The 144,179-nt window shown below is 38.1% G+C and overlaps 2 protein-coding genes across 8 annotated transcripts in view; one reads left to right on the top strand and one right to left on the bottom strand.

Annotated features, from left to right (window-relative positions):
* Window positions 1–6,195, top strand: part of LOC138064198 (macrophage immunometabolism regulator) — a 12,389-nt gene extending 6,194 nt beyond the window's left edge. For 2 of the 3 annotated variants that reach the window (XM_068925812.1, XM_068925810.1), the window contains one exon: window positions 3,785–6,195. In XM_068925812.1, coding sequence (XP_068781913.1) covers window positions 3,806–4,429 — 624 coding nt within the window. In that variant the 5' untranslated portion in view covers window positions 3,785–3,805 and the 3' untranslated portion in view covers window positions 4,430–6,195. Of the gene's footprint in view, window positions 1–604; window positions 645–3,784 lie in introns of all 3 variants that reach the window. The other variant, XM_068925813.1, reaches the window with a different exon arrangement.
* A 47,592-nt stretch (window positions 6,196–53,787) lies between these two features.
* LOC104140165 (uncharacterized) lies at window positions 53,788–114,464 on the bottom strand. 5 transcript variants are annotated; one of them, XM_068924942.1, is made up of 18 exons: window positions 114,387–114,464; window positions 113,214–113,427; window positions 109,992–110,587; window positions 108,571–108,738; window positions 106,612–106,725; window positions 104,564–104,763; window positions 91,895–91,986; window positions 88,402–90,882; window positions 84,676–84,858; window positions 80,369–80,536; window positions 78,458–78,559; window positions 75,304–75,414; window positions 73,529–73,707; window positions 62,272–62,429; window positions 60,917–60,959; window positions 57,783–57,969; window positions 54,828–54,963; window positions 53,788–54,076 (listed from the first exon to the last, which is right to left on the bottom strand). In XM_068924942.1, exons 6-18 carry the CDS (start codon window positions 104,587–104,589, stop codon window positions 53,977–53,979), a joined length of 3,966 nt encoding a protein of 1,321 aa, XP_068781043.1. In that variant the 5' UTR covers window positions 104,590–104,763; window positions 106,612–106,725; window positions 108,571–108,738; window positions 109,992–110,587; window positions 113,214–113,427; window positions 114,387–114,464; the 3' UTR covers window positions 53,788–53,976. The 5 variants fall into 5 exon arrangements, with proteins under 5 accessions (XP_068781043.1, XP_009667043.2, XP_068781045.1 ...); XM_009668748.2 differs by lacking the exons at window positions 104,564–104,763; window positions 106,612–106,725; window positions 108,571–108,738; ... (1 more) ...; window positions 113,214–113,427; window positions 114,387–114,464 and adding an exon at window positions 99,248–99,380; XM_068924944.1 differs by lacking the exons at window positions 104,564–104,763; window positions 106,612–106,725; window positions 108,571–108,738; ... (1 more) ...; window positions 113,214–113,427; window positions 114,387–114,464 and adding an exon at window positions 99,248–99,329 and having other exon boundaries at window positions 91,895–91,983.
* Between the last annotated feature and the right edge of the window lie 29,715 nt (window positions 114,465–144,179).

Below are 144,179 nucleotides of genomic sequence, written 5' to 3'. Positions count from 1 at the left end.
TATATGCAAAGCCTGCTTTGTAGTTTAAAAGAAAAAGTTAAAATCTTGTAAAATCTTAATGAAGTGAGTTTTATTCTGGGAGCACTTTTTAGCACCAATATATATTGGTCAAGTGAATCCTCTTCTTGTTAACTTCTATTTTCAATGTTTTCCATATTCCTTAAATATGTGAAGAGACAGCAAAGAAAAGCATATGCCATGTTGTCCATCATCTCTTTATTTTGATTCTGTAGTAAAGCCTTAATTATAAATCGCGTTGAATTGGCATCACTCTGTCATTCTCTTTGAGAAGCAAGAAGAAAAGGCAACTATGATCTGAAGAAATAATCTTTTTATTGAATTACTGTTTTTTCAGTAGTAAAATTGATGTTGAGAATTATTGACGTGTGCTTACACTATTATACAGCAATAAACTTAGTAGTCAGCTAATGTCTTATAACCACAGAAGTGGCCTAAAAATTCAGCCTAAAAGCCTTAATTACAGCCTAAATATATTTTACTTTTAAGTACTGGTGCCTACATTCACAGACAATGTGAATCTCTCAAATGATTTTCTTTTATAGAAATCTTCTAAACAATGTTACTCTGTCCTTTTTTTTACCAGATAAGGAAAAGAAGCATATTGAAACCATATGGCAGCTTGAGTAAGTCACATTAAAGGACTTGGGAAAGCATGGTTGAACACGCTGCATTTTGGACTTATGCCTCCGGGGCTGGCCAGTCATTCGCTTCACCAACTTGCAGTGCTGTTCCCTTAAGCTTCTGATGTTTATGGCACCAAATCCTACAATTTGGCTTCTGATGCTACTGTTCTTTTCAAAAGTCTTTTTGGATTCTCTCTAGTGTCTTGTTTTTAAGACTGTTCTTTGCATTAGAATATAGCAATGGAAATTCTTCTATTTCAAACTGAAGCACTAGACTGGGGCATTGCTGAATTCAAGGCTCTTCTCCTCTGTTTTCCTTTGTGCTGCCCTTGGCTGGCAAGGGGGTCATTGTTCTACGAGGACCTCTTGCCCCCTTCTCTCCTGCTTGTAGATTTTCTCCAAAATTAATTGCTTTTTGTGAGCAGGGCACACACCGCTGTTTCAAACTCCAGTAAGTTAATTTTAAAAGCTGTGTTTTGCAGAGAGCCTAGTGTTGCTTTCTAGTACTCTGAGGCTTTTTAAACTCAAAATGTGCATGGGAACATCCTTTCTTCCCTCCCTTTCCTTAGGGCACCCACGGCTGAAGGAAGTGATTGTTGTTGTTGCTGGGTTTTAGGGTGTGTGTAATACAAGATAATTCACTTCTAACCTTGCTATAAAACTATTTTATTTATACTTTTTCTAGCGTTGTTTCTGCTTTTTTAACGGAGCAGGTTGAATCTTTCTGGAAGATTACTGTCAATGTTTCTGACCTGGAAGAGACAAATTAGGAATTAAAAGAACAGGAACAGTTAAAAATTTAGGGTTCTTGGTAAAAAGCCTAGGATAGCCAAAAGTTTTAATACAAGATTCTTCTACATTACACTTCCAGTAACCTTGGTTCTTGATGGTGCAGGAACTATAATTTCTGCCCAAGGAGTTGTCATGAACATCTCTGTGTGCTGAAACCTTGCCATATTTATCGTCTCATTGCCTAGATATGATGCTAAAGAAGGAAAGAAGAATTGCTTCTGCTGTTCTGAAAGTTTGAATTGACTCTGTAAATTCATTTCAGAAAGCCAGTTAAATATAATGAGCAACATTCTTGAGTTTTTATGTAGTTGTTTTTTCAGTGAAAAATGTTGACATTTGATTTGGTATAGTATTGTAATTTTTGTTTAGGTTTTGTTATGTTACCTATATTTTTACTATAGAATGTTAAGAACTTGCTGGATGAAGTGCAGCTATCTATCTGTAAAAGCAATGCTGCACAAACTGAGGAATCCTAAGTATGCCACGTTACGAGGATTACTGAAAAAGGACATTTTAGATTTAAAGGAGCTTAGAACTTCAGTATTGAGCTCTCCATAGTAGAAGTTTTCCTGTCCATGAGTGGCAAATCAAATCCCGTTTAGCAAAACTATGAGAATTTTGTTAACTCCTGTTTAACTAGAATAGGACTGAAGCAGCAGGTTGCTTTGAGACTAAGCGGAGGGGGAGGGAAATAAAGGTGGGAGCGTGACTTAAACAGCTCTTTCACAATCCCTGAACAGAAACCAGGTGGGCTTAAACTTTCCATGTGGATAGCTTTGCTTGTTTTGTTTTAGTTAGGTTTGCACACACCTTCCCCCTTTTTTTTTTTTTAAGGCAAATGAATGGTTTTTGACCTCGATGGGGCTTTCCATTCTGTTTAAGTCCATTCTGTATTGGAGCATCTAATTACAAATGTTTGAATAAAGTATTGGAAAAGAGGTACTATTTTTTTCCCCTTGCTTCTTGCATCTCTGCTTCTCCGTTTCTGACCTCTCAGTTCTTAGAACAGCAGCAAGTAGCAGCTTTAATAGTCTGCAAACTGGCAACAGCATGTTGTAAAGGCAGTGTCATTTGTGATTCTCTACCAAGTCAGTAATGTGGGTCTTCCACTCTCCTATAATCAAGTTCAGAATTTTGTTTCCACTGAAAGGTTGCATACTAACTTGCCTTTCTTCTTTGAGTCCTGTTGCCTTTAAACATTACAAAACTCTATGGTTTTGTGTGAAATCTATTGGCTAGAGAGTTACTAGCTAACGTTTAGAGCAAAGGTGAGGCTGACAACCAAGGAAACATGGATTTGGAAACAGATGTGACCTTTGCATTTTGTGAACTAGCTGTGGCACAAAGATTGTCTAAAAGATATCAAAAGCAAAGAAATGAAAAAGAATTAAGCCTTCCTTCTGTTCTGGCACCCACTGGCATATATTGGCTGTGATATCAACTTTATCTTTCCATGTTAAAGATGGTAAAGGCTGGTGGTGGAAAGTTGTTGCATCTGTAAAGGCACGAGACAATTTACGTGGAATAGTTGTGAGCGGAGAAAGGGCAGGGCAAATTAGTTTATTTCCAGATAGAAATCAGAATACTGGTTATTCTTAAGATGCTCATAAAAATCTTATGGCATATTTATTAAATAGCAGTAAACTGTTTCCTTTGTTAGAAGTACATTAGAATAAAGCACCGTGGTTTTGTGTGGTTAACTGTGAATAAGAAGATTGTGTTTTTTGGAGGGGGAGGATTACAGATGACCTATAAAGACAGCTGAGTTTGAACAGTCAGGATGCCATTCTTTGTTGAATCTAAAGCAAGCTGTTTTCATTTTTGGAAGAGGGAAACATTGCAGTACCCAGTAGGTGAGGTCTGATCCGTAGTCATGCCTGAGGTGTAGTAGCTGTTATTTTTCTTTGTTTTTGTTTTTTAAGCTTTGTTTACTGAGATTATTGTGAATGGAAAATACAGGCAACTGATTATGGGAGAATTTACTGTGGATGTATTAATAGATGTAGATGGCCTCAAAGGAAAGGGAATCAAATGGACTAAAAGGATTAAAAGACAAGAGTCGAAAGCTCTTTCAGCTTTATCTACAATACTATGCAAGAATGTTCTTAACTATATTCTTGATATTCTTGAATATGTTATCATACTTATCAAATAAAAATAATTCTAAAAGACAAATGTTGATGATGGTTTTGTTATGAGACTGTAGAGTGTAAGACAAGGCTGCTGCAAAGAGAAATACTGGTTGTGATTTTCATGTGATTAAAAAAAATCTGATTTCTGAGGTCTTGTCTCAGCTCCTTTTCTTGGTCATAGGCTCTTTTTCTGATCAAACTCTGTTTTATTTTTAGGAGAATAGCATTGTGTTTAAAATGGAAGTTGACATAAATGGAGAGTCCAGAACTGCCATATCTACCCTTCCTGTACCTCTTGCAGAGGTGAGTTCTGCAGGCAAAACCGACGCCGAGAAGCCCCGATGCTCCAGTACCCCATGCTCACCAATGCGGCGGACAGTTTCAGGCTATCAGATCCTTCATATGGATTCTAACTATTTGGTTGGCTTCACAACTGGAGAGGAGCTGCTGAAATTAGCCCAAAAGTGTACAGGAAATGAGGAGAATAAAGGGGAATCTGGGCCTAACTTGCGTTCCAAACAGCTTGATTCAGGACTTGCACGTTCCTCCCGTTTGTACAAAACTAGAAGTAGGTACTATCAGCCATATGAGATCCCAGCAGTGAACGGAAGGAGGAGGAGACGGATGCCCAGCTCAGGGGATAAATGCACTAAGGCTTTACCATATGAACCTTACAAGGCACTACATGGTCCCCTGCCTCTTTGCCTTTTAAAAGGTAAAAGGGCTCACTCTAAATCCCTGGACTACCTCAATTTAGACAAAATGAGCATCAAGGAACCTGCTGACACAGAAGTGCTACAATACCAGCTTCAACACCTTACCCTTAGAGGGGACCGTATGTTTGCAAGAAATAACACATGAGCTATGATCTGGAATTTAGACCCAACTTCTGGTTATTTCTCTGTTGCTGCAAAAATCCACTGTTGTACTGTGTACATGACTGTCCACTTTGTAGGTGGTTGTATCAGCTAAATGTTACCGGGAAGTAATTTATTTGAATAGAATTTTGACAATGCAATGTGTTACAAATACTCGGAGGGAAAAACATCTTTCCAGAGCAAGCAGCTTCTAATGCAAATTTGACTGCCACTGGTGGATATTTCTCTGGACACCTTTTAACAAAGAAAAGGCTTTTGGTTCTTGGTTTTGGGTTTGTTTGTGTTTTATTTTTGTTTTTTTTTTTTTGTACAGTTATATCTAGTATTTACAGTAATTTAACACTGAAAAATGGTGATGTCTGCTTGGTTGTTGCTAATTTTGGCTTGTTGTTAGAAACTGCTCTTGGATAAGTACTCAAGTTATCTTTTTCTTTCTTCCTGTATTCTACAGTAAAATGTATGTAAGATTTTTTTACATAATGAGAAGGAATGTGGACTTGGCTAAATTGGATCACTTGTTATTTAAACAAACCAGTTCAAACATTTTGTAACTGGGCTTGCACTGGTGGTGAGGGGGAAATTCACTCATAAAATAGACCTTTGTTCATTTGCTACTTTAAACCTATTAAATTATTTTTTAGTTTCTGCATGGAAGTAATTGCTTTGCCTCCTCTGTTCTATAAAAATTTGTTTGAAATAACTATTTGGGATATTAAAACAACTTCTGGGGAGTGAAATTTTTTTTGTTGTTAGTGTGACTTTTTTTTTCCACACGATCTTGAAATGCAAACAAGGATTCACTTCAAATGCCAATAAACACACTAGAAAGACATTCTAGTGCAGACACATCAGTATGTGAATAATAGTTTCAATTTTAATTCATGATTTCTAGAACATATATAGTAATGGAAGTGTCAAATAACTTGAGCATTGCTTTGGAAGTTTGGTTTCTTTGAAGCGCTGCACACTTTTATTGAGATCCAGAAGGCAGACTTTTAGATGGAGTGCAAGTAAAGCTTTTTCTGTATTAGCCTTGAAGGGCTGATCCTGGATTATTCAGCAGGGCGGATTGAATACACTGGCTTAATTTATTGCTTAAGAAATTTTCATCCAAACATGACATCAAATGCAGTTTTGACAACTGTATTCTTAGATATACTTAAAATATATTAGTAACTCATATTTAAAAAATGAAGAATAGTTTTTAGACTTTTTTAGGTGCAATTTATTACTGAAGCAGTGTGCAGCTTAGTTTTGGTTGGTGACCTCTCTAGAAGTTAAGAATAATTAGGATCACGTTCTTATTTGATCAGTTGTTCCTGGTACAATTCAGATAGTTGTTTTTTGTTTCTCCTTCAGAACAAACAGAAAGCACTAGTCAGTGCATGTGTTGTGGAAAATGAGAGTTCTCTTCGTTCTGTCACTTACTCCACAGTTGCAACTGAAGGCAGTAAATAAGACCCCAATAGTCTGAATTTTACTGGTTTGGTTAATGTTTTTAGATTTATTAGAATCTTTACAACAACTGATGTGTATTTTAAAGAGTTAACTGCACTTCTGTAAATTTAATGTATTGAACAATGATCTCTAAAGTAAACTTTTCCTGTATAGGCTTTAATTTGAAAAACAGAATATGGTCAGATGCCAAAGAGAAGGGGGCTTTGTTTAAGGAATAAACACCACTATTTATTGAAATACCCTATGAAATTGTATTTCTGGCTGAAAAATAAAAAGGGTGATATAAATACATATTGTTGTGGAGTCTTTTGCTGTGTAAGAGAATGAGGACACTAAAAAGTGTAACTTTACAGTGGGAATGTTTAGGAAATATTCAGATACTTAAATACATCTGTTTCAGGAAATCAAACATACAATAGGTAGTACGTTTTGTGCATGTTGTTACTGTGGTCCTGTGCAGTAATTCTATAGCTACATGTATAGAGAGGCCGGTGGCTGTCTTGCCGGGTTCAGACATGGAAAAATTTGCTCGTGCATTTCTCTGTCTAGTGGCTTGCTTGTGAAAGTGCTTGCATGTGGTAATGTTCCTTGTTTAACTGATTTACACTTGCAGTTCTCATAGTACGTAGTCATTCAAGAGCCTGATGTTTTGCAAGTCAGGTTTGTAACGTTCTTAATCAGAACGCTTAAGTCCATAAGGTGATTTCCTGTATTTACCTCTAAAAGAAGCAAAATCTCAGCCAAATGAAAGCTTTTGATCTTGTCTTATTTTTGCTGATTATAATGTCTTCCATTAAACTAATTTATTAAAATAAAAGGTGAGATGGTTCTTCAGACTACGAGAATGAAATTGAACGTGAACAGTACTGGCTTCTCAAAGTAGCTCTTCACTAGGTTTCAGGACACAGCGTTCTCGCTGTTCTCTTAATAAGTTTGGAAAAAAAAATGAGGGAAACAAGCTTTCCCTGTGGGCTCTATCCTCAATGCATTTTATGGGCCCTATCTTCCAGACGATTAAAAGAGTGAAGGTAGAAGGAATACACGGAAGCAACACCAAACTGCTCTTTGGCAGGACATTAACACCAAAGCAGATTTGGAATTAGTAGGTACCATGGCTAGGATACTGAGCCAGGTCTTAAATTCTGAGAAACAGGTGGCATATTTGTGAAATATACCAAAATTGATAGGCATTAAATCCATTCTTTATTTCTGTGGCTTCTCTTTTTTCATTTCAAGTATATGCTTGTAGCTACTCCTGGTCTTGCTGTTGTTATGGCTTGTGTTTACAACCGTGTGCACTACTTGTTTTACCTTTTGGTTCCCTTTATCTTCTCTTTGTCCATCCATTGTACTGGCTCATACTCTTTCAATTTTCTTGCGTGATGATCTCTCTTACTGAGCATTTTTACTGTAGCAGGACTGTTGAATTGATGATTGGGGCTACTAGACTGTACAGCAGAACACAAAACAACCAAACTGTAGAAACTATTTTTAAACCTGCTCTTCTAGACATTTTTTTCTTCTAGAAAGAACAGAGTAGTGAGTGGAGAAGGGTTATTACTTAATGGCTCAAAATGTAGGTGTTACTGTCTGGTGATGGAGGAAGGTTCTGAGTGGTTCAGTGCTTGGAGCATAAATAACTTTGTTTTGTGGGAAAATATAGAATAGAAGAGAACAAAATTAATTTTTAAGACTACTTACATGGAAATAGCAGAAAGGCCATAAGCTGCATAAAAAAGACTTCCAAAATCCACAGTATCTGCAGAAATGTGAGCTGATTAAAAACAGGTCAGTTTCAGAAAAGCTAGGTCATGTCAGGTTGTGTAACTTGCTTTTGAAGAGCTGAAGAAGCTACCCAGAGCACAAAGCTATGGTCTGGGAAAACCTAAGTGGGCTTTCTTTTGGTAAGAAACAAGGTTGAGTTGAAAAAAAAAAAAAAAGTAGTCTTAAGGTTAATGACAAACCAATGTTAAGTTTTATGAATCAGATGGGCTCTTTGTAGTAGCATGAAGGTCAATATTGTAGCTAATGCTTCCTAAGCAAACAATTGTTAATAGATAGCATCACTATTGTTTCTAGGTATTTCAATAGTACCAGAGGCTCTGAAACAGAAAAAGAACAGCATAACCAAATTTTGAAACTCTGGCTACTTGGAAGGTTGGTCTAGGTAAAGCAAACTTTTAATGTTAAACTTAACTTTAAAACGGTATATATTCCAGAAAGAAATAAGAGCAAAAATGAGCTTCAATGAGAATATAAGGACAAAAAACTAGAAAAATTCCGTTCAGAGGAAGACTAATCTTAAACTGGAGCTACGTTACAGAAATGTAGTTGAGTAGTAAATTCAGCTACTGTAAGAAAAATGCTCTAAGATTGAAAGTTAAGTAGAGTTATTACGATGCTAATAAGTTTAAAGAAAGTCTAAAAAATGGCATCCAAAAATAAAACTACTTGCATTGTTTCTTTCCATGTAGTCTGAGCAGTTCAGAAATACAGTTTTACTGATGACCTTTTTGGGGGGTTGACAGTGTTTGTATGAGTGGTTTTCAAGTGATTTGGTCTGTTAATTGGGCCATCAGTTTCCATGATGGGTGATTACACTGAGCACTGTAATAGAATGGCAAAAACGCATAACTGATAGGTGGATCCTCAGAAGAACACATTTAACAATGTGTTTGCATCATTGATTTTTGTCTGTGTCACGTCATGGTTTTTAGCTTGAGGTTAAGTCCAACTTTCCAAACCCCTGAGAACTGTCAGACAGGTTATATTTCCCCCCGCCAGGGATTCTGCCAGTGAATTTTTTTTTTCTTGTTGTTCCCTCTTTATTCTGTCATAAGGGCTGTCAGGCAGAATCAAGCTGTATATTCAGGACTAGAATATGGAAGGCTTCCTTATTTGGAAGGAGCAGGGGGACCTGCTAGTTGTCTGAAGTACTTTCTTCTTATCATGTAAAATCTAGGTATTGTTGTTAAATATATATGCTGTGTAAGTATAGAAGTATTTCTGTGACTTCTGTGAGCTACTGTTGTAGGTGTTTGACTCTAACCAAGGCAATAGGCTAGGAAGTGTAGTAGGAGGTTGAGTTATGAGATGTCTGTAATTGACCTGTGAAGCATCACAGATTCATAAAATCTGTCTTGTGTCCCAAAAATAACAATTAAGCAATTCTTTGGCTATTTTTCCTTGCCTCGGGGTGATGACTTAAATCAATCAACAATCACCTTAATTTTGCCATGTAGAACACAAGGACTGTTCTTAATGACTCCGCTCCATCAGAAATTGCCTTTGGTTGTTTCATTTGACTGCTTATGAATGTCCAGTTGCTTGGTAGTAGTTAGGATTCATTTTTTCTGCTGCAGTAGTGGAAGTACTAAACCTTCTTATCTCATGCGTTTTTATGGGATGGCTTGAGGGGGAGAACATTCACCTGCTGTTTCAAAATCCAGTCTTTTTTTTTTCTAACATCCTTCTTAATTTACTCTTAGTTTTAGTAGTTTGGTGGTAGAGAATGGCATCAAGGCCATCCTACAGAAGAATATCTAGGCCACATTAGAAGACCTCGGGAAAGAAGACTATCTGTCTATGGAGGAAAAATCCAGAATCAGCTAACTTCATTAAAGACAAAAGGAAAGGTAAGGAAATTAACTGATCATATTTGGTCCATTTTTAGGAGATAGTTGTCTAAATTTACATATGCTTGATGTTATTTATTGAAGAATTAGTCTGGAGTGAAAAGAGGGGGAGGACAAAGATGGCGAGCTCTGCAGAGTGCTTTCTTTTTCTATGGGAAAGAAAGAGTGGGAGGGCAGAAAGGAGAGCCCACCAGAAGATATCAGGAGAAAGGTTGAAGAAATAAAAGGAAAACCTTAGAGGGGCAGTAATGCAAGAGTAGGAAGAAAGAAATAATGTATGATTTCAGTGTCAAAAGAAGCAAAGGGATGGAAGAGAGGGTTAGGAGTGTGCTGATCTCATATGTGTTTAGAAAACAATTGTTGGATATCTCTGGGGGATTAAGGACGATGGTGGGATATTTTAGCAAAATGCTCTGATGGGAGCTGGGCTGCAGAGAAGGTAGAAAAGAGAAGCTTAAGGCTATGTGTGTAAGCTTGCATACTTATAAGCTTAGAAGCAAAAAGAAGAAAGTTCTGGGGGAATAAAATAATAAGCTGAATACTTTATGACATTCAAACAAATACTAAATGCAAATCCCCCAGTGTTTCTGTGGTATCCTGCAGCTCTACACAGTGACAACAGGCATTTGGTACAATTTCGTAGTATTCTTTGACAAAACCAAATGTAAGAAGCTACCTGAGCAAGGAGAAATTTTTATACTGTAATGTTACTTTATTATTATCTTCATTTTTAAAAAAAGGCTTCAAACTTCTTTTGTATTCCAGCATAAATATCAAATATGATAGGTGGTAAAATTATTGCCCAGTTTCATTTTAGCTAGACTCTTGCCTGATTCAGCTGCTGATGACCTGTTATTTCTGTGAAGGTCATGGAGACCCGAGTGCTAAAATATGCAAGAACTTTGAAAATAGCATTAACAGCTTGAACTCTTTATGAAAAACTGAGCAGGGCATGATTTGCTGTAGAGCTTTGCATTAGCCTATTTTTCAAAACTCTCAAAAAATGTTGAACAAACGTGTTAGGTTCAGAGATGCTTTTAGCATTCTATTTCTGGCCAAAAATATTGCAGTGTAGAGCTTTGCTGTGTGAATTATAGTCTGCAAATGGATGGAACTATAGAGAGGGAGAGATAATATCGTAGTGCACTAGCTTATCTAGTGGCAGAGCCCCAAGATTTTTAGCTGAGTGAGTGATACAGAGTAGGGAAAAGATTGCAATAAATGTAAGGTTTATTTTTCTGCCTTACTTAAATGATTTAATGTTTCTGATGTTAATTGGGACAAATATCTTACAATATTTATGAAGGAAAATCAGAAGATATCCAGAATAACTGCAGCTCCAAACAACTGACTCAGTGCAAGATTTCTATCTCTTTATATTAATATTTTCTTTACAATTTAATTCTCTTTAATTTTTATCAGTCTTTCAATGTTCAGCTGATATCATTTCAAAATTAGTTTTGATTCAGAGATGACTGCAAAAAAGTTTGGTATCAGAGGAAGAAATACTGATTGTACTATCAGTTCAATTGGTAGATAAAGCTTGAAGTAAGTGGTGGCAGTCCCATTGATTTAATCATTTTAAAGCAGAACTGCACACACAAAAAATTATTCATCACTCCAGGGAATACAGGTGGGACAAGATGATCTGTAAAGACTATTCCAATCTATAAATTCTGTGACACACAGTCATATTTCAGAACTGTGCTTCATAAAAACAAATCCATGATTAAACATTTCAAAAGGGTTTTTAGAAGGCTGGATTGCTGAGTTCTCATCAATTAGGTCAATTATTGCACACAAGCATCTCAAGGTAGTTTTTCCATCAGTCTGATGATACCTGGGGCATTTCAGCAGGTATGAGCCTGAACTAAAAATAGCCTTCTTTAAAGCATCTTCAAAGGCTAATTGGCTCTCTGTGAAAGGAAAGGAGCAAAAAAGGACTGAGGAATTTTCATGGTGAATTATAGGATTTGTAACTGCTCAGAGGTGTGAATTTTAGGATGCTTTGCATTGGAAGGTAACTTTGCAGTATGAATATTCAAAATTGTAACGGGATGAAAAATACTGGAAATCTAGAGGCCTGAATCTATTCCTTGTTAAACTTATTTACAAATTTTAACAAATCCGTATTCAGTCTGTGCTTCTAGAGAAGGCCTAGGTCTTATAGGCAGTAATGTTGATGGTGAAGCAAGCAGCTGTCCCTCCTTAAAATCAATAGAGAAGTTATGCTCTCGAATGATGATGGTGGGACCTAAACTCCCCACTAGCAAACCAAAGGAAAAGAGGGGTTCACTGGAGTCTTTATGCCATATGTTAGAAGATGACAGGTTGTTCGTGATTATGTAGCTAGGTTGGAAACTGTATAAGGAAACCTGAACAGTCAACTCAAACCACTATAAAAAAATTGATATGTAAATCTCATTTTTATTGTATTTGAATGTTTTTGTTGGCCTTTCAACTTTAGAAGCTCAGTAATACACTTGGTATTTTTCACCTTTGCCCTGTCACCCTAAATCTATCATTTTTTTACATTAAAAATTTAAATCTTCCATATTCTTATTTATATTCTTAAAATGTAATGCACATTTCCTCAAATATCATCAAATGCCAAGTAGCATAAGATTTGTGATAAAATTATGAGATCTGACAACCTTCAATTGTCTACTTTCTGCTTAAATTCTCCCTGAAGCTTCTCTCTGATATTCTGCATTTTTCTGCTTATAAGCACTTGTGTTGCTGCTTATACAGCTGCTGACCTCTTTTGAAAGACAGTGATAGAATTCAGAAAGATGTAGTGGTTATTAACATTTTGGTAATTCTAAAGTAGTTTTGAATCCAAGATGTTACTAGTATTGTAATTGCTATTGCAATTATCAGTAACCTTTTTTTTATCTGGCCCTGAAAAGAAAAGTTTATTTTAAATTAGTATATAGGTAGGGAACGCGTCATCATTTATGATTTGGCCTTGCTTACTTTCAAGTCAATGGGAAAACGACCATTGGCTTTAATGATACAGGAGCTAGACTTTAGAAAAACAAAGCTATATCCCTCTGTTCTGATGTCAGTCCTTCCACTAGCTGCATGTTTCCTCATTTCCTACTTTGTGGTGGTATCATTGATTAATTCAGGAAAACTTCAGCCAGAAGACAAGATATTTTTGGAACAGTAAGAACCTCTCAAGTGAGCAATTTTCAGGAGAAAAATCTTACCTGGCTATATGTTTGAAAAATGTTCTTAACTGAGACTTTCCTATCACAGGGGAAATCATTCTTTGGGTACTTGGGGCTTTTCACTTTTAGTTGAGTGAGCTGTGGGAAGCAGGCAGAAACCTTCGTTTGACATCAGTTAATGGCTAATACTAATTTATAAAAATCCTGCCAGTAAAATATGCAATAATTGTATATCTGGTTAACCATGGGAGAGAGCGAGCGAGCGAGCAATGACCGGAGGATCAATGGGACACACCCCAGGTAGCTTTTAAAGATACTGTCTTTTTTTTTTCTTTCTCTCCCTCTCTTTTTCTCTCCTTAGTTATCCACAGTATTCCAGTTGACACTACTTGCGCAATTTATATCGTTGATCTGGAAAGTTCCTCTTTAATCCTCATCTGGGGTGAAATGGCAGTAATCCTGACTCTTCAGTTGAGAGAAGCTTAAATTTCCTGCAAAGGAATGCTATGTTCGCTGGGGCAATTTCAACACAGCAAGTAATTGCTCCGATTAAAGCTCCTGTTGAGACCAAATGTTTTGTCTGATTGGAAGACTAAATCTGTCCTTAATCACCCAGATAAGATGACATCACCAGGATGCTATAAACTGTCTAAAAGATTAATGCCCCCTATCAAATGCAAACTTAATCCTGAAGTTGGAAAAATAAGAAAAGGCTACGTTTTTTAATTCTATGACCACTGCTAACATGAACCATAACTAAATGAAGGTTGCTACAGCTGAAGATGATTTTCTGTATTAGATTGTGTGTTAACTGGAGAGAGAATTTGTTTGAACAGAATGAGTGACTGCTCTCTAGCACAACTATTCTTGGCATGTACAAGGGAAGATGCTGTTCTGCGCTTAGTCCTCAGCGTGGCACAGGACGTAGCTCACTCGGTATTACTGGGAGCCCTCTGTAGCAGGAGCTGCAATACAGTTGAGTTTACAGCTGTAGTAGGAGAGAGCAAGTCAGATAAATCCAGCATGCAGATATTTAATTACGTAAAAATGAGGCAGTCCAAAAAAGCAAGCAGCTTACAAGCAACCTGGAAATAACGAAGAAAAGTATTTGCCCAAGTAAACTCTGCCACATTTCAAAAAGAAAACAAAGTCCAATAAAACCATGCATGACTCATCAGAAGACTGGAGGAGGCTATCGTAGGGGAAAGGCTGACATTTAAGAAATGAAAAGCCTACCTGAATGAAGAGGACAAGGCAGTCAATACATCACAAATTAATCAAATGTGTAAGGAGTGTAAGATGGCTAAAAAGATCGCTTTACTAAGGATGCTTGAGCTGATAGTTAAAAGTTCTTTAAATGCAACAAAATTAGAAAGTCACCTAGGGAATTGGTGAGATTATATGAGAAAAAGGTGTCAAAGGGGCTTTCAGGTGATGAGGCCCCCAGCAGAGGAGCTCAATGAATTCTTTGTGTCGGTCTTTACCACTGAACATGTTGGGGATGTTCCCACACAACAAATTCTTTCTAACAGAGAAGTCCAAACAAACAAACAGACAAAGTTAGGAAAACATATCAAAGAATGATTTGTTTATAAATAATTGAAAATACAGGGTATTTAAAAGGCTCACCAATTTAGAAATGGGAGACAAAACACTGCGTAAGAGTTAAACCCAAACAAATTTATATTGGAAATCTAGCCTTCATTTTCAAATCACTGAGGACCGTCGGCCACAAAACCAAATTACTAAGGGAATACACCAGTCTTCAGTTTTCGGTGTCCTTGCTGCAGCAAGGAGGGCAGAGGAGCCAGCCCCATTGGAGGGCAGTACATGCCAGTGTTGGTCTACACGGAGACACTGGATGCGAAGAGGCTGCCAGCACCAGAGTCGTTCACTGAGGGGTCCCAAGGGCCCTCGCGCGACAGCAGAGCAGCCGGCCAGGTTGGGCGACCCACCAGTGCCCTCTGCAGAAGGGCCTCAGGCAGGGCTCTGCCCCAGAGGTGGGCGAGCCACCCGCTCCCTGGAGGAGGTCATCTGTTGGGCTCACATTGACACAGATGCTCAGCCAGCTGGTAGCTTCTAGCAGAGTGGGAATTTTTAGGGCATCGTGGTGTTATTTGCTTTTATTACATGTGGCCCTAGAGCAAAATAGAGCACAGAAGTTTACCTTGGAAAGGGAGGGAGGTCTTGGAGGTCTGCTGAGGCTTGGAGACTGCCCTTCAGATGAAATGTGTAATGGAGCGCAGCTTTCTTGGTGGGGGAAATTTGAAGCAATCCTGATTTCTTTTTTTTTTTTTTTTTTAAACCACAAGTAAACGCAGGTAAAAGATGGATGGCTTTAAGAACAGAAGGCCCAAGTGAGCTATATTTTGGCAGTTCTGATGTACAGAGAAATCTAGATGTCACCCTCATGCATGTGAGTAATAATCTGATAAAAACTGATTAGAAACATAGATGATTATTAATGTGTCAGATGCAATCTCGTTTTTAGGTTTTGACAGAAAACAGCAAATAAACTTCCTTCTTCTGCACCTTTTGCCTCATGTCAGACCTAACTCAAATTATTCTGAATTCCTTAAAGTTTTGTTTGTGCTTTCTGCCTTGAGTACTGAAAATGGAGAAAGGTACAGAAAACATTTCAGAGTCAGCAATTAATAATTATTAGACACATTGGGTGAAATATCTTAAGCAATGCAAGCAGCCTTGTTGAATGTAGAGCCATAATGTGGTTTATAATGTTCTTGCTTGTCTTTAAAGATGTTTCTGCAGATGAAAATATATTTCTATTGATTTTACCCTTGGGTGGATAAAATTTTTCAGTGAAGATTGAATTTCTACATTCTCTTCTTTTTTCCTTTCCCAATTAGATTTTCTCTCTTATATTGCACTTCATCTTGTTTTGTTATCAGTCCAAAAGTAATTAAGGTTGGAAACTTTGAGCCGAATTTGTCTGATCTGAGCTGTATTTTTTACAAATACTTTTTTCAGTAGCTATCCGTTAAATATATACGTGACTTGGCTGTTAAGTATAACTATGGGCTTTTTTACAGATCTAGTTGAGAGTAAAGTCTATAGTAAAGCTTTGCAAATTTTTTTTTTTGTTTTTCCAAAATGTAAAGAATCAGCAAGATGTGTATCAGAATTATGTTGTATGAGTCTAAAAAGGAGAACACTTTATCATAAAGATATGACAAATGGTTGAAGTCTGCTGTTACAGCGCCATTGCTCTGAGAACAAGTCTAGCAAGTCCGCTTTTAAGAACATTTGGCCTTTTCCCAATTCTCAGACTGAAAGACTTTAGGCTGTGAGAGACCACTATACCGTCCAGTCTGATCTTAACATATAATTCAGTAATACCCATATCAGATCTATAACTTCTAATGGAACTACAGCTGGTTCAGCTATTGTGTCTTTATGCCCTCTTATTTCACTCCATTGTCACTGGGTGCATTTAGGCATAGATTTTTAAAATGCTTCCTTGAATTGGAATCTCTGTTTTTGTTTTGATTAAAAGAGAAACTTTTTTTATGATTGGAAAGTTGAAACAATCGGAAGGACTTCATCAGACAGCAGTGCCGAGTCTTAGGGTTTAGCACTTTCTCGGCAAGAAGCAGGACTGCGTTAGGGGTCTGCTATCGTTTTCAAGTCCTAAGCTGCAGCCCTAGACTGAGCGCAGGACTAAATGTGGTCCGGTTTACTTCAGTACTTCTCTTGGATTCATTGTGCTTGTGTTCACATTGGGCAGGATGTAGTCAAGCGTTTGCTGTGTAGCAGTGCAGTCTGCATACTAAATGGCTAGAACCGTATTTCACATGCACACGAAAATTTCCTGTTCCTGTTGCATTCAGACTGCTTGTACAGCACACACAGAGTTAAGGACAAAGTTTGAGAGGTAACAGTCTCTCTTCTGGCTAATTCTCATGTAATGGTTGCTTCCAGACTTGCGTTCTGGTTACTTCGGGCGAGCAGGTTTATTTTAAAGTGTATTTCTTGAGTGGAATATTGTTTCGAAGTGTATTCTGTGCCATCTTAAATTGTAGGCTGAGTAAGTATAAGTGAAAACCAGAATCTGATCTTCGAAATGTAATGTTTCACAACTTTTTTTTTTTTTTTAACAACTTGTTAGAACAGAAAAGTGCTGTTCTGCATTACCAAAACTACGAAAAAGCAGAATTTTGCTATTTGTTTTGGTTAGGATGTCTCATGAATCCACAGCTTAGCTCACTGCCCCCTCCATGTCTTGGTCCCACGTCCCTACTACTCACTTGGTGGCAGCTCTCATGCTGTTAGACCCAACGTGATCTGCTTTGACTTGCCAGAATGGCATAAAACAGCTCCAGCGACTGAATTGGATCTTTTCCTGCTATTTCCGTGGCTTTAATCGCTCGCCGGAGAACCCAGCCAGAGGCAAAGCCCAGGGGGCGAGAGGAGGGTTCCCGCGCGCCTGGGAGGGACAACGGGGTCCTTCCTCGTGGCGGCAGCAGCCAGCCACCCTCTCCGTGCGACCGCAGCCCCCAGGCCCGACCGCGCGGCTGCTGCGGCCGACGGGCGTCCTGCCACGTTTCGGTCCTGACCCCTCGTTCGACTCAGCTTGGATGTCCTTAAAAACTTTAATGCATTATATTTTTGTTATTTAATCCTTGCTGCGTGGGGCTGTCAGGGAGAAAGAGGAATTAAAACCAGTCGATTGGCCGGATCTGAGGAATTGTTTTGCTTTGCCTGCTCGCTCTGCCAGTGTCTCAGTGGACTGTCTAAAGCCCCCTCGGTGTTGGGCAGGGCCCTGCGGGCTCCTGCAGGAGCTGAGGGCGCTTTGGAGCACCGTCTCCTTTCCTGCCTCTCTCCCTCCAAGCCCTGGGGCTCCGTTACTAGCTGGACACACTAAAATATTCTGCTCGAGTGCTGAAACACTGGAATTTTCTGTTTATTTACTGTATAAAAAAGGAAATGGTTGTGTTAGAAGAGCGCTTTATACTCTTCAGATGTGCGCGCACACATTTTTAGAGAGTGAGAGATCATTATAGAATATAGCACCTTATTTTTCCAGGTGGCCTTTCTTTTGTTTTAGTACTATTTTGGGTTTGATATTAAACCTCCGAAGGAAGAATTTGGAAACAGTCTAGGAGACGAGTTCAGAAAAATTATTTCCGTGTGTAGCAAACCTCAGATTATGTTCATGGATTTTCTTTAATATTGGGCTGTAAGTATATATTAACTACTCAAGTTTTTTTTTAAACATATTGTGAAATGAAATTATAACCATTAATTATGTTATCCTTAATGCACAGAGAAAAAACGCATTAATACTGACGCATGCAATTGCACTGACTAAAAAGCCAACTGAAATTGAGATATACTTTGTGTTTATTCAAACCTGTATTTAGATTCCATGTTCTTTGTTTTGTGAGTGTAGCATTCGGCATTTCAACTAAGCTTGTCACCGTCTCCTTTAATTTCAGTGTAGCTCCTGCGCATGCTATGTACCTTATTAAATGGTTCGCAGATTTTATAAATGTTTCAAGATTAGTGCCAAGTGTAAATTATTTTTGCAGGTTATTTAATTGCTCTGCTTTTGGAGTCATTAGCTGCTGCAATTAGGTTATATCTAGATGAAGGGTATAGGTACTTCATACTCCTGTTCAGGCTGGAGTAAGAAGTTTCAAGGGGTAAGAAGTTGCTGAACGTAGGTACAGAACGCGAGACAGTGTCAGTTCCTGTTTCAAAGTACTTTTCAGTGCATCTGTAGCAAAGGGAAGGAAAGAAAGGCAAGTACGAAAACGGACGAAGGGACATCAGTAGGAGTCGGTTTTTTCAAGCTGTTTTGTTTCATGTCGTTAAGATCTATATCATCCTTAAAATTGTGCTTTATTGGGCAGAGGTAGAGAAGATGGCCGTAAAGTCGCATCTGTATAATCCTAGCTGTTGCTGCATAAGTAAATGAAGTATCCTGTACAGTAAGCTTAATAACAACCAATTTATAAGTGAATGAGAGTGGGGTTTTTTAGTAGTATTGGAAAAATATTGTTTTTACACCCTAAAAACTTTATTTCTCACAGTAATTAAATGGAGTTATTGACGAGGCGAAAGGAAGGATTTGTAGGTAAGTTATTTTGGTCTGAGTGATGCATTCATATCCTTCTTGCACTCCGAGACAGCTCTGTACATGTAGCTCCAAACAGTTTATTTGGAATTCTTGCTCTTCCATTACCCTCATGGTCTCAGTTACTGCTCTTTTTTTGGTGCCTCAACAGAGTGCTAATTTAACCTTAAATTCAGAGTTAACAACTTATGCAGTCAACCCGCAAATATGGTTTCAAAACTAGGTAGTCGCATTAGAAAGTACACAAAGCGTTGCCTGAAAATGTAAGTTTGCTGCTTGCGCGGGTATCAATCCTCTTGTATCTGTGTGTGTGTGTGTGTTGCGTAAATGTAAACTATTTTTCAAGATCAAAAGCTAGGAAGTTTCTGTAATAAGCTGTGGAGCCCAGAGGCAAACTGAGTCCCATGTGATGTGGCAGTTGCTAGGGCAACTAGCTTTATTTGTGAATACTGAGTATAAGAATTTCTGTTTACCCAGTCAGGGCTTTTTTTTTTTTTCTTCCTTTCTCTTTTTTTCTTGCTTAACAAAGGGATGATAAGTGGCGCTCTGTTTCCACCCCGGTTTTTTTTTGTGGTGACATCTGACAGGGGTGTTTGACCCCTCCTTTAAGAGGTAGGACTGGAGAGGCCTTCGCAGGTGTAGTCTCATTTATATGCAAGTTAGGTGGTATTTTAGAAGAGCGTATTTGACTTTTCCATGCTTCTCTGTGGCAGTAAATTCTACTCCTGCTGACAGCAGAACCGCTTTAAGCAGAATAAAATTAGCTGGAAAATGTTGAGCTCTGTCGTCTTGCTTCTTATTGTAATTCACAGTCTGTTTTCAAAGAAATCTAAAAGTAAAAGAACAGCGTTTGCAGAAAGAGAATACGAATGTAACCATTTCATAGATTTTTACACTAGCAACAATGGAAAACATAATATTATTTCTTGTTTTCTGCTATGAATAGGGGAGAGGACTACAACTGATGCAATGACTTTGGTTTTAATGTTATTTCTCTTTGAAATCTGGTTGCTGTTAGTTTTAAGGTATTTTTCAAGATTCTTTTGCTTAAAAATGGTACATTTATGTCTGATCCTTTAAATACAAGTTGTGCTCGATAAGGACCAATTTTTTGTGAAAACCAGCAAAATATCTTTTTCTGTGAAACGGGTAGAATGTGCCATTTGATGTGATTTTATTGCCAAAATACCATTTCTGTGCCATTTGATGAAAATAAATTTGGAAGAAACTTGAAAAAACCCTACTATTTTGAGTGCAGCCTTAGCAACCAGCCTACTTGGTTTCAGAGGATATTGCAATTTGTTCTGCTTACGTGAAAATCAAATGTCACAACAATTTCTTTAAATAATTAGTGAAAAAATTGCTTTTCTTGTAGTAATTTTCCCTTGGAAAAACAAAACTCTTTAAAATTAAGAAACACTATTTTTAAATATGAGTACCTGAATTTAGACATTACACCTGGATGTGAAGGATTTGTTATTAAAGGTACTAAGACCTGCTGCTCCTACTGAAGCCAGCAAGTTCGGATACACAGCATGGGTGGAAATGAGGTAATGTGAGGCATTCATGTTTGACAAATGTCACTGACTTAAGCTGAAAAACTTTATTTCAGAACAGAGTCAGCATCCTCCTTATTTCTGGGAGGGCTACAGCTAACCCCAAACCCATTCACAGGCTGTATTCTTTCTCTTACTTTTAGGCATGGTGGTTGATGTTTATAAGAGAAATAACATGGCTTTGAACAGAAATTAGAGACAAGAAAAAAAAAAATCTGGAAACTCTGAACAAAAGCAATAATTGCTTTTAGCCGTCCTCCAAACTCCTGGCTAACTCGGCCCGAATTTACCTGTTCTGAGTGAAAACATTTCCGAAAGTGATCTCTTACAGAAATGAAGGAAGAAGGGCCTCATTTTCACCTAGTAACGAGTTCCTTAAGGGAGATAAGATTTGCATGCATAGATCATCTTGCAGGATCAGAGCCTGCATTTTAAACCCTTCATGATGGAGCTTGATTGTCAATGCTATATTTAAGCGATGCTGGTGCTTGTGTAAAATAAATAATTTGAAGAGCTAGTGCCATACTGCATATAGCACCCAGCAGAACTGAAGCTTCGTTATTGTAAGAGAGCACCTCAGGGCCTTTGTATAGGAAAATTTATGAGTAGACATAGCATTAATACAACATCGTTCCCTATTTTAAACAATGTGTTCAGTTGTTCCAGTAAATTTGTAAAGTAATTTGGCTTTAGGAGCAAGTAATGTCTGGATATAGCTACAAAAATGTAGGTCAAAGCAGGCATGAATTCAATTAATTGGAATTTTGTTGGACAATTTCCCTGCTTTGACAGTACAAAACTCAGCTCTCTGTTAGATGCTCTCATCCCTCTCTGCTGTCTGCAATAATATAGGCCAAACCATACCTTGTTGTGAAAGCTCCTTTGCTTTGTCAAAATGCTGAAAAGCTGCGTAAAGCTCATTAAGGCAAAAAAAAAAAATCTGTTGCTCTTCTTAGGTGATGTTTTTGTATGTCCCGAATCAGTGAGAAGCAGCTGAGACAAAGATTTAAAAACGATATATGGAGAGGCTAGCGGTCAGCACCACAGATAGAGACTCACAACGAAGGAAGGTAATTGTTAAGTTTTCATTTGCACTTCCCGAAAAGCATGGTCTGAGCTTGAATGTGGTGCCTAGCAGTGAGTTTTGTGAGGCGTCCTGCAGAGCCGCCTTTCCTTTCTGCCCCCGCCCCGGCATCACCTTGCAGCGGTCGCTCCCCTCTTTGCAGGGGCAGTGGGAAACAGGAGCGTGATGGAGAGACTGCCAAAGTCTCTGCATCAGGTTTGGGGGCAACCTAACCATGTTATTCCAGTTCTGTCCTTGAAATAAGTCCTGCGTAGACTGCTCGTTTACACAGCTGGACTGTCTCTGTATTCAAGAGCTTTCACAAACGGTTATTTATTGCAAATCTAGTCCCTGCAAGGGTAGGCAGAGAGGGCTCAGTGCTTTTGTCACCTGCTCCTCCCGTGCCTCCGTGGCTTCCTGGCTCCTCTGCCTCTTGTTCTTGTCATTTAAGCTGTAATCTAGGTTGTTGTTAAGGGGCTCATGTCTATTGAAGGGTTTGTACAGCACCTCTTCTTTTTCAGGCGTTGTGACCTTACACGTAATAATAGCGGGGAGGAGGGGATGGAATCAGCCCAGTTAATTTAATTTCACCTGTATTTTGACCAGTTTCTATTTTAGCTGTGTAATTAGTTGGTCAACTCCTCTAAGTTGTATCTAGGCTGACATTATGTATTTGTTTATGGCACAAGGAATTATAAACTCGGCTTTAGGCTTCACCAAGTGAGGTGACGTGAATGTCCTGTCCTCTTTTACTGCCTGAAAACATTTGACATTCTTTTTATGTAAGACCGAAAGCATTCTCGTTCTAGATGGTGAAGATAACTTCTGCTAAGGAGAAGACATCATGCCCTTCTCCTCGAAGAGGGGAACTGTGCCTAATGGATGTAGGAAAGTTGTCTCTTCCTTGGAATTCCTAGCAGCACTGATGCCAGAGTGCAGCTGGAAGAACCGGTCCCCCCGTTGGTTTTTTTCCCCCCTTTGGTTAAAGTAAGCTTTCCATTGAGAGGGCAGAAAATTGGAAACAGCCCAAAAAGGGGATAATTTTTTCTTTTTCTACAGCTATTTAATATTACTTAAGCTGTACGTTTTCTGGGTACTTGACAACATTGCTATGGGTGGTGAGTAGGCAGGAAAAATCCTGATATTTCAAAGCGGCAAAGTGCTTCTGGTCTCTTATTTAACTTGCTTTATGAAAGGCTCAATTATCCTTGTAAAATATGTACTTTTTGTTGAGGAAAAAATAAACTAAACGGTATAAATCAACTGATTCAAGTTTAGTCAACACAATGTGGTCTGATCATGAAACCAAAGCAAGCAATCTTTTCCCTGGATGTAGCATACAGTGTTCTCTCACGTCAGCTTAGAGCAAGGAAGAACCATTAGAGTTCTAAGGAAAAATTGCAAAAAATACAATGTTAACTTACGAAGCAAGATGACAGGTGCAAAAGATACGTTCATCTTAGCTTAAGAATGACTGGAGAGGAACAATGTACTGCTGGTGCATTAGTACTACTCCAAAGTGCTATGGTAATGTAAGCAATAATGTATAACAAGTAGCTGGTGTCACACTTGTTGTAAACATTGAAGAACAACATGTAAGGGTACAGGAACCTATGAGTTATGTAATCGGGGGTTGTAGTGCCAGTTAAAAACTATAATGGTAACAGACATTGCGTTATTCTTTTGGCACTTTAATAGAATGAAATAAGCTGATACAGCTGTCATTTACCTCGTCAAACTAAGAAGCATGGTTTTATAGGGCTGTTGACTGGAAATGAGTCTACAAGGTAGGTAAATTAGTAAATGAGATCTGTGCATTAGCATAAAGTTTATGCTAATTATTATTGTGGCTTGATTAGTAAGAGGAGAAAACTGCTTCCACTAAAATCAGAAAAAAGCAAGGAGAAAGGAACAGATACCTGTTGATTTTAAACGAACAAATATCATTTCTTTGTGGCTGGTCTGGAATAAACAGTGGTGGTCAAAGAATCAGCATTTCTGTTGTTGCCTTTTTTTTTTTTTTTTTCCTGTGGTTGGGACCAGAAACCGAAATGTATTTTTACCGAGCAGAAGTTTCCAGGACCGCTCAGATGAAATGTGTTCAAATACTTCGTTCTGACTCTTTCTCTCTTCAGTTCCAGAATCGAAACGCTTTGCTGTGAGGTGTTTGTTCCACAGTCTGAAACTGTGTTGGTGCTGACGAGCTGGATGATTTTTGTGCGTGGGCGCGGAAGTGGGTGCCTTGAGTGCGCCACGGCATTGGGGGCTGAACTGCCCCGTGTCCCCTTTGCCTGCGAGGCCTCACGGTAATTTAAGGGAACGCGGGAGAATACTGGCGCTCGCGGCAGCAGCATGTCTTATGTGCTCAGCAAACCAAAATGCCAACCGGTTTTAGTCAGCCTAGTACGAAATCCTTTTTTTCAAGCTTTGTAATAACAAGATTGAAAAATGTTGGTAAAAATTTACAATTTCCCAGGGAAAAATTCTACCAACTCTGCTGCAAATCTGTTTACTTAAATGTAGACAATGTTATTAGTTACTTGAAGCTTTATCATTCTAAATATGTTTTTCTATTTTATAGTGGTGCCTAGTGTTAAGCTTTGACTCTGGCAAAAATGAAGGCCAGTTTAAATTGATTATATGTGTTACAGTACTTTTCTGTGACTGTATTATCATAACATGAGCTCATGATAGAGTGAAGTTCATTTCTGTTCTTTAAACACTTGTGTAAGTTAAATATGGGGCGATTTAAAATCACATTGCTTGTGACTTGCCAATATCTAAAATAAAGTGAAAATTCATTTAGGATTGGGAAGAAGAAAATCTGCAGTGACTGTTTGGCAGCCTATTAGTCACCATTAGAAATGTTTTTTTCCTGGGAATTGAGGGTTGAATACAGCATGTTCGGTAAAGGCTAGAAAATTCTAGATATAAATGTTTTTTCTATTCTTAGAAGAATAAAGAGATAAAAACCTCTTGGGAACCTGGAAGCTGTGGCCTGGCTGGGCAATGGGAAGTTGATGGTCTAATTCAAAGACCAGAGATGGATACTCATCTTTCTCTTCTGCCTGTTTAGTCTAGAATTCACTAGCATTAAGGAAGCGTTGTGCTAGTAAGATTAAGTTTTTTATTTCAACTGATTCTACGTGAACAAAAGTTGCTTCCATATAAAGGCCTAAAATATTTTGATCTGGAAGTCAGTAATGAGAATTTTTGTTTCCAGCCGCTTCCTAATAATTATTTCTCATCTCAGTTGTTGCACTTATTTAATTAATTTTTTTTAACTAATAAAGGAAATGTGCACGAACAGAAGTCAAATCCTCTCTATAACAGAAACCAGTGAGTTAAAACAAAACCAGCCGAGAGGAGTGACTCTATTTTGTAAGAGACATCAGTCTTTTTTTCCACAGAGCGGTCAAATTCTAGAGGATTTTACTGCTCAGTTACTGCCGGAGACCGTTGTGCGATTGCTCGCGCACAGCATTACAGTGGCTTTTGCTAATGCAGGTACATCGCGTTGTATGGGACACTCCAACGTACTCCGTCTCTCAGAGCTAATCATCTGTAGGTCCACAATTAATTTAGCTGCTTTAGCTTCCAGCTAAAATATCACCATTATTTTTAGGCCAATTATGTCTCCAAAGATGTAATTACTAGACTTTTGTGTATAATTATAACTTGAGCTTCCTGTTAACTTGTTAATAATTGCATCTTCCCTGGCTAATAAACACCTCAGGACTGAGCCTCAAAGGGTTTTTTTTTTGTTGGTGGTGGGTTTTTTTGTTTTTTTAGCTCAGGATGTAGTTGTTCCTGATAAAAAGGAAACAGTTCACTTGGGAAAATCAGTGTAGTCCCGGACACGGTCACAAAGAGGAAGGACCTTATAATGACCCACTTCACGATCTTTATATGAAGTTTCTGCGGCGGCTGGGAAGGTCTGCTAGCGCACCCGGCACCGCTTGCCGGGTTCTTGCTTTTGGGCCGGGCAGGCTGAGCACCGGCCACCCCGTCCCCTGGCTTTTGGCGGCTCGTGTGCCTGCGGCGGGGGGCAGCGGAAGGGGCGGCCCCGTCGCTTCTGCTAAAAGACCCCTCAGCAAGGGGAAAGGGCTGGGGGGGGGGGGGTCGGCGCAACCGCCCCCGCGCATCTCTCTGCCTCCCGGCCGAGCCCGCGGCGTTGGCGCCCCGACCGCCTCCGTGGATTTCGCCCCAGTGGGAAGCGGCGGCGGGGAAGAGGAGGCGGGGAGCGCGTGACGGCGCGGGCGCCACGCGTGACCAAACTGAGCCGAGTAATACTTTTTTTAAATACTTGAACAACAACCACAAAAGCCCTATAGACCCGTGGCACAGGAATGACCGTCAGGTGGGGGGCGGAGGTTTTCGAGGAGGGCAAGAGCGGAGCTCGCGGTGGAAAGTGGGACAAGGGAGCACACGTAGCCCCGGCGTGAAGTGGGTCGGGGTCAAGGTCGGGCTCAGGCCCAGGGCCACAGTGGGGCTGGAGCCAGCACCGACCGGTGGCCCCAAGATGGCGACCGGGAGGCCCTGAGATGGCGGCCGGGCTGTGGGGCTGGCGATGCCCGCCGGGCCCCGTCTTTTCCTAACCTCACCCTCTTCTTCAGTCCCGGCTTGTGAGTGCTTGAAGACAAATGACTTGCTGCGCTGCGTAGTAGCTGACACTTAAATATATATCTTTGTCTATACCTCTCTCTCTATATCTTGCTGTTGGGGAGGGGAAAAGGAGGCCAAAATTTTGTCTCATTCCTTTTGCTGTAGTTGCACAAGGCCGTCGGCAGGCAGTGGTTTACGAGGTCTCCGTGCGAAGGTTTTGAAGTAGCAACCCTTGGCCTAAAATTATTGCTGCAATGAAAAAGACGGAGGAGTTTTGCCGTGCCGGTTTGTTCTGAAACTGTTGTGCGATCTCAGCTCGGCTTAAGGTCAGATCTCCAGGAAGTTGACGCATTTATTTCAAAAAAACAAAGCAACCGTTATAATTTGGAGTGGTGTATTAAATTATCTAATTTTTTTTTTAATTAGACACTCTCTTCTGCCCGTAATGTTTAGGCAGGGATTGCCTGCTTTTCATTAATATCCCCAGAACGGGGCTTTTCATATCACATTTAAATCAAAGTCCAGTGGAGCAGCTAATGAGTTTACGAGCTGAAATATAATCTTAAGGGCATGTTCTCAGATTTTAATAAACAGAAGGCTGAATATGAGATTCACAGAGTACTAAATATTGTGGATAAAAATTACTTCTTGCAGTATCAAAGGAGAGGGTTGTGCTTTATTTTTTCCCTTACTGTTTGCAGGCTGGACCAAAAGGCAAATCTCGATTGAATCCGGTGGTCCCCTCAGATTAGTTTGGTTTAAAAGATTTAATAGCAGTTAAATGTTTTGTGAATGAAATGCTTCTCAAAAGGAAATATAACTCAAACAGGACAAATGAAAATATCAAAACGTTTTGTTTTCTTTTTTAATGTCCTTTTTTTTGGATCAAAACAATTAGCTGAAATCCAAATGAGTTCTCAAAATATTTTTGTCAGCCAAATCTGCATTTTTGGAGAATAAAAGTTTGACTGAAAAATCTTTCCCAGATCTACTGGGGAGGGAGAGAAGGGGAAGCCTAGACAGTAGGACTTTCCTCAGTGATCTGTTAATAAACTGTTCTGTGACCATGCCATATACCTGTCTGTGTTCAGATTATCACCATTTCATGTGTTCTTTCTGTAACAAAGATCAAAAATAAAAAAATGCAGAAAGCCAAAATATTCAACTGAATAGATTTACTTTGGACTTAAATATGTTTGTTTTTCCTGTTGAGACAGGTTCACCCTGAAAACCCTTCAGTCAGCGTGAAGTGGCTAGGAGATGTCTACATGAAGAGCCTAGGAGAGCGTGGAGCCCGCAGCAGGTCATACACATACGTTTAACAGTCCTGAGCGTTATTAGGGTGGTGGAGGTCTAGGGTTTGGAGCAAGGTTTGGAGCATGCCAGCACTTTCCGTTTGGGTGCAGATCTGGCACGCAAACAGACCTGTCCTCACAGCTCAGGGACAAGAATTCAGCCACATAAATAGGAAGACATGTACTTATGATCTGCGCTTTGTTGCCAGTGGATAGGTGGTCTTATCAGGAAAACGTAGGAACAGGCAGTATAAACCTGTCATGGAGAGACCCATGATAGTCATAGAGGTTTAAATGGGACTGGGAGAATAAAGCGCTCTTGCATGTCATGAAGTCACTTCTTAAAGGTATTTGATGAGTGATGTGGGAGGCCTGCACTAATGGGGGCTTCATCTATTTTGAGAGGATGGGGAGAAAAATCTGGCTAGAGTTTACTTTTAGATAAACATAGTTGCCACAAAAATAGTGGATTTCAAATTAGGAGACAGTAACTGTAAAGGAATAAGCTCTCAAATAAAAAATGAATAGAGCAAAATACTCTGGAGCGTTCTACCTGGGAAAGGCTGCATAGTGATACAATTGGGGCATAATTACCATAATGATTTTTTCATAACTTACATCCACATGGGAGTATCTTTTAAAACTGAACAAGTAATATATTAACAAATAAAGCTAATGTTAATACCTTGTAAGAACAAAGACTTCTGCAATTGGATATGTAACAGAAAAAATTACTTGGAAAGCATACTAGAAAATTGTTGGTTACAGAGCCACGTGAAAGTGTATTTTACTCTCGCTATACTGAAATACATATTTTTGGTTTTCATATTAAAGCGGTTTAGACTGGTTTTTTAATTAGTATCAAGATAACAGTATGCATAAGAAATAGGTCATGCTGCTCGTAATTTCTCTATCAGACTGATAAAATGCACTTACATATTGCATATAGTAATATAAATATTCATGAAAGTAGCTCCTTGATGTAGAAGATTAATAGTTTTGACATTGACAAAAGAAATGCGATACACATAATATTAAAATGGCATCTCTGCATTTGTAGGCTATGTTTTAAAGTGGTTTTGAAAGTATTTTTCAGATGATATTTGCCTTTATTTGACTTTCTACTGAGGCATAATTTAATGAGCCCTTGCCTGTCAGCTGATGTCTACCTTTCATCTGAAACAAGTTACCTGATTGTTAGCAGCCTGCTATTGGCTCTACTAATTAAACAGATGATACTAGGGGAGAGAGACCAAAAGGTAAGGGAGGTGGATAGATGGGCTCTAGCCTTGCCATTCTGTGTTTGCATATATAGATGAATAAAATACAGCTATAAAATTTTATCAGTGAGTCAAGAATGACTATCTTCCAGTGTTTATGAGCAGCCATATTCTCCTACCATTCTGTATGTAATTTGTGATTTTAAGAAAATAATTTTGATATATTGTCTTGCTGAGCAGTACCTCTGAAAATGATACGTAGTATATTTTTAAAACAGCAGAACTGAAATCTGTTGTGTTACGTTTACCTTTGGTAAAGAAGAAAACACTGAGTCTCACTGGGAAGGCAGGAACCTCTTGATCTCTTTTTCTGGTGCGACTGTGTAAGGAGCAGGTTTCCGTTGTTGCAAAGCTATAGAACAGCAGGCTTTAAGGCTATTGCTTTTTTTTCTTTTTTAATTCTTAACAAGAATCTATCACTGTTTCAGGTCATGCAGCCGACTGATTTTTTTTTTTTTTTTTTTTGGCTACTCCATGTTTTGGAGAGCAAAATCTCTTGAGTTTTTTTATTACTGGTGATTATGTGAAACTGTTGAGTGTATAAAAAGCTAAAATAAACCTTCCTGAGCTAACCTCAAGGGCCAGATGTGAAAGTATGCTGGGTCAGACCAGTGATCCGTCTAGCCCAGCGCTCTGTTTGTCGAGGCTATAGGAGATGGGAGAAAGAGCAATGCTACTATATGTGCCCTTTGTACTCTCCCAACATCCACAGCCACCAGATTAGGAATGCTAGAAGTTACCTTTCTGCCTCTTCCCCTACTATCTCTTTAATGGGCTTGTGGTCCATAAATTTGCCTGGTCCCTTTTGGAACTGGCTGACGCTGTTTGCATTCCTAACCGCATGCAACAGCAAGTTTCAGATGTTCACTACCCACTGTATAAAGATATACTTTCTTGTGTATTTTTTAAAGTAATCTCCCAGTTTCACCGGGTGCCCCCTATTCTGGGATTGTGTGATTTGGTGAATAACAGCTCCACATTCACCTTATCTGTTGCCTTTATGATTTTCTGTAGCTTGATCATATCCCTTTCCATGGTCTCCCTGGTGCAGTGACTGCCCCGGAGGGCAGTTGCTCTACGCCCTAGGTCACCTTCCTCGGCACCTTCTCTCTGTAACTCCGCTAAGCTCCTTAGTAAGATGCAGAGAGCAGAAGAGCACTGGGAGATTTCACTGTCACCCTGTTTTCCAGGTCACTGTTGAGAGCTGTTGAAATAAAGCTGTTTCTGGCACTAATCGCTGGGGGACCCCGCTGCTGGGACAATGTGAAAAGTGATGGCAGTGCCTACCCTTCACTTCCTGTCTTTTAACCAGTTTTCAGTCCATTAATGGACTTTTCTTCCAGCCCCACAGCAACATATGTCCTCCAGTAACCTTTGGGGCGCAGCCTTGCTGCGGGCTTTCCGAAAGCCCGCAGGGTCCCTTTGCCTGTGCCTATTAACCCTTCTGGGGGTGCCCACAGTTCCCACGTACCTCTCTTTGGAGCGCGATAACCTGTGTGTGGCCAGCATGTATTTTTTTCAGAAGGGCTTCTACCCTGATCTCAAAACTGGAGCATTCTCTTAGTGGCTTGCTTTAGTGACCAATGATCCTCAGCAATTTGAAAATGAAAGCCAAATTTCCAATATAAATGTGTTTGGGTTTAACTTTTACGTAGTGTTTTGTCTCCGCTTTCTAAATAAGCAAGTCATTCTTCAATATGTTTTCATAACCTATTTTTTTGATTACGTGAGGTCTGGTGCAATCAGGTCACTTTCCCCAAGCACTGCCTCACTTTTTTTACAGCCTCTTCGATTTGTGATATTTCTTCTTAAGAAGTGGAGCCAGAATTGCATGCATTGTTCTGTTGTTAATCTTACCAAAGCCGTATAAAGGGGGGGAAATAAAGCCTTTGTATTCCTTTCTGTGAACTACTCAACACTTTTTTCCCCCGCTTTTTTTTTGGCCACAGTGCTGCACCTGAGAGGATATGTGCAGTTTCCTGTCCACTGTGATCCTGGCGTCATTGTCACAGTCCTATCTTGTCATAGATTTGGTTATGTTAAGAGTTATTTGGTTTGTATATATCAGTATGTGTTACTCTGCAAGTCTTTGTATTATCAGCACACTGTATTTTTTATGCTTCCAGGTCACTGATGAAACTGCTAGACAGCTTTCAGCCTTGTACTGACAACACTAGAAATCCTGATTCTCTACTGGCAACTGCTTCTGGAGGTCTGTCACTTTTTGAATTCTTAATATATTTTAAAATGTGTGTGTTTGTGTTGTTTTGATGTTGGATGGAGAAATTATAGCTTTCATTTTCCTAAAGAGGCTATAAATAAAACACGCATACAGATAACCTTGTTTCTTCCCCTAACTTTTACAGCATAGATAAGACACACAATTTTACATTTATATGGTGCAATATTTAGGGATCCTCCCTGAAGATCCCTTATGACTTTGTATGTTTGGAGAAATTGACTTACAACAAAAATTTTGTTTTACAAAAAAATAAGTAAATGCTCAGGAGGTATTTAATTTTCTATTAAATTCATAAAAAATGATGTCAAAAGGAAACTGATCTTTTATGCCTTTGAAGCAATCTAATGACTCATTCTTTCCACTTTGATAGGCTTTATTATTTTGAAGAGGTACCCAAGAGCACCAGGTGTGGATTGATGACTAAAAAAAAGAAATTGCATTTAATCTTCAATAAGGTGCTACATAAAGTTGTCTTTAGTGGGAGTTGTCTTCTCTTCCTCACACGATTTTTCTGTAACAACAGTCTTTCTCTTATAACAATTGTGTTTGTGCTCCTTGAAGCCCCTTGAGTCCCTTATTGGCTTGAGATGTCAACAAGTTTATTCTGACAAAGTGCAAAAAGTATTAAGTTCCTGATTTACAAAACTGAAATGCAGTTATAACTGAAAATAACATAAATGAATCCTGAGTTGCTCAGTTGATTTGGCTAGCTTGCAGGTCTCGATTTAGCTCTCAACTCTTCAGAGAATTATTACATACCATGAATTCTCTGTCCTTTTGTTAAAAAACCTTCTTTTTCCTTTTTTGCTATTATGTTTCAAACTCCCTTTGTGTTAATTCATTAAGAGGAATTTTATTCTGGACTAAACCAACTGTAGCTGTGACAATTCTCCCCTTCTGCACTGAACTCTTAGAAATAAAATGCAAATGGAGGAGGAGACCTCTCTTCTCCGGGAGATGATTTCTTCTCTTTAAACAGAGAACTCTCTATTTCTGCTCTGTTCTTTGGCATTTTAAAGTGCTTCGTCTATTTGTCTGTGATGCTTGTTGTCAGTGTGGGGACACCTGCCATTAAATAATAAATTATTGTCCGTGTAGCCTTAACAGTTTCACTGCAGAGTTCATGTCAAATCTAACTACAAGTTGTAGCAACATAGAGTAAACTACTAATATTTGTAAAGATTTCTTCATTTCCTTAGCTAAGAACTTATTTGATACGGCCTAGAGAAGTGCCTCTTTATCTCTCCCCAGAGAACTGAGGGCATCAGTTCTGATTTTTATTTAAAAATATTGTCCATAGCACTTGAAAATGTATTACACAATACAGGTTGTTTCCTATACTTATAGCTTTTTTCCCCTCTATTTCAGAATGTAGCATGAGATACTGCAAATTTTTCTGAGAAATCCATAAATCTTTAGAGATAGATATAAGACGAAAGAGAAGGATAGTACCAAATATTTTGTATTCTGAATCCTATATTTCTAATGGATATATGTATAAAATTACAAAATATTTTGCTTCATTTGCCTTTAATAGAAAGTGTTCAGCCAGTGTGATAAAGGTATTAGGAGAAAAACACTGTTTCATTAGGAAGGAGTCACGTTCTCTGGATCTAATTCTTAGATTGGTGCCCATCTTTGTATAACTAGGCTTTAGGACGGTATGCTGCCAAAGTAGAAGGGCAGAGGAATTCTCTTTATTTCCCTTTATGGACTGCTAGGCATACCGTGACCTCTGCAGAGCGCGCTTTGGGAGTGTGAGGAGTCCTGACTCCATCCCTCACTTGCTGACCAGTGCAGCCGAGCAGAAACTACTTTAATTTGCTACTAGGATAGGCCAGTAACATACTGCTATAATCTTCTCCACCTATCTTCAAGAACCGAGGTGCTGCATTTGAAAGCTCCTTATTCTGGGAAGGCTAGTTCTTAGGGGACAGGGTTATTCAGCCTGTTGCTTCACAAGTCATTCCGTGAGTATCATCAACAGCAGCCATGAAAGAAAAGAGAAGGGAACATCGACCTGAAAAACTGAACTCGCTTCACTTTGATCTCAGAATAGCTGGCAGTAGTGAAGGCTTTGGCAAAGGTCACTCACTGTCTATCAGGGTCAAATACAAACAGTTGTCTGTGTGGAAAGGACACTTACAGTCTGCCCAGTCTCCTCATTTGAAATGTTTTAATGAAGCATTTGACAATTAAATGTGAACACAGTGTGAATGATCTATTTTGAATCCATTCCACAAATAAGAGCTGAAAAGCCTAAAGATATGTCTATATGAAACATTGATTTCCTGAGAACATAATCCCTTCACCCCCGGATTTAATTCCTATCTATTCTGCTAGTGCTCATCAACTCTGCCTACAGCTATTCAAGCAATTAATTAGATATATTTCACACAAACATATGCTCCTGCATGTACCAGGATTTTTCCTCCTTTAACCATAACAATAAATAGAAAAAGAAAAAAAGTTCTGCAGAGAGGAGTGGAAGGCATTATTTGACCTACAATACATAACTGTGGTCCCAAAATATTTGATGAGTGGAGAAGTGTCAGGTGCTACTAGGTGCAGAATTGTGGTCTTAGTCGCTGAGATATTGCTCTCTGTGGGTCAGCAATGGAAGGAGGATTTAGCATTAAATTTAACATCTTGTTCCACCTTGAGAGTCTTGGCGTAGAATGTGCTGTTTGTTGTCTGCGCAGGCAGCTGATATCCATCTTAGGCACTAAGGGCTGGCAATATTTATGAGACACTCACATTGCATTTTAATATCCACGATTCTTCAGTCATGAGTGTGGCAGCATTTGATTGAATTCGTTCATGCCGTTTTTACTGATATCTCTCCATACAGAGCAACGTTTCACAGTTGCAAGTGCTCTGACAACCAGACTATACTGACTAGCAGTAGCATATCTCAGTCACTATTCATAATTCATGCCTAAAGGGACAAGTGCTGTATTTTGAAAACTGTCAGTTTAGCTTTGGTCAGGATCTACATTTAATACTTAATCAGTTTCCTATATTCCCTGAGATGAACAGAAGCTTTGGCTATATGATAATTAAGCATGCAATGAAGCATATTTATAGTCCAGCAAGGTTTACTAACCTTTATGATTTTGTTTCATGATTATATATATATTTTTAATAGATACATAAATATACTGTGTGTATATTTTCTGAATGTTAATTGCAGTAAATTCAGCTTGTTAGGAAACAAGTATACTGTGCCAAGATTGAAAATAACACATAATAATAGAAGGTCACTGACAATGTTATAGGTAGAAATTGTGACCTACTTTAGCTTGTTATAATGGCACAGTGAGAACGTCTAGTGAAATTTATAGCTCTGCTTTTTAGAGAGGCCAAGTGCCTGCAGCTCCTGTTGATTCCTCCTGGGGATGGGTACTCAGTGCTCCTGAAAACCTGGCTCTAAGCATCTATCATAGAAATTTTTAAAATAGCTGTCATTCATTTGGCAAGAACGTAAAGCAATATGAGAAACGTATTGGCCATTGGCTCAGTAGATCCCAGAAAAGAGAGTCATCTGTTATGTATTCACCTCCTGTGTTTCTGCAGGAACTGTTAATGAACAAATACTATTCTTTCCAGATCTCTGCTGATACCATTGATGGCTGCACAAACAAATGTGTTTTGCTGAGGAGCTCTATAAATTGAGGATCTTTTTAAAACAAAAAAAACTTTTAATTTTTCCCATTCTGAAGTTTGTTTCCTGCCGTGATGCTTGCCTTGCCCATCAAGGGAAAAAGCCATCCAAAATGTAAATAGTTAAGATAAAATTGCTGAAATGATATGTGTAGTTGGAAAGGAAACATTATCTAAAGTTTTTAATCAGAATGTATGAAAATGGTGTCAGTCTAACTGTATATTGGGCCTGATCTGAAGACCACTAAAGTCTATAGCTTATTTCTGGGTCATGTATACAAGGTATATGTATATATAGACAGGTAGTCGCTTGCATACAAAGTTCTTATTTTGCAGAACAATTTAGACTTGGAAGGTAACATTAATAGGATTATTATATTACAGGTTTTCTAGCAGGCTGACAATTATAAAAGAAAGTACAATATTAGTTGTTTAGAGAAAAATATAAAATGATTTTAAGGCACTTGTCCATACTGCATTTTGTTAAACCAATCCCTTGCTTCAGTGGAAAGGAAATCTTTAGCTTTCCTAGTAGAAAAACAATTGTCAAGGAAAATTCTCTAGAGTCTCATATCTCTACTATCGGCTATAAATCCAAATCTAAGGTGAGACACTTCAGCTAAGCTAGTTATAACTCATTAAATGCCAAAATTTGCAGGGAAACAGGTGACCTTTGCAAAGAGAGAACGGGGATTGATTTCAACACGCTGTGGAAGAAGTCTATTGCCCTGTAGGTTTGGGCTGTAGCTACAGACTTTTCAGAGTATCTTGTTGTTCTCTTCTGTGGCTGCCAGACTGATGAGGGAAATCCGCATTCAAGCTTTCTGCTAGATGGTCTACAGGGACAGCATAACCCTGTAGCGTGAGGTCAGCTGCACGGATCATGTAGCTAAAGAAACTTTTTCAGTACCTAGGGAATGCTGTCTGCAGCTTGAATCATACATGAATGGTAGGTGTTTTTCAGTCTAGTTTTACCTTCACCTTCTTCCGTCCCTGACATTACCCCTGCAGGACACCCATCAAAGTCTCTGTGCTTTGATGTTTGGAGTTTTATTGCTGATATCTTTAGAAGAAGCTAGAGTAAGGAGTGTTCCCTGATTGTAGTCTAGTTTTTCTGGTTACGAGATGGAAAGTCAAATGCTTGCCAATCACTACAGCACATACCAGGGTTCTCTTATTTCTCATATATCTCTTATTCTCTGAATTTCACTAGCTTGTTTTTGGCTCAGAGGTGGAATTCAGATTTATCACTTCTGCCATCTCTAAGAATATTCATCTGATACAGCAATTGCGTTGGTTCTTTGCTGAAATGCATTTAGTATAAAATTCTACAGGGAATGTGAAAATGCTTTCTGACAACATGACAGATGGAGAAATTCTGCAGTGATATGTCCCACCCCTTTCTGTTCATTCTTTTAAAGTGGATTAATCTTGTGTTTCACCTTCAAGAAGGGAACTGCAGCGCTGTACAGAACAAACTCTTTGTTTTGAGAGAGACTTCAAGGGAATGATGTAACACCAGAGATAATCTGTAGATCTGAGATACTGCAGTTAAGCACTTCCGATGAATCACTGCTGGCACTGAAGGCAAATGAAGAGTGTACACAGACGTGATTTAACGATGTGAATGACTGGGAATAATTCTGCTCTGTAGAACAGGTCATATGCTTTTGCCAGACTTGTTCATTGCAGCAAACGGTTCATTCTGCAGCGTCTAGTCTGCTGTCATCTTGAGGTGCTCACGTGGCACAGTGTGACTCTCCAAGGTCATCTGGACACTGAAATACAATTCCAAACGCTTATTCTGTGAGACGCTATTTAAGTAAGCTAACCTATTTAAGTTAAATAGGTTACATTTTTAATGGTTATCTTTTAAAAATTACTGTGTAGAGGAAGGTTTGAGGAGATTTTCTAGGTTACTAGTTTCTTCAGGTGCTAGGGGTAATCTTCATTGTACAAAGAAGACAGTATCTCTCAAATCACGAGAATCTGTCAAAATAGAACATTCTCCTCCTCCAATACCGCCCCAGACTTTTAAAGATGTCTCTTCTGTGCGTGTAATAATTGTAATTATTTGCTCACTTCATACCTCTGTCAGCCTTGCTGCCTCTGTCCACGCATAGCAGCTTTGCTAACGGACTCAAATCCTCTAGCTCTGCTTACCCCACCACCTCCTTGGATGCCTTTGTTGGCATCTTCCTTGTGCTCCAGAAGGCATCCATTTACACACGCCTTACTTCTCTTCCCTGGTCTGCTCCTGCTCCCAGTACACCTTCCATTTTGCTGCTTATCTTTGTGTCCCTAAAGTCTCAGGTTAGTACTTTCTCTTTTGGACTCACTTAGCCTTGGATCTGTCCCTCTGTCTGCTGCTTGCCCTAATCATCTCTTAACTGCCTTAAAATTCATTTCCTCCAAGGAACTGATCCACTGCATTTGCCTCACCTGTAGTCTCATTTCCTGTGTTTACGAGTGTGGCTGTCCTCTCTATTTTGTGTTTAATCTTATTTGTTGTATACTGAGGCAATGTGCGGCAGGGAAAACACATTAATCTGGGTTTATAAATCATATGCATGTTACTGAAGGCTGTGGATGCGTCACGTTGCTTTTTCTGTCCTTGATCCACCAAATAAGTATACAAGGCTGTTATGGCTCCAGTTAGTATTTAGTATTTTTAATTCTGACAGTCCCTATTCGGTCAGTTGGCAACACAGCAGCTGCCTCACAAGCATTTACAGCCCTCCTTTCTTTGACATCAGTGGCTATTTGATTAAAAAGTGATCAGGGAGGAATGTACTCATCCAAGCTTGGTTCTAATGAAGCTGTTACATAAAGTCCACTAATGAGTGCTTTTTTCCTTTGCTTGGGTTTTAACTCTGGGCCTAGCTTGGCGAGAACCTAAGGAAAGTGTTGCCTTTTATAGCATCCTGTCCCTCCATAATTCCCCAAAGGACACTCCCCCACAGTCCTGCTGCTGCATTGCCTCATACAGCTCTTTCTCCCTTCCTGAGCTGTGGATACGCGTTCCCCCGCCGAGCAGCCGAGCCTCCATCTGCTCAGCACCTCTTCTTTCAGCATATGGGGCTGAGCAGTGTGTTGTTCCTAAACTGGGATATCCAGGGCCAGGGTTGTGGAGGTAGTGCTGGGGCCAGAAGGCTGAAAACTTGAAGCTGACTGCTTACTGAGTCTGGAAGATGCCACTGCTTCTTTGCAAACCCCCTAGCAAATCCTTTGTACTCTTTGAAGCTGACACACAACTGCTTGCCTTAATGGTGAGAATGCCTATCATTTCGATTTCACTCTCAAAGCCTATGGGAGGTCCTATCTAAGCACGGTACATTTTCAATCAGTAAATAATTCCTTTTAGATTGGCACCCTAGAACTGTTCAGTTTGCAGAAACCATCCCTTTTTTTTTTTTTAGCATGTACTTTAGTTTAGTACTTTTGCTGTATCAAGTTGTTTGTTTCTGTGCTACAGCCTGAATGCATTTAGGTTACTAACACACAAGCATTTTCATGAACTGCTTGCTCTCTGACATTCATTGTATGTGTCCTATGTTTGACTTCAAAGCTTTTTCCCCTCTAACGCAAAGTTAGCATTGTTCATTGTGAAAAATCTTTTTCCTGCATGCTTAAGTGAAAAATGTTGAATTGGGGCTGGAGAGCAAGCTACTGCAGTACTTAGAACCTCAGGAAAAAGGATTTTGTAGGTATACTAAAGCTTTTACTTGTATAGGAAAAAATAAATGATTTTAAAGGGTGATTTAGTGCTTAATGCTTTCTAATTTTCTCTCTGAGTTGTGATCTCTTTGCATATCAGGCGAGAGAGAAAGTGATAGAAAGCAAAGTCATGCAGAGGAGAAAGAACTAGCAAAAGCAGGAGGTCTATTTCCCCACTTAAAACAAAAAAACTGTCCCAGCTGGCAGGGGAAGACAAAAAAAAAGTGTGACTTCTGTGAATATTGTGGGATCAGATACTGTATGACCACTATTGTGAACAGTGACCCTGAGAAAAGATTCCTGCAGGCATGGCCTTTTAGTAAGATTGCTTCACACTCGCTAAATAAAATCACATTGTGTGCTCCCGGGCTAAATTTATTTATTATAAATATATTTTATTTACTATAAATATATTTTGAGGGCCTTCAAATCTGAAATACAATTTTAAATTATGTTAATTCTGTTGAGCATGAATAGTAACAACAAATCAGCTTTAAAAAAAAAATGACTCTCCAGTCAGCCTATTTGTGCAATTAAAGAGCTGCTTTAATGTCTTAGAACACCTTTTATGATGTGACAAGGTGAGCGCTAGTAGGTGTTAAAAGTTGCAGCATCTCCAACTGGCTCTTCCTGCTGTAAAATGCTTCCAAATTTGATTTTCCTCCCATCTTTGCTAATTACACCGCGTCCCTTGTCGCAGCTGACCGCTCCTTCAGTGACCAAACCCCAACACCCTCCTTATTTTACATCGCAATCGTATCTCCTACAACGCGAGAGCTTTATTTTTCGTTGCAGTGCCGTTTACAAGATGTCAAGGGCAAGCAGCTGCACACTGTGGCTGTGTGCAGCTATTTCTGCTGAGCCTTTGTTCTTCCACCGATACAGCAATTAGAGTGAAGCTGCAAAGGGGCAGGAGAAGAAAAGCTTTCCCTGTGCGAGTCCCTCTATCAAGCCACACACCTCTGAACTGAAATTTCTGGGTTCACTGCTTCTGCAAGAGTGCCAGTTTGGCGCTCTGAGCAAACGGATGAGCAAATAAATGGAAACCAAACAGATTCACACTGTCTTTCAATTAGGAGAGGTCTGGTGTTCTATTATTACACGTTTTTATCCTCTCGGCAGCCTGTACAGAGATCTGCAAACTGTTCCCTTGGGGGTTCCTTGGTAAAGAGTTTCCATTCTGTTGAAAAGCTCTTTCTGGGCAGCCATCTCCAGAGAAAATCATGTCTGAGCTACTAGACAGTAAACAACAGTGCGGTCCCACAGGGTCTAGGGTGACCTGAATAAGGTTCAAGCTAAAGGTAGTGACAGCAGTACAATCCTGCCAGAGTGTCTGGGCGCATGTGTGCGTATAATTTCAAATATGAATATTTCAGATAGCCTCAGTCCAACCTCAAGCGAGACAACTTACAAGACTTGCACTGTGAAATGGAGGCTGGTTTTGATAACAGTTTACTTTTATGCGCACAAATAAATAAACATGGTTGCAGCCGTTTCAGGGTATGTTTTTAGCAGTCATTGCAAGGTTTTGCACCATTTACTCTCCTCATCTGTGCTCTCACTGTGTAGAGATGCTTAGATACACTGGCTTTTCAGCTTATCCCTTTAACTCAGAGCGAGGCAGAGCTAAAACACACACTGATCAGTTCTCTCCATAATGTTGTCATGAGGCATGTGATGAGAAATTTTTATATATCTAGGATTAAAATCTACATTTACTTACACCATTTCCTGTTCTTCGTCTCTCCTCCCCCTAGTAAGCCAGACCTGGGAGAGTTTTGCCTATACTGAATTAACGGAGGTAGCCCAAGCAGCATTCCTCCTCCTTCTTTCCCAGGCTGGCCTTATGCTAATGGGCGTATTGATTGCTGAACAATTTATTTTTGCTAACCAGTTTTCTTTTCACTGTCTGTCAGTTGTCACCGTAACTCTCCATAATAGGTTTACTAACTGTGCTGTGTCCAATTTTTGCTGTGAAAGAGTCTCGTTTTTCTCATTTTTAAGTGCAGCATCTCAGATCTGTTCTGAAGGAGACTACCTTTGCTTTTGTTAATAGGAACCACTTTTTGCATCTGGTTATAAGGGACTATCATCCACTACCTGTGAAAAACACATTTTGCAAATTTTCATTTTATACGGAGCCCCTTCTCCTAGCTTCTCTCTGTGGCCCTAGAGCAAGTTTTCAGTAGAAAACTTTTAACTTCCGCTCTTCCTTTTCAATTGTATATAGCAAAGACTTGCGGGTTTCAAACCATTAAGTGTCGGCTCAGGCCGTACCGGTGGGCTTGGCGCGTGCCTACGTGCACGGCATAACACTTTGGAGATATACTCCAACTAGCTTATCGCCTCGCCATGGCCCAGCCACGGCCCTGCCCTAGCCCAGCCCTGCTGCAGCAGGGATCTGAGCTGGCTTGTCCGGGGCAGCCGTGGGGCCAGCGTGGAGCGCACCCTGCGGTGGAGACCCATAGCCCCTTCTGCCTTTCAGTGGGGCCTGTAGCGCTCGAGCCCAGAAATCAGCGCTCCTGCAAAGCTATTACCTGGCTATTTTTCCTGCGCCACAGTTGGTGCACCTCTGTGGAGGCAACTCTGAGTCGGAATTACGGTTGCAGGGAAAGAATTAGCATATTGTGGTTACTATTATGGTACACATGATAGCATATAATTAAAAAGCCCTCGCAGCTCAAGACTCTTGACAGATAAAAATGGAAAAACACGTTATGTCACCACTACGTGAGCCTGAAAATAATATAATTCTGTATAAAAGTCCTTTTATGAAGCCGTGCCTGCTTCATTCTACCAACTGCAAAACAAAAAATGAAAAAAAGAGAAAGGTTTAAAAAAAAAAAAAGGGAACATGACTTCTTTTGTTCTATTTTTATTATTTACCTCTGACCTGAATTCACTGAAGCTGCAGCTATGCTCCTGACAGATCTCGGTAGCTGATAACAAATGTTGAAATTTAATGTCCAAACCTGGGGTCAAATTAAGTTTCCTCCTGAAGTTGCAGAGCATCCTGGAACAAAGGGCTGCAGCTGCTTTTCAGCTGTACAGTGCTGTTATCTGAATGTCAGAATTTGAGAGAAGAAATTGGTTATTCCCTAAATATGTTTTTAAATGTCTTCAAGAGAAGACCTTTTTTTCCTTACTGCTTCCAGCAACTAATCATCACCTCAGCAAACCAGCACCTGGCGCTTTTCCCATTTTTTCTTAAGTTGCAGGCCATTTACATTATGTCAAATGTGTGAGGTCTTTCTTCTTCCCGTAATCGTCTTCAGGAGCAACTAACATTAACTAATCATAATCTTCTTAAAGGTCACTGGCAGTTAGGCCTTTTTGATCCTTGGAAAACAGTGATATAGAGATATTTTTAGTTGATTTGTAGGTTAATTCTAGTTTAATTCTAGATTTTTTTTTTGCCGAGCAATGTGGGGAGATACTATATGTGGTACAAACAAATATTACTTCTCAATTTCTCTCTTTTTTATGTTGTTATCTTATATATTTATTTTATGGCAACAGCATCTTTTGTGCCAGCTTCTCTGTATGTGAATAATAAGTAGATTCTGTGCTCTAAATAGCATAAAATATAAATGGATCAGACAGACAAAAGAGAATAAAGGCAGTATTATCTCTATTTAAAAGTGAGAATACCTTTACTATTGACTGTTCCCTTTTTATTTTTGGTGTATGTGGGTGAAGATGTCTTGTGCTCAGATTTCCATTCAATGCTGAATTTAAACAGTGGCCCCTTGCCTGAATGCTGTGTAAGACATGCATCTGATATGCTTTGTGTTTGTATTTCTTCAGCCCCGGATCCTGCCAGAATGATGTGCAGATAGCCCACCTCCCTGAGACAGAGGTCATAATCTATTGTGATTACATTATCCCCTGTTCGGTTTCAGCCTTTTCCCTGAATTTTGGTTCTGACTGAATGAAAGGCTCAGTCCTCTGTTATTGTAGTCTTTCTGTTCCCCATGCCCCTTGTATTCCTCACGCGCTTGAGATGTGAGCTCCCAGCTGGGCTTTCGGATGTGCTCAGCAGATACGTTCCCTTGCTTGCTGCAGGCGGGACAGTACTGTAGTGGGAAGCACCATCACCTCCTGATGTCAGCCCTCGGCGTACTGGGGCCCTTCTCATTACACAACATATTGCCTCATCTGTATGAGGGGTACTAGGCAAAAACTTTCTGGTTTTTGTTTCTTTTTCACATGGGCCATTTGAAGTTGTTGCCTGCCTTGGCCCCCTGTGGGGTTTGGTACTTTGTTGGGTTGCCTGGCACCTCCCATAGGAATGGGAAGCTTTTGTAAGCTGAGGTTGCGAAACCTTTTCCCCAGAGCTATCAGTATTCGCAATGGAGGATAAATGAGAGCCATGCACTTGCCACCATCACTGAATTTTTGCGGTTAGTAACTTGCTCCCTGGTGCTGTGCGTGCTTATTTATACTATTCAGTGGCTTTTTCATGATGCTTTCTAACGGCTACCTCTGTGCTTTTTATTCCAGGATGAGCTAACAAAGTCCGTCCATTCCCCAGCTCTCACCTAGCAGCTTCCTCTTGGCCTGAGCCTTTCCCTGGTGTCTGTCAGGACTCCGCTGCCAAAAGCTGAGTGCTGCTGGCTGCGTCCTACTTCTGTCATGCCAAAACTGTACCTCTAACAGCAGCTCTAACTGCTCTTCAGGCTTGTAGGGACTTTAGGACAGCATCAGCTTTCTGCTCTTTTTTCAAGAGCTCTGCTGAAACCCACTCTGCAGTGGAGGATTAACTGTGTCAAGGTTTTCAGTAGGACTGTGCAGAGTCTGGAAAGATACTTGGCTATCCTCTATAACCTTGGTTTTGAGCATTTGCTCAATGGCTTTCAGGGTCTCACTGGGGTCACACAGGAGCCGATGGCTATTAAGTACAGGAAAATCAGCTCTCCTCAGCTTTGCATTCAGTCTGTTTAGCAGTTTTTAAGGTTTGGTTTTATGGTCCTATGTTCATTGCTTGCTACTTAGCATTTTTCCCACTGGAGGGTTACATCAGAGAGAGAGCCTTTGGGGACTGAGCTGCAGCTCCAGTGATGCTCGCTGGCTCCCGGCAGCCCTGCCAGCACTGGCTTATCCAGCTCTATAGATCACAACCTTTGCTAAGAGCAGAAACAGTGAGTCATTTTCCCTCTGATAAAATAGGTGTGTGTCCTCAGTTGCTGATAGTGGGTAGCGGCTTCTCCGCTCCGGGGCACAGGGTCAGCGTACATCTGCGTTTAATCCGATCCTCGCTGCAACGGGGCTGCTCATGCACCTCCTTCTGGGTCCCGTTTGATATCCCGTCTTTGCAGAAGTCCCTATAGAAGTGCTCTGTGCAGTGGCTTTTCTAGGGCTTCCTGCACATTTTCTTGTGTTTTTGGGAGGAGGCAGCAAGGGTCTCTGTTGCTACTCCTCTATGTGACCACATCTTTGATCTGAATCCTTTTATTCTGCTTGACAGAGGGAGGTGACTCTCTTTTTCTTACATGGAAGATATTCTGTGGGATTACTTAGCTTGCACTGCTCTGTTGTGGGTGGGACTCCTAGGGGTCCATTGCCATCAACTCAAAGTGACAGTGTTTCCTTTCACTTTCCTATCTTATTTACAGCCTACATGCCTTCCCACAGATGGCCCCTGGAATGATTTTTAAAAGCGTCTGCTTCTCTGCTCTGGTATTACTACTTATCAATACTGTTGAGATTATGTTGTACTTGGCTTTGCAATCCAGCTAAAATTGGCCATTGATCTAATAGCGTAACTGCAAATATGGCAGATGGTTGGCAAACAGGCTCTGCAGCAGTGAGCGCAGCCTGAACGCATGGCAAACAGCGGCGGTTGCATAAGCACGCTCATGTGAACTTGCATGTCGCTAGCACAGGTATCTGCCTGTAGCTGTAGCAGGCTGAGTTTCAGCTTTGCCTTGACACTGGGTATTCCTTCTGGTTTCCAGCCTGTGAAGAGATAGATGCCAGGCTGTCTTATCTGGTGATACCTACAGCCAAAGTAGGGCAGATTTTCCTATCCCTGCTAAAATCACACTGTGAGAATCCTCCTTTTCGTTGGATGTCTGTGTTGAGCGGATGCAGCTGTGCATACTTCTGCTCTTTGTTTAGTTAGTGGTGACTACCTAATGTAACTTTTTTTCCTTATACCTTTACACTGTAGTTTTTAAACTGGATATTTTTCTTTCTGGCTTCCATGCTGTCTCTTTGACACTGGATTATAATGAATGCAGCTTCAGCTGGAGCTGCCTCTTGCGCTCTTGCAGGCTGAGCTTGGATACTTGTTCTTTTCTGGTGACTCTTATTGCTTTGATCCCTTCCCTCAGCAGATTGCCTTGCTATTTCTCTGGAGTGAGATCCATTTCATTGGCAAAATTTAGGCTTTTTTTCAGCTTTGTTTGTGAAACACAACTTGTGCTATCTCTAGCATACAAGGAAAAATGAAGCACAAGCTGATGTGCTGGCTCCTTCATGTGGTGCTGCACCGTGTTGCGCTAGACCTTGCTTCCAGCGCTGGCTGCACTGTTACTCCCAGTGGGGCAATACTACTCTCTGGCACCGTCTCCAGTGTGTGATAGAGACCTTCACTTAGAGGCATTACTTCCCAGAGCTTTGCTTTTCTCTTCATGAGCGTACTACCTCATTTCCAGTTAGTGGTTTCCATTTGTGTTTCAAAAGCATCTTTGGAGCGGTTATGGAAGTTGCTTATATGGAGAAGCAATTTCAAGACATTTATTTAATTAACCTTTACCTGTTTTAAGGGCATCTTTTCACTGCCCAGTTCACTGGACCAACAGCAAGCTTTCCCTACGTCCTTTTGGTCTACAGGGTTTGACAAACACGAGCGCTGGCAAATTTCCATAAAGAAAAACGATGAGTTGTGTGTGGCCATCACTGGCAAATAGTAATGCTTTAATTCTGAAATGCTAGTAGTACAGAAGGATCAAAGACCTGGCCTCGGCTTTATACTGGACCTAGATCAACATGCCCAGAGGCTCAGTTAGTATCATTTGTTCCCATTGAAAAGAATTACTCCATTTCATATCAGCAGAAAGTCTAGAACAGGTGGATCTGGCTTTTTTCTTTGTGTTGTGTCTTGTGGCTTCTGCCTTTCTATTCTAGTGAGGAATGTGCGGGCTCGAGGGATGCTAGGATGCAGCGTCTACCCGTCTTTCCATAGGTGCAGCAGAGGACTCGAGGGGTGCGGAAAGCAGGATCTCTGTCGACAGGTAGGTGTAATGTCTGGAGAGGCATCCTGGCTGCAGGAATCATTAATGGTTACCCTGGGAAATTGTTCCTCTTCCCAACACCTCATGTTCTTATTTCTCCCAAGGTGGGGAGAAAATATCTTGACTGTAAGAACTGTCTCATGATATTTGATGAGTAGTAAAATAACTGGTTAGTGCGGGGCCTGAGTACAATTATCTGTCATCATACTTATTTAGAATATCAGTTGCTGTGGCAACTGGAGAGCAGTGGATAGGTGTTCTCGTCATTTATCAGGAAAACCTACTTTTATCAGGGAAACTGATGATTGGAGTAGTGAACTGAATTTGTTGAATCTGGATGGTGCACCTGCTAAAGCAGTGAGGGCGGCTACAAATTCAGCAGCTACTCTGCACCTGTGGAATTATAGTGGTTGATCAGGCTTTGTGTTTTATCATTTGAAAATAGCTGTAAAAGAAAGAATAATTAGCTAAAGACAGAACGTTGCTTAAAAAGTTGCCTGTCGTCTTGCTTCAGAATTTTGAGTAATGACAGTCTTCAGGAAAAAAAACAACCTAAATCCAAAGGATTGCTTAAAAAAAAAAAAAAAAGCACCATCTGCTAGTAACTACTCCAATATTCAAAAGTTTGACTTCTCAGTAATTACAGTTCAAATTCTGTTGCTCATTCCCAGCTGGGACAAGGGCAAGTACGTCCAAAATTTATTGCACGATGTCCTTCCAAATGTTGGTTTCAGATCATTTTCATTTAGAAATGTAGAAATTAATTCATAGCTGAACTATTTTATTATTTTTAAAGCCTAAGGAGGGATACCACTTAATCTGCATTGAAATATTTGTTCTTCTAAATCAGCTTTTCAAACCATTTTTGTCTAAATCAAAGTGCCCCCAGTTTGTTGTAATGAAAACAAGATATTTCAGCTGATGCTAAATAACAGCTACTCTCAGCAATGTAAAATGAGGAAAATATTTAAGTTGTAGATTATAAAAATAGGTGTTATGTTATCCATTGCTACAGCTGACCTCATATAAAATAATCTAATGCAATATACAAATGAAAAAAACACAAAATACAATTTTCAAAACCTCTAAACGTCCTAAAATATTAAGAAATTGCTTTGATTTTTTTCTGAGTATTTTTATTAATAAGGGGATACTTTTCTAAATGATGAAACTTTTAGATGACAGCCACTTCCTACCCCTGCGTCCCCCCTAAAAAAAAAGGAAAGCATTTTCCCAGCTCTGTCAGCGTGTGATTTTCTGTTATGAAGTATCTGGCTTGGCTGGCATTACTTGCCCTTGAGAAGATCATCTTGAATAAGAAATGTCAAATTCTACATGCTGCTGAAATCCTTCCTTGCCTCTACTCAGATAAAATTAGCATGTCATCTTGTGAATGGGCATAATGCCAGCAGAGGGAACGGGCATAAGCGTTCATATGTCAGCAAAGTCAGGGTATTAGCAGCCAGATTTCTGTCCTAGAGTGCTGCAGTGTTTTACAGCTTTGGCTAATGCATATCTCATCACTTGTGTAGTTTAAAGGTGGATTAACTCTGGAAAATTCAAAAATACTTTCCACTAAAATGAGTTTCCATTTCTGGTAAATGAGATTTCAGGGCCTGAGAGAAAGAAAGGAAAAATCCAAACCTATACAGCTATGCCCTTCAGAAATGCATTACAGAAGGGTATTATGCATTTTGCAGAAATGTTTTTGTGGCCCAAAAGTGTCTCCTGCTAAATAACTCAGCCCTTTGCGGAAAATGCATCGGTGACCTTCGGTGGCTTTCCCTCTGCAGAACCTTGCGCGTATTTTCTGCTGAACAGGGCAGAAAAAGAGCTCCATTTGGAGTGCAGCAAACCATCTGAATAAATCATGCTTCAAGTACATGACCCGATTTCTTCTCAGCGGAATATACGCTGCTAATGGAAGCGTTCTGGTTTCAATATAGTTATCTTTTTCCTGGCAATGAAAGGAAAACCTTGAATGCGGATGTATCTAGCAATACATATAAAATCTTGACTGCAAACAAATGACCCATGGTGAGATACTGGCAACACAGTGACTGCACAGCTGTGCCGATCCCTTGCTGACATGAGACAGCAGTGATCTCGCTTACCCTACAGGTTCCCCTTCCATGTTTGCCTTTGAAAGAATTGTAACAAAAGCTAAAATGGGAGTAAAACTTAAAATCTGAAGGGAGACTCAAATAAAATTTAAAATCTAAACTCCCTTGGCCTTTGGAGAAGTATGGATTTGGAGCTGTCATGGCTGAGTGCTATCTCTTTGCTGCCTAAAAGAAAATTCTGTTCTGTTACATTGCAAAATATGTATCTCCATTTGAAAAAAAATTGCTTTAGCTAAGATTTCCGTCTGCTGTCTGGGGCCACCTTTTCACCCTTCTTCCAACCTACTTTTTTGTGTCTCTGCCTTGCTGAATTCACATTTGAAATGTATAAAAATAATAACATTCTATTGCCATTGCTGAAATAACTTGAAGACTTGAAAAAGTAGTATTTTATTTAATGTTCATTCAAACAAAGAGTGCATTTCTTTATTCAGTCCCGTGAGAAGACCAAGAAAGACTTCTATTCCTCAGGATAGAGGTAGAGTTTTCCCCATGATCATATTTTTCTCACTGCACTCTCAACATTTTTTCCTATGAAGATAAAAGTACAGCTGTCAGCAGCCATTTAAACTAAGCCAGCTGATTTTGCACTAGAGAGAACGAGGAGTTATCACACAATCCATTCTGCTGGCTCATAAAATGTGGCATTTCAACATGTGTCTATTCCTCAGCTGAGGATGGCAACAAGCACCTGAGGGTAAAAACAGCCAAGCTGCCACAGTTGTTTTTGCAGCTTTTTACTCATGTTTGCCCTAATCTCCTCCTCCTATTCAGAGGAGCAGTTTGGAAATACCAAGACGAAAGCTTTTTTGGAGGCATATTTTATCTTTTCTCCTCAGAAGATGGAAATCAGGTTTTCACTAACATTTAGAACAGCATCACGCTGGCCAGGCCCTATGGTTGTTACAGGTTCTAAAACATTTTATCTGAATTCTGTCGTTGACTTGAAATGGTATCTGGAAGCTTTTTCTCCATTAATTCAGGATCGTTTTAAGGAAACAGTAACTTTTCCAATTATGTAGTAAACAAATTGTAACTGCAACTAATTACAAGCATTTTCTGACTTTGTTTTATCAGCAGTGCTTATTCCTTGACAAACTGGAGACAGGATGCATCAACAGCAAATGATGATATTGCAGTGCAAGACTGGAGTATCCTTGGACATTTATGTTTGACAGACTTCACAGCGGTGCTTTTCAACTTCACATGCTTTTAATTCTGGGTATCATCAAAAGCATTTCAGTTAATTATTTAAAATGTTTTTTAAAACAACAAAGCACTTCTGGGTTTGTTTTAGTGTTATAGAGCTCATTCATAAGACACATTATAGATTAACTCTCATACGTCTATACTGAAAAATTACTAAACACAAAGTTTTCTTAAAATATATCTTTCATAAACTAGGGATGACATGATATGGAGAAAACTGCTGTTTTCTCTCATTAGTTTGTGTCTAGACTCAATTCTAACCCATTTTAAACATAGATGTTTGTTTTTAGTTTTTAAGTCCTTAGTAAGCGTGATCTACTCTAACTTCAAAGGCAGTGTTGGTTTATGTCTCAGAGTTATAAATGTAATCAATGGAAAATGCTGTTACAGGTATGATTCTGTAAAGTGCTAAGCACCATAGGCATAATCCTCTTTTTAATCATATGTTTTAAGTTTAAACATAGAGAAGAACGAGACCATGTGTTTGACTGGGTTTGGAGTATTCAGCAGATTTCAGGTTTCAGCCCTCAGCTTTCAAGCATAATATAAAGGAAACTGGAAGAAAAGTGGTACTTCAGTGAGACATTGATGTTCCAGTGTGCTTTTTGCTGTGGCACATTGTTGTCGAACCCCAGAAAAGCATGAAGGTGGCATTTAAGCTTGTAGCTTTACCCTGTCAAGAAAGGCATTTTGTTTATTTATCTGGCCTTAAACTCCTGCCTGTCTGAAGTTCACAAACGCTTAATTAAACATAAACTCCATGGTATCAAAATAGTACATGTTATAAGGTTATTCATATAACAAAACTCCTACCAGTTAAAAGAATTAGAAAATGACTCCCACATTTTACCAGACTTAGCATGTCTTATTCGAGTAGCTTTAGCACAAGTCATAGGTGCAAAGTTTCCCTCGGGAAAAGTTTTTCTTTTTTGTATATTGAACAACTATAATCTTTCCATCAAACAACCTTGTCCAGTGCCTTACCCTTTCCCTAGCCAAGAGATCCAGTATTCTCTTTTTCTTTCTTCTACATAAACCTTATCCAAAACGACTTTGTTGCCCGCCCTTGCACTTGGTCCGTGGCAGCTGTACTTCCTGTAGTTTAAAAAGGCTATGACTGGTATTTTGACTAGCTGTTCAGGATAGTGAAGGGTAAAGTGAGTAACCTGAGTGGCCTTTCGTTACTCTCTCTCCTAGTTTGAGAAGACATGATTGCATGATTAAGGAAATGGCCGTTCAGTATAGAGAAGAAATTATTAATACTTCATGATAAAAAATACCACATGTAGAGTTAACAATCCAATCTCTTTTTTTTTTTTTTTTTAAGGTCTGCCTGACTTTGTGACCATGACTAATGTTCGTCCTGTAGTCATACGTATGCCGAGCTCAGTGAACCGTTTCTCCTACTTGAAGGTGTAAGCTGATTGCTATAAGCTTCAGGGAGGATTTCTATCCTCTGTGTGCAGGAATGGACAATTTGCTGTGCACAGCTTTATTTATTTATTTATTTATTTTGCCTCCGTCTGGCGCATCTCAGGATGTAGAATTCTCAATTTGATAAACGATGGTCTGACCTAGCATGGCAAATCCTGTGGTAATGGGATGTTAAATGAATGTTAAATTCACTTTAGCAGGAGAGCTGCAGTAATACAGAAAGTACCTGGTAAATACTCAGAATATTGAAATAGATTTTTTTTTTCAAACTGCTGATAGTTTTCAAATTTAACTACAGCTTTGAGGCAGATAAGAGTGTAAAGAGAACAAAACAAACTGGCGCACCAAAAAAAATCTAGAAAAATAATTCTTGACTTCTTGAGTATTTTGGAAAAAAATCCAGAGGGGAAAACAAGTCAATAAAACATGAAAAGGTAGCAATATATCTCGGTGACAAGGAGATCACAGAACTAGGTTGACAAAGTTCATGCATGAACACTGAATTATATATTGCTATTTATAACTACAGTTATCCAATTAGCATTAGATCTCAAAAGTAATTAAAACTCCAGAGGAAAGTGAAAAAACACGGGAGAAAAAAGTTGTAAGTACATTGGAAATGTTCAAAAAATTCCTTTTGGACAACGCATTTGGATCAGGAAGAAATCCCAGGACAATGCAGGAAACTATTGCCTGAGGAGCAGTGTGAATACAAATAAAAATAACCACAGAATCAGATACAGTAACTCTAGCTTACTATGAGAATTTTCACACAATTGGAACAAACCATCAGAAATACCTCCATACATTTTTCAAAGTGCTTTTAGCCCTGCTAAAAATGCCAAGAGAAGGAGTATGCCACCAAAACGGCTGGCTGACAGCTTGCATCCTTGGGACTATAGCTACTTAATAGAAAAATGAGAACAGCCCATAGGCTACTCTGATCTCTACTCTAATGTATGGTGATCAACCAGCCTTGGCTCAATAGGAAAGTTTTTCTTTGGCACCTCCTCAATTTTTATGGGGTTAAAAGCTAGATACTTCCAAGGCCTGCTATGTTTTTTAATAATTTATATAATTTTTTCAATTTTTCAAAAATTTACAGACATTTGAGAAAAGGTGAGTTATTAGTACAAGTTACTACATTTATGCATTTTATTTAATTTTGGAAGTCTAAAAATCACAGAAAAGAGACACTAATCTTCCTTGGGTCCATCAGACAGAGAGATCTCAGTAAACTCTGCTGTTCTGCTGCCCATTAAGCAGAACAAAGCAGCCCCAAAAAATCTGCTGTGTAAATACATAGCTTTCCAACAAAAAGAAACTATGGGTTGAGTCTTTATTTACTTGTACATTTTTATAGCACTGTAATTGTATTGACTTCACTTGAGACATTTTTGAGGCAAACTTGCACCAACTAAGGAACTGAGAGGAAGCACATTTTCAAGGTTTCATATTTGTTGCATACGACAAATTAAACAAAGCACAAATCACTAATGCAATATTAAAATACCTTGGAAATTATTGACATTTTGGAGTCCAAGCAGGAGATTTTTTCTAATGTATGAAGCACTTTATAATGATGAAAATTTGATGAGATAGTACGTGAAAAGGCCGTATCCTGTAACCTTTACCCACACTGAAGAGCACATTTGTTTTTGCACCTTGTTATTGAGGTTACTGAGTCTTTCATCACTGTCAGTTCTCTGTGCCACATATATTATCATATGTGTCTTCAAAGCTTTACACAAACAAGAAACGTGGTGATGCTGTCCTTTTGTCTGAGGATGGCTTCAGTTACACTTGTTAAAGAAGAAAAGCGTTTCCAGTAACCTAGTAACAGTTGAAGAAACAACTAGTTCCCAGAGGGAGGTCGGATCAGAGCCTGAACAAGATTATAATGGGGTGACCAGTGAACCGCACAGTATTCATTTTTGTAACTTTTTTTTAATGGAGTATGCATTTGTCCTTTCTGTTTGCCTTTGTTTTACCTATTGTTTCTTTTCTGCTTCTTCTCCCTAAACAGTCCCCCTAAATTGGAGAACTGTCTCCTAGGAAATGTTAACAGTTGTTAGTCTCAAGTCAGCAGCATTTGTACTTGACCCAAGCAAGGCATGTTCGTATGTGTTACTTTTTCCCATGCAAAAGAGTAAGAAAAAGAAGTCATTTATACCTGCTGCAGTACTTGTTCTAACAGCTGTAGTGGAAATGTGAATTTCATTTCTGAATGTGAAAATTTCAAAATACTAGCAGTAGATGTAGAACATGACCATGAGGCCCAAGCTTACTTGCTTTCAAATACATTTATACATTTTACTTTGTACAAATTTGTGCTCTGAGGTAAATGTGTTAACATGTTTAGGGGCTGGTACGTGCTTTGCGAAAAGCGCTTATACTGTTTAATTAATTATTCTTATTTTTGAGTTAAACCATTCAAACCACTGCTGCAAACCATTTGGACTGTTTAATAGCTTTCTTTGAAGTACTATTGCTTCAAGCATTTAAAGCTAATGACTTGGTCTCCCTCAGACTGGCTTAAATGTAGAGAGGCTTAAAAAATACATCTGTGGTGGGTGGGGGAGCTCCACTTGCCTTTTAGGGTTTTTTTTTTGTCATTGTGGTCCACTTTTTCAGGCTGACAGTACGGGCTAGCCAGTAGCTGAGGTTCTGGAGTGTTCGAGTGAGCTCAAGGTCTACAGAGTTTGACAAAAAGATCAAATATCAGAACCTTGTAATAGAAGCTCATGAACAGGCAATTTTTTTCTCTGTACCGTGTTCTATTTTCCTTTCTGTACTGTGCTGCAACTCTAAATTGTAAATCTCCCAAGGTGAGATATTTAATTAGCACATGGGTTCAATAAGTAACTGGAACCAATCTTTATTATTTTATTTGAATTGATATTTTGGGAAGTTTGGAAACTGAATACCCAGATTTGTTCAGTGGAGGAATTCTTTTACTGTTACAGAATAATACAGAATACTATGTATATGATCAGCTGTAATTACTGTCGATGTCTAACGCTGATGTCCTTGATGAAGATTTATGGTGCTATCTCTTACTGTTAACTTTGGAGGAAATAGTGTCTCGAATTCTCAAATTGATTTCTCTCCATAAATGTGATGTGCTGTGATGGAAGATGGCCAAATCGAAACCATTTTAAAATCAAAATTTATGTTAATATAGAATATTAAAGAACAAAAGTATTCATCCAAATAATACGAATGCGTTTCATTCCCCCAGTCATGCTGTAACGGTACGTAGCTGTTATTGTCTCGTCAGCTTGGCCTGTCCCTACCTTGAGCTTGGCACCATCTGGAAACTTCAAGGCAAACCCAGATATGAAACAGCTGGGAGGAAAAGCAGAAGACTTTGCAAAGGTTGTGTTTACAAAACAAAAAATGATGCTATAAAACATCAGATGGAACAAAATATATACTGAAATCCAGTGCTTTCTGCTTTGGCTATATCAGGTAAAAGTTAATGTCAGTTAACTGCTGTAAAGCCAAAGTAACTTCATCCTTGGCCTAGGAACCTTGCAGTTGAGTAGAAACACAAAATAAAAATAGCCACAAAGAAGACAACATTGCTTTGCTTTTATTTACTAATGCTTACAAAAGATGTGAATGTATAGCAATGCTAAAGATTACCTGTTGCTAGAGCATCTTTTAAGATGAGTCATTATAAGACATAGCATGAAATTTTTAATGAAAAACAGAAATTGATGGAAAATGACCTTTCTTCTCACATCCTTGTCTCCTCCAGTGGTCTGTTCATGAAATCTTGAATCGCCTGGTGTAGGGGTAACCATTTATTAATTGAAGCTTTTAAAGCTGTAATCCACCTAGAAGAAAGGAAAGACCAACAACTGTCTCCTACTGAGCGGTACGTATGCACTTTTGTTTTCTTTGAAACAGGTCTTTTATAAGTGGTGTTTGTGCAGTCTTGTTACTGTGTATGCAGCTAGTAAGTGGATTGGGGAAAGGCATGAAATGAAGGAGTTAACTATAATAGCAACATATCTCAACACTAGTTTCCAAAATACTGAATAGCTTTGTCTTTTGTTCATTAAATTAAAACACAAATCCTATAATTAGTAGGCTTTACACAAGCAGAATTGCCATTGACAGCATTTAGAATTTGGCTGGATTATGATGATGGAATTTACCTTTAGAAAATGATTTCATAGACTAATTTTCTTTTTTAATTATAATCATCATTGCTGGAAGTAAATCATCCTTGGGAACGAGGAGGATATACTTTTCATTAGTTTGAGCTTCTCTAGTGAAAGGTACCATAGCTTTTCTGTTTAGTGTAATCACCCACGCACCATTGTGGAAGGCACCCTATCAAGGTTCCTTTCTGAACCTCTACAACTGAGCCTCGCTGTAATTCCAGCATCGACAATAACAGAACTGATGACTCACATGTGGCAACATATTGTACTGCAGTGTGACTAAAACTAGAATTAAAGGGAAATCTGGGGGAACAAGTGAAAACAGAATGAAAAGTTGTTGCCAGATTTTCCCAAACTCTAGTGTTCCTGCTTTCCTGAATTTTTGGCAAATAGAATAGAAACAAAAAGTTCAGTTTACCTTTTGTTTTCATTCACATTCTCTGCACACAAGTAGAAGGTTTTAAACTCTTCAGATGGAGGTTTGAGTTCAATTACAGATCTCTTGGAGCCCAGAGACTGTTCACTCACAATATAGCCCTGTAGATAAAGGCCACCTGGACAGAAGAAATAGCATGCATTTGGTATAACGTTGGCACGATTTGTGAAGTTGCTGCCAATTACAAGCATACTGACAATTCTTACAAATTTTATTTGCAGATTCCTTACGTTGCGTGTTTCCACAAAATGATGCAGAATTTACATATAAAGTGATATGCTGAAAAATGCAAAATTTTAGTTTTATTCCAAAAATTGACTTGAAAATAATGTACAATTCCATGTTTATTCTGTCTAAAAGATTGCCTGATCAGAAGTGTTCTGTTTACAATTTTAGCAGTTTTTTAAATTTTCCTCAGCTGCCAGCTTTGGGATTCAATTGGAGTTCTGTGAGGTCAGCTGAATTCTTGCAGCTCTGCCTCGTGTCTTCATTATGAAAGGTCTACGCTTTGGATAAAAAGCAGTGTACAGGAGGTAAGCCTTTTTATTGTTACAGACTGAATTTACCCTCAGCTAATGCTTGTGCTCCCGTTTGTTTTGGCACAGATGTATCTGATTGTCAAGTTAATGGAACTTAAGAAAGTTCTGTTGCATTATGAAAACTCACTCCAGCTCATTCTGTCTTGGCAGCGCTGGCTTGACAGATATAATGGGAATACAAAGCTATAAAAATGCATTTATGTCTCTAAAATCAGCAAGTGTGAATGTGACTACAAAAATAGGAAATCTATTTAGTAAGAAAGTTACATTGCCACATCATTATTTGAAGGATAGCCGTACTTAACGTTATATAAAAGTAAAGCCATACTAAAAGTTAAGACTGAGAAGGAATATGGATGTGAATTTTCAGGATAGCCTCATGGTACGTTCTACAGTCAGTTTCTTGTGGACAGAACTCTAGTCCTGAAAACTGCATGACCTTCCAAGATTCAGGGGTTTGATTTTAGTCAAGTAAACCTAGAAGCTGCTTCAAGTAAACCTTTGAAGTTTCATTTAATCTGTCAGGTACTTTAGACCCATCATTTTATGCACACTGAAATAATAGTTAGCTGAGTCTATCTTCTAGTTCATTGTAAAAAGTGAAATATGAACGAGAGACTTAAATGAAAATAATATTAGCATCATGGAGTGGGCTCTATACCTGTTCTATCAGTATATGACAGTTTAGTTTGTATGTGCAGTTCCAACACAGTGACCATATTTAGTACAGTCTTCCCAATTTCCAGTCATTAACTCTGGCCAGCACATAACCAGCAATATAGTTTTAGTGATTTCTTCCCAGAAATAAGTTAGCCCATCATATAATATTAAGTGGCAAAATATTTTTTCTAGCTTTTGTTTTTTTTTTCCTTTAAAAACGAAAAGGATATACATTTCAAAATTTAAAAAAATCCTAGAGTCAGCATTGGTTCTCTTTATTTGAAATGCTCCCATTATTTATTGGAGCACCACTGCAGGCCACACTAGCTATCTAGGAAGAAAAGGATTCACACAGAAGTTGTTTTTCATGACAATTTCATTTTAGCCATATTTTTTTCAGATGTCACTTCACTGTTAACAGTGTATGAGTTCACTTTACACTTATATGGTGAATAGCCAAAAAGAGCTATGGAGCTGATCAACTGCAGTTGAAAGCTTCTGTTACTGACTTCAAGTTGTGTATTTTTTTTGGCTCTCTCAGTTAGTAACAAGAGCAACAAACTAATGCTACCTCATTGAAAAATTATATGGGGGAGTGAGAATCTGTAGTGAAATTGGAAAGAACAACAAGGAGCTGCAACAACAAGAGGAAAAAAAACACTACAGTATGGAAGAATTTGTATGTAGTAGGATATTTAAACACCAAATAGGCATATTTTGCAGTATGAGCATGGGCTTGAGTGTCACAGATACATAACAGCTAATTTTTGCCTTTCCACTGACTCACTGCTTAGCTTTGGGCAAGTCTTAGCCTCAGTGTCACGTGGGTAGGAAATCACTGATCATTTCACATGTACGGCCTTTTCCAGATGGAAAACGCTATGTAAATGTGAAAGACTATAAAATGGAAAGCCTCTTAACTGATCATATGGAAAATGCATACACCCTAAGAAAAGTTTTCCCTTTTGAACTGAAAGCTGACTGGTACGCAGAGAGTTCAACAGCATTTCCTTTCTGACTGCCAACTTCCTTAGGCCAGGAAAGGGGAATTTACAGGTCCTGACCCACCCCCTCTCCCTGGAGTACCTCTTTTTTATTTTAAATGTCAGTTTTCTCAGAGCTGTGCTGGCCCCAGATTCTCATTAGCGCCTGAAACTCTGCTCCAGGGTCCCTTGTGATTGACCCCTAATAGCCTCACTTTGCTGTCTCCAAAGAGCGGCTGGATAGCCTCCTCTGTTACCGGGAGAAGTGCTAAATGGCAGCACAGCTTTTGCAGATTAACTGCAAAGTACCACAGGCAGCCCCTGCAGAAGGGCAAGCCAGTGGGCCACTGGGTGGAGCTTCTTGGCCAAAGCCATGTGGAAACTGCCTGATCGCAGAGAAACCAGCCCTAGCTAATAATATCCCTCCCTCTGAGGGTGTTATCTACCAGGCAGTAGCAGGCAGCCGGCAGCAGCGTGTGCCCTCAGTGCAGACATCGGACCCCTCGTTCCCGAGGTCGAGCGTGTGGATCCTGGTTAGCTATGTTCAGGAATGAATTCAGACTGCACAAAGTAAAGAAAGGACCATGAGGAGAACGAAGAGGCTGTCTTGTGAGAACAGACTAATTTGCTCTTCCTACCCTCACCTTCATAGAACAGGTAGAGTGAATTTGCTGCTCAGGAACTTTCATTATTTTGAAACTGCAGTGAAACACTCCTGCTTTAACAGTCATCTACAATCCAGTAGTCATCCGTACCTTGGGCAGGTGTGGAGCGAAGAGTGGCATAGAAATACAAGCAGCCGTCCTTCAGGATGCAGTAGTGCTGAACCCAGACGTCCTTGTTTCCCTCCAGCTGGTGGAGGAGCCCGAGGCACTCCGGGTTCTTGATAGCCAGGGGTGGCAGTGTGGTGTTATGCAGTGTGACATCTACCCAGACATGGTTCTATAAAGTAAGCACAAGCTTAATAGTTTCTGGTAAGAAATTAAGGAGGATCCGCTGTTACAAGAAGACGCTACCTCTAGTCCCCTGCTAGGAAATTAGCTTTTGTTGCTGGAGCAGTTTGGAAAGTCAACAACTCTGAAAGTATAATTAAAAATATACACTTGATAGCAAACAGTGACTTGCTTCTTCCTTCTTAAAATAATGGCTTGTCTTTCTGCAGCTATTTTATTTTTCTGTTCAAGTTCTGCCAGTAGAAACAGTAATATTTCAAAGCTGTATGAAGAAGGCTTTTGTACTGTTGTGGTGATTGACTTCAACAGTCTTTACTCTGTGTAACCTGGCAAGCTAAGGTTCACCTTCTACCCTCCGCGATTCCAGAGGAAACGCAGGAGTGTCTGAGGCCAGAATACAGCATGCAGGCTTGGATGGAAGTGATGCCACACGTGAAAAGCCTTTCTATCCCTTTCAAGAAAGTACAGTCTCTTTAGTTACTAAAAGTATTCTATTGTCATTTTGAGGGGAGAACCACAAGGCTTTCCATTGTACAGGCTATTTGCGTAAGAGAAGCTAAAAGAAGTCAGGAAGAAGTTAGCAGTTGTTTAATAAGGCCAAATTGTCTAACATGACATTAAAGCATTTCTTTCTCTCCTTTAAATCTAAAAGGTGTTAGGAACTCAACCTCTCCAAAAAAACCTACTGTGTTTTGTTTATTTGCAATACACGCACACACACACACACATACACACACATATATATTTTTTTTTTGAATTCTGCATCAACCAGTATCATTGTCATTTGAAATCCTTGGGGAGAATGTGTACAATATCAATAGCATCCTGATTGTTTCCACTGGGGTTTTCTTTTGCATTTATTTATGCTATTTCTTTTTTATCCTTGACAAGCCAGTGATGGAGAAAAGATCTGAAAAAATATAGCTAGCTGTATTCTTGGCTGTGAACTGGAAACCTGCTGGGACTTTCTGCAGCAAAGTGCAATAGATGACTTCAGTAATACAAGATATATTCATAGAATAGATACCCCTGTAGGTTCATCAGGAGGACATAGTGTCAGTATATTAGTCTGTTAAATCATTCTGTTGTGAGCCCACCTGTAATACACTAGCTATTCTAAAAATTCAGTAACGAATTATATAGTGAATAGGGGGGGAAAAAAGCTTTCTTTTATTAAGCTGAAGTCCAGTTAAAAACAGGAGGAAGAAACTAGTTGGAAGTAATTTCATTAAGGACAGACGTTGGGCAATGAAAGCAACATATTAAAACAAAATTTCCCTCAGAAAAGGATATTTTTGCTAAAAAAGATAAAGAAGTCAAAAACAAGATTCAGTAGCAGAGAAAGGAGCCAACTTATTGTGTGAGTGCATGAGAGAGTTTTCTGTATGTATAAAGTCGGACCTTTTTACTTTACAGGTTATTTTTGCATGTTACACTAAAGATTTTTTTAAATATGTTTTATTCTCTTGTGTGTGACGTTTTCCTAGTTTTTGTCTCAGGTTATTTTTTATTCTTTGGTTTGGGTGCACAGTGAATATTTTAAATTATTTGATTTATTTTTACTGCTTCAAGTGTTCTTCTAAGAACACTTCTTCTGCTTTATGTTCTTCTAAGAAATAGTGGCAGGTCGGATATCCTTGGACACAAATTAGGTTTTGCACTGATAATCTCATATAAAAACTGAAGCTGAAAGAAATGTATGCATGACTGATTTTATTCTAGTAGAAAAGGTATTAAAGAAACAGCAAACATTTCCTTTCAGTGTTTAGAAACCTATCACTAAAACATACTGCTTGGAGGAGTTATTCATGTGTCCTGCATTGAGAGAGCAAGGAAAGTAAAATGATTTGTTGTTTTTTTTTCCTACTGCATTAACCTAGGATATCATTTGTAACTTACAATTTTCTTATTTTTATTGATTTATTTTTAAGTCTGTTTATTTTTACTTTTTTTTCTTTATTGATGGTGTTCCTCTGCAAAAAATATAGACAGTAATACTTTTTCTGCATTTGAGCCTCACATTCCTTCTGCTAAGAAGCAAGCTGGTTCAGTAGCTAAACCTTATTAAAAAAAGACTTTACAGGTGAACAGCATATTTTTGTAAAGACAGGCGTATCTTTAGGAAGGAAGAATAAGAAGTTTGCAGCCACTTTACTAGGAAAAGGAAGCTAAAGTAGCTTTAACCCCTTTGCATACGGGGATTGTTCCCAACCGTGGAAATACCAAAATTAGTTTTGCAGCTCCCAGTTCAGGGGAAGGCTGGGGACTATTTGTACGGAATCACGTTGGGCTGAGCAAGGTCCCTCTGTAGCAGCTCAGGATCAGTTATGACCGTGTTTTTCTCAGCCACATGGGCCATCAGAGAGCACAGCTATATGAAGAGATGGAGAGATGAGCCTTATCTGTGTCTTATCTCTAAAAATACAGAAAAAAAACAGTTCCAGGAAAAAAACCCCTTTCTAATATTCTGTCAGAAGTGACAATGGATGGCCTCAAGAATCGAGGCAGACTTGCAGGGAACACCTAAGGAGATACAGCCCTTCTCACCCTTAATTCCAAATAGCATTACCTGGGGTGGAACATGCCCCGGACCATTTGCTAGAGAGTCTTCACCCCACTGCGCACGCTACCCTTCCTGCCTTCCCACTATCAGCACAGCTACCCTCGTTGTAAGTTATGTCTCTGAATCAGCTTAAAGCTGCTGATATCTGGATGGGGAACATTTTGATTCATTCCACCATATGGCAGCAAAACATATTTGCTGAGGCACAATAATGTGTTTATATGGCTTTTAGATTGGAGCTGATTCACATCCCAGCAGCTCAGACCAGCTTCCGTGTTGCTGTCTGCACCTGACAATGTACAAGATATATCTGTCTCTGTCTTCTGCACAATCTACTTTACACATTCTGCTTCTTGTATAAATAAAGCATTACCTGATGCACAGGATGCACCGCTTTATCCATAGCCTCCAGCCACCTATAAAATGACCAAAAATGAGAATAGCTTAGCTTGGTAGAACAGAATAAATGTGTTTCACTGCCTCTTTTAATTCTTGCTGATGTAGACAGCTTTTAAAGGGATGTGCAATTTTCAGGACAGATTCAAGGCTTCAAAGTAGATAAACAGTGGATTAAATCTAAGTAAATGTTTCTAACTCTCAGAAAATAATTCTCATAGCTTGCTGTATAAGGTGTTATAATAAATTAGGGCACTATTACAGACAAGGTGAATCTATAAATTTTAGCCTGACATGTTGAAATGTCTTCACATGATCATTCCTCTGGTGTCTTTGTTATAATGCAGATTAGGAATTTGTGGGAAACTTAAAACAACGTGAAATTGGACATTACAAAATAGAGTCGTCTGTTGGCAAAGCTTTTGTTTGTGTGCTGTGGCTGGTATAGGAACAGGAAGTGGGAAGTGCTCATATATTACAACTGTCAGTGCCATGTACTAAGATACTGTAAAAGATGGAGGGATGAATCAATCTTAGCAAATATCATCTGCTTCATATCTTTATATTTCTGGTAAAACAGAATAAAACAATGGGGAAAGAGTAGATTTTAGTACATTTTGAAAGTAAAGCCTAAAAAGCTGTTACCTGTGTTTTGCCTGGTTTTGGTGTCTCCTGTTTAAGTCAGCTATGGTCTTACGGAAATGGAGAAAGAATAATTTTAAAGTCTGTCTAACTCTGAGACAAGCCCAAACACTTTTCCCATTGTCAGAGCCAATATGCTTTTCTGGGCTGTCTGTTTTAAAATGCAAAAATAATAATGTGACAGCATGACAGAAAGGGAAGTGGAAGATGGGATTGCATTTATTACTTGTGCAGTCTTTGCTGGGCAAAAGATAGACTATTGGTGTGAAATGACAGATAAGCATGCTTAGATCCACAGGAAGATGTACAGTTCATCTGAATAAAGAAATGGGGGCAAAGGAATGAGAATATGGGAGGAGATTTCTTTTTTTTTTTTTTTTCCTGGAGATCACTGAAATAAAGTATTCAGGCTCTGTTCAAGCTTGAACAGAACATGAATGTTAAAGACGTGACGAGAAAGCTATTTCTTTTCTCATTTAAAAAAAAAAAGATAAACTATGAATCTGAAAAATAGTTTTTGAGACTTCTGCAAATGAAAATCAGAAACAACAACTTTCCCAAAAGTAGCTGACAGGGTTTATTTCCTATTGATTAAGATAGAGCTTGTGAACACATGCCAAAAATTTAAACTCCCTCTCTCCCCAAACTTGAAATAATAAAACTGACCTTGTAAAATGAAAGATCACTTACCTCTTCATTTCTTGGTTAGAAGTTGCACAGAAGTAGAAAATCCTGTTTCCACTTTGAGGTATGCACTTAAAAACAAATGGTTTACCCAGACTGGTGTCAACACCAATTTCCGCTCCTTCCAACTTTGTTACTTCTAGGGGCCTGCATTTCCCTTCATCCTATAATTAGAGAGAGGAAGGCTGTGCCAAAATTCAGAATTGATATAAGACTGATCCCTGTGAGACTGGGATAAACTAAGAGAAGTATTCAAAGGTATAAAATCTGGTGATAAGATTTTATGCCTTTGAAACCATCCTCCTAATCATTTGCTTTAATGATCAGTAGTCCCAGAAAATACTTATGATGGAGCCATGAAAGATAAAATAATTGAACACCCTCTAAATCTCCATCTGCGTTTTGGCTCTTAATCATTTTTGCTTCATCAAAGGTTGTATTTGTGTGCAGAAACATTGCTAGCTATTTGTAAATATTCCAACTTTTGAGAGTGCAGTTAAGTAAGGGCAGGATTTTCAAAGGGCACTGAAGAACTTTAGGAGCATGAGCCCCTTCACAAGGCTGTGCTGCTCAAAATCTGGAGTTATGCTGAAAATCTCATCTCACATGTGCAGATAGAGGGAACAAAGGCTTATATTCAGAAAATAGCAGGCATAATTTAAAAGACTGGATTTCAGCTCCTTTATAAAGTTGCCCTAAATATCAGTATATTGAGTATCTTTCCCCATTCATTTCAGACAACATTCAATGGAAATCATTGCAAAGTCTTTTGTACAGTATTGTTGTGGACTGAGTTAAAGCTCTTTGAGACTGGAGGGTATTGTCACTGCCTTTCTCTTTGGGTAGTTATAAGAAGACATTAAGCTCCTTAATATAAGTAGATAGGTGAAACAGCTATTCTCCCTGCTCTCTGCCCCACCCCACCCCCAAACCCAACCCCCCAAGTACATGTCTTAACTGAAAACAAAGGCGCACACATCTGGATAGTGAACTCTGTCTTTATTTTAAACAATACTCTAAGCCCCTTTGCTCTGAAGAGCTAAGATTGGAGCTCTAACAATTGCATCAAATTTGCCAGCGATAAAATGGAAAACAACAGTTAATGCTAGGGCGCGTGAAGAGCATTAGTACTGTTTGCAAAATGCACAAAAAATGGAGTCTCATAGAATACTGTAAATAAATTATTGGGAGTTAATTACACAGTATCAATAGGAACTGAATTACAAATGCCTTTTTTTTTTCTTGGCCTAAAAAAATGTACATAACCTTTCATAAGCAAAATATCCTCCTGTGAATATTAAATACTTGAATATTTTCTTGTATATTCATTAACACATGCAATTATCACTTTGCTTCTGTACAAGCATTTTCTGCAGGAAAAAAAATAGGTCCCAATACTGAAAACTAGTGCCAGATAGACATCCATGAATGCATTTCCTTGATCCTTCTGCTTTCCACTTTTTTAAAATGCAGAAGTAAAGTCAATACAGTAGCTGAAGACAATCCTAAAAGTCATCAGTGCCATATGACCTACTTTACTTACAATACCTTCAGACACAAAATTACATTGCAACAGTAGCATAACTGAAATATATACTGAGACTCCAAATCTCATCCCCAGCATAGAGAATCGTGTGCTAGAGTGATGAAGTGTTATTCATTAGGATTCGGTTGTCCATGGTCTGGGTTCTGTTGCCTGTCTCAGCCTGAAGGCAATAGTCACTGAAGATGCTGAAATGGCTGTGAGACCACTATAACTGCACATCCTGATAAACTCCTTCTCTGAACACTCTGTGCTGTCTAGAATGAAGGCAGAATGAATACTCTGTGGCATACGGAATGATTTATGTCCACTCCATTTCAAATGAATATGTCAGGGCAAGGAATAAGAGGGATTTGAGGATTTGCATACGTTGCAAAGTGAGACCAAATATTCTTTATTGACTAAAAGGCAAACATGCTCTCCTAATTCTGATAAACCAGAGAAGAGACACTTTTCACTGAGGGGGCTTTCAGGAATAATATCTTGGGAGCATTTCTGTGGCAAACCTCCCTTTGTTCCAAACAGTGCCAAAGGCATATAACTGAAAAAGTTATTATAAAAGCTATTTGGTATGCCTGGGTCTGGAGTGCAGCCCACTGACAATACTGTCACTATGGTACCTAATACAACTATGTGCTACTGTTTAAGTTGATGATATATATGGTACAGATTTTAAATGAACTAGTTCAGATTGTAGCTACTACAGTTCTGTTTTGCACTTAAGTCAAAAAGATTTTTCTAGCCTATAGAAGGGGAACAAAGGTATGGGTTCAAGCTTTATGTTCCCCGCATTAAGTGGTTAAGAACAATACAGTCCTCTGGAGGTTCCTATCTGTTGTTTCATGGATCCTCAGTGGTCCACAGGATTTAACCTCTGGGCAGTGGGCAGAAAGCATATTCTCCTTTGGTAAGTTCTATTTGAGAATAATAGAAACAGCTGAAAGAGCCCTTCCCTTGCTGCTAGTTTTCTTCAGGTGACCTGAGTTTCTGGGGAAATGTTTTTGCGAAAAAAAAAAAAAAACCCATCTCAAAGTATATCTATGACCAAAAGACAGGCTGAAGCAAGGGAGCAGTAAGAAAAGGAAAGTAGGCATCTCCTTCCTTTATTGAATGAAAAGGCCATTAAGATAGGGTACGTAGCTGGGAGCTCATAAACCAGTCCTATCTAATTCGGTGTAAATACTTCCAGAAAACAAAGGACATTCATAGCATTTCCTGAATGATTCGCTGCGATCAAGGGATCCTGTTTGAGCAGAATCATATTTGCTGTTCTAGTTAAGCTGCTTTGTCTATCAGAAAGGAAGGCTGAAAAGATACATGAACATTTCATGCTATCTGCAGTGAAAGAAATCAAAATCAACAACAAAAAAACAATGAAAAGAGATTAAAAATAAGCTGTGCAAGAGACTGCAAGGACTAGGGAAATGGGACAAAAATAACTTTACAGAAAATAAAATCAAATCCTAGAAAATATTAAAAGGAATCCAAAACACAGAAGAAAAACTGATCAGTGCTAGAAAGCAGAAAATGATGGACTAGCTAGCTTAGGGGACTGGCAGTAGAAAGTGTAAGGTAGTCACCTCTAGGTCGCTGGTTCAAATTGGTTTCAGGTCAGTAGTGACTTGAGGGAATTTTTGGCTGTATATCTAAAATATCTCCCTTGCTGTGCCCCTGTTTTCTTAAACTAGACTAGAAGATGAACCTCTCTCCTCCCTGCTTCCAGCTTTTTCACTTCTTACTTTCCTTTTTGCCCAACTTTCCCCATCACAGCTGACATGGCTATGACCCTCCCTGGCATTTAAGTTCACAACATTTTGATCACCTGTGACTTTGTTCCTCTCTGTCTGGCCTCTCCCTGAGTTCTGGTGCTGCTTGCTTAGTAGTATCTCTAAAACGTGCTTTGTGTTAGGCTTACTCTTCGTATGTTGCGGAACTAAAAACCAGAGCCTGTTTGCGTTTCTTCTTTGAGCTGGACGCATTGGTGTATAGGAGAGGCTAAGGCAGAAGAAAGGACTAGCACGTGTCAGTAAAGAGAAAACTCTAGACTGCAGATCTGTTTGTATGGTATTTTTCTCAAATACAACTACAATGTTTTAGTTTTTTATTTTGTTTTGTTTTAAACCACTGATATCTAAACAAGAGAGAATAGAAATGTACTGAATATCAAGATCACGGGGGGGGGGGGGGGAAGAGGCAAAACCTCTGATTTGAAGATCCAAATTATCCTACACCTGGCTGTATTGACTGGCAGCTTACGTGTGATTGGGTGGTCTTTGATATGATTAGTCTTCGAGTTCTGGTTGAGTTCTTTTGCTGCATTTAATTGCACAAAAGGTAATTAACAGTTTGCAGGACCAAACTTTATAGGAAGAACTATCGATTGAGATAACATTTTGAAAAAACTTGAATCAGGTCAAGTAATGTATCTGTTTATGACTCTTCTCTGGGTCAGCATATGCAGTCTGTTGGTAGGCCAAAATTAACTTATGCATCATGTCAGCCAGCAGTATTTATGATTTATTAATAAAAAGAATAAAAGGGAAATACTGGAAACGTAGGAGTCAGCAGCTTCTTAAATGTAAATTGAAAAATATATCCTGGAGCCATGGGAGTCATGGAAAACATACAGCAGAAATCAGATTGTATACCAGCTCTAAATAATGTGGCAGCTCCCAGACTGTGATGATAAAGCTTCAAGCAAGAATGAAGAACAAATAGAAGTGGTATCTTTATGAGCAATGGCTTAGACCTAAATCTATTTATAGCTAAGCCTTTTATATAAAGTGCTTAGGCTTAGCAATGAATACATAGGCCTGTACAGGAGAACAAAGGACTGAATGTTTGTCATAGATTGAAATGCTGAGAAAGGTCCACACATGGTAGGCAGGGGATTTCTTTCTTGCTATAATAATTGGACTCCTTATATACCACAAAAATTAAGATAATTTAAAAGTATCTTTTCTTTCTTGCTATTCTGTTCTACTGGGAGCAATCTTAAGAGTATGCCCAAGAAGTATGTACCGTAGAGTCTGAGTCTCAAATTTCTGCAAATACACACTCTGTCAAATGCCCCGTTCCCGCATATAGAGGAGACAACTGTAGAAAGAAAAGGGAACATTTAAATGTGCATTAAAATTTCCTCTTTCTATTTAGGGAGGGCTTTCCCTTGTTCTGGGAGGGCCCTCACTTGTTCTGCAAGGCCTGGGTGCAAAGTAATGTGTCATGCAATGAGCAAAGGATAAATAGAAGACCAGTATCCAGCTGGTCACACTATATATGTAAATGTTGCTGTTGACTGTTGTTTGAAATAAAAACAAGCAGCCAACTGTAAGTTTCTAGGTGTCCTGAATAAGGAAGAGAGCAAGAAGGGAACAATTTACAATCACAAACATGCACTGACAGAGACAACTGAAGAATGGCAAGCAGTTTCCTTCACAGAGACCCTGGTAACTAAAAAATATCCATGGAAGGCGACGTTCCTCTCGTGGAAAAAAACAATGGAGGTTAGGGACTCCTGGAGTGGAAAATGGTGCTGTCTGATTATCTGAACAATATTTAGATACCAGTTAGCTGGCTGTGTTAAACTGTCATAGACAGAGAAGACCAGATAATGTTGAGCTACTGAAATGGACCAGCTTTGTAGTGGAAATAGGAAGATGATCTAACCTCTGATCACTGAGGTGATGGAACAGTTGTTTATTAGACAGGGGTCTTTTGGTTGTTTTGGAAGGTGCTTCTTCCCTCCCCCTGCCCTCAACCCAGAGAAACTTTTACTTAGTCCTACTCACACTATGCCTGAAGGCTTCCTAGAGGCATGGATCTTGTGAGCCTAAGAAATGCAAATCATAATTCTTTTTTAAACTGATATTGTTATATGTAACCACAAGGAAGGCTGACAAAATGCATACCCCTCCCCTTCACTGCTTCCAGTGTGTTCAGTGAGATTTCTCGAAGGTATCTGTTGCAGTTCTCTTATAGCATACTTCAAACTATTACAAACATATATGGAAGGCCATTTCTCTGAGGTTTTGTGCGTGCAGGAGAATTTGCTTCTGTTCACTCACAGTTCAGTTGCTTATAAGAATCTCTAAATCATCTGAATCTCTAAAACATGTCACTTTTCTATTTCTTACTGTCAGGACAGAGACTTCCAACCTAACTGCTTTAACTTCCTTCCTATCACAGTTCCTTCTTTTGACTTTCCCACCTTGAGTCCATGCAAAATACTGCTAGGAAAACCATCCTCTCTAGTTATTTATTCTTAATTACCATTGCTCTACATCATTCTTAGCTGAGGGAAGTGGGAAGGGAAATGGAATAAATGGCAAAAGTAATGTAAGCACCTGACAGACAGAGCTGAATACGGCATAGAATACGTCAGTCTCTAATTTCTGGGAAAGACGATGTCTGCAAGGGAGATACACTAATGCTATACTTTCCTGTTTGGAGCCAGACATCTTTATAGCTTCCCCTAGAACATAATCTGAATGACATTTCATATTTTCCTTTTCAGTTACAAAATTTGTTCTCTGTCTCATTTTCCTCTTTCCCAGGAGCTATTCATGGCAAAGAGACAGGAAATAATTAGTAAAGACATAATAAGACACAAAATAGAGAGGGACTAGGATATTTGTTACAAGCACATGCTCTTTTGTTAATTCCTTTAATTTTATCAACTCTTTTTTTCTTCTTTAACCCAGAGAGCCACATGCTATATTTTCTTTTAATTGATCTTATATAGCAAGAAAGCAATGATGAAATTAGGAAATGCTAGTTTTGGCCGGTATTTTTAGCAGTCTTGTAAATATTAGTATAATTCTTCTTTAAGATTATGTTTGTATTCAGCTTTAATTAGCTGAGCTTCTTACATTGTGAATAGTTATAATGAAGAATTTTGAGTAGTATATTTTTGGCTGTAACATTTTCTTTATGCTTGTGCTTTCCTGTTGAACCTAGAACACTCTCTTTAGCAGCAGTGTCCTCATGATAGAGGAGTGCATGTTCCACAGCCTTTGTGCGCCTTGTTGGCGCATTCATACTTTGGTCCCAGGCCTTCTATTCCTTCTTTTTAACAAATTTCATATGGCTAGTGTTTTTTATCCTGAAAGCTGAAACATATTGTTAACTTTGTGAGTTCTGGCAGGTTCTAGAAGCCACTTGGTGCTGGAGCACAGAGCTCTGTGTGAACTCATTTAACCTATTGAAGCAGTGCTCTACTGCTGTGGCTGATTGCTTTCATAATCTTTCTTTTCTTATTTAAAGTTGATTCAGGTGTTTCTGTCCTGCTGCAGTCTTCATCATAGACACATTGTGGTGACTTTGTGATCACCTTATTGTGCTGAACAGCAAATGCTAGTGTTAGGGAAGCATACACTGCTATCTGTAGAGAAAGCATCAACACTTGCATATGCTCATGTACCTTCAACTTTCCTTGAAGAAATGTGTAAGTTCATGAAGAAGAAACCTAAGACTGATCTTATCCTTTTCTCAGGATAAGATCTGAGTGTACATCACTGTTTCTCTCCTTGGGAGGAAATCCAAGGCACATAGGCAGGGATGGAAATGATGCACTCAGAAAGCCCAGTGGTCTGGAGGATGTGGGACCAGGACTGTGGAGTGTAGGATGGAAATCCACTGCTGCAAAGTGTAGGCAAAGCTGTTACATTATAGCTCCACTGATCTCAGTAATTTACACCAAGCAAGGATCTAACCCAGTGTATTCATATTCCTGCTATGAGCTGGCAACCACAGCTATATCCACTGAGATGAAAAATATATTTAGTTACTCATATGGCTAACTGCTTGTAGAATCAAGGTCAGTGACATCATCTGTCAGAGGGGAAAACAAAATGACCTTGTAGGCAAAGTGACTGAATCTATTGCAATGTTTATCACTTCACCAATATGTGATGGGATAGAGATGAGTCTGAAACAGCAGCAATTACATGGGTGAATCAATATGTAAAATGCTCTAGGAACATCAATTTCTCTTTTAACGTGGGTGGGAAAAGGGAAGTTCAGGATGGATAATTTCTGCCTGTAAATAGCAATGACGAGGCAATGGAGCTCTCTGTTTTTGTTGGTATGAATTAAAACAGATGATAAAAAACCCTTTACCTTCTCAACCACAAAACATGATCTGCACCATTTCAGGCATAAATAAAGTCCTGATGGTCTTCTCACATTGGTGTAAATCAGGCATGACCTTTTTCGAGTCATTGGAATTACACCGATGTAAGTTTTTGACCTTGACATCAAAATCAAGCCCTGGTTATACCTGAAAATTGATAAATCTGGTAAGTTTGTTGGACAGTGATATGCAGATTATCCTGAATTACTTTTGTCTCCCTGAATTACTATTGCCTTCAATGCACTGTTTTAAAGAACATCTTATATTCACCTATTGAAAGAATTTGTCTTCCTAAGTGAGATGAGGCCTGGAACATAATGTTTCCAACTTAATCTCATAGTTGACATGATATATAAATCTTGTGTGAAACTAAGAACATTATTTGTAATTCTCTTAGAAAAGGAAGTGGGATAGGCAAAATCTATTTACATTATTCTTCTTGTGCCCTGATAGAAATCATACCCAAAAGAAAGAAATAGTGCCAAAGGGTCCAATTCAGCTGCTTCTTACTGATTTGGACATTGTATCTTTCAGTAGTGAAGAATTGCATCCTTATGTAAGCATCTTTCATTTTATCTTACTAAAGGCCTCTTCAGAGTACCCTGTGAGCACTTGAAGCAGTGAAGGGCGCTCAGGCTTTCAGGTACTTAAGAAGTACTGTAATATTTTAGTGTTCTTTGGAGTCCAGAAAGAGAAGGAGGGCGGGAGGGAGGGAGAGCTAAAAAAATTGTATGAAAAGTTTCAAAAAGTTGTTGAATGGCATTAGTCTTTGGTAATGCAAGAAAACAAGTAGTAATTGCTATTACAAAATATTTATGCAGTGTTTTAAATTTATGTACCTTTTTTAAACAAAAGGAAAGGCGTGTTTTCAATGCAGAAGAGCCTGCCATCAAAATACAAGGTTGGGATGATTCAGGAAGCTATTTTTTAAGGCAATAAACAAGATAGGAGTAGGTAGGGAAGAAAAAAAATTACCTTAAAAATAAATCTAATGATTGAAAGAAAAAAAAGACCAAATCAATTAAATACAAATGAATGTAAGATTATGGGGCACCTTTTAATCCTTAATCCAATTTATATAACACTGTTTCTTCCAGGATAGTTAATTGATTGGGAAGTGGAGAGTGTTTAAAAGGCATAATTAGATTTCTTTACATTTCAAGAATTTGATGAATGACCTGATTAGGGGTAAAATAAAAACTTCTCTCCAAGCAAAAAAGTTCCTACATGTTTGTATCCTTTTTAGCGTATGTTGTTTTTTGTTTTTAGACTAGAATAACTGGTGCTGAAATAATGATGACAGAAAGCCAGACTGCTTTGTTGTATATCTGTGAAGCTCAGTGGTTCTGCAGCATGACCTTGACAAGCTGGCTAGTGTTTATGTCATGGCACATGCAGGGAAATAAGTCTACCAGGCTGTTTGCTGAAAATGTCAGGGGGAGAGAAAATTGTAGACAAGGAGGCACTTTCTACAATTTTTAGCTACTTCTAGCAAAATGTCTTTTTCCCACAGAAGTGTTTGGTTTTGATCAAGAGACTTGAATGCCTGAAAGCTTGACTAATTTTAGTTTGGATATGATCTTGCAGTGCCTCATGGGAGTTTTTTCTTCACGTTAATAGTATGGTCCATGAAACTCTATGCTTAGGTTTACCAAGAGGAGAGACCAGATGCATAGCAGTGAGTTATCAGAGATCCTGAACTGTAGAGGAAGATGGACTCCCAAGCCCTCAAAGTATGGTTCTCGGGAAGCATTGCACCAGCATCTTTCAAGTAAAAATTTGGTCTCCAGCATTTTACTGAAAAGGAGAAATTGTCAAAGGAGAAGGTTTTTTTCTTTTTTGGGGATTGGCACTACTATTAATGTAAAATTGACTAAACAGGCTAGCATGCAAAAATGAAATATATACATGGAAGACTGGAGGGAATGGAGAGAGATGACACATAGTAGAGAAAGCAATACAAAAGCAGGTTTATGTTTAGGAGTGAAGCCTGTTGTATTATCCCATCTTCCCCCCATCTTCTTTTAGCTGAAATTCCCTTACATCTTATTGTTGTGTAGATTATATTCATGTGCATTACAAGTCTGTGCTGGTATGTCTACATGCTGTGCTGTCCAAAAACTGTGTGAGTGTGTTAGAGGCCAAAACTATTTATAGGGCGTAATATTAACGTGGGCTTGGTGCCATCCCTAGGTTTTAATGTAATTTTTTTTATTAAGGACGGGCATAGGTGCATTTCACTGGCCTGTGTTCAAGCTGTGCAAGAGAGACGAATCCCTTTCTGCCTATTTCTAAGCTGGTATTTCCACTGATGTCATTCCTAGATTTAGCTAGAAGATTTACTGGAAGTTACGTGAACTTTGTGTAGTGAAGAATCCCTCACCAGGGCAAATTGTCTCAGCTTTACGAAGTTTGCTTGAAATGAGATGAAAATGAATGCTTAATGGATCATTTTGGATCTTTTTTTACAAGATTTTTTTTTTACTACAAAATGTTCTGAACAGACTGCAGGCTTTGAAATAAACCTGTTTAATTTTATAAATGTAACTTCCTACATGAATAAGTTCATCACGAAGTTATACAAAGGAAGGGATTAGTACCTTGTAGTTACATGCAGCACCTGTTAAACTGCCTCGCAAATTACAGTAAGATGCTACTGTATAGCAGGTGAATTCATCCTTTCCCCTTAGTGAAGAATATCTATTATCAAAATACTCCACCTGCCGGATACTGGCTGAAACATGCCCACTGGCATCTCGAGGAACTGTCCAGCAGGCACTTCATGTGAACTTGTAAAACAAAGATCCCTAAAGTTAACAAATTTTGAGGAAAAACTGAAAATTACTGCAAAAAAAGTCATGTCTTTATTTTTTGTGGCAAATACATATTTGAGTATTCTACCTACTTATAGCTGACGCAATGGCTGAAGCCATTGGTTTTAAGCCGTTAAGACTCACTGCTACGCTAGGGGATTGTAAAATTACTTCGTATTGAAGTGGTAGCCTCAGTATAATGCCAAGTAAGGTATTATTCTTCATGAAGCACCAGTTTTATGCCTTTTAAGAAGCCTACAGCTAGCTGAAGTAAAGCCTTATACAGCGCTTAAGAGTGGATACAGCTCCCTACTCACATGACAGAGAATAAACGAGGCACTGAGCCGTGCTACAGTCCTTTAGCACACTGAGAAAATGGAGCCTGCCCCATATCTCTCTGTACAGTTCCACACACACAGAGAAAACTTATGCTTACGTTGGCTTAAAAAAATTCATAAAATGGTAGATGGAATATAAAGCTCCTATACTTCTGAAACTATTTCCTCTCTTCCAAAGCCTCCCAGAGCCTGTTCAGTTCATAGATTTCTTTAGTATTAGAACTATGAGATTAAATGTGAATCCATCAAAGCCTGACAGTTAATATCTGTTATATCTGTAAGATAAAGGAAGACAGAATTGCCCAAGGGGCCTTCTATATACACCACACACAGGAAACATCTTTAGTATTGGTGCTATTCCATAAGTCCTGCAAGCCAAGATAACGTGCTGTACTTAGTTCAGGATACAGCTTACTTACTCACCAGCCTCTCTCCTTACCTTCTTGTGTTTGTAATAGTGGAGGTGGCCATTATGTTTCAGCACAAACCACCTCTTCCTCCATCCCTTTAGTATCGCTGACTGTGTTCGTTTGTGCAAATATCCCCGACAGGTGGGCCTGGGAGTGTTAGGGTAACGGCTGATATCGGATCCCACCACCATAGTCAAGATATCAGGACCTAAAATATTACATGAAGAGTATTAAAACCTAAGTCAGAACTAGAAATAACAATCCAGTTTCCTGGAGAAGTACACTCCTCTGCTATGGGGTGAAGAACACGAAGGCAGTATGCCATCCCCTCCCCTTTTCCTCCTAGTGCAGCCTCTAGAATGTTTGGCCTTCTTTTAATAGAAATTCAGGGATGAAATTCACATTGTGCTGAGGACTTGTAATGGAGCCAGCTATCTGAAGACAACTCTTAAAACAGCTTTTGTGATCTACTTTTGCTAGCACCGAGTTTATTTTATCAGTTTGAAGAACTGGCTAAATTTCATTGCCTGAAATCAGATGTGTATGCATAAATTGGGATTTATACAACAATTGCTGAGAATACCCTTAGGGCCACCTTCAGTCTCTGTTATCGTACATATGCTCTTGGGATTTCCTTCTTTTCTATGTTTTGGAGTCTGCTAAGGTTTTCTGCTATTTATGCCCCTCACAGAGGAGGCTTGCTGTTGGAGCCTATTCTGTGCTTATCTGCCCACTTATCAATTGCAAAAGGTAAGTGCTCAAAAGAAGTGTTAGACTGCAAGATTGGCTAAAAATGTCATATTGTTATCAGCAATGTGGTACTGTTTTAGAATATGCTGATGCTATCAGCACATGTATGGCTTTGCCCCTAGAGGCCTGAAATTCTGATTATACCAGATACTACTTCAGAGCAGGTGGCAGTTTGAAAAAGATTGAGAACTGTGACTACGACATATTTTCATTTGCAAAACATTTGCTGGGTTTCTGTTTTGGGGACATTTGACTTTGGGAATGCTGCCTGTGTGCCAAGATTCATGCCAGGGTAGGGGGGGGTTCTCTTAGTGGAGTTAAAAATACCCTGTAATCAGAGATTTATCTACTAAAAGACTTGACATACTCTTAAATGTAACAGTGTGAATGGCACCTCTATAATTAAAGAACTTGGTATGTGTCAAGATAAATTTGTCACTGTCTTGTAAAAGCATTTTAATTTATTGAATTTTCTGTGAGCCCGTGTCAAAACCATATCTGAGATAAATAAAAGAGCTGCAGTAGGTTGACTTTCAACATGCAAACATGGGTATCTTTAAGTTTTAGTCATCACAATACTAGGAAGAATATACCTGATTAATACTACTGACTGCTTGTTTCTGCGATGTTGCAAAAGGCTGCCTCATGAAATAACCTCTCTGCTCTCCTGACTAGACTTCAGTTCCCAGCAACACAGAAATAGTTACTGGGAGCAGTGAACCAAGCTGTGAATTTTCCCCCTGAGGAAGCATAAGGCATAAATTGGATATTGGTGTCTCTGAAGTCACTTTCAGGAGACTCTCTCATTAAGGCAGGAGAGCCAAAAGCTGCCTGTATTGTCAAACATGCTCTTTGGGGAATATTTTGTCAGTATGTCCATATTCTGCTATGTTTCTAGCAAGGTCTAGAAAAGCAAGTGATTTAGGCAATGCCAGTGTAGATGTATTAAACTGTTAATTGAGTCTTCTGTAACCTCCATTGTCATATTGCAGGTATGTTATGAGCATTGTATAGTGATCCTGATTCATGTAACTTAAGATGATTTCAAACTCACCTTTCCTTGCCAGATTTGCAGCTTCTGAATGTGGCATGCTTGTGACATCCGTTCCATTGACTGCTATCAGAATATCCCCTACCTGAAGCCCTGCTTCTTCAGCTGTACTGTCTAGAATCAAAATTGGAAAAAAAAGGCATGTTATTATCAAGCATATCTATGTGATGAGGTTGTTATAGCAAAATAGATATCTGTCCAGCCAGTCAAGAATTATGCTTTGGGGTCTTCATGACTTGAACTTGGAGGTGGGGTAAGCTTTTCTGAGCAAGGGGGGTAAGTTTTTCTGAGCAACTTGTTAGTGGCCTACAAATGAAACTTCAGGGTTTAAGTACTAATTCAATTCCAGAAAATCACTGGCAGTGGAGAAATGTCATTTACTGTCATTATGATTTAAATACTTTAAGAGGCGAGTAGGCACTCCAGTATTTTTGAGGGTTTGGGCCTAAATTTCCAAAAAAGATCTGATCCAGTCTTCAGTGAAGACAGTGGAAAGAGCATCCATTACTCCAGTGAGTTACGGATTTTAGAAAAATCTTGCTGGTTAGCAGAATTTGGTTATAATATTTTGTGGTTTGTGACTTGAAGAGGAAATAACATACTAGCTAACAAAAGAGTGAGTGATTCGGATCGTGAATGTATCATCTTGTTTATTTGTCAACTGTTGCAAAGTATATATGCTCCTAATAAAATAGGACTCAGACGAATGCTAGCCAGGAATGGAGGCAAATTAGATGTGATAAATATGCTCCGTTCACAAACACTAATGCAGTCGGTTAAATCCCACCCGCGTACTTTTCAGACACAGTTTTTTCTTCTCATTTATAATTAAGCATTCCTAATATACTGGGAGAAAAACTTACTGGAAAAATTTTTCCCCACCCATATTATTTAAAGTATAATTTTTAATAATCTGAAATCTATCAGTAAATGTGATGGCTCAATGTATTTCTTAGGTCACTTAGAAGCTGTGGGGAACAAATTAGTAAAAACTTAACAATAAACAGTAGGCACAATAAAGCCATGGTTCACCCCCATATGTATTACAACACATTTGCAAATTAGGTGTTTTGGTCTGTGCTGGCCTTCAACGTATCATACAAGATTTTATGAGCATAAATGCTCTTTAAAATATTATTAGAATAATGTCTTTATTTCATTGTGCAACTGAAAAGCGATTCAGATGCAATTTTTATGTCTCTTTTAATGAAGCCAGCCATATTTCGAAGAAATGAAATTTTACTAAAAGTTTATCTGTAAAAAAGAATAGTCTGTTGTTTAAAAGCAAGCACATTTGAAAACAAAAGATATAAATAAACTTAGTAGTGACACACAATGTGAGTAGCAGTTTTGCATTTTAATTAGTACGTGTTAGGGTTAGTGCTTGTTGGATACTAGGGTTAATGCCGTGTGTATGACTTATAATTTATTTACATTTAGGTGTAAAACTCCTCATTTGAATTTGAAGGGTCTCTTCAGAGGTTCTATTCTATGATTTAAGAGCACTAAGGGAATCTCTAATGTTTACAATGGGGAAGTCAGCTGAATCTTTTGGAACCAGGGAGGAGAAATATCTCTTTGGAGCAAAGAGAACTTTGCATGAATAGGGACTTGAATTCCCAGCAATCTGATACCACAGCTAGTTGTCGAAGTACACATCACCACAGTTGCGGTATTTAGGCCAATGATGGCAGAGCTCAGTAATTTTGTTTTCTTAAAATACTCAGCATGAGTGATGGCAATCTTTAAGCTCTTTCTCAAAAGTAACATTCTAATGTGATAAGCTGAAAGAGTTTCTCAAAATTACTTTCTCAGATTCATGCCATATCGTTTTGCACCTAAATTATACTGTGAAAATTATCTAGTCTGAAGAGCTATAGATATATTAACAAAAAAGTATTCTGAAGTAAAATTATGTAGCTGTTTTGGGATAAATGGCATTATGTAGTCACTTTATCCATAATTCAATCTTACTAGGTCCTCCGTACAATATTCTACAGGCAAAAGGCTTTTTAGATTGACATTATTGGCTAGGCTTCAATTGATAATGGAATTATTGCCTGTACATGCTTAAATACAGAACGGTTTTCTAGGACATGTTGCCAAAATCATGTTTATTTACATGTAGGTTACAGTATCCAAGAGATCCTTGGATAAGTCATAGTCAGCTCCTGCAAATTGGTAGAAAATAAGTTAATCACTTCTAACACTTTTTTTTTCCTGTTGAATAGGACTATCCTTTGCATGGGTTGCTCTTCTAGACTGAAGGCTTTGTTTTTAGCATGTAATAAGCAGAACACTTGCTCTTAGACAACAAGTTAGAATGACTTTTAGAAGTCATGAACAATAGCATCATGCACAAGACATGATGGCTGAGGTATAAATCTAACAATGTTCAGACCTTAAGGAGCTGCGTGGGTTTCTGATACCAGTCTTAGAGCTTGCAATGTGTTAGTAAAGTGTTTGACCTTTTCAGATATGTCATTTTCTACTCTGCATTTTGCTCCTTTGCCAGATTTCTGGCTTTTCTGATTTTCTCTAGAGGAGTTGAATAATGACACCATTTGGTAGCGCTATATGCAGTATTTAAAGTGATGGGTTCAGCTAATGGATTCTGAGGCCTCCGATATTAGACCCATGTAGTCAGGAAACAGGACAACATGATACAAAAAGCCAGGAAAGTAACAGAGCTATTCTTAGATGCCTTGCAGGTGGGTCCTCACTAGCACTCTTGATCTGGGATGACAGTTTTAAGTCTTTTGTAGTAGAAATCTTTCAGAGTCTACTCTACCTCCTGTTCCTTCTCTAACTCTACTCTTTACTCTGTATGTACACATACTCTAGACGTGGGTGCATCCTCACTGCATCCTCTGTTTCATTCTGTGATTGTTGTCATTAATGGATGTCAGTCCCACAGAGTGCTAGACCTTATCTCCGGAAAGAGGTTTGATACAGACACTTGCGTAAGGTATGAACTGGTATTGGAAGGACACAGACTAGTGTCCTGTTTGCCTCAGACTTACTGCGTCCTTAAGATAGTTTGTCACGAGCAGTTCAGGAGTGCAAGTATGTTTTATTAAATACCTCATATCCACTAATTACGCAAACTAATAACATATTTTCACAGCAGAAATTAATAGGTAGAACAACTACTTACTTGTGTCAACTTCAGTCACAAGGATAGGCTTTGAGAACTGGATTCGGAAACCCCAGGGGTAATTGCCAGTTCCTTTAGCGATCTTCACTGTTCTTTCACGAACTGCAGTGGAGGAAAAAGGAGATCCTTTTTCTTTGCAAATCAAATTCAATTTAACAGGCAGCAGCTTGTTTAGAAAACTTCCTATCTATAGGAAACGACACTCATACTTTCTGCAAGTTGCTGGGATGGTTTCAGTACCACTCCTTGCTGTTTGGTACTGCACCTCTGTCAGTCCTTACCTCCCTCACACTGAGATTGACAGAACCTCATTCATCTCAGGGCACAGTCAGACAGCTTCAGTGAAGTATTATTTCATCAGCGGTTTAAGTTAAGTGGCTGGACTTTGTGCTGAAGTGGCAAAGACAGACTCAAACATTCCAGTCCACCAACTACATTATGGGAAAGAAAAATCACTCCTGCCCTCTGTTAAATGAATGCGTCAGAGCTCTAAGTTGCAAATCTAAATTCACTCTAAATTCTTGAACGAGTTTAAGTCTATTTCTTGAACTGCAGTTCTTTTCATGTTTTTGAAAGTCTCTATCTTTTGGATATCAGTTGCTTCCTTTTTACTCTTTCATCCCTTCCTTGTTCACTCCCTACTCTCACTCCCTCACTGTCCTCTAGTCGAACCCCTTCCCCCTGTCCCCTGGCACTGGGATCTCCTACTACGGATGGCTGTACCATGTGAAATGTCTTTCAAGTTAGCAGAATTCAACACACAAAAGGATCATTGTCCTTATAAAGGAGGATTAGGGTCTAACTCTCTACTTCACATTTCAACTCTTCTCTTTCCCATAACAGCAATAAAGGCCTAGTATTAGTATCATGTCTCAAAAGGCCTGGTTCATTAATAAATGTTATACTCCTGACAGACTTCGGTGTAAACTCAAATTCTCTTCTCAGTGTCTGCTTTTGATCATTTGATTCTTTTACCGGGTTTGTTTAATGAGGGCCAATTTAATATTATTTTATGATAGTTATTTTGTCTTCAAATTGTGTAACATTTGAAAGATAGAAGTTGCTTTAGAGGTTTCTTTACCAGCAGGCCAATTGACATCATCTATCTAAAAGAGCATAGATACTTCAATACCTACTTTAAGTGGTTTGCTGAACTTCTGACTTTCCTCTGGGGAGAGAAAGCAATCAAAATGCTCTATAGAATATTCCCATATATTTTAATGGAGATTTTTCATACCTGGAGATTTATAGAGCACGTTTGTTTCCTCCAGTGTGTGGTGAATGATTTATGAGCTCCAACAAAGAACTATCTCCTGTAAAGCTACAGAGGTATTTCACTTTGTTCTCAGCTCTTCAAACCATGTTACCTTTCAGCAACTTAACAATTGAACAGTAAAGGAAAACCCAACAAACAAAAAAGACATTCACTGTATCTGTTTGCGTGACAGGGTTTAAACTGCAAATAGAACAAGAAAACTACTTCATACTCACAGCAAGCTTTATGTTTTTCTCTCTGATCTACTGTTTGAAAGTTTGATGCAGACCTGATTTTATGACTATTAAATATACCTGATGTCCACAAATAGTCCTGTATGATATTGCCATGCTTGAAGAAGCTATGAAATACATTGCTTTTATGTTTATCGTGCAGCAAGAGATGAGGTTTAATTCTGATCTCTTACCAATATAGATTTTGTCAGGCAATTATGGTATTATGCGAGAGATTAGCTCAAAAAGAAATACTTATTCAGTTTTTTAATCCTCTTTTACTTTCTTGGTTTCCTCTTTTTCTTGTCTTCAGCGTAAGTGTCTGGTACCTTCTCCAAAATGTTAATCCCATGGTATCCTCAGAGTGCCCAAAATTACATAGAGTTTTATGACATTTATTACTTGTAGCTTTAGACTACTTACTTGCTACTGGTCTAGGCCTTTTGCTGAGACATCTAGGACTATTATTGGGAGAGACATCATCTCCTCTGAAAACCCAGGAAGCAGAATGAAAGTTTTCTGTATAGAAACCTCTATCCTCATTTTCAGAATGTAGTCCCAGATCTATTGACCGAGCATCCTCTGAATTCACTATCATGAGGATAAAACAAATAAAAATAATGTCATTAGGCAAAATGAATGAAAATAACAGACTTCAGCCAGCCAGCAAGGAAGAAATGCCATGAACTTCTTAGTGAAGTGTTCAGAATGTCTCAACCTAGTTCTGCAATTTTGCTGCTGCTAATAAAAGATAGTGTTGCAAAGATGTTAGAATATAAGATCACAATATTGGGTGCCATTGCATGTTGAATTCAAATACCAAATGAAGTCTAAACGCCAGTGGTCAAAATAGGAGCTGCACCTGTTTAAGAGATGTCTGGCTTTAGGCAGTTAACTGTGAAGCCTTCTTATCTGGTCTATTTGATTAGCAAGCTAAACAAGTTTTATAGGAATTTAGTGCGAGTCCAGTGCATGTGGGAAGACAAAAAGAAGCAGAAAAGTAACTGACATGACTCAAGTGATGATTACTACATTTGTTTGCCTAATCTTAACTCTTCCAGATGTGTAGTCTTGTATTTAGTTGTATTAAAAGGGAAGCAAGGAAAGAGTCTTATTTTTGGATATAGAACTTCTGGCTTGTCCTCTGTAATGCTTTAGGCTGCTCAATATTTGTTTGACCTGGTTTAATGTTACTTGTGTTATTATGAGGTTTCATAAGAATGTAATTGCATCCACATACAGTAAAGGACCTCAAATCAATACATTCCTGCTGAGTTGTTCTTGTTAAAATAATATCTTTATAATGTCATACTGAGAAATACAGTGTTGCAGTACATGGTATTTCTCTGCTTCTGTGGCAGATTTTTCTTGTTTTCTGCAGATACCGTATTTTTCTTTTACTCTGCTAACCGACTCACCTCTGTTTCTCCTGTTGACCACTAACTGTCCATGCGAAACACTACACTCACTACACTGTGGCTACAAAAGTTCTGAAACCCTGAGTTTTTGGAATGTAATGATCATTGTTTATATGCCCCTGCATAGTATGTTAAATTAGTGGTTTTCTTTTCTTTTTTCTTTTTTTTTTGTTTTTTGACAAATGAGTCACTGTTCACTCAGTTACAGTACACTATGAATAGTCTATTGTTCCATGTGTTTTTAGAAAAATCTGTATTAAAGTCCTATGAAGTTGCAAGACATTATTTAAGATATGTGACAGACAAACATATAGAATTTTGACCCTTTTTCTTTATAGGATATGGACTGTTGACCAAATGAAACCTTCATACTTTCATTACAATAGCGTATGCAGTATATCACTGACATTTATAATATAGTCTAAGTAGCCTATATGTACATCCTTTCATAATTAATATTTTTCATTGCAAAACATTAATACTGGATTTTCAGATTCATGTTTTATATTAATTTACATACACAATATCTTGTGTCTTGTAACAGTCCAAGACAGCTCAAACCATATCACCCAGATTAGCATGGAGACAGTGAAGACCTCTATAATTCCTCTGCTATAGAAAAAAAAAACAAAACAATAATTTTCAGGGTGACAAGGGGCCAGGACAGGAGGGGAGATGGCTGAGTGAGAGGCAGGCTGTAGATAACAGTTTGACTGTGGGGAAAAAAAGGCTGTGCAGTGATATGGCAACTTCCTGAGCAGTCTGGGAGCTGCAACTCGAAAGCTAAAACCAAATGGTGAAAAGCATAGAAAAGTATAAAATGTCAGAGAGTACATTAATGGATAGACTGAAAAAATGCTTTAGTATAAATTGTCTGAGAGGAAGAAAAAAAAAAACGTCCTTCAAGTACAAAATGCCTTATATAACGCAGCTGGGGAAAGGCTCTATTTTCTTTGTTTATCCTGTATTTGGTGTGACAGGTAGAATGATGCCCAACTTCAAAACAGAAAAGATAAAGATTACCCTTTCTTTAATTTTCTTCAGTAAGTTAATTCCTGGATACATTTAACATGTATCCAGTACAGTCCAATTTTCCTTCACTTTGACAGTTTGCTTAACTGTATCTATCTACACAAATATACCACATCTACTGACTTCTCCTTTATTGTGCAGAAAGTATGAGATGCCATGATTAACTGCAAAAATGCCACTAACAACTAGATACTACTGAGCTGTCATAGTTAAAGCATATCTTAGCCAACTAGCATGAATTTATAAATGCAGAAAACCTAGACTAGTACCGAGCAGTTTGGTACAAAGTGCACTGAATAGGCAAACACACAGAAAGAAATAGTGGCACTTTGGCATTAGGGAGTTATGCCAAGACATTTCCTGGATGTCTCGTCACCTCTCCTCTGCTCGAGCTCTTGGTACAGATGTCAAGTCTAGCATCTTAGGAGTGTGAGGCATGAGTTGCACTTAGGTTCTTTTTGGCTACTGGAATCAAGCATCTGAGGAGTTCCTGCCAGCAAGTATGGATGAGAGTTTTCGCAAGTCTGCAAACACCAGGGAACAGGGTAGCAGCCAAAGGGACAGGGACAGAAAGGGTATCTTACCAAGTCTCAGGCCTGTAGCATGCTGTCCAAAATGATTAGATACTAGGATTTGCAACAGAATTGTCTGATCATTCATCTGGTTTAGAGGCCGCTTCAGGCTCATGCCATATTCTGGCAAAAGTGTTGTCTCAAGGGAAGCAATTCCAGCTGTTGCAAGTTGGGTGTGTGGTGCTTTTTGTTTGTTTGGGTTTTTCGGTATATCCTCTGTGAAACTGTGTGTGCCTCATCTAGTAAAAGTAACAGTCTAACTGTGTTCAAGAGCAACTACTGTTGAAGTCAATGAACAGTTTATCTTGCTGTATGTATCTCCTGGTAGGTTTGGGCTCTGGTGATTTGTAATGATAACTCAAATCCTTTTGTGCTGGCCTTGAATCTTGATTAGGGACAAAGATTGCAAGCTGTTGCCAAGAAACAGCTTTTTGATTTATACATCAAATCAGTCAGTCATCCCTGCTGTTTTGTTAATGGGCGCTAAAAACTTCGGGAGTGGCTTATTTGCCTGAGCACAGGTTGCAAGTATCATATTAGGTGTCTTAAGAGTATCCCACTTGCCCTGCAGTTATTGCTTCAAAAGGGCATGGATATCCTGTTAGGTCATGTGCAATATCTGACAGTCCTATATGGATACCTCAGAACCCTAATGGAGTCCCCGTTGGCAGTAGGCACCTATGTTTAGGTAATGAATTGAGCTCCCACTGATTGTAGAAGTTCCCTCCAGTACAGAGCTGGAACATATTCACAGTCTATGTTGTATTGGACCTACACTGAAGATACCGGTCTTATAGCTGCCAGTCTTATACAGGTTTGCACTTAATCTCCTTCAAAAAGAGGGTTATCCATCTGTAAACAAAACTTTCTTCACAAAAAGTAGACGTTCTAGCACAAAGTATTCCTTTAAGAGGGGCAACTGTGTCTGCAGTATCAGTAATATTTTTTCCGTTTGCTAACAAAAGGATAAACAAATCTTCATTTGTAAAATCTACTTATATTAGCTAAAGTAGCAAATCAGGAGGCAAAGGCAATGTTAAATGAGAAGTATAACATATGCTCTCTCCTAGACTGTACAGTCCCTGCACGGGGACTCCAGCTGCACAAAGTGTAAATTCATTAAGCAGTTCGCCTTTAAAACTCCTTCCCATGAGATTTCAAGCTGCTGAGTTTGGTATAGTCTCAAACACGTGGCAAGGTGACAGATTTCTTAATGAGACAGTTACAGGAATACCTGTTCCAGTAATGGGAGGGACAGTAAAGGACGACCTGGGTAGCAAACCTGAAGATAAAAGCTGAGGGAGGTGTCTTAGTGAGGAGAAAATAACTCCCAGCTTCCCATGGCTCTTACTTAAGCAAAGTAGGCAATGAGACAGATGTTTTTGCTGCACCCACAAAACTGCTACCATGAGCAATCACCTAACTTTCTATGTTTAGAGTTTGTCCTAAACCTAATTGTATTCGGACAAGGATGGTACAATCTACTTTTTATCAGTCAGATTGTTTGTTGTTTTGTATGAAGGAGAAAGAAGGAGCCAAATTCCATGCTGAGGAATGGTTAAATCAGATAACGTATGGTTGCTCACAGTAATGACTAAGATAGGGACTCAGGTTATGAACTGAAGATCAGTTTCCATGGCTGATAATCCTAACAGGGTGTCAGGAACAAAACGGAAAAATAATACAATTGTCAGACTAATGTACTCACTTGATCCCTCGGTGATTGTGCTGTTTATGGAGCTTCCTCCAGTTGAACTGCATTTTTTGCTGTCTTTGAATTGTTTCCGTCTCCTGGCCCATTGGTCTATTGCTTCTTCCTGGGAGCTATCGCTGGCTCTGGTGTCTTTCAACAAAGGTAACTTTCTGGTCTTATTCACTTCTGATTTCAAGTCTAAATTATAATCGGATGTTGTTTGTGAGAAATATGTGTAAGACATTTTCAGAATATGCTTAGGCAATTATACTGTTTTAAATTTCCACACTGTACATATGAGTAGCCTGTTTGCAAATATAAAAATGAAAATACCAAAAACATTGAAAATATTCATAAACTGTATTTTTTTTAGAAGAACTGAGTTCTTTATGCAGAGAAGAGTGCATCTCTTTGTTCAGTAGCACCCTTGTCCTTTCTGTCTCGTTCTGGCCTCACTCAGATCACTGTCACTGACATGTATCACTTAGCCCCTTTCCCGAGACAACTGATTATTGGTAAGAGTCAGGAAACTGATTTCTTGAAATGCCTTTGACTTTAGTGAAAATAGTCATTGTCCCTCTGACTATTAGTGAGTTCTCACATCATCAGCAAACTTTTATATTGCCTGGACTTCTCCTCCAAATCCTGTTCACAAAGTTTTGCTCTATTTTTCCCCTTTGTTCTAAATATTCTCTCCCTTTGTTGAAAATTGCCATGCTTCCCTTCCAGCATCATTCAATTATTGAGCACAGGAAGCCCCACACTGCCCCTTGTGCCCAGAGTCTTGCCAAATTAGATTGGTGTTCCCACATTCCAAGTGGCCTGTGATTCACGTTAATCAGTTTTAAAGCTTTAAATGCTCACCTTTTTTTCTGGATGCACGCATTTACTCATTTACAGTGGCACCTTCACAGAAATAACACACATGCAAAATTCAAATTCATAGACTAACAGAGGGCCAAAGGGTTCTGGGTGGCACAAACCAGGTGAGGTGATAGTTAAGAGACAGCACACACATAGATAAATCTAAGCTAGGGGAAATGGAAAGAGAGGGGAACAAATTCAAGAGAAAACAAATAACCATTCCTTGCTATTGTGAGCCAAGTGCACTTCTGTGCAGCGTGTTTAGCCACTGAGGTTCAACGTGTGAGAAGTCAAGGCTTCTTCTGCCTGAGATAGGCAGAACAAAATAGTAGTAAAAAAATGGCCTGCCCTGCAGCAAGGGAGGAAAACATGTAGTCCTTTGTTTACAAAGCCACGCTAGACTCAGAACAGTGTTTCTCTACTCCTTAGTTGTTTCCTTATCAAGGTTTCCAAGCTTGTTAACTTCACTTCTAAGCCCACTATTCCTGGGATAGGTGGAAGCTAGAAAAATTTCCCCTTGTTCTGAAGGCTTCCTTCAATGTCTTCTTTCCATACCTTTGTTCTAAAGAGATTTCATTTAATTGTTTTTCTGTTAATTTTTATGAAGTATACATATATCAATATCTACATATCAATAGCAGACTTTTGGTAGTTTTGAGATTCCCATTGGCAGTGCTGAAACAGGGGAACTTGGAGGACCTATCAATATTTTCTGTAGATATTGTGAACAAAAAAGATTATTAAAAACTTTCCAGTGGCTTTTAAAGATTATTAAGATTTTAAAAAGTATTTTCCCCATGATAAAAAAGTACATATTTGCAAACAGTACGAAACTCCTAGTCTGCAAACCTGCTAGACACATTGCCTTCTGAAATTGAATATGGCAGGTTGCATTCCAGGCTGACTGGTGTCTTCTGAGGCACTTCCTTAATGTAGTTTCAGCTGAGGTCAGAGATCTTGAAAACTGCTCTCTTAACATTGCATGGCATAACATATGCAGATAGTTACATCTGCTCATGTTAAAAGAAATAGTCAAAGTTGTATTATTCTCTGGTAGATAATAATGCAAAATTACATATTTTTAGAACTTAACCTAGAAGCATTTCTTTTGGACTCTAGGGGTGCTTGCTCCCCCTGTTGTGGTCCCTCAAAGGCCAACAACATCATCTTGTTGTGGTCCCTCTTCAACAACATTTGCAAAATATGTGGATGCATGTTTGCATGTTAGCCGCTTTGCTTGCATGACATTATCTATTTTGAATGCATAGTCTGATCTGAATTCATATGATATCATAGGGAAAACCTGCAAGTGCATATATTTGGGCTTATGTACACTGAAGTGATAGTGAGCTCATTTTACCACAAAAGGACAGATGACAATGATCCATGAACCAAAGATCTGTGAACTGGCTCTTATAAAATTCACTCAAGCAGTTTTTACTGCAAGTACTTAACCTTTAAAAACAGTATTTCCATACTAGTGCAATTTTTACAGATTTGTATGTTATCAGATTTATTTTGTGGCCTCTACAGACTTACAATGACTAACTTTTTAGTATTGCATGCACTGAGTTATGCTTAACTTCTTGTAAGTATAATTGGCTCTACAGCCTTTTATTCCTATTGTCCTGAGATTCTTAGGTAACTAGCTCTACCAAGTTAACCATTTTATCACAAAAAACAGTATGAAATATACCATTAACATTGCACACATTTAACTCGTTTTGGAAATCTCAAATTCCATTTTTCCTTAAATGCCAAAATTTCTCCACAGCCTTCCAAACTTAAAGAAATACATTTTTTTTAAGTTTTAAATTTCAGCAATGCGTATGTGTGTATTTTTCTGTACTTTACTTCAGAGTAAAAAATAGAAACAATTTTTATCTGGCATTGACGTGGAGATAGACAATTTTAGACATCGTACTTGAGATGCTAGCTTCACTGAAGCAAATAACAAAGCTCTTACTATTATTTGATGCTTACATACTGTGTACGTGTTAAAAGAATACTGTGAGTGAGGATGATCTGATTTATATTTGCATATAATTTTAATTTTTCTTTAATCAAGAGATTTGGAATGATATTTCAAAAATACAGACTGAAGATTTACAAAGGTGTGTGCACATATTCATATGTATAGGTAAAGTAAAAAGTGTACATTGTAGTGCGCAATGTCCCAGTGTGGCTTCACATTTTTATGATTCAAAGCACTCCTTCTAAGTGACCCAGTCATGGACATGGGTGGATGGATTACAGAAGGGAAGATAAGAAATTTTGTTAACAGATTAACACCTCATGTGAAGGGGGAAAAAAAAATCCTTTATCATATGCAGTTTTCTCAGCTATATACAGAGAGGAGGAAGTAAGGTTAAATGATCTGCTGTGGTCATTCCGAGTCTCATAGAAGGCTTAACCAGAATTAGGATGAGATGTTCTTAGAATTCAATATTTGCTTGGACCACATGGATTCCAGAAACATACTTATGTGGTTTTGAAATACCGACTAGAGCTCTGAGAATGTCACATGGCAACCATTTAAATAATAACAAAAACAAAAACAAACATGTTTCGGTGTTTGCCTCTCTCACTTAGATGTATCAGGTGGGTTGATTGTTCAATGTAGAAAACTCACTCCTTGAAGAAAGCCGTACTAAACTTTTCTTTTATTTTTTATTAAAACTTACTTGACTCTGCAAGAAAGCTCTTAGAATCCTCAACACAATAACTGTATAATATAACCAAATAGCTAAGCATACCCATATAATCTCTTTGTAAATTAATAATATACTTTTCCCAAATAGACTTCAATAAAGCACTAAGCCAGCTACACAGAAGGTGCATAAGTGATATTAACTCCGAAAGTCTTAGAATACCTACCTTTCTGACTAATCTGTTTTATTGATGAAGTGGTGATATCTGTATTCTGATGGAAATCTTCCTTCATTTCAGACTTTTTATCAGCTTCATCAGAGTTGGATTTGGCTAACTGATGTGACTGATGTGCTCCAGGCTCTCTTCTTAGGCTATCATCAGATAATTGTTTGCTGTAAAGGTTCTCAGTTGTTTCCTTGATATATGAATGTTCTGTCAAAATCTGTTTCTTTTCTGTGTATGCTGAAGAGGTAGATAATGTGGCAGCCTGTGCTGAATCATTACAGCAATTAGCTTCATCAGGGATATTCACAGATATGTCCTGTATCTCAGACAAGCTTTCTAACTCATTCTCCGTGTCAAGCTCCTCAGGGTCCAATAGCAAGGGTGACAGCAAGGATTTTTTTGGTATACTACAGGGAAGTTTAGGCTCTTTTCTTACTGCAGGGCCACAGGAATTTGGTATCAACTTGTTGTCACCTTGGATGATGAGTCTTTGTTCTAGCTCACCAGTTATTACAGTCATTACTGATCCTCTCCTTTTCTTTGTTACTGCAGGCTCTGCAGGGGATAGCTGAACATTTGGCTGTAAAGCTAAAAGTTGGTTTGTGACACATTCGGTAGCCGCATCATCAGTACTTTCCTTGTCAGTAATAAGGTCACCTGATGGGCTTCTAGGAGGTGAAGAGACCTGTATCAACTGATCTTTGCTCTGCAAATCTGCATGCTTTTCTAAATGACTGTACACTGGTGTCCCTTCATCTAAAATGCTTTTGGTAGGCTCCATGTCTTCTTCCCTTATGGCTAGGTTTCTCAGAGGTGCCACATATTTATTTTCTCGTTTCTCATTTATAGCATCACTGGAATGAAAAGTCTTTATTAATGTTTCTTCTGTTTCTTCACTTTGCCTCATATAGCTTGTATAGTCATTTAGTAAACAAGTATCATCTAGACTTTCAGATGGATAAATGGTAATATTATGATCAAAGGAGGTGAAAGCATACTGATATGAAGACTTAAGACTTCTCAAACTTCTCAGTGATGAGGTGAAGTCAGGACACTTACAAAGTTCTGTATCGCTGCTATGAGTGTGTGGGTTCTTGCTGTAAACATCTCCTGGTTTGGCCTCCTTAGATAATACCTTTAAGGATAAGGACGGCAATGAATAAAAGCCAGAATCCCTTCTAGGATGAACTGGTGATAGTACATCAAGGGTAGTATCTGGGAAAGACTTTCTTCTTGCTGCTTTTTGTCCAGTGTCACTGCTGTTGTCACTGATATTTCTTTCTTGACCTGTTCCACTGCTCTTATTGATGAGTGCCTTACCAAAGTTTGGCTTATTCAAGGTATTACTATCTAGAATGTTTCTATTATTCATTTTTGAGGAAATTATTTTATCTTTTGAAAAATATTCCGTTTCACTAGTGTGGTCTTTATACTCCTTTTTGTTACGTTTGCAGAAATAATTGTCTTCCTCCCAAATTCTCAAGGCTGCAGAGAGGCTGTTGGAGTCTCTTCTCTCATTCTCAGAGTACAAAGACACCCCCTCTGTAATAGTATCCAAATGCATTTTGTCATAGTCAGCAAACTCTTCAGGTGGAGGGAGAAGTACGCACCCATCCAGGAATGTATGGTTGTCGTTTTCATGAAGGCTAAAATATGACTCACAATCTGTGTTGCAGGGTGCCTCTGTTACAGAGTAATCTGTTTCACTCCAGTACATAACTTCATGGTCAGCGTTGCAGGTTTTGCTATGTACCTGTTCACTAGGTTTGATGTTAACCATCAGATTTTTCTTTCTGTTGGTATATTTCACTTTAATTTCTTTTCCTTCAATGTTCATTTTCAGGGAGGCATCCTTGTTAGTAGCAGCTTGGATTTTATGTTTAGAGGGTACCTTATATTTCTCATTGTCATCTACTGAATGGTTAGTTGAAGGACACTGGTACTTAGGATATTTTGAATACTGGCTTTTCTGGTATCGTCTTTCATGACAGCGTTTACTGTTCTTTGAACTTTTCCTTTTTTCAACTACAAGGTTTGTTCCAGTGCCAAACAAAGAAAGGTTCTTAATTTCAACTTTCATATTAAATGAACCGTATTTTACTTCTGCAGTAATTTTTCCAGTAGCCAAACTAATGGACTTTGCAGAGTCTGGTTTGCCCCACAGTGTAATTTTTCCTGTTGATGAACCGTCTGACTCACCAAAAGTTACTGTAGCTAGGATTTCATTTTGCTGAGAAGAGAACGGTTGAGGAGGGCAGTTCTTTTCCTTCTTTCCTTCTTTTTCACTATCTGATATGTTATCAAGGTCTCTATCTTCAGATGCGTCCGAGCTACTCTGATTCTTATTTTCATGATCTTTTCCATTTTCTTCAGAACGCTTTACATTTAACGGCTCAGAGAAGTGAGACAGCTCATCATCTACTTTATTTTCAAGGCTTTCTAGATTTTGCTGGCATTTACAAATGGGTGGCAATTGTTCATCTAATTTAAGGAGGGGGGAGAAGAAGAAAAACATTTTTCTCGTGATTTGGTAGGCAGTAACTCTGTGGTTAGCTTCGAGACACTTTTTATAGAAAATGCCTATTTTAGCTCTAAAGTATAGTGTATTTTCCACAATAGCATTTTTTTCCTTTCTAGTGTTTGTTTCTTTTGACATAGTTATTTGATAAGTAATACAAAGCCAAATAGGGTAGACCATGTTAACTCATTCTAATTACAGGAACTCACTCCAGTTACAGGAAATTGATATATTAATACATGTTTTTTTCTCAGTTTTATAGTATTAAGATGATATAGGATTATACTTGCATTTAGAAAGATCTATCCTTTTTACTTCCATTTTTCCTCTGAGTATTTACTTCTTTCCTGTGAACGCACTGGGACAATCAATATCCCATTGCACGTTCGCAATTTGGGGTAGATTACATAGAACTTGACTTTTGTAATCCTTTTACAGATGAGCAAACAAAGGGATTAATGAATATTGTCACAATCACACAGCAAATCAGTGGCAGCATTCCCGGGGGCATGAGCCACAACTCTCTGTTCTAAGTGCAGGACAATACTATTTCCTGGGGGAAGCTGATTCATGGCAAGATTTCATGGCATTTATACAGTATATGAAAATCTGCCTGGCTAGGGCTTTTTTTAGAATAGGTCATGTGCATTAGAGGATAATAGTTTTACAGTGACATCTACCTAAGTAGGATTAGATCAAGCTATTATACTTGAACAACATCAGTAAGTTTACAGCAAGAATGATGTAAACTTGAGATATTAAACATCAGCATCTAAATAGGATCGCAGCGCAACAGAAAATAAGTAGTCTCATCAAGATGTTACCTATATGTACCCACACTTGTGTGTGTACATATTTCCAATTTAAGAAACAGCTTTGGTCATAAAGATAGATTTCTGTCTTGATGAATGACTGGAGAGTAAACACCTATGATTCTGATTTTTTACTTCAAATTAAATGTTTCAGTAAACTTACATTCTCTGGAATCAGAGCTTTTTCTGCCCTTGCAGCTTTTTCTTCTTTTTCTACTCATTTTTAAAACCTGAGGGCATCTGGGTTCCAGTCTTCTGTGTGGGAGGGAAAACATTTGATTGTGAGAAAGATTTTCTATGGTAATTTGGCTCTCTTAACTTTCTCAAGCTAACTTGGCTTTTCTCCTATATCGCCAGTGACTGGTTAGCCTGAAAAATAGAGAAGTGGTGGAGCAGGCACTAATGCATCTATTTTCTTCTCTTGATCATTTAGGGCCAAATTTTCAAGGTTTCTAAGGGATAGCTTGGAATTAATGTCTGTTAGGTAACGGCTATGGGGCCTGGACCAACACTCTTTGAAGTTTGTGGGAGGCTGGACCGTAGCTGACTTTTCCAACCTATGATTCCGATTTTTAGACATTACTATGCTGTGTTAAGCATTCATTTCTAATTTAACCTAATTTATATACATATTGAAAAACTTAATAATCATTGTTTTTTCTCTTCAAGAAATGATTAGACTGAATATAAGAGAATAGAATCCCCAAACCCTCAACTGGGAAATGATCTGTTCATCCACATTTAGTCAGTTATTTTCCTGCAGTGAAGTGAAACCTAGAATTTATATTGAACTGAGCAGAATATCTAAAATCCAGAAGTTATCGCTCCTACTATGCAGTGGAGCTTGAGTGGTGATTGAAGGCATGGCAGCGACGGAAAAGGCCTGTGTCCCCGATTGTAGAGTGACTATGTAGGGGCTATTCAGCCATATAAAATGGATAGCATTTGGTGGGCTTATGTTTCCTGGAAAAGTTGGTTGGCCAAAACCTACAACTGCTTTTTTCCACAGTATTGAAAATATAATCTATAAAAAAAAAAAAACTAAAGATTTTCTATTGTATTTTGATGACCTACGGAATAGATAATTCACATTATTTGAAATTAGAAGTATTTGAACTGCTAATATTATTGGGATAGTTTTGAAAATCAGTAGAGTTATACAATATATCTTTAAATATCATCCTGACTGCAAGTGATGGTAGCTGCAATGATCTTTAGATGATGATTACTCATCAATACATCAAGTGCATCATCATCATACATTAGTACAACAAAAGTTAATAAAATAACTCTATGGTTTTCTTTTGAGTTTTCTAAAGATAATAGATAAATTGTCATTTTAGTTACCTGAAAGACTTGGTGTGTATAAAGAATAAAAAATAAAGATATTAATTTCAAAGTCTTAATGTGTTTTCTGATTCAGTTTGATTTGCAAGCTTTTCTTTCATAAGATGTGAAATTCTGTCACTGTAAAAGTAATCATGTTGGAAAGCGCATGAGTGAAGTTTTCAGGCTGTAAACTTATGTGATGATGTAGTGTAATGTAGATGTATGGATTTTTGTTACAAAAATTAAGATTAGAATAATGTTTTTAAAGTCATTGCATAGACAATGTGAGAGTCATGCTACCTATCACTGTATGTAGTCATATGTAGCTAGCCAAACAATTAGGAATAAATTCTTCTTTCAAGACATAGTCACTGACTTCTACCAAAAAATTTTTTTAATTTTGTGGAAGGCTAAATGACTGGATGTGTCAGAGCACTAATATGTACATTAGTTGGCTGGAAAAATATAAGCATTTCCCCCCACTATTTTGGAAGATAGTCTTGAGAGTTGGAGAAAGCTGCATATTTATTTCACAGCAGACACTTTGGGATGTTTACGTTGTCAATTTTCAAAATGAAACTATCCCCCTCTGTTTTTTCCAGGTGTCATTAGTCAAAGCTTGACAGATAGCCAAGCCTGCCTGAAGGTGTTAAATTCAGTGCTACAAGGCTAGATGAGGCAACACATGATGCCAGCTGAGCGCTGTTCTCAGTGGGAAGAATAATCTGATCTGAAAGCCAAATATGAGGGTTTAAAGAACACAGAGGCAGGGGCTGGGACCAACATTTAGCTCTAGTTTTGAATGTGAGGCAATGCCTGTCAGTTCCACCTAATAATCAAGGTTCTATTAAACAATTACATATGCTAGTATATTGAGTGTGTCCAACTCATTTTTAGAGTTACCTTATGTTAATCATTATTTGTAGATTGGTGCATCTATTTATGACTACAGAAGGAGCAAGCTAACAGACCCCCATAATCTGACTTTGATAACTGATGTTTTATTATTCTACTAAATTGTAATTGAGAAAATATTTTACTTCTAGGATTTCTCTCAATTCAACCTAAGGAAAACCGTAAACATCCCTTCCCCTTCCTCAGCTCCCTCCATTTGCAACAGTGAGCGCCACCAACAGGAAATACCACAAGACTAAGTCGCTCCCAGCGGCAGGACTACAGATTTTGCCATGTGGTCAAAGGTAAGGAGTAAGACCTAGGTGACCAGTATGAATTAAGCTGTTTTTTTCTGCTTTTGTTTTTTTCTTGTTGCTTTTAAATTTTTGTGCTTAGTTAGAAAGGAAAAGTAGATGAAAGCTTTAATGTAGGGTGAATGTTTAGACTTTTTTTTTTGTGATGAAGATTACAGTTTCCTTTGTTAATTTTCATACTTATGTATTACTGATCTAAATTCTAGATGCATGCATTAAATCACTGATATCTTAAAATAAATTGCAAGTAAACATTGAAAAGAACCTTTAACCCTTTTCAGAAAAGGGTGAGGCACCAGCTCTTCCTTTTCACTCATGTTTTCTATGTATGTTTTCTTTGCATTCTCTTTGTTTATTCTTGCTTTGCTAGTTCTGCAACTCAGATGTGCTGAATTTAACTGAACTAGGAATCTCATCAGCTTCAATCCTAGTCACATGAGTGGTCTCATTGCCTTGAGTAATGATTAGTTGAAGGCATCAGGATTGCAGGGCAAGACCCTTAATTAGGGACAATTCTGTACACTGCTGGACACTTCTTGGGAGAAGCTGGGTGTTCACTTAGTCCAATTACCTTAAATGAGAATAATGGCATTCAGCAGCTGGATAGAAGCCAGCATCCACTGACATAGTGCTGTACGTGACAGGTTATTCTTGCTACAAACAGCAGTGCTTAGGTTAGCTTGCAGTAAGCGACTCCATAACTAAATTTTGAGTGAAAGATCACTCCCCACCACAGCAGAAGTTAAATCTTTCTAGAATGTGTTTATTTTCACTGTGAACAGCATTGCTAATAGTATTTCTTTCAGGCTAATGTGGGTGATGGCAAGCTTTGTGATAATAATATGGATAACAACATATTTTCTTTTACTAACATATGCTTCTGAGATCATGTTGTTAGGCAGGAGTAGCTGCATTAAAAAAAACTTACTTGAAAGAAAGAACTGAAAACACAGCAATAATTTTATTTCATGTTCATATTATTTATATAATGGAGATTTGGAAACATTTGTTTTCTTAAGTTTTATGAATAAGCATGTTTAGTGAAGCTAGATTGTAATGAGAGGACACTGGCAGAAAAGGCAAAGTAAACTTAAAAAAAAAAAAAAAGCCAGGAAAAACATAGAAGAAATTATTCATGTGTAATGACACAAGAAATGTTGAATCAGAATGGTATTGTGCCACAATACATTTGTAAAATGTTTAATGTTCTTTCAGGATAATATTGTCTTTTTTGGGTGGTAAATCTATTTTCTGTAATTTCATCATCTTATATTGTAGAATGTATAGCTATAAATATATTTTCAGTGACAGCTCACTGACTACCTCCCTGTTAAATCTTATATCTAAAATATTTCACCTTTCTCAGACTGTACAAGAACAATGTCTCAGAATACTCAAACAACTGTTTCTGAATTACAAGCCTTCTACGGCCTTCCCTTCTGTGTTTCACCCATATCAGCCCCTTCTGATACACTTCCTCCTTTTGAATATGGCATCTGACTTTCTCTCCAAATCTGTATACCAGATTTTGCTGTCATTGCCTTCCATTGTGTCTCTTGCTTCTTGTATTTCTCAATATCCTTCTGTTGCATACTAATCTTTGTTTTCTTTGTTTTGATTCTGCTCCTCTATCAAGTTATCAATTATGTTTGACTCAGTCTCTCACTGCTTAGGTTTCTCCCTTTCTCTCCTCCTATTAAATTATTCTTAAAGCTTTATTTTTCCTTGTGAATTCCTCCTTTTGCCCTCCTTACTGACTGAGCTCTGCAGCATATTACTTGTGTTGGTGTTTACACACTGAAGCAGATAAACCACAGATAAATAGGGCTCACTCATTTAAATACCTCTTATTATCTTCCATTTTCCCTTTTTTCTGCAAAGGTGCTCCAAATCTCTTTATCAAACTACCACTATTCCTCATTTCATTAATTTCTGAACACCCATTTCTGCAGTGCTTTTGCCAAAGAATGTATTTTATGCCAAATATATGCAAGGAAAGAGGTGCATTATCAAAATTACCTGTCTTAGTGGTGTTCTTTATTCTCTCTCTCAGCTGATATATATCTTATTTTCATTTGTTTATCATTTCCTCTGTATGTTTTCCAGAGGACAGACAAAAACAGGCCAAAATGTCTTTGGAAAATGTTTAGAATGTCTGTTCATTCTGCAGAATAAACAAAAGAAGCAGGAAGCCATTCATATATATATGGGGGAGTAATAGGACCCTAAAGCATTTCACAACATTAATTAATACATGAATTGTGTGGTTGCAAAGAATCAGCTTCCATTCAGATGGAACTTGGTAGTTATCTGACAGTACCCAATTAGATATGAGAATAGCACATCCAAATTAAATACCTAGAAAAGTGTGGATAAGTGAAATTACTCAGCAACTGGTATTGTACTAAGATCCAGTGATTAACCATTTTATTTCATGAAATGTGCTGCAGGATTTTTAATAACCACATCAAATCAGGATCTCGCTTTTTCGGCTTACCAAAAGATAAGCAAACATCAGTCACTAGTATTTCTACTATATTTCTGATTCTCAGGAAAGATTACCGTCTAAGCAACTAAGAACATCACTTGTACCATAAAGGAGCAAATTCAGGAAATCCAAACTCCATGGAATTAAGATTTTGCATTATTTTGGACTCTTAGAAAGCATTAAGTGGCACTAGATATAGGGTGAAATAGGTTTTGATTGACTTTTTTTTAGAGGAAAAGCTGGTATACCATTCTGGCTATTACATTTAAAAGATTTCCCCGCACACAGATTGCTCTTTGCTTTAGTTTACAAAAAGGCTAATAAGGTAGCAGTCAGTCAACTGTTTTCAAGATAATTTTTACTGAGAATGAACATGTCAGCAAATTCATACAAAAATTATAGTTCAGCTTTCATGGGTTTGTACATGCATGTATATTTCTGCCTTTCTAGGGAGAGAAGACAAGGTATAGGTCCAGGTTTCAATTCCTAACTTCTGCCGAAGCCATTTCTAAACTTCATTTTCTTACAAAGCTAAATTAAAGCTCCTGCCTACTTAATAAGCTAATCTTGCTTTCTGTTTAATTATTCTGAGTCCTTGGCCACAAGAAGAATAAATAATGCATTATTAAAGGATAGACATTCATTTTGTATTTTGAAGATGTTTCATTTCTTCATCAAAGTAGTTCATTTCTACCCTTATTTAAAAATATGCACTGTTTTCTATATACCAAAGAAAAGGAGAACCAGGTAGCCTCTATGCTGTAAAAGTGGCCCATAAACAAACCACCTGATAATTTTACCATGAATTCTGTATAACGAATACTTCAAGTTACTGATCACATTTTTCAGTTTAATATAATGGGATGTGCGTATATTTATTATATTGTGTATTAAAAAAATGTTTTACAACTGGCCTAGACAGCTTAGTTTATTGTGCATTGTATTTCTGTTATAGTGGATAAAATCATGTTGTCCTTAATAAAATTTCTGTTAAAAAAAAAATTCTCAACATAATTTGCCATAGATGTCTCAACTGTTGGACTGTTCCTATTTTGAGGCCAATGGAAAAACAGCCAATTTGAACAGGAGCTGGATCAGTCCTTTTCTTGTCAATGAGTTTGCAGTATTGGTATTTGGCATTATATCTTGCATTCAGTCACTTTTAATTTGTTTTTGTTTTGGCACATAAATCATAATTTGTAAGCATGGACCACAAGAACAGGTAGGTGAAATGCACTTCAGATGTGATGTGGCAAAAGGACATGAAATCAGTAGAAATCTCACTGTAACACACTGCTGTTTCCAATAATAGGAAATATAAATTCTATGGTAAAAGATGGTACTACCAACAGAGTACTACAATCCGTTGTCAAATCAAACTGTGGTTGTTTTTTGAATTTCATAATTGTTAATAATTAGAACAGTGTAAATCTAAAACCTCTCTTTTAAGTCACCCGAAATTCGGCTTAACAAGAGAAACCTGTGTAATAGTTCTATACTGTCACAATTAATTTTCTTTGGAAATGAGTTAGCTAGTTATTTTGAGAGTGTCTGTGACTACAGAATATAAATTATGACTGAGAAAAATCTTTCATTTCCTATGAAGTTCAGTGCGGAAAAACAATTGACCCTAGCTTCAAGGACTGGATTTCCATTCTCTATAATGGGGAGACTTAGAATACATCCCACCTTATTTTCCAACTATGCAGTTTCCAAGGTCACTTTCTAGAGGAAATAAATTTACATTGCAAAGAACAGGAGTTATTTGGGCAAAGAATAACAAAAAAGGGAGCGTTTAAGATTTCATAGGCTTGTTTTTAGTTCAGTGTAGGTGTGTTGAGAAAACGTTTACATTTCCTCACGAAACTGTGAGGGAGAGATCCAGTGGTAGAATGTTTCTCTCCTTAAAGAGGGAAAGGAAAACTGCTTTTCTTGGAATAGTTTTGTATGCAGGATGAGGAAATTGTAGGCCCCCCCTCCCCAACCTATCCATGCTTATTTAAGTGCTGCAAATTGAGTTTGTAAGCTTCTCTGTTCAACAGTATGCAAAATTCCTTATTGACTAATATACACTATCCCTGTAGTCTTAACATAGCATTCCTCACCGTCCACATCTGAAATAGTCTTTGCAGATAAAGACAGTACAAATAACAAATTGAAGTTTGTTTAGTTAGGCTTTCAATTCTTAAAATATGTATTACTACATTTTAAGTCCCTACCTGTTAGTAAATAAGATGACAGATACAGTTTTAGGAATTTAAAGTCCATCTTAAAAATCCCTTCTATTTAGGAACCAATTCATATTTATTCACAAACTTAAACTATATACTTAAGTATAATTTGAAATCTTTAAACTGCATCTACTGTGTAAAAACAATACAGAAATTCTGTATTTTATAAAAGCTATGATGACTTACAGCAATTAAGTATGTATAAAATACTACCCGACACTTAGGGGTGTTATTTAAAATAAAAAGATATTTATACTTACTGTTACTATGAGTCAAGTTTTTTTTTTTTTTTCAGATCCTCACTTGCTATTATGGACTGTTTGTGAATAGTCTGGTTTTCTAAGCTAATGAAGGATGGGCTGGTTGCCTTGCTATGGCTTAACAGGATAACACATTCAAATTTTTTTTTCCTTTGCACTTATCCACTTCTGCACTGCTAACCCCAGTCAGGAACGATGTGCTGGATACACATATCCTTCCAATCACTGAAGCAAAAAAAGAACTACTAGTTAATTAACTCTTAACAGTTAAAGGAAAAGAGAAAAATAATGATTAACTCAACTTACCTGGGCAAATGCTTTGCAAAAATGTTAGGTTTGTCTGAACAGTCTAAGTTAATAAAATTACATACATGAAAAATAAAGATAAAAGAAGGAACAACACTATTTGCAGTCTTGCTCCACTTCTTTTTCTATTTCTGTCCCTTAAGCTCAGAATCTGATTAGTATATTTAATTCCATGGAGCATCGTGACTGGTCTACCTTTAATCGGCCTACTGACATCCACTCTTTTTTCTTTCACATGTTGTAGAATTTAACTCTTTACCAATCTAGCAATATTCCTGCACAAAACACAACATATAATGTTCATGCTACACTGTCCACATTGGAATGGTTTTTGCTTTATATTTACACCTAAGCAATTTGAAAAATAGGATACAAGAAATATGCTTATAGGAAATATTTCAGGACCTATGAAAATTTAGTAGAAATCTCATGCCACTATTTCTAACATGAGCTTACAGGTTGGTCAGTGGTATAAACTTTGTGGCAGGTTTACAACCCTTGTCTATGTTTTGTCCACCTTACTATATTATTATTTATATCATCCGTAAGTTCTTATAATTTCAAAAATAGATAAAATAAAGTTTACAAATTATACACTGAATAAAAGTTAATAATCATTAGTGTAAAGGCAACCTGGGAAAAAAGGCATGTTTTCAAAATTTTCTTCCTTGTACATCTACGTGTGGTAGCAGTACTACTCCCTTTGCTTTGGTACCACAGTAGAAACAAGGGAGAAGATAGTGAGACAACGTTCTTACATCGCACGAACAAAACCTCTCTACTTTTAGTGGTTCAAAGGATGGTATTTTTTAAATGTAGTGCATTAGCTTAGTAGCAAGCTATACTCTGCTTATGCAGGTGCAGTCTTGAGATATACAACTCAAATCTTCTGGAGGTTTTGTCCTGACCATATTCCAGTTTGATTCGTTATACACTTTCTGTTTAATTTCCTTGCTAAATTTAATTTGGCACTTTCTAAATTGCTCTAGTTGTTAAATATCTACAGCATTTGGCTCTTAAGATAGATGTTTCATGTGTAATCAGCAAATAGTAACTATCATTCAGAAAATTTCTATGTTGGAAAACAGATATTGTCAAACTGAAATGCTATCCTACTACCTACAAGTCAAATTAAGATAATAAAGCGCTAAGAGAATTTTAACTTTAAGAGATTAAAATGATCAAATTAGTTTTTCTTAAACAAGGAATGTTTGTCATCTTTTCCCTAACTGGTTCATCTGTATGATGAAAGAAAGGATGGGTATATGCATATAGTTGAGTTTTAAAAGGTCTCTTGATTTAGCATTTCTAAATGTAGATCTATTAAAAATTGTTATAATACCAGAAGTTATTAGAATTGAAAGATCATTAAAATATTACTTTCAAAGTTGGAAATTATTAAAACATTACTTTCTTTTTCAACATATCCTTCTTCTGTTACTTTCATGCTGTAAAAATGGTATTTTCAAATTGTTTCTTATTAGCATTGTAATTAGGTATATAATCTGTTTATATAGATTAAAAATGATTAAAAAATAGTCTGAATCTTATCATCAGTATTGGGTTGTGGACACCCTCTTATGTTTCACAGTTACAAATCTATCTCTATAGCAATTCATCGTAATTTTCTACATGAAAAACTAATAGGAAGATTGGACTTATACCTATATATTTTTAGCTACCTCAATGTTGAAAAATGATTTGCCTTTATACTCTCTGTATTTGCTCTTGCTTTATTCTCCCGCTTTCATCTGCTCCTCATTCCCTCCTTGTTCATCCCTCTTAATACTTGGTTATCACTGTAATCCTAGTTAAAGGTTTCTTCCATTGCTTAGTTTCCACCCCCGTTCACATGCTGTCCACTGTTCTCCTCTACTGGTATCAAAAACCTGCAGCTAGACTTCCTTTTTTTCCAATTTTTTTTTAAGGTCAATTCAGTTCTACTGATAGTATCTGCTCTTGCTTGTCAGCTGCGGTCTATGAAAGCTTTTCCTATTTCCTCTTCTCCTTGGTAGAAGAAAATTTTCAGGGAAGCAGTGTATTGCTTCCTTTTCTTTCCCAGATGGGTCAAGAGATTCCCCAGTCTTCTTAATCTGTTGGTGCAGCAGGAAAGGATGAAAACAACCTAATTATTTGTCAATTGTTTCAAGTCTACCAGAAGTCCCTGTTGGATTAAAAAGTTTGATACCACTGCCTTAAAAACAGGATGCTGCAATAGTATGAACAGTGGATGGAAAAAAATAACTATGAGGATTTGTAAAAACATCTGTTCTGATACCAGATTTTGCAGAGTTTTGATAAAAAAAAAATCACATCTTAATTATTAAATTAAAAAATCAAAAAAGATTTAAAAAGATTCAACATACTCTGAATAAAAAAAACCCATATGATAAAAAGTTAATTTTTATGACTAACATTGTAGTCATTTGCATTTCTTTTTATACCGCTGCAATGACTGCACAATCACAGACTACTGAATCTTATCATGACAGTAATAATAAGAACAGTACACTTTTGTAACCATCCATTTTGAAAGACTATAGTTTCCATTCTTTTCAATAACACAATAAATTAAGGCACAAATTTGAAATACAGCATTAAGAATATGTAAGTAAATATTTGTAATGCTATGTTGTTCTCTCAGTCTCACAGATGGGGTTGATATATTTCTGTCTTTCAACTGTACATTCTTGATAACAGTAACAACATTAATACCTTGGTTTTAATAAAATAACTCTGTACAAATTTTGAGATATTATTTTATGTGCTGTTTAAATAATCCACTTCCTTATTACAGTTCCATTTCTAATGATCAGAGAATGAAATAACTCATTGCATAAGGTAAGTACATTATTACTTTATATAAATTGTGACTATTTAGCATTTTTGGAATGGTTCTCCAATACTATTTTTTATAAACAGAGTACTGTGTTAAGCTTTTAAAATAATTCAGGGCAACATATAATTGGTAAGTGGAGGCCAAGTCAGACAGGTGAAGTAAATCCTCTCCTTATAGTGTTATTCATGTGGAAGATAAAAAATACTACCTGTTCAGCATTTAACTTTGCTATTTGTTTAAAAATAACCATTGCTGATAGGACTTTCAGCATTAAATGCTCTTTGGTGTTCTCTGTGCCAGGCAGAATTAAAAAAAAAAAAAAAAAAGAGAAAAGAAAAAAGAAACCTCCTTCCAGTGGGGGCTGTTTGAGATATCAGGCCCAAATCAAACATTTAAGTTCAGAATAGCTAAATGAATTGCTGGAAAATAAAAAGCATGATAGTGGAAGGCATAATAATTTGACACTAAAATCAAAAAGCAGCCTGCGCACAGTAAGATATCACTGTTGCTTGTTTGTTGCTTGCTTACTTGGGATAGTAACTGGCTTACTGTCCAGTTAGAACTTAGGTTTGAAACCGCCCCCCCAAGTTTGCATCGTTTAGCTCTGGAGTCAAGGGCAGGCTCAAAAATACATGTGGTCCTATGTTTATTAGATAAACAGGTCTTTCTAATTTATTTCTAACATTAGCATTCACTAGAAGAAATAATTTAACTTAAAGAAATCAATTATTTGAATTTAAAGATTAGCATTCATTCCAATCCAGTGTTTTATCAACTGGTGTGCAATAGCTCGACTTGGCGGCACAAAGAAAGAACGCTCATTTCCTTTAATGATAACTTCCACGACCTGCAATAAATACAGATTTTTTTTCTTTAGAAGTTAGTCTTATAAATCATACAGAATCTAACATTTTATGAACACAGGAATTACCATACTATGACAACCAATCAGTCTACTGTTACTATAACTATGACAGAGCTACTACTGGGTTCTCCAAGAGAGATGCAAAAAAACATAGAGAAGAGATGTTGAATTCTGACATCTTTGAGCTCAAATGTGCCTCAAAGCATACTTACTTTCTAACACAATTTTCAACACTTACTGTCTATATAATATTATGGGCTTTTGTAAAGCCTTTATTATGGTAAGGACCACCAGATGGTGCTCTACACTGCTTTTTACATTCTTTATTTTTTAACATGTAACTTTCTGGTCTTGGAAGAAGTATTTTTTCTTGGTTTCCTGAAGCAGGAGCAAGCAACATGGGAGTATGCTTTTAGATAAGTATACTTTTGAAGCACATTTATTCCCATCTCTATAGTAATCTGCTGATGACTAGCTGTATTCAGAACTGATACTCATTTAAAATAGATAAGTGTTCTCAGGCATACACTAAGATTGTAGGTGACTAATTTTGCCTTCAAGTTAACTTACTGAGTCACAACACTTGGAACTGCTAGGCAGAAGTAGAGTGTTGTTAGAAGTTTAGCTCCTCAGTAGCTTGTCAAGACAACCTGCATAGATTATGTTGCATAAGCAATCTTTTCTTTCTCCTCTTGTAAACTTATATTTCTTTCTATGCACGTCTTTATTTTCCCTCTTCTGTTTGCCTATGTTTTAAATACTCAAAAAAGCTAAGTTTAGAATTCCATATTAATGCACTGTGAACTGAATTTAATTACTAGAGCATTAAGCTACTACTGCACAGAAAAAAGATTTTAAAACTAATGAATTTCCAGAGTTTTAACCTAAACCTCCCCTGCCCCACCCCAATAAATCTGATAACATGCTTGTTTGGAGAAACTCAGATGATGAATGCCATGAAATACTTCTTCCACCTAAATGCAAACAAAGCACAGGCTTGTGAAGGAAAGTAGGCTAAAATAACTGTAACTTGCATTCCTCCTGAAGGAAACAGTGAACAGCTAACTATGGCAAAAACGTTCTGAAACGGGCTTGAAAGTGACTGAGTAATTGCTGTGCTCCCTTATGAATATCTGCCTTTCTCTAGTTGTAATTTGCAATTGCAATATAATGCAATTACAGTATGATAAAATGGAGAATATACATGCTTATTCAACTTGTTGAAAAAAGTGAATATCTATTGTATGCCAGAACCGATACAGTCACAGACCAATCAATACAAGAAGGAAATTAAATTGAACTTTACCTGTTCTCTAGTGAACCAGCGGGCATCCTCTATTTCATTCTTGTCAACTTTAATTTCTGTAGACACCGCAACAGCTAAGCAACCAATCATTAGGGAGGAGGGCATTGGCCATGGCTGACAACAGACATACTGAACATGGCCAACTTTGACTCCAGCCTCCTCTTCTACTTCTCTTCGAACGGCATCTTCTATTGTTTCGCCTAATCAAAAAGGGCAAAGAACAAGTAGCCGATGAAAATACTCCAAGCAAGGATTACAACCTGCACTTTGAACTGACTCAGAAGATTTGAAACTGCCTTGAACTGCCTGAACTGATCTCGGGAACTGCCCTGAAATCTAGTTCATGGATCAGGGCACACACTTTAAGCATGGGCTACAGAAGACTGCTAAAGTCAAAGTAGCCACCAAAGCAGTGGTTTTTTTTAAATGGAACTTTGAAAATAAAGTACTATAACTTCTCCACCATAATGTTAATTTCCTGAATTGCTAATTTACCATATATGCAAGCTTACATTACTCTACCTAAAACTACAAAAAATGGGTAGGGAATGCATTGTTCCTTAAACAAATTTTGAAATATAAATCTGTTCGTTTATAAAAGATCATTCTGTAAAGTTTTAGATTTTCAGTACGACTATAATGGCATGTTATACAACCTGAAAATCAAGTTTTTAAAATGACAACAGTAAGAGAACAGAGACTACAGCAGACTGCAGTCTACAGTCTGTAGTAGAGACTACAGTAGACTACACATATTTCTGCACTGTGCCTGACTCACTTTTTATTGGCTCAACATAGGCACACAATTTTCCAAACTTAACTTCAATGGAAAACTTTCTGTCCATTTGCATGGACATCTGTATAGATGTATATGTGCAGTGGTGATGGTCTAAGGCTTACATATCTATGTGTGTACTCTGTTGTAACCACTGATTAATGTAAGGGTTCATTAAGTAAACAACCCACACATCAGTACAGTGCTTTATCTGAAGATATTTTAAAAATTCTTTTAAGTAGTTCAAACAGGATCTGCAAGAACCAAAAGCTTTTATACAGACTACAATATACAGTGACGCTTCCGTATATTTCATTTTGTCCCATAAAGAACTAGCCACTAATATAGCAAACTCTTTTCATCCAATTAGAAGACTAACTTCTGCATAAATGTCAATATCTGTGGATATTTCTTCAAGTTTTTTATTAATTGATAAACGAAATACTATTTTAGCTAGCAAGAGAACTCCTAAGAGTTTCCTCGACTTAGCTGAGTCTTAGCTCAGCTAGGATCAGCTGATCAGATCAGCTACTCTTAAATTTCAGTATTATATAACTGAATTGAGTATCAGAGAATAAGTTGTTGGGGGAGGGAGTAAAAGAAAGGAGGGAAGAAATAAACCTCCTGACTTCTTTCAAATGATATCTGAATCAGCTTATTCATGCAGGCACCATAATTCATTTAACACAATTACAGAATATAGTAATACATTATACTCTAGCTGGTGATTAAGATGTATTTAACATATAAGAATGTTTTACAAAGCATTCTGCACCTTCTAATAATTTTAATTAATTCAAGCTATTATTGCTGAACACAGCTAGGAAGAAGTCCCTTTACTTCTCTTTCTGCAATAATAGTATTTCTGCTGCTCTTCCATATAATCGGCCAGGCCTTAAACACTTCAGCAGAGGCTTAACTTTAAGTATGAATCATTCAGTTTAACTTTTTTTTTCCCCTATACTAAAACCCCTTGCTAAATATTACTAAAGAAAGGTTCTTACATATGTTTTTAATTTTTTTTTAATTTAAATATATGAGAGTGCATAAGAAAACTATTTTAAAAGTATATATATATACAAGTTGACTTTTGCTTATTTTAAAAATGAACTGCTCCAGTGTTTAGTGTAGGCATATTTATTGTAACAACTTATCTAACAGGAAGCCAAAACATTCATTTGACATAACACAGAACAAATTTCTAAATTATTTTCACTGTACAATGCTTGCATGCAAGAAAAATCCTTTGATAAAGCAAAATGAAATTACTCACCAGGTTCTACAAATCCAGCAAGACAGGTAAACATTCCAGGGGGAAATCTTTTCTGCCTACCTAAAAGGCAGTGGTTCCCATCTGGATGGATAACTTGCATTATCACAACAGGATCTGCAAGGCATATGAAAGAAATATATTTCAACTTTTTGGGGACTTAAAAACAGCAATAAACTTCAGCCAATCCAATATTAATGTGTGTAAATACAAATAAGATACACAATTTTGATTTCAAGCACTTAAAGGTAGGTGCCCCAAAGCAAGCTGTTATTTTATTTAGCTGATGTTTGTTCCTGCAACATATCTATTCATTTATTTTTGCAATATACATGCTTAGTAGAAGCACTTTACTAACCAAGGCTTGAAATTCAGGCATAAATTACCTGCAACTGAAGCATTCAATCTGTTGAGAGTACCAGCAATACTAACCTCGTTATACATCCAGCAGACAGCAACAATTTCAGCAGCAAGCACAATTTACTATGACCTCTTTCACACACATGCAGCCAAAAGATGTACTTTTGACTCAAATGTACATAGAAAAGCTAGATACTCTTGTTAAAATGTAAATACTGACTGAATTTCCCACTTTTGCCTTTTTTGACTATTCCCACTCAGTCTCTCATTTGATGTTGCATTTTTATCTACTTTTTCATTTTTGGCCTTGTAGCGTCTCTTTTTCTTACTTCCTTAATATTTTCTCTTACTGGTATCATGGTTTTTACAATGCCTCCCTGCACATTGTTCATCTGCCCTCTTCTTCCCTTTTTGTTCTCATCAGACTCTTAAATATCCAGTTATATAGTTCATTTTTTTTCTACTTTTGCCTTTATATTTTTTTTTCTCTTGCTATTGTCCATCTCCCTCTTTGCCCAAAAGGTCAGTATTTTCTCTCTATAAGAAAGTTTGATTCAGCAACCGATATAAGCAATGCTTTCAAAGATTAATGCCCTATTCAAAGGTGTCTGCCATGTGGCACAGCACAGAATTTCAGGTGTTGCTCTCTGTAAACTTTTTTTAGAGGAAAGCATCAGTAACAATTGCTGTTTCAGCAGTCTTTTCGTATAATCCCATTCCTGTTCTGACTTTGTTGTGCTAGAGAGTGTAAAGAAATAGCCACTAATTCACTATAGTCCATGAGGGAGAAGACAGTGGCACAACTTTTTTGATTAATAAAAAGGTATATCTACAGGACCTATCACAAAGCAAAGTCTGGAAATAAACACGTACAACATCCAGAATTACAACTGCAAAAGAAAAGAGAGGCCAGGGTAGAGGAAGGAAAGGTGAGCAGATGGTCATCGAATGATGCAGACAGGTAAGCGTTTTCCTTCCGTGTTTCCCCATCTATAGCACAGAAATTATAATAACCTCCTTTGCAACAAATTAACAAAAGGAGCTATAGAAGAATATATACACGTTTGTATCCTGGATAGAATTAAGCCATGTAGTTAGTGACTGACAATGAAAAGGGAAAGCCAGTGGAGGTGGTTAATGCAGTCAAAGCAGCACTACAGGAAAATGACCATTGAATCAGAAATTTGACACAGTGCCAAACAGGCCATTTCGAAGCCAGAAGGCTTGCAGTAGTTGAGACGACAATATGAAGAAAAAAAGAGAGTAAAACATGACCGTTTGTATTGCGAATATCTCATTTATGAGATACTTACATATTTATATCACCACATCTAAGTGGTGTTATTGCGTTGCAATAAAGATTGATATTGTCACAATATTTTTTGTCACAGGCTACACCAAAAGAGAGAGAAGCCTGAACTACTTCATCCTAAATAGCACTGAGACGCACACACACTCTTGTGGAGAGATAAGTATGTAAGACCTAGGACAGAAGCAAATAGCTGAAATAACTAAAAAGAAATGGAGTTATAGGTATATAGCTATAAGGAAGTAGTTACAAATAGGCTACTTTTCATCAAGTTTATCTTACAATATCCTCACCAACTCTTGGATATGAGGTGTTGTGAACACCGTGGAGACTGGGACAATCTTCTTTCAAGCAAGTTTTCTTGTAACCCCCTTCTCCGGTCTTGGTTGCACTCCCACACGTGGGGCAGAATTGGTAGCGGCTGTGCCATGCTAGAACAGATCTAGCCTGGGCTACTACTCCTTTAAAATAATACATTGAATATAGATACAGTCAAATACTAATTTATTTAAGCTTTTAATATTATAGAATAAAGCAAATATTAAAATTTAACATTAAAAATAAAGTAAGACCATGGCTTAAACATCTGCTATAAGAGAAGTTGAGCAATATGAGTTATTTGTTTGTTTTTTTTTTTGGTAGGAGAGCACATGCAATATAATGCAGTACTACATGGACACAGCCCAACTCCTTTGCTCAGAAACGAATTCATGGGATTTCCTGACCAAGATACTCTGTTTCTCATTACCGTTACTTTGTCTGGGTAAAGTGTCCAAATTGCATATCACACTGCTTTTAGTGGCCAGAATTATTATTTCAGAGCTACTACATCTATCTTGACGTAATAACACATTGTTCCTTTTAAACTTGAGGTGGCAGCCACACACTTGCTGTTTATCCTTCTGTAAGAGCAAAATTGTTGCAACAATTGTTGCAATGTGTCCATACCAGAATTCATTCACTTCTGAGATCCTGACTTTGCAACATTAACAATTCATTTTCAATATACAAATCTAATACTGTTACTTGTCTTATAGAGCCATTAAATTACAGGAAAGATCATGCAACTGCCAATATTTTTAGGATAAGGTGGGGAAACCCAAAATTTCATTGCTACTTAAAGTTTCTATAAAACCTTCAAACAAATCAGAAATCAATACAAAACTCCTGTGTGCTATGGCCAAGATATCATTAGTGTCCATGCTTGCACTACATTGTAATACTTAAGGGCTGGTCTTGCCTCCTTTTTCTTGGCAGAGCACCAAGCTACAGGTTTGCAATGCTTTGGGTGCCACTATTGCTCACACTTTTTTCCTCTCAGGTAAGTATCTAACAAACTCTTATTAAGGACTTATTTTCATTTCTTGTATTGAAACTCAGTAATCAGAGGATTTTTTTTCTTAGCTTTAAAACACATGCATATGCATTGCATTCATATTAAAAGAGTATAATTTGTAAAACCATGATGATGAATGGATTTTATAGTCCATTACTTGTGACTGCAGATGTTACTACTTTGTGACTGCATGTTTTTACATACAAAATTCTTCACAAAGTCACTAATAAACAGTTAAAATTAAAGTTTTTCTAACGCCACTCAAAATGCATAATTCCGCTGCAGCACTTGTTTGTCTTTGCACTACACATCAGCGAATCCCAAAAACATATTTTTCTGATGAGACATCTGATTACAGTCACATTTTATGTACCTTACCAGCTTCTTTTTCAGGCAACTGCAGTAGTGCAGGCATTGGTGGATGAAGAAAATAAGCGTCTTCATGCATCTGTTTAAATTTCTCAGCGGAAGTGGGATCTATGCTAAGAGCAAACCAAGCAACTAGCCCGTCCTCTTCATCTTCTTTCAGAACCCTTCCATTGTGAGCAGCCAGCAGGTTCATGTGGAACTGAAGTTCAACTCCAAGAAAAATCAAGGTGACGTCTTCGCTCTGATTCAAGTACTGCTTTACATCCTTGTGGTACAGCCTACAAAGCTTGACTTCTGGTTGCTTGGAACTCTCTACTCCTCCACTCAAAGTAACCAAAGGACTTAGATTTGAGAAAAGGATGTATACTGTAGTTGGATGTATTTGTTTTTTGCTTAGCCAGTTAGAATCTGTTCTTTTGTTGCTCCTTCTGTCTAGGAGTGTTATGCCAAAGTAATTTTCATACTCTTTCACTTCATTTGGCAGAAAAACAGGCCTCTCCCCACCCTTCGCATTAGCCAACAAATTAGCTATGTGCTTGTACCCCCAAAATTTAGCAATGTCCAGAGCAGTCTGCCTTGATTTATTAACAACGGACCTGTCACACCTACAGAAACAGAACAGAACAGTGGTTACCAGAGTAACTTTAAGAGTCCCAATGCTGTACTATTCTTACTTATAGCGTAACACTGATACTATTAAGATGTAGGAGCTTTTAGAAGTGCAATCTGTACTGGAGCACCTTTTAGACTAACTACTTAGCATTACAGTAATACAAAGTGATATTTCACTTCCTTTTGCTAATGTTGGATTTCATATTTAGACTGCACTCCAAATTAACTATCACTTATCAACATTCAGGCTGTACTACAACAGTAATGAATTAATAAAAACCTCAGACATTTTGTAATGCAAAAAACAAACAAACAAAGAAAGAAAAGCCTCAAGATGAGGCTTTATGAGGAAGTGAAACTACAAAAACCAGGCTGCAGGTCTCTTCCGAATAACCAGAAGATACAAAAAAGATATTAAAAAAAACACGCAGTTTAACAAGCATTAATTTCTAGAAGGTACCCAAAGTGGTATCAAAAGACTTGCAAGACAAGATTTTCTGTTAAGAAAAATCAAGGATATGGCCTATACTTAGTGAGAGAAGTTGCATTCTGAGAATTGTGGGGCATGAGCTGGTCCCTATAGGGATCTCTCTCAGTTACCAAAACATCTGCGGAATCAAACAGCTGAGGAAATACTGCCTCACAGCATATATTTAATTATTAAAAATAATTGATAGGGATTGGGAAGTCAGAAAAAATGCACTTTTATTTTTTGTCAATTTTAACCCAAGTGGAAAAGTAAAAACAAAATATCACTGTAAGCTACAAATTATAGATGCTGGGCCAGACTCATCAGTATGTTCCAAAAGCTTTACGCTAGTCTGCGAAGTATATCCAATTTTACTGCTGCAACTATATTTTGCTTTTGACAATCAGTGAAAAACTTGGCAGTAACTTTTTACACAAATACAGGGGATAACTGTTTAATTTTGTGATACCACTTTCTGGAAGTGATGTCTTAATTTGGGTTAGTTAGTGTCAACTGTCAAAACATACCTAAATTTCTTGAGCCTTTGACTTGCTAGCCTAAGGAGTGTAAAGGTTTCACCTTCCCGAGTCAAAAATCAATTTACGCCCTATGAACTTTCCAGTTTATTAAAAACAAGGGAAGCCAAGATGCCAAAATGCTGTGCTAAATCAATATTTTTAGGTAAAAATTACCAAGCCTCAGAATAAAAGCCACAGCACAAACAAAATTTCCTCAGTAGCCCATTGTTTTTAAAACATGAGGCCAGTATCAACAACATGAATGTATTAACACAGGCAAGACTTTTGCCTTCAGAGTTTATATTAAACTCAATAGTTTTTGACAGAATTTGAATATACTTTACAAAAGCATTCAAGTTTTAATTTAAAAGTTTTTAGTGCTAAAGGAACTATTGTTGTCTATTTATGTTTTCACATTAATTATCCTTACTGTAAAATCTTGCGTTATTTCCTGTTTAATTTCCTATTTTCAACTACCGATTTTTTTGTGATTTTTGTCCTCTATTTTCTGCCTACTCGGGTATGTGCTGGCTGTGATCAAATTGCTATTCAGTGTCCTCAACAGTGGCTTCAATTATTTAGATCACTAAGATCTTTTTTCCAGCCTTCAAACATTTCTTGCATTTCTTGTAGCTTTTCTCAAACATAGACGAATTAAAAAAAAAAAAAAAAAAAAAAAAAGATTTCCAGGATTAGTCTTTGGAAGTTTTCTAATTTCACCTTCATAGCTCTATTGACATTCATGTTTATACATCCAGCAATGTATTAGTCTAAATGATTATTATGGCTAAATATGACTAAAATTAGACTAAAGAGGCCACAGAATCATATCAGCAACTGTACTGAAATTGCCTGCAAGAACTCTCCTGAAAAGGATGTTTACAAAAGGAAATTTGTTCTTTTTTACAATATGCAAAGTGGTAAAACCCCCAAAACCTCAAGGAGAAAGGTTCTTCAGTACACGCAAGATTTCAGTCCACAAAATCTGGCACATAGGTATTTTCCTGCTTGCTAGAATATGCTAATTATAGGCCAAAATAGCAGTTCATCTGACACTCCATGCTGAGCCCCAGCAGAAGGTGTATCATTTCTCTAAGAGGATAAAAAGGGTGGGATGACTCCTGGAGCCTGTGGACTGCCACATTTCACCTTACTCATCCTCAATTACATACTGAACTAATCTTGCTTGGTTCTCTAATTAGGGGTGCAGAAAGGAGCAGATTGGTCTTGATTAATGCAGAGCTCAGCTGAACTAGAACACCTTATGCTCATGCTTCCTTTTGAAACGTTTTCCATTTGAAACATTTGGATCCTCATTTTGTTCAGGATTTAGACGAATCTTCTTTGGGGTCTCAAGCAGAGCTTTGAGGCATCATTTGCTTTTCTTCAGTATCTTAAAAAACTAGGAGTACAGCAGCTTACTTCAAGATAGACAACAGATATGATAATATATCTTTGGAAAGCTATGAAAATGGTTGGTGTCGCACTGACAGAAGAAAAACGTTTCTGAATTTTAAACCTGGAAATTCTTCCTCTATCTATTGGATAAATATATTTTTCTACTGTAAAGATTAAACAGGCAGAAAGGGATTCAGGTTAGAGCTCTTCTATAGGATCCACTAAACAGCTTACCCTTCTTCAAGAAGAATTTGCACAACCTCAAAATGTCCATTTCTGGCACCATACATCAAGGCTGTCCAGCCATTCTCTGCAGTTGCATTAATAAGTGATGGAGAGCGAACGAGCAATGTTTTCAATCCGACTGTATCTCCAACAGCAGCGAAATTATGCAGCTGAGAAATCATGTCCTGCTTGAGATTCTTTTCAAAGTCTGTCATTGTCTCAACTAAGTTAAAAAAGAAAACAAATATCTGAAAACAAACTTACCATCAGTAAAAGGACTTAAAAAAGTAAATTAAGCTTAACGCTATGCAGCCAAAACAACATTGTCACCAAAACTATGGATACAACAGTCAAATTCGTATAATCAGTATGAAATTGTTACCAAATATCAGTTCCACACATCTCCAAAGATGGGTAAAATTTTACCCCAATCATCAGTTTTAAAGATGACTTAAGGAGAGAAGGATCTTACAGTGAAAATGAAGCTTGTTCAAAAGTGAAAAATGTGTTCGGGTTTCAGATTAAACGAGCACACAATCAAGACAAAAACCTTTGAACAACAGAAAATCCCACACTACAGAACTGAGTATTTTAGAAGTGAAAAAATCCGCATCACAGCGGACTTTCACAACCGTCTTCACCGACCGCTGTCTATGTTGAGCGGCGCGCTCCTCCCACCCCCGCGTCCGGCCACTCCGTACCGGGGGCACAGCAACAGAAACTGCTAATAAAGCCCAGTTTCCGTTAAAAACAAACAAACAAAAAGTATCTTTTTTTTTCAGCAGTGAGGCGTTCCCCGCTACACGAGCACTTCGGCGGGCGATCAGTTTGCTATGCTAGAGCGGCCACGGGGCGGCAGTCTGCAGCGGCCGTTGGCCGCCGCCGCCGCCGTTAGCCGCCCAGGCTGGTGCGCAGGCGCGGGGGGAGGGGGCCGCCGCCGCCGCCGCCGCCGCGGCCCGCTCCCAGCCCGCCTGCGCTCAGCGCCCCTTGGGCGGCCGCGGGCTGCGCCCCGCGGCGCGGTGGGGGGGAGCGGGCAGGTTGTCAGGGTGCAACGGTCGGGGCGCGAGGGGGCGGCGGCACGCGGACGTAGGGGCGGGCGGGGCGCGGCTGCGCCCGGCGGGGGGACCAAGTGTGGGGGGGGGAACGGGCGAGGGGCGGGGGGAACGGCGGGCTCCCTGTTACCGTGAGGGGATCGGGCGCAGCAGCCGGCGCGGGGCCCTGACTCCGCACGCACTTCCGGCGCGGCCGGGCCGCCCCCGGCGGGCAGCCGTTTCCCCGCCCCGTGGCGGGCCGAGGCGGCGTAGGCGGGTGTCCCTCGCGGGAAATGGCGCCCGGAGGAGGCGCGCCGAGAGCCGCCCGCGTTAACGGCCCTGTGCCCTCGCTGGAGGCTTTTCCTGCCCTTGGGCGGGTAGGCGAGCAGCGCCGGCCCCTCGTGTGCCCTGGCCGCCCGGCCGCTGCTGCGGGCGGCCGTCCCTGCTGCCAGTCACAAGCATTACAGGGGATCACTGGAGTCGTGTTGTCAAGGAGGTCAGCTTGCTGGACAGGGCTGAAGGTCAAAAGAGGCCTTTTCTCTTGCAGGCAGCAGATATTGTAGTTGGAAAAAGCAGTCAAAAGCGACTTTTTTCCCCCTCCCAGCTTCACTTCGCTGTGTGAAGCGCTAGGGTAAAGCCAAACCAAGCAACAATGGAACCTGCAAGTGCTTCCTTGTTTAAAAAAAAAAAAAGGAGATGTAAAGGGGAGCTAGCTGAAACTGGAACGAATCAGATGTCATGGCAGGGGAAAAGAGCTAACAGGGAAATTAGAGTGATTATGAAAGCCAGAAGATAGCTTTGATAAAAGTTTGTACTGTTAGCCTAGCTTGGGGAAATCAAGGACATGCTAGTCCTGGGGAAACGACCGTGGGTCTGTTCCTGTTTATTTGCCCCTGGTGAGCACTTGCCATGCTTTGTGCTTGATTTATAAAAAATCATTACCATAATCTAAGTGGCAAACCTTATTCTAGTACCAGATATTCTAAAGTCCTGGTGCCCGTCTTGAAGTTTTAGAAAATAAGAATAAAATTACATGATTTTTTTTTTTAAATTGTATTGCTTGAAATGCCTTAAAAATATGTGGGCTTTTTTATTTGCCTTTGGATTTTTAAATTTTGTGGATTCATATCTTCAGATTTCTTCAACACCAGATATCTTTAAAATCGTAAGAACCAGACTATTCTTGTTTAAACAACTTCCAAATCTGTAACAAAATACTACCTGTTTGCAGTACTGAGTGGAGAGGAAAAGAGAAACTGCCACTGGGTCCTGTCCGTCCCAGTGCTGGCACGACTGCTTGTGCTGTCTTGTGTAGTGCGTGATAGAAAAGCATAACCTGAAATTATGGAGTTCGAAGAAACTGTCGTACATTGTAATAATGGTTTGCTGATTATACTGTTTGGAATATATGCACGTATCATGTGACCTTTATAAGCACTTGATAAGTGAGCTGTGAAGTCTGTGCTGTATGTGCTCTTAAGTTATGTATTCTTATTAAAGCTTCCTCAGCAGAGGGTCAACCGCATGGGATAAAACTCCCTGTGGAAAGAGCTCTGGTGCAACGCAGTGATCGTGCACAGAGACTTATTAAGAGCTTTTTTCTGGGTAGGAACAAATGAAAAGTGTGAGGGATATTATTTTAATTTTATTTACTCAGCTGGAAACTATCTAGCCATGTGTATATGATCTGGGTCATGTATCCCTAAATAATAGTTTCCACCTGGTGGAAGGCTGCCATCAATACTTCAATAGCCAAAGCCCAAGCAATTTCAGTTATTCAGTCATTTTTTCTTCCTGTGAGGATTAATGGCTGAAGAAGGAAATAATTTCCTCAGTATAGTTGACATTCAAAGCCACAAATCTACTTCTTATCTTCTTTTGGTAATGTCTTACATCTGCCACCTGTGAAGTTATGACAACTCAGCCTTATATCCTGATCGGGGTAATCAAGTCCCTGATCTCCTGTAGGTGGGCTGAAGCATTCTTTGTGTTCAAGCAGCTGAATCTTTACTTGTAGTGTACCACAGAAAATCATTTGCTTGACGAACTCGCGGTACTCTGTTAACAGCTTTGAAACTTGCTTTCCTTGTGTCTGAAAGGGAAGAATGAGACCGAATCCTAAACAGAAGACTAGGAGAGAAGCTAAACTGAAATGTGGGTGCTTGGGGAGTCAGAAAGGAAACATGTGAGTTGAGGTTTCTGCAAGGTGACGTATGTGCAGTCTCCTAACATTCTTGTTCAGTAAGAATGAGATATATGCAAGTTGTTTATTTATAAGCTATATATACACAAAAATCTGGTGCTGTAGCACTGGTCAGCAACTTACTGTATCCTGGCTACATGGTGAAGCAAATGCTGTAGGCTGGAAGATCAGGCATAGTTTGAGGAGCCCTTTATTATGTTCAGTGTTTCTTTCTACAATACATTTATTATCCGTGGCATGTGCAGTCTGAAGTGGAGTTTCAGTTGAATGTCTAACTAAACTATTTCATACTTCAATTAATTGATTGGAGTCTTTTTTTCTTGTAACAAATACATGTTTTTTAAGTACATGATTTTTTAGCCTTTATGTCAGTGGTACCTTTTTATGTTGCTAGAAATTTTGTTTTCATGTCTTGGAATTTCTACTTGTATGCAGATACCAATTTATCTCTTGCATTATGAAACTCTTTCAGTATCGGCTGATTTGTATAACCAGGCACCCACCTGGATTCTTCGTTTTAATCTCAACTTTAGAACAAAACCTGAGTGCGTAGGCCTCGTGCTCTGTTCAGAAGGCCTGTGAAATGTTCTTTTACAGGGTATTAGTTCTGTCAGCATGTTCCCCCTAATTTTCCTCCAAGAGGTTTTGACCAAGGGAGCTATGTACATGCTGGATCCTGGGAAAACTTCTGATTCTGCCCTGCTGAAGGAAGAGTTATTTTGGAGGACTCCTGCTTGTGAACTTCAAAGTGATTTTTTTTTTCTTGGGCAATAATCTGTTTGGAGGGAGGAGTTTTTATTCTTAATTTCCCAGTGTCTTCTACCTGTTGTAGAAGTGCAATATAAAATGAATATTTTTTTTCCACTTGATTTCATAAGCCATTTTGGAAGAACAGTTTTCCTAAAAAAAAGTGAAGTTCACATTGTTTAGAAATTATTTTAATGAGTTCAGATTGATTGTTACAGAAATCTAATTGCACTCCTACCAATAAGGTCAGGTGGCTTGTTTTTTTCCCCGCACCCTTTTTCATATGAAACACAACATTGATGGTACCTTACCCAGGTTATAACTATAACAATGACGTAATACCCCTTGCTGTAAAAAATAAAGTTATTGTAGAGGTCAGGGTGGTGCTGGACTTTGGTGTGCCATGATTCTTGATTTCTTGAACTTGGAAAAAAAGTATAGATACTGGCCAGTATAGCCTTTGACTTGAGTGGGTCTGTTAGCCCTTTAGTAAGGGTGAGTATTCTTGTTGAGATGAATTTTTAAGGCTTCAGGAGTTTGAATGAGATTGTACCTTGATCTCAAAAGAAACTCTGGTGGGTCTATGTTGATAGTGACTACTGATAGTCTTTCCAAAAGGCTTGCTAATTACTGCAGATAGTGAACAAGGAGTAACATTTGAATGCCCTGATGTCCTATTCATTTTGTGCTACAGCCTGTAGAAAAAATTGAATATGCTCTAAAGAAGGTACCTGAAGTGCCATTGGGAGTGCTGTGGTGTTTGAGTACTGTTACTGTTAGAAGTGCTCTCGAGGACTGGGACAACATTGCTCATAGTTAGCTTAAAAGGCGACAAAATGATAGCACTAATGGGAGAGAAGCGCTCTGAAGAGAAGCATGGCTCCCAATAGTTTCCAAACTTTATCTGTAAAAGTCTAGCAGTATGCTGTTACTACCAAAACAAGGCTGTTACATAACTGTAGAAAAGTTGAAGAAGATAAGAGACCTCTCTGAGCTGGAAACTAGGGAAAGTTTAGGCTCTACCAGAGGAGGTGCTGTTCTGGGATTCCCAATGCCTCAAGGGTAAAAATATCTTGAAAGGAAGAAACTTAATGCAAATGATTTGGACTTCTATCTGAGGTGGATAAGGCATATATGTAGAAAAAAACCTCTGACTACATGACTTGTGACTCTCCCTCACTCAACATTCTTAGAAGCACTCTTTGGGATTTTGTTACTTAAGAATCTTAAAGCCTGTGTGTGTCTCCCAAAGTAGTAGTTAGACTGGAAAAATAAGGGATGGTATGGACTACTGGGTCTGGAATGGGTAGCTTGCGATTCGTTGATACTCTCACACTTCAGATGCAAGGAATTAGTGTTTTTTTTGTGGTGCGTCAGGTAACCAGATCTTGTTGTGAGATGCAAATACTTTGATGCCTGGCTGTTTTTCCTGAGAATTTTGATGCCTACCAGCACGTGAATGTTTCTGGGATTGTGCAGCAGTGGAGAGATGGTTCTGAGAACTTAACCCTAATTATCCTTTATTAAGTGGACACCTGTCAGTCTGAGAGATTTATTACCTCCCTGTACCCTGATGACATTAAGGAGACATTGTATCCAAAAAAGACATGAGCTTTGTAGAAACCAACAGTACACAAGAGTGAAGAAAATGAAACTGTTACATATTTATATGATGTGACTTTAGTAGGATGATCTGCCTTTTTAAGGTCCTAATGAGTCTTGGGCTGGCTGACCATATAAGTAGGCTCTTTTAGATATCAGCTCCATCTGGCAATAACATCTGTCAGGAAAAGACCTAACAGCCTGGTTTGGTGGAGGAAGACCCCCCCTCCCCCCGCCCCCCGGAACTGGCTTTGGAATAAAAGAAAAGATGTAGAAATAAGTTATATTTGTTTGAAGCCTGTGTTGGCAGGAATAATAGATATGGTCCAAGTTACCTTGAACCTTACTGAGGAAGGTGTCACAAGAATGCTTTAGTAGCTCTTAGTTCTTTCTGGACTAGGGAAGCTGTCTAGCTTGATTACTTATTTTATTAGATATATCAAAAATAATGTGAAATCTTTTTTGTGCGTGTTAGACACTATTAAAAAGGAGAATCTGGACTGATCACATCTTAGTGCAGAGGCTGTTGAGGCTACATTACACACAGAAAAAATTTGTTTTAATGTTCTTCAGACTCATGCTAAAACAGAAGCGATGTCATAAAAGGTCCGCTTGTTCATCATTTGGGCCTGTACTGTGTTCTTATCACTTAATTTCAACATGCTCTACAAAGGTTCTGTTTTTTCCCAAGGGTTACTATGCTAGGTGAAGGTTAAAAGGCAGCTTTCACTGGAAGTTTTTCATTGGAAGGGAAATGAAATAGTGTAAGACAGTGGATGTGTGAAAGGAATGTGTTGCCAAACAGTTTAGTTTATGTACAATGCATTATAATGGATTAATCTTTTAACTCTTTGGCTTTGAATCAAAATTATAATGCATACATAGCATATATTAAGGATGGTTAGGCTGTTGTGAAGTAAGCGGAAATCAGTATTATCTCGCTGGAGTTCTTGAATTGTGATTGTAACATGCAGAAGGTCTTAGGTGTTTCTAACCATGGGCTTTGGCACAATTTAAGTAGGTTTATTTCCAAAAGACTCCCTGAGAACTGATTCTTGCTGGGACAAACCATGCAGGGCTTGATTTAAAGTCCATTGATTACAAATATGAATCTCTTGACACTGAAGAGTTTGTATCAGGTTGGTGAGCGTTTTCGCTCTGTTGTAGGAGAGACCCGTAGCAAAGTGCGTACGTTTTTCTGAAACTCTCTTAGTGTATTCCTTCAAACAACTAAACTGTATTAACAGAAAGTTTTCTTTGGCTGTGGTACAACTGCAATATATGCTGTGCTTGACAAGAAAAAAAGAATATAGCAGTACCCCACTACCTGCTGAGGATGTGTTCCTGAAAAGTGAACGGTTAATAATATGATGGTTAGTGAAGTATTTTTTCTCCAAACAATTAATGTAGTGGGGTGGGGGGGAGGGGGAAAGCATGCAGGGAGTTAAGAAATGTGCACGACTTAAATATGCAGGGATAGTCTATGTGGTGTGAAGGATGGAAAGACAGGAGCTGGATCATCAGGACTGTCAACTGGGGGAGGTGTTAGCTTTTTGGGAAGTGGCTCCTCAGAGTGGATCACAACTCCAAAAGGTCTTAGCTGCTTCCTCTGTGAGATTGAACACTACCCGTTTTTCTGTCCTTCAGTTTGGTTAACTTCACTGATCTTGATTCATCTGAGAAAGAGGATGGCAGTGAAAGTGCAACCATTCAGGAAGAGGCAAGAACATTTACAGGGTGGTGGAGTGCTGGACTCCTCATCTTGATAGATTGTGACCAGGCTGCAATCGGGGGAAAGAAGTAGTATCCCAAGAGCTGAGATAGGAGGTGGGATATGGGCAAGATTATTGTGTGTGCTTTGACTGGCTGACACTTGGACACTGGTTAGTTTTCTCCAAAGTATTGTTATGCTTTCTCCCTGTTCTAATTTTGATTTTGTTTGGTAAGTATTTGTATATAACTCATTGCTTATGAATGTGTAAGCATGGCTCCCTGAGTACTAGACAGAGTAAATTACTTTTTCAGGTTTTTGAGTGCAGGCTGAGTTGGTGTTTCAGTTGTTAAGTAAGAGTTGTTTAATAATTTGTCACTGTCTGGCAGACTAAAATGCTTCCTATATGTAAGTGAAATCATGTTTGCAGCAAACCTGAGGTGAAGGGACTCTTAGTCTTTTATTCTATAGACTGGTTGCTAAGGCACTGAGTTAATATTAAAAGCATCTAATTGTTTTTTTTTTTTTAAATCCAGATTAACAAATACTTGCAAGGTGATTTTTTTTCCCCCCCATAATAATTACTATCATGCAGCATGTTTGAAGTTCAAAGGATGATTCCCCTTAAATGCAACAGAAAAGAGAATGCTGAAAACTTCTATAAATGACATCATTTGTTTGAAGTGAATACTGAGAAAATGAGGAAAACTATTTTTACTGATTTTGGGAAAAAGTAGACTTTTGGTGACTTCCCAGGTATCCCTGAGAAATGGTAGAGCAGACATAGGGATAAAAATTGAGCTCCGTAAAGCAGTCTCAACTGCCTTCGTCCTGAAGCTGTTTTTTTACCCGCTTTAATTCTCTGCCTTGGTCAGATACACCTATTTTCAAATTAAATGAGGCAGAAAACATGCACGTGATTGTTTTTTTATGGTAATATCTTTGTTAAAATACACATACATTCTCTATGTTCTGGAAATGAAGTGAAGTTTTGTTTTGGAAAGAAAAAAATGTGTGAGCATGTCATGGGAACACTGTCATTGTCTGTATTATGAACTAAAGTGGCGCAAGTCATCTTAATTATGGCATTTTCTAATTTTAGAGTGATTTAATTTGCAATCTTAAAAATCTTATGAAACAGTTTTGGTTTGTTTTGGGGTTTTGTGTGTGTATATGTGAAACTCATGACGTTCAACATACTCTTTCTTCAGAAAAGAAAAAGAAAACCTATATTGTATTTTCAGCAGTAAAGTTGGTGCCTTGAGATGCACCGTGAAGGTTTTCGTTGGCTCAACTAATGACATAGGTGATAATTGAATGGGCTGGTATCAGAAGGAAAAGAAACACAGTTTTGTCATGGGATGCTACCTGTAAACAGGGAAATGGTGAAACTAAAGGATTTTGGGAGAGCTGTGTGGAGTAGGTATCATGCAACCTCACTTTATATTTGCTAGCTTAACCAATTTACCTGTTTCCCATCTTTGTAGACTTGATCCCTTTCATACATTTCATCTTTATTATACTCCTTGCTGGTTTCTCTCTCTTTATTCTTCATCTTACCCCAACTTCTTTCCATGTTTCTTTCCCAACCAACCACAATTAAGTCTTCAATGTAGTAATCCAAATTGCTACTCCCCTCCTCTTGATCTGTTCTGTTGCAATTTTCTGTTTTTATTATGCCTCTCAGGAAATTTGTTTGTTCTTGTTTTCAAGCAGGTGCTTACTCAGTTTGTCTAGCCCAAGACTTCTGCCGTTTCTTTGTCAGTAGTTACATTCTTTACCATCATAGGATAAGTTTTTAAGAACGCTTTCCCAGAATATTCTCTCAACTTCCGCTGTTTTGCAGACTACCTTAAGTGTGACACTGGTAACTGACAGGTAGTGATTTTTTGCAACTTGACTTTTTTTTTTTTAATTACTAACTTTTACCATCTGCAACATCCTCTAGCAAGGAGTTCCACAGTTTAACTGCGTGTTGTGTGGAGAACTTTATTTTGAACTTGCTGCTTGCTACTCTCTTTTTGACTTACTGTATTGGAAGAGTGAGCAGTTATTTCTCATCTGTCTTCATATCATTCATGATACAACTCTGTCTTATTCCCCTCTCTGTCTTTTCCATAGGTAAAGAAATCTGGGTATAGAGGGAGTTCTTGTTAGTTACAGGAGGCTTCTCTTTGAACCTTAGTGTTACAATCGCTGTGTTAACCCGTTAAGAAAAAGTGTAGCATAAGCAGTCAGTGTCGTTTATGTTTCTATGCTGTCCTAACAATACCAGTTTCCTTGCTTTTTTTGGTCCAGTCGCTCTGCTATCTTACTAAGTTCCTGTTCTGTACAGGGAGAAGTAATATATCTAAAGGGTTCTTTGCAGTAAGTGTTGGTACTAGGAAAAAAAATGCCAAAGAGAAGTGTAGAAGTGAATCCTCAGTTTGATTCCTCAGATCTGCCCAGAAAGATTGTCACTCTCTTTTAGCCCAGACTCCATCCTTTTTTCAGAACTTTTAGTGTTGATATAGTTTTAAATATGGTTATAAAATTTCAGAGATGCCAGCGTGATGGTTCATGGTACTTCTGATGCCATAGTTACAGATTTGTCGCATCATTGCTAATGCAACATGCTTTGTTAAAGCTCAAGAAGCTATTGACATTTTAAAGAACGTTTAAAAACATTACTGAAACAGTCTATCTTAAAGACCATATTTTGGCTTTCTCTCATTTTGTTGTGCTAAATTACATTTGTACATTTAATTTACAGGACAAATTGCTATGTTTGTTTATTCACTTTTGACTTTAATTGGCCCTTGGTGCAATTTACTACTGTTTATGGCAGCTTTAACTTCTACCAACAGTTAGCATCTCTCAACGAGCTGTGCAGCCAGAAATAATTTTGCTGAGGTTTGTGCTTGAGTTTCTCCTGCCAATCCTTCCAATGGTAGAGAATGGCAGGATTGTAGGTGCAGAGGGCATAGGACTGATTGCAGCTGATGACCCTTCACAAGAGTGCTTCTTGAGTATGAGTTTTGAGGTTTCCGTACAGGTCTGCTGTGTGTTGGTGAGGTGTTCCAAATTTACTTCTTAAAAGAGAAAAATAGTGATGTGCTTTATTAGTAAAAATGCAGTGGTTAAGATGCTGATAATTGGAGTTCAGAATGCTTTATGATTTACTGTTTTTTACCTATATAACTCCTTGAGCACTATGGACAACTAGGTTCCCCTTTGGGACTTCTGCAAATTGGAGTATAGGAGGGCTGTGTATTTATGTGTAGGGCATTTTACATATGCACAAGAATGTACATTCATTGAAGAATTGAGAATTTTCTTTTAGAGGTTTTATTTTTATTTTAAAATAGTTGATTTTTTTTAAAATGCATATTTGTAATTTTTATTGAACAACTACGGTGTATACAAGTATGGTACTTAATATATGTGTGTGTTTTTCTCCCTCTAGTGGCTAAGGCACGGTCTGTACATCCTATCACTTTACTAGGTGAGGAGTTTTCCTTAAATTGAAATATTAGAGTATGTTTCTTTTGGATGTTGACAGTCTTATTTCTGCCCAAATCTTTTTTTCTGCCCTTACATCCATGATTTTATGTAAGAGGAATTGTTAATCTATATTTTTATTTGCCTTATGTAAAATAAAAGTTTTTACATTTTCCATTAGTCTTCTGTGTCTGCATGTAGAAAGTTGTGGGCCCTGCTGTGACACTAATGCGAAGTCATGTATGTTATGAACATTTTTTGGTATACTTTCATGGTAAGAAGTGAATTAGGTCCTGTCTGCAAGTTTTTCTGGTCCATCTAATCACATGACTTCCTGAGGCAGTTGAGCATATGGCCCTCTAAGTCTGCCTTGACCCGGCCTTATCTAGTATTAGGAAGGAGATAGGACAAACCTAAAGAGAATGTGTAATGAGAAATATTGTGTCTAAATTGCAATCTTTGAAGGTTTTCATAAAATATCAGCAGATCTTTAATATTCTACTTTGAACTGACATTGTCCTGCAAGTTTTAGTAGATGACAAATTATTATGGTTATCAGTAAGTAGAGTTTAAGAGGCTCCTAATGGCTGCATCAGTTAGAGAAGGAAAAGAAATGTTTAGCAAGTCACTGTTTTACAGATGGTTGGTCTTTCAGTAGAACTTACCTACTGTATCTTGAAATATAGGACTTTATCAACAGTGGCCTTTGGTAATCTATGTTTTAAATGAAAGCCACTCTTTTCAAATCAATATAATGAATTGATTTGTACACATTTCAAGCAAGACTGCTTTCTTTGGATTTTTGGTGCTGAATGTGCGCTGCAGTTAAAGCATCTTTTCTGTATAATTAAATCTATATTTGTTGGTTTCTTCATTGAGTTGAAACTGACTTTAAAAGGCTGAAATGTAAGTTAAAGAAAAAACATGCAAATGCATGTTTTTTTACCCCTTCCTTTTTTTACCCCTTCTCCCCCCCCCCTTTTTTTTTTAAAGGTATGTATTATTCTTTTCCTCTCTGAAATATAATAAATGGGAATGCTGTGTTTTGATTTAAGATATCGGAGTTATTTTAACTAAACATCTGGAAAAAATGGCAAAAAGTTGTATTTAAGGCATTTCAAGATGCTCCCAGAAGTACTTAATTGCTTCGAATCAGTGCCTCTTGGTTTTTACCCTTTTCAATATTGATGTTTTTGATCAGGCAAAGAGTGCCTTCTAGGCGCTTTTAAGCTTTGATTAGCCAGTTACTAGCACTGTTCTAGCTAGACTGCTTTTAAATGAACTAGCTGATGTAAAGCTGTAGTGTAACCTGACCATTGATAGTCAGGTAACCTGACTATGTGATAGTACGATGCTATGCATGTTGCAATATATATTGAAGTGATGGTTGAGACATTTGAAGGATTTGGATGTTGGTGCCTATATGTGTAAAAGGAATCAGAGCAATTAATAGTGTACATAAATCGGTGAGAAAATTAGTGGCCAATACAGTTTTGTAAGAGTGTGGACAAGCTAGGGGAGACTTTACAGAGGTGGTCGATCGTTCACTGTTACAAATTAGCAGCAAGGCCTGAGAGCCTCAGTCAATAGAGGGTGCTCATGAGACTAGGTGCAACACAAACCAACAGATGAATCTAGTTTCTGAAAAGCTTAAAACAAACACCTCTGCTTCACCCAGATACGAGGATTCGACATGTAAATAAATCGGGTTTTGATATTGTATATGTGGTAGTTCAATTTTATAGCAAAATACATGGTTCCCAATACAAAAGGCAAAGACTGGATTTACCTGATTTTGTTTACAAAATACGGTCATTAGTCTCAAGGGCACGTGTATATGCACAATGTAGAGAAACTGATATTTTTCTCATCTCCTACAAAGCTAGCAAAATGGCCTGCAAGACAGAGGAGCATAATACATATATATATATGTTTGTGTATGTAATAGCATGCATTGAGTCTAGATAACAGTTCTGAAATATTAGTCATCTGCAGTTTAATGTCGCTGTCTTAATGTGTACTGTGTACAGTACTTGAGCTTTTGTTTGAGTTAGTCTTTCTTTGTAAATGCTAAGTTACATTTTGTTTATGAAATGTCAGTTCAGATGGTTTGCCTAATTGAAAACTGATACAAAACAATTCTTGCTAGGGAAAGCCTTTCTGTTCTAGTTGTTACTATGGAGAGCCATTTGCAGGGGACGGCTTTATCCTGATAATGTACCCTGTTGCAACTTGGCTTTATCCTGATAATGTACCCTGTTAATACTGTCGCAGTCTCTAGTAATGTTTAAAACAGTTGAAGAAATTTAAGTTAGGAATTTGCATTGATTAGAACAAGACTGCAGAAGAAGCTCTAAAAGAGGTGAGGTGCTTGGTAATATATTAGTGTAAGAACTAATTGCTAAATTTATTTTACCGAAACTAAATGAAATTGCTACACAGCAAAGAAAAGTAACCTCAGAGAAGTCACTGAAATAAAAATTTGGGTATGAAATTGTAAGAACTCCACTTGTAAGCCTGAGCTTATGTTAAATTTTCCATATATGTGTAGGTTTAAACATGTTTCAGCCCTCAAAAGAGGGGGGGGGGTTGTAGCTCACTCTTAGAATTATAGCATGTACAGTGAAATTCATAATTTTCAGGTACCTAGAGTCATTATGCAGTAATAGCAAGCTGTAGCTTTAACAATATTAATACACATGCTATTTGCTAAATTTTTTCTCCTATCTGGTGCTTCAAAACCAGTTAATTCTATCCTGTTGCCATGTATGTGTAAAACCTTGCCTCATTCTTGTTTAACACTGTTCAGTGTAGCATATCTGTTTGACTGTGACCTACCTGTAATTTAGTATTGACTTCTAGGGAACTATGCTACTTGCAGAATCTTAGGACCAGGCCTCTTTCTGTAAACTCTATATAAATGCTTGAGCTGGTGTGCACTGGTTTTAACAGTAATCTGTGTTAACTGTTATGAAGCCAGTGTTCTAACTGGGTTAATCAGTTTTCACAGGGAGCACAGATTTATTCAAAACAAAGAATGGGATTAATATTATTTTTGGAAACAGTTCAAGTGATACACATTCCTGAATAAATACATTTACGAAAACAGTTGCACATGATTCATGATACAGATTGTTTGAAAGACTGGTAATTGCATTAAAAAAAAGACACACTGGCTGTGCCAAAGTCAGCACAGTCTGTCTTTACTGAAGTGTCAAGCATACATTTGTCTGTCAACTGATTTGAGTACTTAGAACCTCTAAAACCAGGCCTTTATGTCGAAATCCTGTTACTATAAACTGACAGCACAGCATGACTACTTATAATCTTTGGTAAAAGTTAGTAGGACACATCCTCTTTGTTTTGGTGTAATGGTTTACATAAGTTAAAAGAATTCTCCCGTCTCAGAGTGCATCTGACATAGGTGCCCTACAGACTGGCTGCAGGTTTTTCCATGTATCTCCTGCAGGCATCCCTTTACCCTCTGAAAGACACTTCATCCCTTTGGCTTGGGGTGAGGACATACCTGCTCTGCATACTTTCATCTGCTTGGGAGCAGTAATTTGAATTGTGCTTTCATTGCTTCTGTTTCATACGGAATCCTGAATTTGCTTAAAACGGCTCTCTAAGGCATGCTCCTGGTTTTTTTCTGAGTGTATTCAGAATATACTCACCACCCAAGAAGGACTACGATTCTTTTTGTCTCATATTTTCTCTAACTTCTGGACTTCTTTATGTTATTATTTCCTGGTGGTCTAGTTACGTCAGAAAATCCAGACAGTTTGCCTATCTAATTCACTTACAATAAAGATTATGTTCAGGGATGGTATTGTGCGAACTACATAAAAACTGTGTGAAGTTAAGGGATATTGTAGTGTGTTCTCACCAAGTGTGTTGGGCTTTGAGATCTCAAGTGACTAAGAGAGCTCTTTTTGGATCATATATAGGTAAATATTGTGTTAATGCAGAGATGGCATGGGTGACCTTCATTACAGTAGAATTTTTAGGAAAGCACATGCCACCTGCATGGTAATAACATTGCAGTGATCTCCTCAAACTGTTAATACCTTAATTAAAATTAGTTCTTATAAACGTGTTCAGTGCTTGTATGACATGAACTAAAATAGAACTGAAATACCTGACAAAATAGATAAAAATACATTTAAGAAAAGCTCGTTTGCTGTGGGTTTTGCATTTACCGTAGAGCCAACAAAAGATTTGAATACCTAAAAATATGTATTTGCCACTAGAGGGTGCACAGTGCACAGGAATTGCAAAAAGAGGGCTGAAATCCCTCGCATGCTTTGCAGGAGCTGAGAGAAACATGTCTGAGGAACTTTATATGTTTAGTATTTCAAGGGGCGTTCAGAGTTTCCCAGAGCATTTCTCTGAGCATCTGAATCTGCAGCTGAATGCTCAGGGTGGATTTAATGTTAGCTTTCTTTCCCTACTTCCTCCGAAAAGCAAATTGCTGCTTATAACATATTTTAGATTTGCAGGACTAAATAGAACGACAAAGAAGAACATAATTTAGACCATGATAGCTTTGGATATTATTCCTGTTTGCGCTCTGAACTTTGTGGGCTTTTTTTGCCTGCAATATGACAAGTCACGGAATGTTTGCCTGCAAAGATTCTGTACGAACCTTACTTTCCCTGGGTACTGGAGCACACGTGTTGCATACCAGCAGGCAACGTTTGGTAAGGGTGGAAGTATAATAGCAGGTGATGCGTAGAATTATGGACTATAAAAGCAAAAACTCCTACATTTTTAAAATTACTGAGTAATTTGAATTATTGAGCGTGGTCGTTTTGATCTGTTGGGTTTGAACCTCGTTCCTGCTCTGGTGCCTAGGTAGAAGTTCTGTGATACTGTCCTTACACTTTTTCTGAATTTACTTTCAGTTCTAAAAACATATTAAACACGCAAACTGAAATTGGTGGCGTGGTTATCTAAAGAATGAATGGTTTTTTTTGGTCTGTACACGGTGGTTGATGTTAGACATCCCGAGTATGCTTTAATATTGTATTTTCTATGCCTTTTAATTAATTAAAGGGTCACTGGTAGAAATAAGGTATAGGTCCAGAACCACTTGGAGGGTATATGAAATATGTGGCTACAGATAGTGCTCATTTAATTATGAGGTTTTTCAGAGACTAATGTCCTAGGTATGGGAACATCAGCTGTAAAGGTTTGATTATATCAGAACAGTAATATGAGCGTTGGTAGCAATAACCAGCTTGAGACCAAGATCATCTCTTGGGAAGGATAATTTAGGAAGGATAGTTGCTGGGGACCTGCAGCCAGGGGTGTTGTAGAAGACACTGATATCTCTCCGTTTGCTGGCTTTGTCCAAGAGTACCTCCCCTTTTTCTGTTTGTCTGGGCACCTTGGTTCTGCTGGAGCCAGCTACCAGAACCTTCTTGTGGCAGTGCTTTTTGTGAAGAGAAGGAAGCATGATAAAGAAGGATGAGTACTCTAGGCTGTACTATATGTTTTGTTTATTTCTGTGAAGGTAAAGGTTCTGCATTTCTCTCCTACTCTGTAAGGCGTTGTTTGTCACCCTGCTGCAGAAGCAAACGTTGTTCTTTTTGTCTTTACCTTTAAAGTGAAAATGCATTGAAGGATCTGGGAGTTCAGACAGCGTAAAATTTAGGGAGATTTGTATTTTGTTAAAAAGAATTGAATAGGGCAGAGGCAGGGTTTCCTTCACAAACTGAAAATCAGCAAACATTTTTTATTGCACTAATAAGTAGGATATCACTTGTGATGCTTAAGCACGCCGACAGAAATGATTTACAATATTCAGAGGAAAAAATAAGACTATTTTAGGAATTCAAGTCTTCAGCTATTCATGAAATTTCTATGCTAAAAGAGATATCTTACAGATGTAACAAATTGAACTAATGCACATATGAATTTAGTAATGTAAAAGGTATTTAGATAATATCCTGAAGATGAAGGCCCCCTACCTCTCTGCAGAAAGGCTTGGCGTAGTTAATACATCTTTATGCAGTGTGTAAATTTTGAGCTAAACTACCTCTTCCAGGGCCTAAAGAGCAATTCAGTTCATAAGGCACTGGTTCTGCAGCCGTTGTTTGGAGCCTGCCAACTCATGTTAACCAGTGCCACATGTGGTGAGTTTCTTGATATGCAATAGATCACTGAGCACACCACATTTGTTTCATATAAAACCTTAGAACATAATTGTTTATGACTTTCATCACTATCATGCATTTCAATTTGTCTTAAAGAGTTGAAAGGCTCTGAGTGTCCATACGAGTGTTCTTGAATCATTCAGACCACTTGCTTTAGGTTGTTTGAAATACTTTGTACGCAGCTGCAGGTACAAACTACAGGGCCTAAAGGGGGAAAAAAATCAAAACAATAGTGAGTCTGTTAAAGACCATTAATAATATACATTGTTTTATCAAGAGAACAAAGAAAACATTGGGGAGGAATAGAGACAGGGAAGATCAAAGTAAGAGGCACACTTTCAGCGTGTTAGAAAAACATTTGAAGAAGATTCAGAAAAATTCGTTGCTGCTATGCTTCCCTCCCCATTTTGAAGGGTGGAAGGAAAAAGTATTTCATGTACCCTTCTGAAAAAAATCAGTGGTTGTCCTTTTGCAGATTTTTGTTATTTTATTATATTTTTTTTAATGCCATGATTTACATTAAAGTGTTTTAGAAGACAAAGTAATTGGACAAGTGAAAACAGCTGTCAGGAAAAATCATTTAGGAAAAATAAGGGGGGAAACAAATGCATAAATACCCTTTTCACCTGTGTACTGGTACTTCCTCCCCCCCACCCCCCCATTACTTAGGCTCACAGCTGCGTCACACTATCATTTGCTTGGTCCCGCCATAATGATTCACAACTGCCCTCTACGCTGTTTTTCAGGGTCTCAGTGATGGGCAAGCAAGTGGCTTGTATGCAAATAGTGCTTCAGATAACTGGCCTAAGAGACAAATCAAGCCTGTGAACTAGATAGAGAGGTCCTTTTTCTGGTCTTTGTGTAGCGTGGCGCTTAGTGGAGCTGAAAGTGCGTAGGGGAGGAGGCTCTCAACGAATGAGCTGTGCTGTGATGATGGAATTGATTAAGTTTTAGTGACCTCTTCACTGCCCTTGTAGGGAGCCACGGTCTGGCATTCCTAGATAGAATAAAGTCTGAATGACATGCGTTTCTCCAAACCTGAAAAGCCACAGTAACTGCAATATTTAAGTTAACCATTTACAGTAGATGATATGCATATATATCACTTATTCTATGCTATTTCTCCATACAATTCCAAACCAGAGAGTCAAGAAAAGGAAGAGACTGAAGACAGGGGGAGGCTCTATGGCTTTGTGATGTTGCACGGTCTACCAACACCCTTGAGAGGCTGCTTTAATAAGTTAGAGAAGTTAAAAATGTAGCCTGAGCAAAGGTGTCAAACTTTTTCCCATGTGCTGTGCTTCTCAGGAGGCATAGCACGTAATTTATCGTGGAGGATTCAGCTTGGCCCAAACGAAGAAATTGTGGGTTTGTTTTGTTTTTATCTTTGTAAGAAAAGATTGACTGTTTCAGGAGTTTTGTACTAAATCTATGACTACCTTCATCTCTATTTTAAGGACTAAATTTAGCCTTGAGCCTGGCGGGAGAGCCTATCACATAACAGGGCTAATGGCTACTTTGTGGCCGCATAGGTGGTGCGGAGTCCCTGCAAGATCACTCAGAACTATATGCCTGCTTCATAGATTTATAGGAAACCTCAAAACAGGAAATATTTGTGATACATTGTTTATAGTTTTGTAGACAGTGCTTTCCATAATAAATTACTTTTTTTTTTTTTTAACGGAAACAGGCATATCTTGTTAGCTATATTACTTGAAATGTGTTGAGGTTTTTCCCCAAAGCAAATCAGAATGGTTCAAGAATGACATCTGTTGCACTCCTGTATTGTGTGTAGTCGATTCTGTAATTTGCTGTGCCACGTGTATGTGTAGTGAACTCTGTTTCTTAAAGCACTTCTCAAAAGCATGTGACTCATCATGTCTTTTATAAACCTACAGATACTGCCATGTGTTAACAATTTAAGCTAACATTTGCAAGTTAATGGTGTAACTTAAATTACTGGTGTGATAATTGCATTATGGGGTCCTGGAATGTAACAGTAACAAACACTACAGCTAAGTCATTTTTCTAGCATGAAAAGTACTATCTGGCCTAACATGCCCTGTTTTTTATAGTCTATAGTAATTCCAAATTTATACTTTTTTTTAAGTCTTTGCCTTCTGCAGAGGTCCACAGACATGTTTCTTGGCCCTATCTACATAAGTGCTTTCAGAGAGCACGTACTTTTAGTTTCTGATTCTGCAAGGTGCTGAACAGTCTACAACTGGATAGCGGAGAAAGCTGAGCAACTGGAAGAAAAAAGGCCCAAAATATTATTCTGCTAAGACCTTTTACTCAGCTACTGTGTTGCACATTTGTGGATAATCAATTTTTCTGGTGGCTGAAGTAATACTTAAATAACCTTTGCCAAATTATGGGAGTGGTGTTAAAATTAATTAGTTGACAGTTTTTATCTTTGTGAAATCTTTAGGTAAAATACCGTAGAAGTGAAATAATTACTCTATGCTTGTAGTAAATACTGATTGTAGTAAATGGGTAAAAGATTATAGTGAAACATTCAGCCATTGTTATATAGCAATTCTGTAAAATCCTGATTTAAAGGAAAAAAAATTTTTTTAAATCCTAATGTTAAAGATATTCATAACTTAAGGTTGTGAAGCTATCAAGATGGAGTAGTATAGGTCCTTGACATGACAAAACAGTTTTAAGTCCAAAAAAGTTGCCTTCTTTAGTGCACATTCCTGTTATCCATTTTATTTGAAAAATGTAAATATAACAATTTATTAAAACCATGAGATCCCTTCCCTGATTGCTAACATTGTTTTTGTTAGGTATGCATATGGTCAGAACATCCAAACTGCATTATGATTAACGAGGTGAAGCAGATGAACATTTTTGATCTGTAACCCCCTTCGCTAAACCTGCTGATACCAGCAGCTCTACTGCCTTTGCATTAAAGTGCCCCTTGCAAACTTGTAACAGGACAATTTAACATAATACTATTAATGTAGAGCTCGTTTAGGTCATTTATAAAAGTGGAACATGGAATAAAGCCAGGTTTTCTTCGTGGTTCCTCTGTAAGGCTTTTTAGAGGGACCTTGCCTTTTTCAGTCATAGCCTCTTCATAGTCTCACCTAAAACATTAGTTACGGTATTCTCTCCGATGTGGGATTGGAGTTAGACATACGAGAGCAGGCTTTATTGCTCAGACTTGCCTACTGAAAGTGAAGATGCCACATAACCATTCATCTTTTCTCCTTCCAAAAGAAAAACCTGTGAGGTCCTCCAGCTCTGACTGTGAGCCTTACTCTTTTACACTTCCCCTCCTAATTCTCTGCCAAGGAGATTGACTGTAACACGTTTCCAGCAGAGCTTCACAATATCTCTTTGGCTTTGGACTATTTCTGAAGAGAAAGGTGCCATGTTTCTGCACTGCAGCTAGGCCTGTATGACTTAGAAACAGATGCAGGCTCAAAGAAGTTCTACTGAGGGTGCACCTGCAGGGCAGCGGGCTGGCAGTATGGTGGCACTTTCTCTCTTGACCTGACTAGCCTGGTGTGTAAGGTACACCTCTGTGCACAGCTGTCCTGTGGCTGGGGAAATGCTGCGTGCCTTTTCTGCAGCTTGCTCACCTGGCCAGGCGTGTGGGTTCTTGTACGTTAGCACTAAGGCAAGCTGGAAGGCCTTGGTGAGCAGGAAGCAGACCAGAACTCGGAAAAAGAGCGCGGGTCAAAGGGGCTCTGGAAAAGGACTGTAAAGTGTACTTTAGGTTTTTTTTTTCACTCTCCAGAACCGAAAGTGTACCAGATTTTTTGCAGGCATAAGTGCTGTTTGTGGGTGTAGACAGATGCAAGCAAGTTTGTTGACTTCCAGCAGTTAGGTGAGATAGGTAATAATATAGTTGACTTGTTAAGAAAATTAAGAGTCTTTGCCTCCCCCCCCGACTGAAAAGGACTCTCTGGGTCATGAAGTACAGCCCTCTGCTGTCCTATCCAGGCACATAACATAATCCCATTCATTGACTTATCAAACTGTGTTTTAAAAATAGGTTTATTTATCAACCTGCATGTGTTGGATGACTGTTCTGGAATGCTGTTCCAAATTTGACTCTTCTGAAGGTTAGAGAGCATGGACTGGAGAATCTGTCCTTTTATCTAAAATCTAATGTGAAACTATTACTGTTCATAAAACCACTTTTAGAATGTATATGTTTCCACAAGTACCTAAGTTTTGCTGAAGATGCTTTGTTTTCTGAATAAATTTAGGAATACCAGTAGTTGACTGAACTTTTACCATTCTGTATCTGACACACTGTTTTTTTTCGAACACAGAGGTAATAGTGGCTTTTTTCTCTTTTCTCCCCTGCCCCCCCCCCCAACCCCTTCCCCTCTGGTGACCTCTGATTCACTGATACACCTTCTTTCATAGCAATTTAAAGCACTGCCAACAAAAGATGCTTTGCCATGTGTTGAATCTGTCAAGCTTTTAACTAGTTTCTCCTCAGGTGTCCATTGAAGATGAAGCAGGTATTGAACAAATGTGTCTCGGGGACTATTTGTTAGCTAATTTTTCATCTGAGTTTCCAGCTGCACCAGCAACCTCAGTAAGGAAAAAATAAGGTGATTTTCAAGACAAATCCTCTCTCAAATAGAATAAGCAAGGTAGTGTTTGTTATTTGTCTTTTGAGATAAATTACTTTAACCAATTATCTTCATCTGTTGCTTTGTTGTCTCTACATTTGTTTAGGTCAACAGCAGTAGAAAATCTGACTGGAAATGCAGACATAGATCTTTAAAGCAGCTTTTTCTGGCTTTTCCTAGAAATTAATTCCAAGACTACTGTTTCTACTGTAGGGATTTTCTGATTTGGAAACACTCCTGTGACAAAGGTCATTCATAAGGAGCTGACAGTGTCTGATGAGCTTATAAGTAGACTGTTTCATTATGAGATAATAAAAGTAATCAAATAACTTGTGTTTCAAATGAGTGTATAAGGAGATAAAATGGGTAGAAATGGCTACCCCTGCTAATACCTCTAGACACCCTCCTTCCTCAGTGTTATTAAATCAGCATTTTCTTACACTGCCCGTGAGACTAGATTGGGAATTCCTGGAAATCACCCATTTAGGACTAATGTCCAGGGCAAGTTTAACATGAGGAGTTGAAGTGGTAGCTGTTAAAACAGTTACCACTCTGCTTGGCTGCAGGTGCTTCTTGAAGTATCCTGTGTATGGCTTTTGCTGCATGGATCCTGAAACGTTGTATTTTACCCTGGAAGATGGGATGTCTTTCAAATAGAGGTTTCTTGCTTTGCCGTTTGTTTTGAAGTGAGCCTCTCTGAGTAGTATAATCAGTTCACTTGGCCTTTTAGTTCTTGCATTCTCAGAATTTCAAGATAACTGGTGGCTTTACCAAAAGTGAATGTTTGTTTTTCTTTTCTTTTTTATTTAAATGTTTCTGAGTTACATTTGTAATAGTAAGGTTGAGCCACATAAGCATTTAATGTGAGCTGTCAAATGGCCCATAGGCAGTAACAAATATCACTACTAATCTGTGATCTGAGCTTCAATATACTATTTTTGTGTTGCTTATTAAGTTACTGTTTTGAGTATAAAATGATAGTGATCAGTGTAGATTAGCTCCCATTGCTTCTTTGCGTTTATATCCATATTGGGCTCTATTGAGTTCATCTTGAACTGTGTTTTTTTTCTTTCTTTTTTTAATGTTTGATTTAAATCCAACATAAAGAAGGAAGAAAAATTAGCATTGTAGTTGTTCAGTAACCATCTCCCCTCTGTAACTCTTAATCACCTGCGTGCTATGATGTTACTGAACATATTGTTGCTTTTTTCTTGTTGATATACTTCCATCAAAATCCAGAGTTTCAAAATATCAAGATCTCTCTTTTTAGAACAGAAGTGGGACATACGGGAAACTTTTCACTGCTGTTTCTCAGGCTGTACCTATGTTGTACCTTATCCCTGGATGATTCATCTCCAGTGTTGCCCATATAGCATATTTTGGAGATTAAAATTCAGCTTGATTTATTTAGCTACTTTTCAGAGGCATTAGGAGGTAACTTCTTTCTGTGTTTTGACTTCATTAAGCTGGATGGTCCTTATTCTCATGGATTTGGCTTTCTCTTTGAATGAAAATCCAAGTGAGATTTCAGCATTCGGTGTCAGATGTCTCTTTGCACATTTGAAACTAGATTACAGAAGGAGAAGCAAACCAGTTTCAGGGATGCTGTATCACAAAGCTGTTAATAAATCTTTTCTCACTAGAGACCTGTGGTTGTGAACCAACAGTTTTGCTTTCTTTAGTCAGGTGATTTAAAAGCAGAGTTTACACGAACGTAGCTTTTGGTGACGTAAGATGAAATATCGGATTGAATTACTATGTACAGCCTTGAAGCACGCTTCATTCTAGATAAATAATGAAAATTAGTGCAAGGAAATATGAATTTGAGATGTAATTCAGAGATCATGTTAAAAACTAAATAAGTGCATAAGTGTTTTGTGAGATAGGGAAATCTATTCTTTTGTCAGTTATCTGACTAGTGGTTTTCTAATTCTTAAAAACCTTCTGAATGATTGGATTTATGGTTCAGAACATTCTAAATTAATAATAAAATGCCTGTTTTACAGGACGCTTAGCAAAAGTAATGATTGAAGTATGCTATTTCCAAGTTTAAAATATTTAGAATGGAAACCCCATATAGAAATAATAAAGGTCCTGTAATATCTTAAGGGAGGATATAAAATTGTCTAATCAATTCAGTAAGATAATGTTTTTTTAAAAAACGAGCAAAAATAAGATGAAATATCTTGTATGGAAATTTTGTGCTTCAGTGTTTTCTTTGGACTAGCAGATGTCAGGAGTAAAACTCATTTATATGTAGGTGATAAATTGTATATTCTCATTATTGATTTCACATTTGTAGTGTGCTTCATAGTTCCTAATTCTTACTGCTTTAATGGAAATGCTGCTCTTTACTATTCTTACCATATGTGACACAGTTCTGGACGTAGAATTCTAAGAAACTGATGGTTTTAGAATTCCAATCCACATTGCTATTCGTAAAGAACTCAAGTTGAAGTGAATGCACTTTTCAAGACGGAAACTGTCACCTTGAGACTAGTGAAACTGATACAATAAGTGTTGTTAGCTATTGTTCGTGAAGTAGCTGCTTTGTATGCAACAAGGCCTTCTCGAACAGTAGGAGTTTTCATTTTTTCAGCCTAATGGATAAGACACTTGTTGTCTAATTATAATTCTTTTTCCTCACAACTTTTAGCGTCTGTATTGTCCACCTTTATAAACAGGAGATACTGAAAGGAGAAATTACGGAGACCAATTGATGCCCATGCTTTATGGATTGCAAAGATGAACCAGGAGATATAAAAGGATTAAAGTTAAAATGGAGTAAATTCCTGAAAACAAAGCTGGGGAAAAAATGCAAAAAGCTTTCAAGGTTAAACTAAGAGGTAAATCCAAAAGCTAAATAGGCTTAAAGTCCCTTTTTGTTTTGAATCATTACTACTTGTATCATACAGACAGGCTTTGGTTAATTATGCATGTTGATGCAGGAGTTCTCAGAAGGAAGGATGCTACTGCTTTTTACTTTTTGTTATTTAGAGCAAGGTCAAAAGAAATTTTATCTTAGCTTCTGGACTTCCTTTAGGGGCTTTTAAAATAGTCTTAGTTTTAAATGGGTGGTTGTAATTTATTGTCTTTCTATATTGTCATATCTATATGGACAGATACCATAATTGATTATGAAGAACTGTATTTCTAGATTTCAGGGCTTTTATTAGGTGTTAAAATCTCATACTCTTTTTGTGACAAGAATTATAATCAGAATGGAATTAGAACTCTACAGCTTTTTCTGAATTTCTGTCTAAGCCCAAAACTAGGGGGAATGAGCTAAAGTTATAAGTGCAGAAACATGTTTATTCTCTTTGAGTTTACATAATATCCCTTTTATGTGAACGTGTTTTCCATAATGCAAAGCAGACGTTTACTTCATGATATATATATATATATATAGATATATATTCCAAATAACTTTCCAAAATATTGGACTGCATCTGTACCAATGCTTAAAAAAAAAAGTTTTCATATTAGGATGTTACTGACAGGACATGAATAGGGTTCAAATAATTTTGAAAACTTTTCATATTTGCTATTATTATTAGTGAATTGTTACAAGCACAGAACTGTTGCCTGTAAATTTTTTGCCTGTCTCAGTGGGAGGTCTGAGTATGTAAAGCATACAAGACTGGGGAACAAAATTAAGAATATATAGGTATCTATCATACCTTTACCTAGGAATGATAATAGATTCTACTGGATCTTAACCCAGAGGTAAAAGAATGTATTTGGGCTATGCTTGCATTACCCTTGCTTTATTTGTAATGATTAACCAAAACCACTGGTTACTGATTGACTTTCATTGACTTACCATTGACACCTCAACCTCAGTATTTCCTCTGTTGCCCTTGGCAGAACTTATTTCATTTGTACAGGTATTGGCTATAAATGTCTTTTGAATACTTTCTGCTTTGTTTTGAAATAAATGTACTTACAATAGTAACTTGTATTGCAATGACACTGGTCCTACAACTATAATTTTAAGTATGTTGGTATTTTTTGGTAAATATTTTATTTTCAAGTGTTTATAAATTGGCCGTTAATACAATATTTGCTTAAAATTGATATTTGTACATTGAATTGGGGAACAGAATATTATTTGCAAGAAGAAAAGGCAACTGGTTTAGTAGGCTTCAAAATCCTCAACGAACCATTATTAAAATTTGTCATCTTAAAATGCAAAACAGACAGCCACGATGATAAAACAAGTCTCCGGGGATGCATTTTCTCTCCCCTGACTTGCACTACAGTTTTCTTACTGCACTGGGGACAAATGCTCAGCAGGTGTAAACTGTCATCACTGCGACGTCGAGATCTATGACAGCTTAGACTAGCTGAAGATGCCCTGCCCATCGCTCTGTTCGCACATGTTTGCGGTGCTCTCCCTCGTGTATTCCACAGGCTCGCAGAGGGTGGGCAGCAACTGTTCACCTCACTGGCATTTCACCTTGTCTCATGCCAGTGCTCCTGACGATATACTACTTTTAGTAATGCTTTGTCATTATCCGTCCTTTACGTATAGTTTCAACCACTTAAAAAGGTTTCTTTTTACTGTCATTGGGAAATAATCTTTTAAATTGATTTTAAAATTCACATGTTGCATATACCAGCACTGGTACACGAGTGACCCCTTGGGAGGGGTCAGTTGTGAGCGCAGGCTGAAAGTCTCTGTAGGGTTTTTGTATGTAGAATGTGCTGCAAAGATCCATGTAACTATAGAGAGGAATATTGCTTTTATACGCCTGTAATTTCAAACACCTTTGCGTCTTGGGGTGTGTTTTTTTTGTTTGTTTTACTTTTCTGTATGAATAATCTTCAAAGTCAATTATTTTTACCATTTTAAGAACCTGTCCAGATGCTGAGGAACAATTTCATGTTTCCTGACTCATTACAGCGCCCAGTAACTTTTACAGTCTAGATCTGATCATAAAACTGTCTTAGCATACATGTAAAAATGAGTTTTGTGGTATCTGTTTAGTCCTTAGTGAGTATCTGTGCAAATTGCAGAGCCACAATACCAGATAACTTATGTCAGTCTCTGCACAGGAGAGGTCCAGTTCAGGAATAGCGGGGGTGTTATAGGTCAATACTGAAATGCGTTGGCAGAGCTCTGCAGGGAAGCTTGTGTAGCATCTGCTAGCACTACGTCTGGCGTTTTTAACCACTGCTATCAATTCCTTACTTGAACGAATGCACTAGAAATTCACTCCAAACCTCAGAATACCCTTTCTAGCAATCCATCAAAAAGAAGAGAAACTTAAGTACAGCAAAAAAGTTAAAGATCTGTTTTTCAGCTACAGAAGCAAAGATGCTTAGGAAGAGGAGGGAAAGAAAGCATATGGATTGAGCACACTCTCCAGAGCTGATGCAGTTGCAGCTTTTCCTCACTACCAAGGGGGGGGTTAATTTAAAAAGTGAGAGTACGAGTGTAGGTGTAAAAAAAATTCTGACACGATTTTGCCTCTTCATTGGTATTTACAAGAATAATACTTGCAAATGGGTTTTTAGATAGTTTGTCTAATCTGCGTGCATCTTAGACTCTTTTTAAAATGCACTTCTTATTTTAACATTCACTGAAAGATGAAATATCTGAATGGGTTTGACACAGTACACTGCTCAGGAACAAAGCATGCAGAAAATGGATTGTTGTCATAGATTAAGAAAGCTCCAGTACTTTTAGTGTGTAATATACATCTTAGTGGCTAAAAAGTGTTCTGGAAATAATGGAAATAAAAGAAATAGTTTGAAGATAGAAATCTATCTGCATCTTCCATCAACCTCTCTATGTAAAATAAACTGAGAGCGTTAGCAGCTCTTTGCTGTTTTTTTTTTTTTTGAATAGTGGCTGATACCTAGAATATGAAAGGAGCATTTAGGATTGCAATAGTTTAATAAAGCAACTCAATTTCACCTGACTTTTATGGTTTTATACAACGTATTTTCATATATTCATGTCAATTTTTCACTGAAAACTAAGGGTCACTTAAGCTGTCTTCTTTGTGGTAGTTTGATTTTTCACGTTCATATGACAGGCATGCATATTTATCTCTCATCTTAGGTAAAAAGTATCACATTTGAGGACTTCTTTTAGACAAAGTTATATTAAGAAAACAGTAACAGGCATTAGTGGGTACAAACATGAGATCTGGAATGGGAACTTCTCTAGAGCATTATTTTGGGAGAATCACTGGGAATGTATATAACTTTCTTCTGCATTCATGCGTAAACGAATATAATAATTTCAAAATGTTATTGCCACCTATTGGAAGAAAGGTAGAGCTGATCTCAGTTCTGCTGTTCTGATGCTATGTATTAGGAATGACAAAGACTGATGATTAAATAGAAGAGAATACAGTTCTTTCTAACTTGCTCTTTCCCTATAAGGCTATGAGAGAAAATAATGAATAGCTTTGTGTTCCTTATTTCAAGATGTCTAGCTTTATTTTAAAAGGAATGGTCAGTTCTTTACTATGATTTAAAAAAAAAAAAAAAAAAGCTTAGTATTAATCCCAGATCTCTAGAAAAGTAATTCTACTTTCAGATGAATCATCATAGCAATACCATATGGTAGCATGTATGTATGAAGGTAGCTATAAATGTCGACCCTGTGATGTGACAGGCTTGTGCATTTTTGAAGGGCCTTGTTACCTTCTCAGTATGACAAACCTAGTCAGAAAACAAATGCTATAAATGATTGTAGCTCAGGCAAAATGAGGAGTGCAGTCAGTAGTGATATAGGCTATGGAAGGACTGCTGTTACTGAAAAAAACACAGAGTTTTCAAAAATCTCATTATGCTCTCTCAGCTAACTATGTAGTTTAGTCACTTTAAAAAAAGTAAAATGGTTATTTTAGAGTAATAAAATCTAAAATATAATGAACGCGTACAAAAGGAAAGATTGAAACATTCAACTGAGAGTAAAACATTTTTTTTTCTTGTCTCTTGGAATACGACCTTTAGTATTTTAATCTGCTATTGATCTATTCACAGTCACTAATCTCGAAAGTCCGGCTGCTATTTACAGTTGTAGAGCAACGTCACTGTTCACTTTGAACTTTGCGGTAACCTCTGTGTTGCTATGTGAGTGTATGGTGTTAAATTAACATAGAGGCACCAAGATTGTCAGTGTTCTATTCAAGAGTGTCACTAAAACATATTTTAAATTAATCGTGAAGGCTAAAAGGAACAAACCTGGCCTGGCTTTGGGTAACGTTCAGGGGGATCGGGGTGAAATCTTTTTCTTGGAAAAAAACTCTTTGCAACTCCATTGATCTGAGTGATGTATATAAATAGACCATACTGCTTCCTTTGGAGCTTTTTCAGAAGGAAAAAAGAAGTCTTTAAGACATACTGACTTTTTGTTGTAATTTAAAACCTTAGAATTGCAGCTGTAAGAACACAGTGTATAAACTAGTCGTGAATTAAGTTTGGACAACAGTTCCTAACCGTTGGAGACAGGATTGGCAAGGAAGCTTCTGGATCTAAGTGGAAGCAAGCATCTACTCAGCTCTCTGATGAAATTTGATCAGCTCATGAATTACATATCGTGCAGTTGTTTGTTATTTCAAAGCACGGGATTTGATGACTTAACGTTTTCTTCCACTTCTGAGCAGTGAGCTTACATCTCAGGGACAAAGTGTAGGCTAGTACTTTATTTTGCAACGATAACTGATTACTTAGTCCTCCCAATCTGTACTTTTGACTTCTTCTCTGTCCAAAAAATGGACAGAAAGATGTATTTGCATCTTGAATATTTAAAAATCCATTCCTTCAGTGAGTGGAAAAATACTAATGCTATCGCCTTAATCAGAATGCATCAGTAGATCAGAACGAGACTTGCAAATTCACAGTATTTATCATAGCAGAAATCAACGTACCAAAGCCATGAAAAACAAAGAAACGCTAGATAAGTAGTGAAATTAGAGAAACGTTAATTATGGAGCCTTTAGAATTTTTGGGTGAACCAGAGAAAGATAGATCATAGAGGAAGTCTAGTACCTGAGGATTTTGAGAATATATGAGGAAACGGGAAAGGATGCCTTGGTGTAGGCTGAAGGTGTTTGTGTGCTATGGTTACGTCTGTACTAGCAACTCTAGAGTGTGGCCATGAATGTTTTCTGGCCCTGGCACACATCTGTCTGTGCTAATAAACAATTAGAATGTTCCTTGGCATGAATTTGGCCCACGCCAACCAAAGCCTTCCCCAGCGCCCTTCCTGGGTATGATTTGGCAGTTAAAATGCTCTCCGTTACTAGAAGAGATAAGGCTGTGTTGCTTTGGCATGCTCCCTCTGGCACAGCTCTTTAATACTATCCGAGCAGGCTTTGTGCCATGCCGCAGGCCATGCCAGATGCCCCTTTGGCATCCTGCTTTATGAACCTCACTCTTACAAAGTACTGTGAAATAATATCCTGGTTTTTCACAGCTGGGCAGCAAAAGATTGTGTCTTGGTAGTAAGGAGCCCAGGAGAGGACCACCCTCTTTGTAATCTGCAAGAAACTGGGCCAGGAATGAGGGAGGTTCTGCTCTGGCCAGATCGCTCTACTCCATCCCTCACCACCTATGAAAAAACTGGCTTACCTGCTCTGCCAAGACTGATGATGAGACACTTTAATGCTCTAAGCGTGGGCAGGCTACACATATGATTGACATATGATTTCAAAAATAAAAATGTCTACCACAGCAGCTACTCTTGTGCAGCTCAACATACATGCCTGAACTATTCTGAGATGCCTGAGATCTTCAGCTGGGAGACCTTCCCAAAGCCCCATGTGGGGCATGACTTTAAGCAGTCCCCTCCTCCAAGAGGGCCTGTCCTTGCTACTGCTGTTGTCATTAATGTCAGGTACCCTAGTGGCAGCATCTGGCCTGGAGGCCTAAATAGAGGAGTGAAAATTAGAATTTTTTTTTTTCTCACGGTGCAAGGAGTTGTGTTTTGGAATTGGAGCTATGGAGACACTATCAAAGGGTCTAGAATAGCCAGAACTGTGGAGTATGACTTGTGGGGGAGAAAGGCTGTTAACAGCTCCTCAAATAAATTGTCCACTTTTGCGTACCTGCCAGCATCAGTAAGGGACTATTTTTGCTTAGAAATCATCCATGTCAGACATCAAGGCCTCATCTCCAGAGTAGGTATGGAGGATTCTTTTCCAGTAAAGAGACTAGCTAAGGAGGTTTGAGAAGATAAGTCATGCACCCAGGCAGCAAAAGTGGGAGCAACAAGTTCTTGATGAAGCTGAATTTTTTGAGACATAGTAGCAGCTACTGCAAGGCAACATTGGGTGCTTTGCACTCAACAGAAGTGACAGACCTTAGAGGACTTTGCATGGGACTCATTATTAACAGAATGTGGGGTATACTAATGTATTTTTTTCCCCATAAAAAATTGAGGACGGCTTGTCCTCAGTGACGAATATGTGATGCTGAAGAG

The sequence above is a fragment of the Struthio camelus genome, chromosome W (genome assembly GCF_040807025.1).
Source record: "Struthio camelus isolate bStrCam1 chromosome W, bStrCam1.hap1, whole genome shotgun sequence".
NCBI lineage: Eukaryota > Metazoa > Chordata > Aves > Struthioniformes > Struthionidae > Struthio > Struthio camelus.
This window is presented reverse-complemented; position numbering and strand designations above follow the sequence as displayed.

What these genes read in the sequence shown, in the direction of transcription:
- LOC104140165 (XM_068924942.1), bottom strand. Translation starts at nt 104,589, where the DNA reads ATGCCCGCTGGTTCACTAGAGAACAG. An exon ending in CGGTGCATCCTGTGCATCAG is followed by an intron (nt 57,970 to 60,916) that starts GTAATGCTTTAT and finishes CTTACTTTATAG; the next exon opens with AACCATGTCTGGGTAGATGT. An exon ending in AATGTGAATGAAAACAAAAG is followed by an intron (nt 54,077 to 54,827) that starts GTAAACTGAACT and finishes CCTTTCTTCTAG; the next exon opens with GTGGATTACAGCTTTAAAAG.